A 144179-nucleotide genomic window follows, 5' to 3' on the forward strand; every position below is an offset into this window, starting at 1 on the left:
TATCTAAATCAATGGGTTTAAAACTTTAAAGACTCATGGAGGAAAGGAAAAACATGTTTGTGGCCCTACCCCAGAAATTCTGATTTAGTAGATTTTTAAGGAATGCCAGCAGTCTGTACTTTAAGAAGCATTCTAGGTGATTCTGATGGGGTGTTTCATAGACCCTACTGGCAAACACTGCTGTACACCATGGACAGAATGTAGAAAGGAGAAGCACTGGCCAGTTAGAGCATGGTATTATAACACCAAGGTCAAAGTTTTGGATCCCCATACCAGCCAGCCACCAAATATATATATATATATATATATATATATATATATATGTAATGCATGTAATCCTTGATGAACAGATTTTATGAAATTCTACATGCTCCTTCTATTGAAAGACAAAGTGATGCTAAATATATCATATGTGAAATAACGGTGAAAAATAAAGAAGAGCTCATAATAGTTTCAAATATTTGCAATTACAGCAAGTTTGAGAAAAATATATCTTGGATAGTCCACCCCTTTGATTCTTCACAGCCATGGGAACTAGCTTACCTAATTTTATTACCTAAAATTCCACCCATGGGTCAATTTCGGTTTCCTAATTTGTTTGGGGTAGTTTTGACAATGACTCACTATTTTTTCCCAGTAGTTTTCCTTTATAAATACTTAGTATAAAGTCCATTCAATTTATTTTTTTGGACTGGTGGGAATATTATGTTGATTTTGGTGGTGGTTAGAAGACTGCATAAGTTTGTCAAAATTCACATAACTGTATACTTCAAAAGGGTGAATTTTACTGTATGTTAATTATTTTACTGTATCTCAACAAACCTGGAAAAATTCAGTGGCAGTGGGCCTTGCAGGGATAAGGACAATGAGCATAGGATGGTGTCCAGGCTAACTAAGCAAGCAGACTGCTGATACATATCCCACTTCACATTTGTAAAGTGGTTTCCTCTACCTACATAATAATGAGCAGGTCTTTAGACTCCTGCTTCAACTCTCCTTGTCAAGGTTACTCACGGCTAAAAGCAAAATCTCCTAAACAAGTCAAGGTCTTTGATGTCCTTTCCATTTTATGGCTTGTATATCCAAAGAGGGACTATGGCTCAGCCAAGATTTTTATGCACCTATCCATAAATCTAGTAATTGATTGGTTTTCACAAAGGCAACAGAAATAAATCTCTGGTTCATGAATTTTGTACAGTTTCTGTGTGCTTTCTCGATTAATCAGTCCTGATGAATGAGGAAGTGCCTCCTACTGCAGAAATCCTCCTTGGTCAACCAGGTGTTAAGTGGAGGCAGAAAGGAGGCCCAAAGTGGTCCCACTGACAGAACCTCAGGGCCACCATCCACATGGTCCAACTTGTCTGTGCATTGCAGGACTGACTAAAAAAGCTCTAGAAGAGGGTAACAAGTGGGCTCTTCCTGAAGGTTGTCATGGCAACCAACTCATTCTGGACACCATTTGTCTTAGAGATTTTTTTAAAAATCAGGTTTTCACAGACAAAACTTCAGTGCATCAGTGTCCCCCAGGTGGGGACAGGTAGAAGGGGCTTGTTATCAGAAACTGAATAAGAATAACCCAGACTCACCCACTCTGAATACACTCAAATCCTTGCATAACCTAAGCACCAAAATGTAAACAAAAACAAAACGACAAACTGGGTAGGACATTTGCTACTATAAAGTGCACTTTTATAATTTTTAGAAAGTCTACTCAATTTGGTTGTTCCATGGGATTGGGCTGGCCAAGATTAAATTAACTAGTCTAGAAGACATTCTGAAACAATTATGAAAAAGCCACTCAATGAAATGTAATTGTCACCATAATAATAATGATGACTATGTAGCAATGTGGAAAGATACCTATAATAAAAAAGAAAAATTAAAATTTAAAATTGTATATTTATTAGGATTATGATCATGTAAAACCATGTACTATAAAGACAACTGTGACTGGAGTACCGTGGGGATGAATTTACCTCTCCAGCAAGGCTAACCAACTAGGTAGCATCTGAGCACTACTGACTGCTAGGAGGAGGGGAGCTGAATATTAGGTGTGAGTTGCCCCACAAGAGGCCCACCAGACATGGATTCTCTCTCAGGAAACTAATTTGCCACATGCCACAAGTCCATTAATCTATCCCTTGATAATTCAGTTTTTTTTTTCTTTCTTTTTACAATTATTGCAATAGTAGTTGTTACTCTATTTTCTACATTTCTATAAGCTTTATTTTCACAATTGAAGAAGTCAATATATCAATAAAATTAAAAACAATATATCATCCCCTTACACACTTTGTTGTCCCTCAAAGAGTTCACACACTCCCAAAGACACTTCAAGCAAACATTGCTATCTACCCTTGGCCTATCACTTAAACTTTCTCATCTGTAAAATAGGGATTCTCTGAGCTTTGCATACATCACAAGGTGGCTGTATGTGAGAAGATCATGCATAGAGGGGTGGAAAAACCATAGGACGTAGAGCCTGATAGTCATGAGTTCTAATTCTGGCTCTGAAACTCACTAGCTGCGTGACCTTGTGCATATTATAGAACTTCTCAGAGTCTCAAGTATGAGGCAGGCAATATCTACCTTATACGGTATATGCATGTAAAATATTTAAAACAGTACCTGACAGCTAGATAGGAAGAATCAGTTCTAGTGTTCTTTAGCACTATAGGGAGACTACAGTTCACAACAATTTATTGTATAATTTCAAATAGCTAGTAGAGGGGATTTTGAATGTTCTCAATACATAGAAATGACAAATGTTTGAGGTGATGGATATACTAATTACCCTGATTTGATCATTGTACATATGTACCCAAACATCACAATGTACCCCATAAACATATATAATTAGTATGTGTCAATTAAGAAAAAATAAATGGAATAAAATGGAAAAATTATTCTAACAAAAAATAAAACAGTGCCTGATATACAACAGGTATTCAATAAATGGTAACTATCAAACAGTGCTTTGTAAACTACCAAATATGTAAGTAAACACAAGAGTTGATGATGATAACAGGAAGAAAAACGGAAAAAAAGTCACGAACAGAATTGGCCTGATAAGAAAGGCACAGAACTTGGAGTATGAAGATGTAAGATGTACCTGCAGAGGAGTGAGCAGCATGGCATGGCTGGAGGGTGGGTCTCCAGAGGAATAAGAGAGTCTGATTTTTATTTTCAAGAATACGGGAAGCCATTGATGGCATTTTGAGAAAAATATAAGAAGGCAAGACCCATGCTTTAGGAAAATCAATGTTTGGAAATGTGGAGGATGAAAAGTTGCAGGTAGGACAACTACTTGGTTAGGAGCCAAGAGAGTATGAAATTGAGCTAGAGCAATGGGGATGAGGGGGAGGGGCTGGATCTGAGAGGCATGGAGAAGAGACAGGAGGCTGTTACAAGAGACCAGTGAAAAAAGGGGAAAAAAAACCAAAACAGCAGAGTATAGTTTTTCAAGATGGCGGCGGCTGCGGCGGCTGGCGCGGAGTAGCTGAGGTGGAAAAGGTGGCCACTGGGCCTCAGGCAGCCGGGAAACTTGTGGACCTTCCTCTGGCCATCTCTTAAGGGAGGACTGCTGCTGCTGGCCGGTCGTGGGGGCTCAACGCCACTTTGTCCCCGGCAGGAGAGGCTGCCTCATTTACAGGCAACAGCTTTGAAGTGTGGAGCAGGAAAAGAACTGATTCTTAGCTGCAAAAGCGAGTCTTGAAACAGGGAACACGGCGCCAGGGCTGCTGTGGATGCAGCCAGGATCCCGGAGGCTGGGGCCGCACTGAAGGCGGCCAGCTGCCCTATTCAGGATTCGAGGTTTCAGGCCGGCATTAAAGAAGATTCCTGGGAGCGCCCGAGCGGCGCCGCGACTGAACAGCCCGAGGCGGCAGCACCGAGAACACGGAAGGCAACAAACCAGAGACAGAGCGAGCGCCCGACCTGGCACAGCACTGTGAGTGATCCCTGGCACAGCTCTGTTCGGGGGGTGGATGCCCACGCGGCTCCCGCCTGCACCACCAGGCCACTCATTGCCCCGGTGCTGCCTCCATTTTCCCAGGTGCGGGCAGCTCCGCCCTGCTCGGCCATCACTGAGCCCATTTGCTTGGCCTGGCGCGGGGCTTTCCGGACCCTGCGGGCCGGCCTCCTCTCCCACTCCCTCCGCGGTTCTCTGGCGGGGCTCGGGGTGTGGGGCGTCCCGACCAGTGTTGGGAAGACTAGGAAGTACGGGCGGGCCGACTGTCACTCCACCACACCCTGGACTCCGGCCCCGGTAAACTTCCTGTTACTGGGAGGCAGATACCATCTCTGCGACCACCAGTTTGGAAAAAAGCCTAACGAATTTCTGGTTGGGAATAGTGTGGTAGGAGAGTTCCCAGGTCCGCTTGAACCTGCCGGAGACCAGGCTGCAGGCGGGCACTAGACTCGGTTTATACCGGGGGGATACAAAGGTGAACAAGACCCGAAAAAGATCTACACAGTGCTACAAAGGCACCCAGAGAGACCGGTCGTCTGTGCCTAGCAGAAACCTGGTAGACTTCCTGGGCGAGGCGGTGCTGAGCAGGGTCTTGAAGGCCCAGCTGATAGACGAGGGGTGCAGAAGACACGCCCCAGCCCAGCACAGTGTGCACAGAGGGGGGAGACGTGCGGCCAGGGAGGCAGAGACTCGACAGAAACCACACACCCGGTGGGGTCGCCACTGCACGATCTAACAGCCTGGGCCAGAGCACACGGAACGGGGAGAAGTCCTGTACAGAAAGTGAAAGCTCAACAGAGATCACACACCCTGTGGTATGTGATCCACCAGCCCAGCAGAGTCCAAGCTGACCAGAAAGGTGGATCCCCGGAGAAGACCAAGACCCGAGGCAACCACACACACAAGACACTAGAGGCCAACTGAGCAGTCACGGCGGGAGCCATACCAAATTGGCAACCACAGCAACATCCTAGTTAGTCATTAGTCTCAAACCGGTGGACTGTGAAACCCCCTGCCACAATGAATAAACACCAAAAAAAAGACACCAGAAATACAAAAAATCAAGAAAGTACACCACCAAAAGTTAATAAATCTCATACTCTAGATCCTATAGAACAAGAAGCCCTTGAAATAACTGACAAGGAATTTCGAGTGATAATTCTAAGGAAACTGAATGAGATACAAGAAAACTCAGCTAGACATCATGATGAAATGAGGAAAAGTATACAGGATCTGAAAGAGGAAATATACAAGGAAATCAATGTCCTGAAAAAAAATGTAGCAGAACTTGCTGAACTGAAGAAGTTATTCAGCGAAATAAAAAACACAACGGAGAGTTTAACCAGCAGGCTTGTCGAAGTTGAAGAGAGAACCTCTGAACTTGAAGATGGGCTGTTTGAAATAACACAAGCAGACAAAAAGAAAGAAAAAAGAATCAAGGACATGGAAGAAAATCTGAGAGAGATATCAGACAACCTCAAGCGCTCAAATATCCGAGTCATGGGTATTACAGAAGGGGAGGAAAATGGAGATTCCATTGAAAACATATTCAACAAAATAGTGGCAGAAAACTTCCCAGGTATAGGAAAAATCACAGATCTTCAGATCCAGGAAGCTCAACGATCTCCAAACGTATTCAACCCAAAAAGGCCTTCTCCAAGACATGTCATAGTCAAATTGGCAAAACTCAGAGACAAAGAGAGAATCTTAAAAGCTGCAAGAGAGAAGCGTCAAATCACCTATAAGGGAGCCCCAATCAGGTTAACATCAGACTTTTCATCACAAACCCTAAAAGCTAGAAAGGAATGGGATGATATTTTCAAAATACTAAAAGACAAAGATTGCCAGCCAAGAATACTCTACCCTGCAAGGCTATCCTTCCGAAATGAGGGGCAAATAGTATATTTCTCAGACAAACAAAAACTGCGGGAGTTCACCAGCACAAGACCACCCTTACAAGAAATCCTCAAGGGAGTACTGGGTTTGGTTCCTGAAAAATAACTACCACTGCCATAAAAACCTAAGAAAAATCTAAACCCGCTAGTACAATAAAAATGGCATTCATGAAGAGAAAACAGGCTAACAAAAACACTATCTACAACCTAAGGAACCAACAAACAAAGAAACCAAACAGTAAATCAGAAAGCAAGGAACAAAAGACACCTAAGACAACCAAACAACCAATAAAATGCTAGGAATAAATCAACACCTTTCAATAACAACTCTTAATGTTAAAGGCTTAAATTCCCCAATTAAAAGACACAGACTGGCTGACTGGATCAAAAAGCAGGACCCAACTATATGCTGCCTACAAGAGACCCACCTCACCCATAAAGATTCACACAGACTAAGAGTGAAAGGATGGAAAAAGATTTACCATGCAAACAGAAAAGAAAAACGAGCTGGAGTGGCTATTCTTATATCTGACAAAATAGACTTTAAACTAAAAACCATAAAAAGAGACAATGAGGGACACTACTTAATGATAAAAGGACTGATCCATCAAGAAGACATAACAATCATAAATATGTACGCACCCAATGTTGGAGCAGCCAGATTTATAAAACAAACTCTATTAGACCTAAAGAAGGAAATAGACACTAATACCATAATAGCAGGGGACCTGAACACTCCACTGTCAATATTAGACAGATCATCTAGGCAAAGAATCAGTAGAGAAACACAAGATCTAAACAAGACTCTAGACCAATTGGAATTGGCAGATATCTACAGAACATTCCACCCAACAACCTCAGAATATTCATTCTTCTCATCAGCACATGGATCATTCTCCAGGATAGATCACATATTAGGTCACAAATCAAGTCTCAATAAATTCAAAAAAATTGGAATTATCCCATGTATCTTCTCAGACCACAATGGATTAAAACTAGAAATTAATAACAAACAAAACTGTGGAAACTATACAAACACATGGAAATTAAACAGCATTCTACTTAATGACATATGGGTCCAAGAAGAAATCAAGCAGGAAATCAAAAAGTTTATTGAAACTAATGAAAACAATGATACATCATACCAAAACCTGTGGGATACTGCAAAAGCAGTATTGAGGGGGAAATTTATTGCATTAAATGCTCACTTCAGAAGAATGGAAAGATGGCAAGTGAACAACCTAACACTTCACCTTAAAGAACTAGAAAAACAAGAACAATCCAATCCTAAAGTTAGCAGACGGAAAGAAATCATTAAGATCAGAGCAGAACTGAATGAAATTGAAAACCAAAAAACAATTCAAAAGATCAACGAATCAAAAAGTTGGTTTTTTGAAAAGATAAATAAAATTGACAAACCATTAGCATGGCTAACAAAAAAAAGAAGAGAGAAGACTCAAATAACAAAAATTAGAAATGAAAAAGGCGATATTACAACTGATTCATCTGAAATACAAGGAATCATTCGAGACTACTATAAACAACTATACGCCAACAAATTTGAAAATCTGGAGGAAATGGATAAATTTCTGGACACACACAAGCTCCCAAAACTGAACCGTGAAGACGTAGAAAATTTGAACAGACCAATAACAATAAAGGAGATTGAAGCTGTTATCAGAAGGCTCCCAACAAAGAAAAGCCCAGGACCAGATGGATTCACAGCAGAATTTTACCAAACATTCAAAGAGGAAATGACACCGATTCTTTACAAACTATTCCAAAAGATTGAAACGGATGCAAATCTCCCAAACTCATTCTATGAAGCAAACATCATCCTGATACCAAAACCAGGTAAAGATATAACCAAAAAAGAAAACTACAGGCCGATATCCTTGATGAATATAGATGCAAAAATCCTCACTAAAATACTAGCAAACAGAATACAGCAACACATACGAAAAATTATTCATCACGATCAAGTGGGATTCATCCCAGGGATGCAAGGTTGGTTCAACATACGCAAATCAATAAATGTGATACACCATATTAATAAACTCAAACACAAGGACCATATGATCATCTCTATAGATGCTGAAAAAGCATTTGATAAAGTTCAGCACTCATTCATGACAAAGACCCTCTATAAGTTAGGTATAGAGGGAAAGTATCTCAACATAATTAAAGCCATATATGACAAACCCACTGCCAATATCATCCTGAATGGGGAAAAGCTGAAAGCTTTTCCTTTAAGAACAGGCACTAGACAAGGATGCCCACTCTCACCACTCCTATTCAACATAGTGTTGGAAGTACTAGCCAGAGCAATCAGAGAAGAGAAGGAAATAAAGGGCATCCAGATTGGAAAAGATGAAGTCAAACTGTCCCTGTTTGCAGATGACATGATCCTATATATCGAACAGCCTAAAACCTCTACAAAAAAACTCTTGGAATTGATAAATGATTTCAGCACAGTAGCAGGATACAAAATCAACACACAAAAATCAGTAGCATTTCTTTTCTCCAATAGTGAACGTGCAGAAGGAGAAATCAAGAAAGCCTGCCCATTTACAATAGCCACCAAAAAAATAAAATACTTAGGAATTGAGTTAACCAAGGAGGTGAAAAATCTCTATAATGAGAACTACAAACCACTGCTGAGAGAAATTAGAGAGGATACAAGAAGATGGAAAGATATTCCATGCTCTTGGATTGGAAGAATCAACATCGTGAAAATGTCCATACTACCCAAAGTGATATACAAATTCAATGCAATCCCCATCAAAATTCCAAAGACATTTTTCTCAGAAATGGAAAAAACTATTCAGACATTTATATGGAACAATAAAAGACCACGAATAGCCAAAGCAATGCTCAGCAAAAAAAATAAAGCTGGAGGCATAACACTACCTGACTTTAAGCTATACTACAAAGCTATAATAACCAAAACAGTATGGTACTGGCATAAAAACAGACACACTGACCAATGGAATAGAATAGAGAATCCAGAAATCAACCCACACACTTACTGCCATCTGATCTTTGACAAAGGCACCAAGCCTATTCACTGGGGAAGGGACTGCCTCTTCAGCAAGTGGTGCTGGGATAACTGGATATCCATATGCAGGAGAATGAAACTAGATCCATACCTCTCACCGTATACTAAAATCAACTCAAAATGGATTAAGGATTTAAATATACACCCTGAGACAATAAAACTTCTTAAAGAAAACATAGGGGAAACACTTCAGGAAATAGGACTGGGCACAGACTTCATGAATACGACCCCAAAAGCACGGGCAACCAAAGGAAAAATAAACAAATGGGATTATATCAAACTAAAAAGCTTCTGCACAGCAAAAGAAACAATTAAAAGAGTTAAAAGACAACCAACAGAGTGGGAGAAAATATTTGCAAAATATACATCTGACAAAGGATTAATATCCAGAATATATAAGGAACTCAAACAACTTTACAAGAAGAAAACAAGCAACCCAATTAAAAAATGGGCAAAAGAGCTAAGTAGGCATTTCTCTAAGGAAGATATACAAATGGCCAACAGACATATGAAAAAATGCTCAACATCACTCAGCATCTGGGAAATGCAAATCAAAACCACATTGAGATACCATCTAACCCCAGTTAGGATGGCTAAAATCCAAAAGACTATGAACGATAAATGCTGGCGAGGCTGCGGAGAAAAAGGAACTCTCATACATTGTTGGTGGGACTGCAAAATGGTGCAGCCTCTATGGAAAATGGTATGGAGGTTCCTTAAACAATTGCAAATAGATCTACCATACGACCCAGCCATCCCACTGTTGGGAATATACCCAGAGGAATGGAAATCATCAAGTCGAAGGTATACCTGTTCCCCAATGTTCATCGCAGCACTCTTTACAATAGCCAAGAGTTGGAACCAGCCCAAATGCCCATCATCAGATGAGTGGATACGGAAAATGTGGTACATCTACACAATGGAATACTACTCAGCTATAAAAACGAATGAAATACTGCCATTTGCAACAACATGGATGGACCTTGAGAGAATTATATTAAGTGAAACAAGTCAGGCACAGAAAGAGAAATACCACATGTTCTCACTTATTGGTGGGAGCTAAAAATTAATATATAAATTCACACACACACATACACACACACACACACACACACACACACACACACACACACACACAAACGGGGGGGGAAGAAGATATAACAACCACAATTATTTGAAGTTGATACAACAAACAAACAGAAAGGACATTGTTGGGGGGAGGGGGGGAGGGAGAAGGGAGGGAGGTTTCGGTGATGGGGAGCATTAATCAGCTACAATGTATATCGACAAAATAAAATTAAAAAAAAAAAAAGAAAAAAAAAAAAAAAGAAAGTAAAAGCCAAAAAAAAAAATAAAAAAAATAAAATTAAATTAAATTAAAAAAATAAATCCACATAGAAAAGGTTACTCTTTTGAGGTTTTGAAAAAGAAAATGACTTACTTTTCATGGAAAAAAATTACTTAAAAATAATGAACATTTTAATAAAATTAAGCCATTAAAGCGTAATGCTTTTTAATCTAAAAAAAAAAAAAAAAAAAAAAAAAGCAGAGTATAGATGTAAAGGAATGAGGACAATACAGAAAAACATTTAGATGATCTTCTTGCATAAAGAGAGGTTCAATATAATTTCAAGGCTTCAAGTGGGAATGAGGAAAATGTTAATTCCACTGTTCAAGAAAAAGGGAAGAGGAGCATATATGCAAGGGAAGATGAGTTCAATTTTGGACAAGAGAGGTCAAAGGCATTTAAAAATGTCCAATAGGCAGAGCCCAGGAGAGAAGCCTGGGTTTCTTAGGTAGATTTGGGAGTCATCACCAAAAAGATGAGAACAGAAATTAAGAGAACTGGATGATACCAAAAAAAGTTTAGGACCTCCAAAACAAACAAACATGATAGGAAAGAGCCTTAATAAATATAAACACATTTACATAGGCACTAATAATAGAGAACAGAGGTTGCCTAAATAAAACCTCCACCAGCAATGGACTTGAAAAGGGATAATACGGTATGAAAATAAGAACAATAACATCTATAAAAATTTTATTAACTTACTAAATTTGTGATTTTTACATTTAACCTATATAAATAAAAACTAATAAAATCTTTGGGTTCTTTCAGGTATAGAAATGATAACTGATCCAAAGTCAATGCTTAACTTCCACTATGAAATTAAAGCAAATCTTCTCTTTTTATATCAATAAATATCCAAAGGAGACTAATTCAAAAATTTCAGTGTTTATTTACATATTGCATATCTCAAAAAGTTTGAAAAAAAATAAAGTTTCAAAAGGAAGCCAGCAAATGTTCATAGACCTGCTTGCCTCTAGCACTTAGGGGAAAATGAGTCTTGGAGTCCTTAGACATTGGAATCTGGATGGCAGAACTTCAAATGCTCTATCATTTGCCAAGGAAGTGCCACACTTGGTCTGTGTTTAAAATGAAGGAAGAAGGGTATTAGGGAAGTGGTGAAGAGGAAGAGGGAGGGAGGAAGGGAAGGATAAAACAAATTTAATTTAGACCTTTAGGAAGTACTTAGGCAGATAAAAACAATCATAAAATAGCACATCACATTTCTCTATTTAAAGCTATTTCTCCCTTAAGCTCCTGTCCTAAGTTCTCTCATTTTGCTCAAGCCTTATATAAAGCCACATTAAAAATCCTAGAGTATTCCCACTTTATTTCCTATATCTTTCTGGGTCCTTCTGGTCTCCACTGAACAATATAAAAGTCAGCACCCCAGCTAGAGCAAGAAAGATCTAGAAAAACTTTGCACTGTAATATTTGACTGCTCAATAAAGTACCCAAAATGGGACTGTATTGCAAGGAAACAATCTGTTAGCTTACTATATAAGGAACATAGTTTGCTTTCCCATGAAATCATGTCTATGGATTTACTCCTTTCTAAACATCTTACAACTTGACTCACAGTAAATAGTTCTCATTTTTTCCTCCAAATACACAAGTTGAATATTCTTCTAGTATTTTATATTAAAAGGCCAAGAGCCCTGCAATATTTTTAAAGGCAAATGATTTGTGCATATGTTTCATTTTGAAAATTTTACCACACAACATTTTTACTTGTTTCTCAAAACAGTTTCAAATGACGGTAATAAAAAATACATGTGTTTTTAACCCATGTATTTTTAATCCAACTATAAATTTTGATTTTAAGGTCTTCAGTTAAAGTGAATGATTCATTAAAAATATGAGAAGATAAAGAAAATCTTCCAGATTCAAATATTTGGAATCTTTTAAAGTTTACCAGAACAAACTGGAATCTCTCAGTACTTCACCAAAAAATCACTGCAAAGTCAAACCTCTCTCTAGCCTAAAAGTAATAACTGTGCTCCTCCTCATTTTCTAAAGTTAGGAAATAAGATATTTCACCTTAAAAATTTAATGACTATTAAAAAAATATTTTACTTAGTTTATATAACTTTTAAATTGATCTATTTTTTTTTTTTTGGTTTCCACTACTGTAAACAAATTTATACACCTCGTTCCTAAAGAACCAAAATATACCATACCTTCTTTGTTACTTTCTTTATTCGATGAAAATGACACCTAAAAGATAAAAACAGAGAAAGAATATTATAATGAATATTTATATGTGGAAGCTGCATCCAGAAAAGTTTTTTCACGAAATTACAAAAGTTTACACAAGATAGTTCTCTAACCTGAAAAAAGTAAATACATACTTCTCTTTGCCTTTTTAAAAAATTACTCCTCATTTCTCAGACAACTACAGATAGATCTACTGTATGATCCAGCACTACCACTTCTGGGTATATTCCAGAGGAATGGAAATCATCATGTTGAAGGGACACCTGCACTCCCATGTTCATCACAGCTCTGTTTACAATAGTCAAGACGAGGAACCAACCTAAATGTCCATCAATGAATGATTGGATAAGGAAACTGTGGTATATATACACCATGGAATACTACTCTGCCATAAAAAAGAATGAAATATTCCCATTTGCAACAACATGGATGAGCCTGGAGAAACTTATGTTAAGTGAAATAGGCAAAGCTCAGAGGGATAAATAGGGCATGTACTCACTCATATGTGGGAGCTAAGAGAGAAAGAAGGAAGGAAAGAAAGACTACAGTAGTGCACTGGACTTGCAGAGGGAGAGAACATTCTATGGGCTACAAAGTGGAGTGTGGTGGGGGATGGGGAGGGAGGTTGCAGATAATTGGGTGGGAGACACGGGGTACAAATGCAATTTGTGGTTATTGGGTATACAGCCAGTGTGAATCTGGCGCTCACATCACAGGCACAAGGGGTGACAATCAGCTTTGTATCTCATGAATATTCATAACCAATAAAAAAAATTACTCCTCATTCTTTCAGATAAGCAAACCACAGACTTACAATCAAATAAAAAAAGCATGCTTAAAAATATATCCTATCATTCACCCATAGAACTACTGATGGTCTTACAGCTGAGACTGAAAAGACAGGCTTTCTTTTAATTGCTTCCATTGCTGAGGTCTTGAACAAAAATCACACAGACACACACAATTTAGCTGTCTTCTAGAGCTTTTAAATTAATTTTATTTTGATAACTTTATCAAATAATTGTTTATTTTGATGGGTCAAGATTCTTAGAACACATGTAATATAATCTATGGTGGACAAGTTTGAAGGAAAGGTTTTTCATTATGTATAGGATTTTTTCCCTAATTAGGAACAATACTTTTTAAAAAATTGTGTGCTTTTTAAATATTTTATTGTAAGACACATTATTCATAAGAAGGCACAAAGCCTATTATTTAAAAAATCATGAGAATAAACATCTGTGTAACCATCACTCAAAATTGAGCAATGAAACATGCCAGGCCCCTCCCCAATTATAACCTCTTCCTTCCTAGGGATAACCTCTACCCTGAGTTTATAATATACTTTTCAGATTTCCAAATTAATGATCAATTTTTAACTCTCTGAATTTTCTCACTCTCAATAGGAAAGACCTTTCTCTAAGATTTTGTGAGGTCTGGGGCAGAGGCACAAAAGGAAGACTAAATACCATACACCTACATATTTATTTGTTTATTTTTGGCAGCTGGCCAGTACTGGGATCTGAACCCTGACCTTGGTGTTATCAACACCACATTCTATAGTCAAGTGAGCTAACTGGCTAGCCCCTAAATATTGAAAAGTTACAATAAATCAGGTTAACAAAGTGATGAATAGATACAAAATATATCCAATTCTACTATCTTAATAATTATACCTTTGTAATGACCTGGAAGCTCTTATTTAGAATTCTGGACATCTGAGAGACACCTGCCTGAACATGGTAGAGTAAGGAAGAGGAACACGGCCCTCACTTGCCCTATTTCTCTTCCTGCCCCAAGATCCTTTCTGTATTGTGAAGGTCCCACCCATGCACAGGCAGAAATTCCAACCCACACATTTGTGCACCCCTACTCCAAAAGGCCACCTACTGGGCCCTGCAGAAGTAACATTGGGCACACAGTCCACAAAATTAGGAGCATGGGCCTGGGGAAATGCATGTCCTGGTTTCCATGCAGGGCCTGGAAATAGGCTTGAAGCTGCCTGGGCAAAGAATCCCAGGGTCTTGGGTAGCCAGCACATGATCTAGAATGGGGACATGGCTCCTCCTAAGCCCATAACTTTTGGTCCATGGTCTTCTCACTCTGTGGAGGAAAAGGACCAAAGCAAGATCCTCTAAAAAGCAGGACTCGAGGCAGCACCCCCCTTTGTTAGGTCTAAGGGCAGTATTGAATAGGAATGATTCAGTAAGAAGAAAAATTTAAATTTTGCAAATATTAAAACATTCTCTTTGATAGTTAACTTTATGTGTCAACTTGGAGGGTGTTTTTAGATGACATTAACATTTCGATGAGTGAACTCTGGGTAAATCCGATTGTCCACCACAATGTGGGTGGGCTTCATCCAACCAGCTGAAGGTCTGAATAGAACAGAGATCAGTCTTCTCCAAGCACGAGGGAATTCTCCAGCAGCCTCCCTTCCGACTTCATCTGCACAATGGGCTCTCCTGGGTCTCTAGGCTTCCAGCCTTCACACTGGAACTGCACCATCTGCTCTCCTAAATCTCCAGCCTGCTGGGCCATACTGCAGATTTGGACTTGCCAGCCTCCTTAATAACTTCAGCCAATTCCTTATAGCAAATCTCTTAAATATGTACATATACCCTATTGCTTCTATTTCTCTGGAGAACTCTAATACATTCTCCCAAATCATAAATGGTTTATAGTTATTTTTCTTTCTACTCTTGAAGAATAAGGCTGATCAAATACACTTTGTTTTGTTTTCTTTATGACAAAGGATGATATAACCATGTAAATAAAAAACACCCTGGTGCAAATTTCTTTTAGAAATATCCTTGAGTTTTTCCAAGTATGTCAAAATAAGAAGAAAAACTCTATTATTCAGCTTCCTCACAGAGAAAAAATGCTTAACCATGGCTGGTTTTGAGGATGGTAGAACTTAAAATCTGGGCATGAGAGGAACACTGCAACATAAAAATTACACTCATAGATATTAGGCATTCTCAGATGCTCTATTTTTCTAAATAGACTATAAAATAGAGTAACCTATTTTTTGAAATTGTTATACTCTCTTTACATTGTGCAGGACACCTATTATACAAAGTTTGTTTGAAAATGAGCTGTTTAGATTTCCTGTTTAATATTAGCAGCTGCTTCTTGCTGGAGCTGTCAAACATTTCAGAGGAAGAAAATAGACGGTGTATAAAAATAGAATAATTGAGCAACTTCTCATTAACCTAAAAAGCACTACTGAAAAAAAAAGGGGCAACCTACTCTATCTAAAACTTTTGTCATTGCATTTATTCTTTTTAAATGATTTCCAGAATGTTATTTCTTCATTCTTAAAATATAGTTATTGATTGGTAGAATATATTCAGAATGTACGAAGCCTCATGGGTAAGTCCAGCACTCAGAGGTAATGACAAAGTTTAGAGGTAATTTTTAAAGACATTTTCCCATATTTTTCTGGGTTTTTTTTTTTGTTTTGATGGCTGGCCCGTACGGGAATCCAAACCCTTGATGTGTTAGCAACACCACGCTGTGACCAAGTGACCTAGATGGCCAGCCCTGACATTTTTCCATACTAAGAGAGAGAGAGAGAAAAAGAGACTGACATTTATATTTGAAAACAACGATAACGGGTTCATGATAAACACCAACTATTTAACTCTTTATCTACTGTCAATGATTTCCTGATTTTTAAACATAATGACAAATATAACACTTGCTTAGAGAAGATGGAAGAACAAAGAAATGCACAGAATGGCACCCCAAAGTGCCCAATCCCAATTCTTACTCTCAGGAGTCACTATCATTATATAATGACAGTCATTATATTTTATAGTAATAGTCATTGTCACTATCATTAGCTTCTTTTATTGTAAGAAATTAAGAAAGAAGTTTTAGTTATTTACCTCTCCTAATTTCTTAGTAGGGGAAGAATGTGGGCACCCTCTATTCATCCAAGATAAATTCTCCACAAAGCAATAAGTACAGTTTCATACTTTCATTCTAAAAATGCTAATCTCTTCCCCTTACCCATCTCCCAAATCATGAATCTTCATGTTTAATTTCTTTCAAACAAATGCAGTGCTCTCATTACCAAAGCATTCCTCTTTCTTTTATCAACCAAAGAAATCTTACTCTAGCCCCATCCCTATTCATACATAAGCTATAACTTAATGTGAACTATTAATACAACTGCTCTGTACTTGAGTGTCTCTCCTTTAAATAACTTGACGGCATTCCGTGTCCTTGGGTAAATAAGAGTGGAATGGCTGCATCACATGGTAGGTATCAGTTTAACTTTTCAAGAAAATGCCAAACTGTTTTCTAATGTGATTTTATCATTTTGCATTCCAGCCAGCAGCATGTGAGAATTCCAGTTCTTCTACATCCTTGTCAATAATTAGTATGGTCAATATTTTCAAATATTTCACATTTTTTTATTAGATGTTTTGTTTTCTTATTATTGAGTTGTGAGAGTTCTTTATATATTCTGGACAGAAGTCTCTTTATCAGATATATGATTTTTAAATACTTTCTTGCAGTATGTGACTTTTCATTCTCTTAAGAATATCTTTTATAGAACAGAAATTCTTAATTTTGATGAAGTTCAATTTATCATCTTGAAAAACAGATTGTGCTTTTAGCATCGTATCTAAGAAATATTGTCTATGCTAAAGTCAAAATAGGTTTATAATTTTATGTCTTAAATTTAGGTTCATGATCCATTTTAGACAATTATCATATAGAGTACAAGGTATAAGTTGAAATGGTTTTTTAAAAATATACGAATAACCAATTGTTTAAACAGTAGTTGTTGAAAAGACTATCTTTTGAAAATCAGTTGTCCATATATATGTAGGTCTATTTCTAGATTTGGTTTCATTGATCTCTTTGTCTGTCTTTATACTATTACTATATTCATGATTACTGTAGTTTTAGAAAGTCTTGAAATCAGGAAGAGTTACTATCCTAACTTTGTCCTTTACATGTATTTACTTATATTAGTGTGTTCATTTCTACAAAAAAGTGTATAGAACTTGACTGACACTGTGTTGAATCTATATGTCAATTTGAGAAGAACTGATTAATAACAACATTGAGTGTTATATTAAATGCATGAACATGATATATCTAACCATTTATTTAGTTCTCTGATTTCTTTTGACAATGTTTTATACTTTTCAGGGGACATACTCTTTTTTTTTTTTAAAGATTTATCCCTAAATGTTTCATATTTTTGATACCATTGTAAATAATGTATTTTTAATATTAATCTTTAATTGTTTGTTGCTAGTATATAAAATACAATTGCTTGTTGTATATTGATCTTGAATCCTGAAACCTTGCTAAACTCACATATTCTAGTAGTTTTTAATGTAGATTTTGTTGAATTTTCTATATAGACATGCATGTTGTCTTCCTTTACAATCTGGATGCCATTTTCTTCTTTTTATTGCCTTACTGCACTGGTTAGAACCTTTAGAATAACACTGAACAAATGCAATAGGAGTCAACTGGGCCTAGAGTTGTGTTTATAGAAAGGTTTTCAGGGCTGGCTGGTTAGCTCAGTTGGTTAGAGTGTGGTGCTAACACAAAGGTTCAGGGTTCAATCCCTGTACTGGCCAACCACCGATTTAAAAAAAAAAAAAAAATGGTTTTCAAGTACAAATTTAATTTGTTTATACCTATTTCTTCTTCAGTAAGCTTTGAGTATTTCAAGAAATCAGTCCATTTAATCCAGGTTGTCAAATTTATTGCTATAAAGCTTTTCTACAATATTCCCTTATTATTCTCTTATTATCTGTAGAATCAGTAGATATACTACTAGTCTCATGCAGGACACTGAAGATTTGTCTTCTCTGTACTTTCCTCATCCTTCTGGCTAGAGGTTTATTGATTTTATTGGTCTTCTCAAAGAATCAGCTTTTATTTTCATTAATTTTCTCCTATTGCTTTTCTGGGCATATGCATTTTTAAATTTATAAAATACTTCAAACATACAGAAAATGTAGACCTTTATAACACACACCTACTCTGTAGATTTAAAAGAGTTAAATTGTTATTTCAGATCTTTAAAACTGAAGTTTTTCTCCCTACACATCGAAAATAAAAATCTTATTTCCCTTCCTTCTCAGAGGGAACCACCATGCTAAAACTGGTGTTTATTCTTATTTATGCTTCTAAAATGTGACTACCACATTTGTTTGTATTCATTAAAAATATGATATTGCTTTGTGTGTTTAAATAAGTGGCACTTACTATACTATTAAGTATCTTGCTGCAATTGCTTTTCTTCATTCAACAGGTTTTATCCATGTAGAGTTATGTAGTTCTAATTCACATATTTAACCTGTGGCATAGCATTCTACTGTATAAAAACACTAGTTTATTTATTCAGTCTATTGACAGACATTTATTCAGTTTACAATTTTTCCATGTCTGATTATACAAGGGTACTTCAAAAAATTTGTGGAAAAAATAGAATTTAAAAAGAATACATATCTTCCCATAAACTTTTTGAAATACCCTTCTATAAACTTATGTAATAGTGTCTCTGCCTATCATCAAATATGAGGTCCCCTTTGCCCACTTGCTTGAAAACACTTGGCATTATCAGACTTCTAAACTTTTGGCCATCTGCTAACTATGAAATCATATTGTGTCTTATTTTGATCTCACTGATTACTTGTGAGATAAAGCAAATTTTCATGTTTAGTGTCCGTGTAAGTCTTCTCTCTTGTGTGCTGCCCATTCATATGTTTACCCATTTTTTTTCTACTGGGTTATATTTTTCTTGTTGACACAAATAAGATGTTTACTTTAGATACTCATCCTTTTGTCACGTATATGCAAATAATCTTCTTCCAATCAACGGCTTATCTTGTAACTTATCTTATGGTACCTATAATTGTTTACAGTTTTTTTTCCTTTATTTAAATTTATTAATCCTTTCTATGTTATTCTTGATCCTTTACTATTCTATATACATTTTATTATTTTATTTTATTTTTAAATTATTCTATATACATTTTAGAATCACCCTGCCAACTTCAGTGAAAACTCTATTGGAATTCTGATGAAAAAAATAGATTGACTTCATTAATTAACATGGGGAAAATTGCTATCTTCTTGATGAAGTATTCTTTTAAACTGCTGTAAGTCTATTCAGGTTTTCTACTTATTCTTGATTTAACATAGGTAATTTATATTTTAAGCAAAATTGTGTTTAGAATGGTATTGCCAAAAGCATCCCATAGTATTCTTGCTATGGTCTGAATGTGTTCCTCAAAATTCATGTACCAAAACTTAATGGCCAATGGGATAGCATTAAGAGACAGAGTTTTTAGGAGGTAATTAAGTCATGAAGGCAGAACCTTCATAGATAGGAAGGCCATTATAAAAGGGCCTGAAGGAGTAGGCTGTCTCCTGCCATGTGGGGAGACAGCATTCCTCCCCTTTTCATTGCCTTTCTGTCCCTTCCATCATGTGAGGGTGCAGCAAGAAGGCCCTCACCAGACCCCAAATGCTGGCTCCTTGATCTTGGATTTCCTAGCCTCCACAACTGTTAAGAAATAAATTTCTATTCTTTATAAATTACCTAGTCTGAGGCATTTTGTTATAGCAGCCCAAATGGATTAAGACAATTCTCTTCTGATTATTTAAATATCTCCTATGTCTTTACTTATATTTTTTGTGTCTGCTCTATTTCATCAGCTTTCTTGTCATAGGTTTGTCCATAATTAGTCTTAAAAAAAAGGAAAATAGTTTTTGTTTTAGTTAGTTCTATGCCATTATTTGTTTTCTATTTCATTAAATATTTGCTCTACTCTTTATAATTCTTTCTTCTAATGTAAAAAGATAGAAAAAATAATTGTTGAGTTGAAAATTTAATTTCCTTTCTCCTTTTCTGCTATATACATTTATAATTTATCTCAAAAACTACTTTTGCTGCACTGTGCAAGTTTTGACATATACTGATTTAGTTGTCATTCAATTTTAAATATTTGATGGTTTATTATAATTTGTTTTTTGGGTTTTTTTGAGGCATGACTTATTTACGTGTTTTTAAATTTCCAAACACATGAATTTGTTTTTAAAACATATTCTCATAATTGATTAGTAACTTTATTACACTGTGGACAGAGAATGCGGTCTGCATAACAACTTGTTGGGATTTGTTATAACTCTTTATGACCCATTATGTACTAAATTTTTGGAAATGTCCACATGTACTTGGAAAAAAACTATGTATTCTCTAATTATATATGTACACTAGATTAAGTTTGGAAATTTTGTTTCAATCTTCTAAACATATTTTCAAAATAACATTTAAATACAGTAAAGGGTCCTAAAAGTAGCATCTTTAATCAAATATCTTTAAAGAATGTCAACTAAAATTATCTAAAAGGCAAATCACACATATATGCACACATGTACACACAAACCCATATTCTTTGTTCCATCTAAATGCTTTGAACCTTGCTCCCTGAAATAAAGCTCCAACTGTTGGTCATAAAGTTCTTGAGTACTGTGAATGAGCCTCACATCTTTTAGCTATAAAATTAGGTAAAGGTCAAGAAAAGTTCACATGGTATCTGTTATGGGTTAAACGCGTCCCCCAAAAGTTCATGTATTGGAAACTTGATTTCCACTCTAACAGTGTTAAGAGAGTGGGAAATCTGAGTATGGTATTTGAAAGGTGGGACCTTTACGAGGTGATTGGATCTGAGGACTGTGCCCTCGTGAATGGATTATCTAACGGGTGGTCATGGGTGTGGTTCTGATAGCTTTATAAGAATGAGCAAGCAGGTTGGCTCCCTCTTGCTCAGCCCATTCTCACCATGTGATACCCTGCGTTGCTGTGGATAGTCACCACCACCAGAAGGCCCTCACCAGATACGTTCTCTGGACTGTAGCCTTCCCAGCCTACCAAACTGTAAGAAATAAATTCAATTTCTTTATAAATTACCCAGTTTCAGGTATTGTTGTAATTAACAGAAACAGACTAATACAATATTTTAAAAAATGTAATTGGGTGGTCCTCTGGTTGAACCATTACAGATTACTCCTGTTGCCAGTGGCCACATGCTAAGGCTGACACCCAGAGTAACAGGACATTACGCTCTACCTCTTATGGATCCGTAGTGTGTTGGGATCTAATTATAAAACTTGTTTTTGACACAGTCATAACTTTCCTGACTGTATACATAATTCAAGCATATGTATTCATAAACACAATCCAATAATCTTTTTGATCATTTCAATTCTCCTTCTAAAATCTCCAGATCTACCATGCTTAGGATCTCTAATGTAAGTATGATAAATTACTCTTGTAGATATTTTCTATTTTGTTTCTAAAATGCTTCCTAATAATGCTCACCAATTTGTTGGCTTTTATTTTAGTTTTCTTGGTTATAGAGGTTTTTTTCTACTTTATAAAATATTTTTTAATTTTCATATTTTAATTTTTTATTATTTTTCTAATTAAAAATTTTTTTTCTACTTTATAAAATATTTTTTCTAATTTATCTGTACATATTGTTGGTTGACTACTTACTTTTTCTGGTCTCAGTGCTACACTTGTGGTTTGATCAATATATGTTCACCAGTATATGCTTCCTGCAAGAGTTCTGTTAATCACTCAAAGTTTAATTCTTTTCTTTTCTTTGTGTATCTTAAAAGCATCTGTTCACCAAAGCAGGTACTGCATCCTAAAATCTCACCTAATCAACTCATCCTGAGTATTCTGCTGTCAATAAACATATAGAAAGTGAAAACCTCCATTACTATCTTATGGACTTGTTCTGACCATACTTCATACTCATTTAACATCTACAGATGAATCTCAAGATGATAATATTTGAGTATTGGTCACACTTGTTAATTCACTCATTGTAAGCCTAATAACAAAAGTTGGGCCTTATAATTGCTTCCATACAAGCCCAGAACTTGATGAGGTTTGAATCTGATTGCATTTGATGGACTACAATATCTTAAGTTATTCTAAGCAATGAAAAGACAAACAAAAACTGACAGCACTTCGAAGACAATGCAATATTTAGTATATAGCAAAATGGAGACCTGGGAATATACACCTAAATAACTCTGATTCAAATATTTCACTGTGGTTCTAAGAGATGAAATGCCAAGTCAAAATGCTTGTACTACAGAGAATTTTGTTAGTACAAGTTGATAAACTGTTTATGAGAAAGTGTTAACTAATCTGGGCTCTGTGAATCTTTAATCACTAACGATGCTGCTAATAGGGCAATTCTTTGATGTACAAATTTTAAATGATGAAAACCCACACACGTTAAGTTCCACTAGAACTAATGAAGAGGGACTTGTTTCTCTTCATTGTGAATTCTTACTGCAGTATTCTCAGTGAAAAATCAGTACAGCACATTCTTCATTATTATGAAGCTCTAAGTTACCAGCCATGTAATTAAAGCTAAATGGTAATGCTTCTGAATTCTAATCTTATTCCTCTAATCTAATGATCTAGATCATATCCATGTCCTCCGATTATTTTTTTTTTCCAAAGAAGACTATATTCCTGCTAATAGGAAACAATTAAAAAACAGAATATAAAATAGGAACTTTAATCTTTTTTTCTGATATGACAGTAATAAACTTTCATATGAACATATTTACAAAATACATAAAGCAAAAATTTGTAGAGAGCAAAGAGAAATTGACAAATAATGTTAACAGATCTTAAATCTGTGTTAGAAACTAGCAGAGCAAATAGACAAAAATAATAACACTGAATGAAACATTTTATAAGCTTTCATGTGTGTATATGGTATGGGAGAAACTTTAATCTTACAGCTAATTTTAAGACAAGCATCTATTATATCTTTTATTTATAAATCCAAAACTAAAATAAATGGAATAGTCTTAATCTGAGATTAGTAAAACAGACTGCTTGGAAAAAGATAAAAAGTTTTTTGTTTTCCTTTATTTTTTTTCCTTAAAGAAGTAATAATAAATGTGGATAAAAACCAAGTTCAGAATACAATCTACATAAATAAAAAATTAATAACTTACAGAAAAAAACACAATATTGTGGCCTGCATTACTATGATGGCTTCCCTGCACATTCCCTGGACTCCCTATAGTAGTCCATTCTCACCAGTGCTGCCAGAGTGATTCTGCTAGTCAGATCCTATCACTTCTTTGCTCAAAACCCACCTATGGTTCCCTACCTTATTCAGGATAAGAAACACAATCCTTGAAGTAGTCTTCACAGGGTTTTTCATAATTTGCCTCTGTTTCCACTCTCAGATTCAAACATTTCTGAGCTCACCTCCTTTCTCTGTCATACTTCTCTATTCCATCAGGCACTGTGGTTTCCTTGGGTGGTTCTTGAATATATCAGGTATCCTTTTGTCTCATGGCCTTTGGGAATGTGGCTGAAATGTTCTTTCTTCAGATATTCACTTGACTTACTCCCTTACTTTCTACAAATCTTGACTTATATGTCAGCCCTCTTCTCAGTGAGACTGACCCTAACCACCTTTTTGCTAACTAAACTCCCATCCCTCTCCTGGCATTTTATCCCTTCTTCCCTGTTCATTTTTCATTATAGCATTTATCACCTTCTATAACATTATATATTTTACTTGCATATTTATTTATTATCCATCTTCCCAATTAAAATGTGAGCTAAACAAGGGCAGAGGTTTTTATATGTTTTCTTTAATACTACATCACTGGCACCTAATATTACCACACAACAGGCACTAATTAAATAGCTGATGAATTGGGTGTGGACCCAATACATTCAAAGCATCCATAGTGAGCAATGAATGTTTAGGAACATTTTATAATTCTTTTTTTTCTTGGCGGCTGGTCAGTGTGGATCCAAACTCCAGACTTTGCTGTTATCAGCACCACGCTCTACTGAGTGAGGTAATAGGAGAGCCCTAGGAACATTTTAGTTGTTCCTAAAGTAAAGATCTAAATCCACTAGTTTCTACCTCAAACCTAGTTTTTTTTAAATCCTTGATTTATACATGGGATTACTAGGCTAACATCATTCCTGAACATACTTTACATAACAACATTACTTGATTATCTGATACAAATTTTCTTATTTAGTGGTATCCAAATCAAGCATTATTCTATAAACAAATTCAGTTATCTTCATGTAGCATTATTACTGAGACATGTACAAATCCAGGGATACCTTCTTAGCTTGGCTGAAGGAAAGCTTGTAAGACAGCCAAACTAAATGGAAGTAAAAAAAAGAGTCTTATCTATTTCATTTTTTTTTGAGCCAGAATGCACCTGTACGAAGAACAAGTCCCAATTTAAATACTGGATGGTAAATAACTCATGTACACAGAACAGGACAGAGGAGAGCAAATGTATATAAACAATAATAATTTGATGATTTTAAGAAAGATAGCATCATATGAAATTAGCAAAATGGTTAAAGTACTTTCAAAACTCAACTAAAAAGGTTATCTGGTGTTTTTTGCTTATTTTTTAATTGAAACATAATTGATAATACATATTTGTGGGGTGCAAGGGGCCAGCCCATGGCTCATTTGGGAGAGTGTGGTGCTGACAACACCAAGTCAAGGGTTAAGATCCCCTTACCGGTCATCTTTATTTAAATAAAAAAGGGGGAGGGCGTGCAGTGCTGATTTGTGGGGTACAGAGTTGACTATCAGTATCTGTGTACAATAAGTAATGATCAAATCAGTGTTATTAGCATGTTCATCATTACAAGTCGTAATTATTCTTTGTGTCCATTACCCAATTTCTCCCTAATCCCCTTTCCCCTTAGTTTTTGATTTAAATTCCCTGAATTAAAAAAGTAGATTTCAATGCTATTTTTTAACTTTATGCTTCCCAAAAGGACCTGACACATTTTGTTGCTAAGATATTTTGAAATTTATGTTAGACTTCTCATGACACTTATAAGATTAAAGGATGCCTTGGACATTTCCCCCTTACCGATTCAACTAATGATCTTGCTTCCTCTTGAGTGCAATGGAATGGGCTATCACATACCTGCACATTTGTGCTAGAGAGGAAAAGAAAACATTATTAATAAACAGGATAAAAAAGAGGCAATTACCAAAAAGAATACCAACTCCAAATTCTGAGCATTGGGTGTATAATTTCAACCAATGAACAAGAAACTGAATTAATATAAATTATCAAATGTAGAGTACTCCACAGCATTACATTCTACAGAACTGAAAAAAAAACATTTTAATTAAAAAAAAAAAAAATTTGATCTCATAGAAGTAGGGAGTAGAATAATGTTTACCAGAGGCTAGGAAAGGTAGGGGGAAGGAGGATAGGGAGAGGTTGGTTTATGGGTACAAAAAATATGTACAGTTAGGAGAAATAAATTCTAGTGTTTGATAGTACAGTTGGGTGACTATAGTTAACCAATTAATTGCATATTTCAAAACAGCTAGAAGTTTTGGAATTTTCCCAACACAAAGAAATGATCATTGTTTGAGGTGATGGATATCCTAATTACCCTGACTTAATCATTAAATAGTATACATGTACCAAAATATCACAAGCACCCCATAAACATGTAAGTTTATAGATCAATTAAAAAATAAATTTAAAAATTTCTAATTACATTATACAAATCCTAACAATTTCCTGATACATATAAAAAGCTATACCACAACTGCATTTCATTTTTATTAAAGAAAACAAGAACCAAATTTGACCCAAAGAATGTGTATAAGGAGAAATTTTCCTCTGAGCGAGATGATAAACATTGTAGTTGGCTTGGCTACTGAAAGATGTGCAATTTCTTTTGCTAACAGATACGAAAGATTAAAGAGGAAACCACACAAATATGAAAATTCTGTTTTCTTATAAATAGGGAAGTTCAACAAGGCATAAGCCTAGCAGCTCCTTCCCTAATTAGTAAAGGCTCCATAAAGTCAAACACCTTTCGTGCATCTCCACAACCATGCCACCCATTACATGTTTACCTACTTCCTAGAGGAAAGCAAAGGCATCACTTCTCCCAAACATATTAAGAATGATTTTTAAAAAGTTCCAATAAAGAAATCAGCAGATTAAAATGGATACAGAGAGAGGTAGTAGAGACAGGAGTCAAAGCCAAATAGATCTAAGGGACATATACGTACATTATCAACTTATTTTCATAATAGCTTTGTAAAATATGTTGGGATATGTCCGATAAATAAATAACTAGACCGGTCTTTTTATCTTTTAAACTACATCTGTTTATAACTGACAACATTGGGTATACAGCGATTGTTGTAAGTGGTCATTATGGTTTCTATCCAGGCTCACAATGTAGGATATACTTTCATTCTTGGCATGAATAAAACTTGATGAAAGTTAGCATTTTCACCTTTAACACTATAATTTTTTGTATTCTCTTTTCTGTAGCTCATGGTTAAGTGAGCTGAAAATTGAAAAGGTATGTAAGCAGATGTTCCCCTAATAAAAGTAAAAAATAAATTTAAAAAGAACGAAGCAAAAAATTAGAAACTGTGAAGAAAGCAGGGTATATAATATACTAAATATACTATATACAGTGCTTTCAACATTATAACTCAACCAAAGTAAAACATTCCTTGGAAATTCTGGGAAAATGATGGTGAGAGAGCAGCGGAGTCTTCTCTAAGGAGGGTTGCCAGTTAAACACAGAACACCAATTAAATTTGAATTTCAGATAAACAACAAACTATTTCTTAGTATGTCGCAGATATTGAAAGTGACACACTTTTTGAAAATATTTGTTGTTCTGAAACTCAAGTTTAACTGCGTATCCTATATTTTTATGTTAAATCTGATACTCCTACTTTAAAGTAATCCTTTACTCTTACAACAAAATGAAACAATAAACAGGAATATTAGAAAAGAACAACAATATTAAAGATAGCCTATAAAATTTTAAACAATGAATAATTTTAAAAATATCTTCAATAAAATATCTTGACAAGTAACCAGTAGAAACCTAGGAAAGCCAACTGGCTGTGCTATTTTTCCCCTTGGAAAAATTAATACAGGTGTTTCAAGAATGAAATGGAAAGTATATACAAATGGATTCAGGAGATTCTTGCATGACATACTGATATAAAGTATGAAAGACACAAAGTCCCTTGTTACTATTTCTCCAAAAGCTCTCATATTAACACTTTATTAGCTAAAAACAGTACCAACTTTCTCGCTGACATTCTTCTCTTAGTCAATAAAGTACGTAATCTATTTATTTTTTTCTTTGTGGTGATTTTGTTCAAAATCCTTTTTCTAGCTATTTAGAAATATACTGTACAATACTATAATATTATCAGTTATAGTCAGCCTAGAACATCAGAACTTATTCTTCCTATCTCCCTGTAACTTTGTACCTATTAATACATAGTTTTGACTTGCATTCTAGTAATCTTTCTAATTGAAAAGGCAATTTATATACATATCATTTATGGTTTCCTGTTTGAGTTTTTCAACTTTTCTATGAGTAATATAAAATAGATCTCTTTATCAGTTTTTTTAAACAAAAAATTATGTAATCTAGATTAATAATATACACATATGTATATATACGAGTGCACTTCAAAAAGTTTGTGGAAAAATGAAACTAAAAGATAATATAAATCTTTCCATGAACTTTTTGAAGACCTCTTGTATATATATTTACCTGCCTCCCCCTGGGATTTAATGAACTAATTTGTACTTTGAATGTTTGAAATTGTCTTAAAAGATATGCTACCAAGAAACATTTTCATTTTCTCTGAACTGCCCCTCATGTAAAAATGGTTATTTAACACTGATTCATATTTATTTACCAATTCAAAAAATAATATATTATGTATCAGAGACTTTTCTAGATGCTAGATACAATATTGAACCATGGAACACTCATGGTGTTTATAATCCCTAAAATTCTTTTTAGCTCTTAAACTATGACTATGGCCCACAAGACGAGAAGCAGTATTATCACTCAGAAGAGAGATGACTAAGCTGTTGATGTCTACTATAAATGTGTTTAAAAATAATAACTAAAAAGTATGCACTGCTTTCTTTTTTATAAGATACCAAATATTTTGTTCTAAACTTAAAAACATTATATAACCTATTCGCAACCTTGCTGACCTAACTAAGCAGATATGACAAAGAACCAGCAATACCAAAAATGCTGTACAAACATAAATTGCATTTAAAAATAAAAAGGTGTATTAATAGATAATAGCACAAAATAACTGATTAAATAAAAAAACAGAAATAGAAAATTATCTGCAAATAATAACACCTACATAAAAGATGAAATTTACAGGACCAGTAATATGGAACTTTAATAAAAGGAAAATTATTTTCTTTAAGTCAATCTCAAATCAGAGAAAGCACACAATCATGAGAGTCCTCAAAGACAGTGTGTTTAGGATATATATTTGTCAAGGCAATCCTGAGCAAGAAGAAAATAATAATAATAATAATAAAGCTGGCGGCATAACCCTACCTAACTTCAAATTATACTACAAAGCTATAGTAGCCAAAACAGCACAAAACTGGCATAAAAACAGACATACAGACCAATGGAACAGAACAGAGAACTCAGAAATCAACCCACATACTTACAGCCAACCCAAACACTTACATCTTTGACAAAGGCAACAAGAACATACACTGGGGAAAAGACTACCTCTTCAATAAATGGTGCTGGGAAAACTGGACATCCCTATGTAGAAGAAGAAAATAGACTCATACCTCTCACCATATACAAAAATCAACTTAAAATGGACTCAAGACTTAAATATAAGACCTAAAACTAAAAAACTCCTAAAAGAAAACATATGGGAAACACTTTAGGAAGTAGGACTGAGCAAAAACTTTATGAATATGACTCCCAAAGCACAGGCAACAAAAGAAAAAATAAAAAAATGGGATTACATCAAACTAAAAAGCTTCTGCACAGCAAAAGAAAGAACACAGCTAAAAGACAACCTACACAGTGGGAGAAAATATTTGCAAACTATGCATCCGACAAAGAATTAATAATGAGAATATACAAGGAACTCAAACAACTTAACAGTAAAAAACCAAATAACCCGATTAAAAAATGGGCAAAGGAGCTAAAGAGGCCCTTCTCAAAGAAAGACATACAAATGGCCAACAGACACACAAAAACATGCTCAACATCACTAAGCATCAGGGAAATGCAAATCAAAACCACATTAAGATATCATCTCATCCCAGTTAGACTGGCTATTATCAAAAAGACAACAACAAATGCTAGCGAGGATGAGGAAAAAGGAGAACCCTCCTACACTGTGAGTGGGACAGTGAATTTGGTATAGTCATTATGGAAAACGGTATGGAAATTCTTCAAACAACTACAGATAGAACTGCAATACAATCCAGCAATTCCACTGCTGGGTATATACCCAAAGGAATGGAAATCATCATGTTGGAGAGATACCTGCACTCCCATGTTTATCACAGCTCTATGTATAATAGCCAAGAGTTGGAAACAACCTAATATCCATTGTCAAATGACTGGATAAGGAAAATGTGGTATATATATATATACACAACAGAATACTACTCTGTCATAAAAAAGAATGAAATATTGCCATTCGCAGCAACATGAATGAGCTTGGAGATAACTGTATTAAGTTAAATAAACCAGGCACAGAAAGAGAAATACCACATGTCCTCACTCATAAGTGGGAGCTAAGATATAAACATACGAATTTTTAAAAAAGACAGAAAGATACAACAAGCACATTAACACATTGAACTTTTAAAAAGAGAGAAGAGACTGAGGTTACCAGAGGTGAAAGGGGCTTTGGGGGAGGGTAAGGGAGGAATTGGTAAAGGGCCACGAAAAATGACTACATTGTATATTGTTGAATATACTAATTATCCTGATTTGAGCATCATATATTGCACACAGGTGCTGATATTCAACTCTGTACCCCACAGATGTGTACAATCAACTATGCTACAATAAAAAATAAATAAACTGCTTTAATTCAGTTACTTATTTCTCTACTCATAATTTTTATTATTATTAACAGCCATTTTCCTATTTAATATATCTGTACAGTACTATCAGAATTATCTTTCAAAAGTACAAGTCCCTTGGATCCCCATACCGGCCAGCCACCAAAAAAAAAGTACAAGTCCCAACTTATTGGGAGAAAGAGAATTACTCAAAGTATCAATTAAATAACAGAGTAAATGCAGTGCTTCTGAGAATGGGAGTTAATACATGGATTTAAGAAACAATAACAAATATTTGTTGGGTTTAAAATATTATTCAACAATTTACTCCAACAGGTATTTACTGAGTGGCTACTGTATGCCAGGCATTAGGCATATAAAAATGAATGAATAAGGCATCTTTATTTATCTGCTCTTGAGGAACTTATATTTTAGAAGAGGAGACAAATTCATGAACCAAGTACTTAATAACTGTGGTAAATGCAAATGCAGTGATAGGATTACACATTACCAATGGGGGGAGGCAGGGGGGAGAAATACAGAGGGTACTGGCATGTTAGCCAGCACGGGCTAATTATGAGGAATGTTTGCTACACAAGGTGAAGTCAAAACTAAGTCTTAAGAGATGAGTAAGTTAGCCAGCTTAAGAAATGAGAAGACGATCATGGCAAAGGAAACATAATGAGTAAAGGTCTGGAGATCAATAAGAGCATGGTATCTGTGAGGAGTGGAAAGCGGTTTTAAGATGTTAAAACACGACATATGAGGCATGAAGTGATGAAAAATAAGGATAGACACATAGCAGGGTCCAAATCTTGGAAGGCCTTCATTGCTTTTCCATGAGAAGTTGTTTGGATTTTATGGTTCTTAAGCAGAGAGGTTCATCAGAATCACCTAAGGAGCTTTTAAAGCATACACATGCTTAGACACCACTCCCCAGAGATCCTAATACTCTAGGATTAGAGAAGGGGACAATTCATGTGAATTTTCTAACTTCATAGGCAGTTCTGATGTATTGTGTATATGCTGATTGAGAGAACGGCTGTGATCATAGTGTGGACCTAAACTGAACTGAGTGGAGAAAACTAAAAAAGGAGGGGGTAGGAGGGCTTGCTAATCATTAATTGCACATTTTAAGGAATTAAGAGAGATAAACAATTCATTACACAAAGGCAAAAGAAACAAAAACACTTAACATATTTTACAAAGTAAGTTATGATAACAAATAAGGGGGAAAAATGAACAAAAGTGAGTTAAAATTCTGAAGATTTAAACTTTAAATAATCTATATGAATCACTTCTCAGCCTTTTGGTTAAGATCAAGTGAAATTATCTAGATACATACTGTTTATATACTGAAGTTTATATCCTGAAAATTCTTAAGCTAAAAAACAATTTTGTCATAAAAAAACATAGAGGAGGTAATAGAATGAGATCTGAGTAGGTATGGAATCTGGATTTAAATCTTGGCCCCACCGTGTGACATTTGGTAAGTTACTTAAATGTCTATGTGGCCTCAATTTCCTCATGTGTAAAACAGAGATAATAACAATACATATCTTACAGGGTTCTTGTGAGTATTAATTACATAACACATAAAACACTCAGAACCTGGAACATAGTATAGAGTTCAATAACCACCTACTCTTATATTAATGTAATCCTTATTATTACCTAAGAGGCTATAGAAACTTAGAAATAAGGCTATCCTCAGAGGAAAAATAACTAGAATCAGCACAGAAGAAATGATATCAGGCTGTAGATAAACTAACCAAAGAGAAGGTCTCTAGCTATGTAGCTGAGGAAACTTGGGAAACACTGAAGTTCCCACCAGGGACTGCATAAGCTTTTTTAAAAGTAGAATTAGGAAGGACATAAATAAGACAAACAGCAAGCAAATATCTCTTCAGATAATTAGAGACCCCTTCATTTTGAAGGGACACATCACACTAATATCTAACTTCAGAACCATAAAGAATAGCTCAGTCTACCACTTACTTGAAGAGTCAGGACAAGAGGACATTCAATTATACCCAGCTTTGCTGTTAATAGATTATATTGTTTAAATTACAAACAATTATCTAAATATCAGTTGTTTTTATTCCCAAACCTATTTAGGTCAGTTGTACTTATTACTATAATTTCATAAAGTAAGCAGTAATTATGCTTATCAATGAAGAATATGAAAAGAAGACTGCTTCTATGAAAGCTAAGTAGGCTGTAATACTACTGAGGCTGTAAACAATATTGAGGCTCTTATAAGCCTCAACAAAGGTGAGTCACTACAAAAACTTGATGTCAAATTAGTATGGGTAATATAAGTATGAAAGATTAGAAAGAACCCTAAGAACCTGTAAGGGTTTTTAAGTTGTAAGGAGTTTAAGGATACAGGATCTTTATTTTCTATTCTATATTATGTTAGAATATACAAAGAAAATCTATATGTAATCTATATAGAAAAGGTCTTAGCCCCATATCTAAAGACTTGTGAACAAATATACGTTTAAATATTTTAAATTAAAATAAAATGTTTAAGTATGTTACTATTGTTTGATTCCTCTTAATCAGCTCATGATCCAGATCAGGCTGGACAAGGCTTTTACTGTTTTTATCAAAAAGTGATGTGGTAGTTACTAGATAAATAAAATAACCATATATTTGCATGTTGAAGAAGTGCTATTTTGGGCCGGCCGGTTAAGTTCAGCTGGTTAGAGCGTAGGGTTATAACACCAAGGAAGAGGGTTCAGATCACCATACCAGCCAGCCACCAAAAAAATGAGTGAATGAATAAATAAGTAAATAAATAAAATAAACAGGTGGTCAAAAAAAAAAGGAAAAGAAAAACTGTTTATTCACTCCATCTCTGCACATATCACAATGTATTACAATTAAATATCTGCTTATATGTCAGTATCCCCCACTAACCTATAAATTCCTTGAAAGGGACCATGCTCAGCACGTAGCAATGCCCACTGAATAGCTAGTTGCTCCATATTTTTTAATCAAAAAAAAAAAATTGCAATTCCCTTTTTAAAAAAATATGAGATCTGAGTAGTAGTATATGGCAGTTTAGTAACGATTAACAACAAAATAATACTACTTACATAGAAAAAACAAATTCTTACCAATTTATAGCCCCTCCATCACACTTCTTCATAAGCAATGCTTTCCAACATTCATGAGTAGATTTAATAACTTCAAGAGCAAAAGCCTAGTTCCAAACCAAAAAGAGACATAGCAATCACATTGTTAATAGAACTAATCTCGTTAATGGCAGTTAACTGTTAAGAGCCTGAGCTCTGGAGTCAGATAAACCTGAGTATAAATTCTGGCTTCCTTATTCACCTCCTTTGTGACTACGGGCAAGTTATTTAACCTCACTAAGCCTCAATGTCTTCATCTATAAAATGAAATAATGAGAATGATGTAAACCAGGGGTTAGCAAACTAGGGCCTGTGGGTCAAATCCAGCGTGACAACTGTTTTTATAAATAAAGTTTTACAGAGCATAGTCACATTTGTTTATGTTTAGGCTACAGGTGCTTTAGTGCTATACTCTAATAGTTGTATATTCATACTTAATAATCCTTGACAAAACCCTCAAGATATTAAGCGTTCTTTTAATAAAAATAAAGGTTCTTTCAAAAAAGTACTGGGTCTAGCAGTCAATTCTTGTATTACGAAATACTTATTGTAAATTTTAAGTTTTCATTAACATGCCTTATTTTACTTACAAAACCTACTTTATTTATTAGTACCCATTTCAAAGTTGGTTTAAAACATGCAACTTACTTTGTAGTAATAAGTTAAAAAAACAAATTCCCCATTTTAGACTTGAACTCCTTGGTCTATTTTCTCCATTTGTCATGTTAGAGAGACCTTAATAATAACTTTGTGGTATTCTAATAGAAAAACCCTATGACAGTACGATAACTCAAGTGCTTTCTTTGTTAAGCAGCTTAATTCAGTCATGGTAGAGTGAACACTTACGAGGGAAGCCCCTATGGATTTACATTAAGGGTACTCCAAATTCTCCTCCCCAAAATAGTAATGGAGGGTTTTTCTTCATACACAATTTACAAAGTTAGACTGATCACAGAATTCCTTCATTTTCTGAGAAGATGAAGGAACTATACACATATAGATGGAAATAATTTTCAGTCTTGTTGATTCACTTAAGAGAAATCTCCTGAGAAAAAAAATTTATAATAAAATAATGTCCTTAAATATGTAAGTCAGTAAAAAGCACTTTTATCATGTTATATACAAATATTCACATTAGAAATTCCCCAAGTGAAACAAGTATTGTACAAGTATCAGAAGGTACATTTTAAAATAAAGATTATCATCTTCACCTTGTTCTTGAATTCTCCATTAAAAGCAAACTGGTTTTCTGGTTTTCCTTCTGGTACTTTATAAAATCTAAACCAATTGAGAGTAGCTTCTAAGTAACCTGGTTTAAACTTCTTAACATCACCGATATCTGTAAGTGAAGAAACAAAAAGATGTTTTGTTAAAAACCAAAATTCATTCCATTTAGTGGCAGAGTACTGGATTGGACCTAGGGGGCCAAAAATCATGGGGCCCAGCCCAACTAGCAGCATAATTATCCACATGTATCATGTCATCCTCTGGACTTCCACGTCTTTACATGTAAAATACTATTCCTTCATCCTACAAACATTTATTGAACACCTTCAGACAATGTGTTAGGTACAGGGAACAAGTGGATGAATACAACAAAGTCCTGTTCTTCGAGATGCTTAGAGGTCTAAGAGAAGCAGAAAAATAGACAACAAATTGCAATAAAGTGCAATGAAGTTTTAAGAGATATACATTAGGAATGCTAACGTCATTTAAGAGTGAAAAAAAAGCACCATGAAAGTGAGAGCACATCACCAATCAGAAAAGAGGGGAAAAAGTAGAAGAAACTGCACACGTAAAAGCAAGAGAGTATATTTCAGAAAATACAAAGATGGTTCTGCCTGGTTAGGACATTGATGTTAGGAGGAAGTGGGAAGAGACACCCAGGAAGGACCAGGTTGCTGAGGATCATAAACATTAATCGTGTATGTTATACTAAGGGACTGACATCATTCTGTAGGCAATGGAGGATTTAAAGTAAGGAAGTTACAGGGCAATTTTAAATGGTGGTATCCGAATGATACAGAATTTTTCATTTCAAATTCTGTAGAGATTTTCAGGGTTTACTTAAGTTCTATTACCCCATAAACAGTTTAATTGTTATATTTACACGATACTCACTTGGAAATAAAATTACTGTATTAATACTAAGAAGTCCCTCCCCCAAAGAGGTCCCTAGAGAATGTAACCCTTCCAATAATTCAAAACTATGACAAATAACTAGAAATTTTTACTTTCCACCAGACTGTGGCTTAAAGGAAATTTAGCATAGTCCTTTATGCACAGTATATTATAGCAAATAACAAATAGACTTGGTAGCACTTGGAAAATTAGAAAGTTATGATGATGATGCCATGCATAGGAATAATTGAACGATCACTTGTTTTCAGACTTGGTCATCCAAGTCTTGTGGGAATCCCCACTCTCTAGGCATGACAAGAAAAGGTAAGCATCTTGCAGGCATAGGTTAAACAGATAACAATTATCCTTTTGCTGTTTATACTTGCCTCTTGCCTATGGAGAAAGGTTTAGCCCCTCATGAACAGGTCTTTAAGGCCTTGTTTACTCTAAATGTTTTAAACTGCAATTCTCAAAATTTAATGGCCATAGAATAACAATTTCACTACCACTGAGGAAAGACCTAAACCCTTGGTTTTATACGGCCACCTACCAACAGGACCATAATGGTTAGGGCCTGTTGATTTGTTAATATGGAGAAGAGGGTCTTCTGTTCTTTCTCCTACAAGTCCCCTTTAGATACCAGCAAAGGCCATTCACCCATATCATGTGGCACCATGCAAGAACAAATCCAATTCCAGAACTCAACTCCAGAATCATGTGACTATAAATTCCAAAGGTCCAAAGGTAACATGTCTGTTCATAATATATGGGCTTTTCCTTTTTGTTCAGCCTTCCATAAGTAATAATATTTATTGGATCCATGTTTTGAATACCCCATTTTTTGATCTGCTTACTTGGGGTGATTCAGAGCCTCCTCTTTCATCTAATGATACTTCTTACACTGGAGGGCTCCTGGTCCATTACAAAATTGCAAAATATAGTAAGAAGGGTCATCATAATGGATGGCATAAACTTTTTCACAATTGTTATTTCCTTATTGAGGAAATGCCTTTATCTGTAGTGACTAATATTCCTGCTAGCAACTTTTGCATTCCCTTTCAACCACAACGGTATATAAATCACATCTTTACAGCTTTTAATCGTATTATAGCTGTGAAACATCAAATATTTATTCAAACTGCAGGAGTCAGTAGAAATTCTAAATGGGGAAATAATCATCCTAAATCCAATATTCCTGTTTGTTCAGATCCCTGGATTGCTACTGGAGACATTCTGGACCTGAACTGGGTCTTCTGCCATTCAAATAATTTTACAGAAAATAAATTATATGGTAATCGGACTTTAGAAAATTGGGGTCCATATGACTTACTGATACTGGATTATGATACATCAACTCAGTTATGATCTATACCTCCTGACAATATATATTTGCCATCTCTTCTCAGATACCTGTTATTTCAATCATTAATTTTACTTCCTGCTAACTATACTTGGTTTAATCTTAATATTTCTCACATGTTTATACTAAAACAAAGAGTAAAGGCATGGTGGCCTAATAATCTTACTTGTCAGTGGATGGGAAATTCTGCCCTAGAGCAAGTCACTTCTGCTCTAGAGCAAGTTCACCCTAAGAGATGCTTGGGCCTTCTTACCACCTCCATGACTGCTGCTACAGCTATAACTGCTTCAGCAGCAACTGTTAGCATTCTATTCACACAGCACAGACAAAGAATGATTATTTTCAAAATGTAACTTCTGATCTCCTATCTCAAACTGAAATTGACCAAGAAAGTTTACAGGGATTGGATGCCTTAGAGACAGCTGTATCCTGGATTGGTGAACACCAACAAGCTCTTTGGACTTGAACTCAGAGTTCAAGTCTGTGATGCAGGATATTGCTCCACGTGTATAACTTCTATTCCTTTTAATTCCTCCACTGCATGGAAGTATGTACAACGATTACTACATGGAGCTTTTCATTCTTATTTACATGGAGATATTCAAAACTTAATAATTAAACTTCAACAACAAATGACACAGCTTCAAAAAGCAGCTCAAAAGATTAATCATTTGGGCCATTAAATGATTTGAACTATTGGCTGAATCCTACCCACTGGTTTTCTGGTTTAAACATAAGAATTTGGATTATTGCTGGAATTAGTCTTACGTATCTTGTGTTTTTTATAGTGATTAAACTGTTATGTTCCATGCTCCAATAGACTCATCAAGCTGAAGTAATGCTGACTCTTCATCAGGACGTCCTTGCTTCCACCTTTGACTTGACTCCTTGATTTCTTCTGATTTTTAAAATAATTAACGGGGGAAATGTAGAGGGTTAGAAATCTTGATTCTCATTTGTTTTTAGAATAGGGTTTTTAGGTAATGCATGTACAGCGTAAAAACCCTCGATTAAGAGACAAAAGTCTGGGCCGAGCCCGTGACACACTCAGGAGAGTGCGGCGCTGGGAGCGCGGCGGCGCTGGGAGCGCGGCGACGCTCCCGCCGTGGGTTTGGATCCTATATAGGAATGGCCGGTACACTCACTGGCTGAGTGCTGGTCACGAAAAAGACGAAAAAAAAAAAAAAGAGAGACAAAAGTCTACAGCCAGCAGGCAAAAGCTTATCTAATAAATTCTAATCAAGTATATGTTGATTCTCAGTTGATTTTTAGATAGGGTTTTTAGGTAATGCATGCATGAGACAAAAGTCTCCAGCCAGGGGACAAAAGTCCACAGATAGCTTGGCAAAAGCCCATCTAATCAATTCTAATCACTGTTTAGGGATGGGATTATGTACTTTGACTATTTAACATACTGATTGTTAAAAGATATTGAAAGAATTGCTATAGGGAAAAATGTGAAAAAATGTTTGCTAAGGGCAAGCTGTTTGTTGGTAGAAACCTGAGAGACAATTATCATAAGAACGCAACTTTTGCTTAAATCATTTGGGGAGAGGTTATATTTTGGGTTAGATAATGATCACAGTCTGATCAATTTAGCTTTTCACAAATTGTATTTTGGAATGTCACCTTGTTAACTTAAATAACTAGTTTCCATTGTTTAAGCTATATTTATCCATAGATAACTTTTGTCCCCATGTCTTTGTGTCCTTTTGAAATGATTGAATCAAGTGATTTTTTTCCTGTGAAACTTCCTTGTCTTTACAGTAAAGAAGGAAGCTAACTTTGAATCAGGGCTGTACCCAGTTTTCTCCTACTAATGGTGGAGTTGCTGAGGTGCAGTCCCTTTGGGCTTCTCATTGCATTCATGTTGCTTTCAGTAATCCTTTTTTTACATCTCTGTCACACAGCAAGAAGTGTAACACTTGCTTGTGGCACAAAGGTTTAGCGAGAGTTATAAACACCTCCAGAGGCCAGATATTTCACATAAGTGAAATGAGTGTGGTATAGCAGAGACTAGGACAAACAGAAGATTGAATATGATGCCCCAAAAAATTCACATTTAAAATTTAAAAATGATGTCCACTGACTATGCATCTATCTAAAATAATTTTGACGCAAAATGCAGCAATGCTACAATTAATAGAGGGGGAAAAAAAAGAACCACCTGAAACTGAACACAGACTACATTTGCTTTACTACTTTACATATGTATCGAACAATCAGTTAAGTTACAGAAAATGTTTAAGAGTGAATTTTAAAGATTAAGATAACGTCTTTTCAGTATTACACATTGTACCCTAGGTCACAGAGTTCTGTGCCATGCACAGAATAGAACATTCAGTAAGTATTCACCTAATATGCTGTTGTTTCCTCTTTAAACTCTGATTATTTTATCTGTTTACCTTATTGAAAGAGCTTCTTCCCTTCTTTTTTTGGGGGGGGCTGGTCCATATGGAGTTTGAACCCTTGAACTTTGAAAAAGCTTCTTTCTAAGGTTAATTTTCTATTAATAATTTTCTTACACCCTATCCCTATTTCTGTAAAACATCCCTATAAATTAATATTGAGTTCTTCCAACTCACTTTCTTATTCAGGGGAAAAAAAATCTTTTAGTCCACCGAAGGTGAGCAACCAGAAATGTATTTTAATCAGTATCCAATATAAATAATCTTATATTACTTAAATCTGACTTATTACTAGATCTACTATTCTGTCCCACTGCATAAACTTTTATTTGATTATTATTTAACTCACTGACTTCAAATAAGAAAGGAAAAGCTAATTATCCAATATCTTTCTCAACCTAGGAGGCTTTCTGTTCAGAAGTTATGAAGAGGACCAGTTAAGCAGACACTGACAATTAAAAACCTGAAAATTTAACAATGCCAATAAAAAGTATAACTCTCCAAATATAAGCTAAACTCTCCCATGATTAATTATATCATGGGAGAAAACAGCTGCATTTTCACAAACAACAAAGCAAATAAGAAATTTTAAGCAAAGCAAATTTAAACATTTTTAAAACTTCAATAGCAAATGCCATTTTTCTGCAGTTAATAATGGATGGTGATGACATGGATAAACCTTGAGGCCCTCAGTTCTTTAGAGATGGACTAAATGGCTGGTATCATCACTGACAAAAATATCTTCAACATGATAGAACTTACATTGAGAAATAAGGCTTACATTATTTATTTATAGCATATATGAGGGGACTTCAAAAAGATCATGGAAGAATTGTATTAACTTCTAATTTCATTTTTCCACAAACTTTTTGAAATACCCTCATATTAACCAAATTATCAGCAATTAAAAACACTTCTCAACTTTCCAAGGCATTTTGTGTTGGATAAAACAGAGATCTCTGAGAAAGATGGGGCACTGAATACATATTTCAACACACTCCTCTAGTTACCCTATTGCAAGATAGACAACTTATAAAAAGAGAAAGTTTTATAATTATCCTGATTTGATCATCAAACACTGTACACAGGTATAGATGATGTTCAACTTTGCATCCCAGAAATATCAATTATGTTTCCATAATAAAAAAAAAAAAGAAAACCAAAAAACCTCAAAAAACAAAATAAGCATCTCTACAGATCCAATATGGAGCAAAAGCACAAAACAACGAACATGTGGGGCTGAATCCATGGGTATTCAGGAATCCAGATGTATAAGCAGGCAGAATGGACTATAAGCTTGACTTCTGTCAGGTAAATGAAGAATGACCATTTGACTTACTGTACATATTGGAAATGACTTACTGTACATATTGGAAAAGATTTCTGAGATCCATAACAAGAGAAAAAGCAGTCAACAGAAATCAATCCTAAGATGACCCATGGAGACAAGGATTTTAGAGTAGTTATTATGAGATTGACATGCTGCCCACTGAGCTAAGAGGACAGCTCTCTAAAGTAGTTACTAGGATGTGTTAATTTACAGTCACACCAACAGTGCAAAAGAGTTCCCCTTTCCCCGCATCCTTGCCAGCATTTGTTATTCTTGGTCTTTTTAATAATGGCCAGTCTAACTAGGGTGAGATGATATCTCAGTGTGGTTTTGATCTGCATTTCTCTGATGACTTGTGATGCTAAGCATTTTTTCATGTACCTGTTGGTCATTTGCATGTCTTCCTTAAGAAAATATCCATTCAGCTCCTTTGCCCATTTTTTAATTTTGTTGTTTTTTTACTGTATAGTTGTTTGAGTTTTTTGTATATTGTGGATATTAATCCCTTGTCGGATGTATAGTTTGCAAATATTTTCTCCTGTTCTGTAGGTTGTCTTTCCACACTGTTGATATGGAAAACTGTATGGAGGTTTCTCAAACAACTACAGATGGAGCTACCATATGATCCACCAATCCCACTACTGGGCATATATCCAAAGGAATGGAAATCATCATGTCAAAGAGATACCTGCACTCCCGTGTTCACTGCAGGGCTATTTACAATAGCCAAAATATGGAACCAACCTAAGTGTCCATCGACAGATGACTGCATAAAGAAAGTGTGGTATATATACACTATGGAATACTACTCAGCCATAAAAAAGAATGGAATTCTGCCATTTGTAGCAACATGAATGAGTCTGGAGAAAATTATGTTAAGTGAAATAAGCCAGACCAAGAAATAGAATTACCACATGTTCTCACTCATAACTGGCTGCTAAGAAGGCAGGGAGGGAGGGAAGGAGGGAAAGAGAAGGAAGGAATGAAAGAAAGAAAGAAAAGACCACAACAATACATTGAACTTTCAGAAGGAGAAAACAAACCAAAGGATACTAGAGATGGGGGGGAGGAAGAGAGGGAGTTTGGGAAGTGATAGGTCATGCAAAGGGCATAAAGAAATATCACAATTTGTAAGAATGAATATGCTAATCATAAATAAAAGTTTAAAATTAAAAAAAAGTAGCTACTAGGAATATGTTCAAACACTTTCAGGAAATATGGTCACAATGCTGAACACATGAAATTCTTAGTTGAGGGAGAGAAACTGTAAAAGGGGAAGGAAGAGTTAGATCAACAGAAATTCCAGTCTGAAAAACAGTAAGGAAGAAAGATTAAGACATGAAGAGAGTTTTAGCGACCTGTGAGACAATACAAAGTGATCTATATGTGTATTATGAGTCTCAAAATGAAGGTGAGAGAGAATGGGGCAAAAAAAAAAAAAAAAAAAGTGAAAAAACAATGGCAAATAATTTCCCAAATGTGGTGAAAAACATGAACTTACAGATCCACAAAACTTAGTATACCCTAAGTATAGTAAACATAAAGGAAAGGACACCTCAGTACCTCATAAAAAAAAATTTGCTAAAATCCAAAAATAAGAAGAAAAATTTTAAAACTGTCTGAGAAAAACAATACTTTATACACAAGGTAACAGTACAAATGGTTGTTGACTTCTCATCAGAAACAATGGAGGTCAAAAGAATACAAAACATCATGCAGAGCTTTAAGAAAACCTCAGTAACTCTAAATTTTATGTCCAGCAAAACTATACTTCCAAAACAAAAGACGAGACAATTTTAGATAAATAAAAATGGAGAAAATTCATCACCAATAGAACTGCACTACGATCTTTCAGGAAGGAATAAAACACATGAGTACAGAAATGGCAAATATGTGGACAAACATAAAAGACATATGCACACATGCACATGTGTGTATTTCTCTTAATTTCTTTAAAATACATTTTTTATTTAAGAGAATATGTAACAAAAACATAAAGGATGGATGGAGGTTCTGGGAGCAACTACATCTCTCACACACTCCTCATAGAAATGCAAAAGGGTTCAGCCGCTTTGGTAAACAGTTTGACAATTTTTTATTTTTTTACTTATGTTTTATAATGTTAAGCTTATAATTATCACCTGACCCCCAAAATCCTATTCCTAGGTAATTCCCCAAGGGAAATGAAAACATACACCCACACAAACACTTGCACTGCAATTTCATAGCAACTTTACTCGTATTAGCCCAAAATTAGAAACCCAAATTTCCACCAACAGGTGAATGGATAAAGTGTGGTATATCTATATAATGCAATACCATTTGGCAATAAAATGGAACATACTATACTGATACACACAATAATATGCATGAATCTCTAAAGCATTATCTGAAAAGAAAGTCATATACCAAAGACCATGTTTCACATACCAAAGGCCACGTGAAGCGACCACTGATACCAGGTTCTGTGATATGAAATTTTAGAAAAGGCAAAACTATTGTGATAGAAAGTAGATCAGTGTTTGCTAGGGACCTAGGGTAGATGAAGAGACTGACTACATGGGGCCATGTGGCAATTTTGGAAGTGATGAAAATGTTCTGTATTATGACTGTGATAGTAGCTATACACAGCTGTCAAAACTCATTGAATTGTATACTAAAAACGGGGTGAATCCGATTGTATGTAACTTATACCTCAATGAACCTGGCTAAAAAAAGATGAGAGATAGTTCCACCAGCCCTGAAACAGTTCACAATCTAGACAGGTGGGCAGATATGGAAACAAATTACAAGTCTGTGAAATCAAATTCCACAGAATCAAACAACATGGTGTGGGAGAAAAAAAGGTGGCAACTACCAACTATCTTTGTCTTATACAGCCAAAAACACTTGACTGAGATGACATTTAAAGTGGTTCTCAAAAGATAAGCAGGTGTTTCCAGGTAGACAAAGGGCATTTCAGAGACATGGAAAGGCAACTGCAAAAAGCCACTAAGATGCAAAAGAGCCTGGCATGTCTGAGAAAGGGTGAGAAGCTCAATGTGGTAAGAACTTAGGACAAAAAGGGCGAATGGCTAGAAAAATAGGTGGGAAGGAGATTACTAAATGACTTTTACCAAGTTAGAGAAATTTAGATATTTCTGTTAACATCCAGGAGTCAAAGGTTTTCTACTTTCCTTTAGAATAAGTTTTCTTTAAAATAGGTAAGTCTGGTAGGCAGTGTGACATAAATTTTAATGGCAGGAGGCTGACAGCAGAGAAATGTGAATACTGTTTCAAAGGAAAAGAAAGATATGTAAGTTTAAGGCAATGGGAAGGAGGAGAGAACAGATAAGAAAGATACTTCTGAGGTCAAACAGATAATTTGATGACAGATTACACAATGACTTAAGAAAAATAACTGAAGACACAGTTGACAAAGTTTAGAACGTTACAAATGTAAAAAAAAAGCAATGTACATATGACTCTAAAGAAAAACAACTGTAATTGTTAAAAATGCCAATATTTCAAGTATAAATGAATGTTTTCTCACTGTAAAATAAGTAAACATGGACCTATTTTGAATATACGAGGGTACTTCAAAAAGTTGGTGGAAAATGGAATAAAAGCTAATACAAATCTTCCCATAAACGTTTTGAGGACCCCTTGGTATTTTCTACTTGGCTCAAAATTGTTCATTTTTAAAATAATTATCAATATATACATGTATGCATTCATTTATTCATCAATTAAAAAAATTATTGAGCACCTATAGCAGCCAGGCATTATGCAAAATTTTGGTAATGGAGAAATATTAAATACCTATGCACAAACCTAACATAAAATGTAACAAGACCTACATTAGTAAATCTACATTATTTTACCAAAAGATACACAAGGAAGTCTAAATATTTATTAATGTGAAAAATTAATATTTTAAAGATACCAGAAATTCTTGATAGGTGGATTCCAAAATATGTACAGAAGAATAAAGGAATAAAAAAACCCAAAACAAGTTTAAACAAAAGGAGTAGGATTAGTCTTGTATATGTCTTATTATTAGGCTACGGTAATTTAAATAATATGGCATTTGCACAGGAATAGATCATCAACACTAAACAGAATCCAGAAACACACTTCGTATAAATAAGAATGCAATATAATTAAAAAAAAGAAAACAGACTTCTATTCAGTGGTGCTGGGAAAATGTACATACAGAATAAAATAAATTCTGCACGAATTAAAGACCCAATTGTAAAAATAATAAAATATTATTGATAAAATGTAACATATCAAAATTTAAAACCTCTGTAAGCCAAAAGTCAACACAGTGTCTCTTGCAAATTGGAAGAGAATATTTGCAACCTACATAATAAAGGATTAATATCCAAAATATCAGGCCAGCCCATGGCTCACTCGGAAGAATGTGGTGCTGAGAACACCAAGGCCACAGGTTCGGATCCCAATATAGGGATGGGCGGTTGGCTCACTTGGGAGAGCGTGGTGCTGACAGCACCAAGTTAGGGGTTAAGATCCCCTTACCGGTCATCTTTAACAAAAAAAAAAAAAAAAGAAGAAAAATATCCAAAATATCTAAACAACTCCCATACACCAAAAGGTATGTCAACCCAAACAGAAAAAAGGCAAACAATATATATAGGCCATTTACAGAAGGGAAGATGCAATTAGCCAACAAATATATGAAAAAGATGCTCCATCCCAGTAGTAAGCAGAAAATTCCAAAATTAAAACAAGACACCATCTTTCCTATAAGATTGTTAAAAACAAAACAAAACAAAAAACCATCAAGTATTGTAGAGGAAGCACTGAATCTTATACACTGATGAGACACACGTAAATTGGAGCAGTCACTGCAAAAGGCAATTTGGTAATACCTAGTAAAATTTCAAAATACTTTAAACCTATAGCTCAGTAATAATATGTTATTTAAGCTTCAAAACCTGTCAACTACGAATTATTTTCTTTATGTAAATTAGGAAACAAGGACTCTAGGAATTTAATTTGCTCACAACCTCAAAAGGAAAAAAGAGGAACCTCAATATTCTAGCTTTAAATATGGGGTGGAAGATGTGTGTCGGGGGTGCACAAATATCAAATTTGCTTAGGTAATTACAACTTAAAACTTTCTTCTAACTAAATATATATCAAAATTATTATTAATTATTCTTGGCTGGCCAGTTAGCTCACTTGGTTAGAGTGTGGTGCTGATAACACCAAGGTTAAGGGTTTGGATCCCCATAATGGCCAGCTGCGCCCCCCCCAAATTATTCTAGATTCAAGACTACAATATCTGAACAGCAGAAAATAACAGATTAATTGAACGGTTCTCAACTTGAAGGATCTATCATAATACCCAGGGAGCTTTATCAAACTACCTAAGGTCACATTTCTAACCTTTCCATCTACTTCCACAACTGAAAACTACCTGCACTTCCACAAAAATCAGGAGAAAAATATTAAAATGCTGTTTTTATCTGCATTAGTTCTACCAAACCATAGCACAAAGTAAAGAAAGCATATAATCAGCTGAGAGTTTTGTTTTATTTTTAGATAAAACCCAGAAACATAAATGTAATACAGTATCTCTTTGCACTTATTATTCAAAAGAAAAAAAAAAAGGCACCACGAAAGGGCCTCATGCTAAAATTTTGTCCAAAGGGGGTTAAAAAAAAAAAAAAAGAAAGAAAGAAAGAAAGAAAAAGGAGTTTCTAATTCGAGGGTATCTTACCAAAGGAAGTGATGCAGATTCATCTACACAAAGCTCTCATTCCAATATTATAAATGCTGCTCTCACAGAACTAAACATGTGCACAACTAGCCCCCTATAAACAAAATCTGTAGGAAGCAAGACATGTGTTTCTAATAACTTCTTATAAACATTCACAGGACACAACAGTTTCATTCTGTAACATTCACTGGATTTTCTGCATCACAAGAGAGGTCCCTCCTCAGAGAATTAATTTTCTTAATGGTTTGTACTTACTCAGTATCTCTAAAAGATTTTTATGTTTTCCATTCTGTTCTGCATATCCATGTTTAATATACAAGGACTAATGAAATGTATCCTTCATTGTACTTGCCCTTTCAAAATTCTCATTTTCCTTTTCATCAAATTCTACTCTTACCAAGTCAAAACTTGTACTAAATATATATATTAATACCATGAAAAAAGAGTGAAAATTAACACACTTCAAAATAAGTATTACCAAACAAGGTAATTCTACATAGAGGCCTATATGGATTGCATCAGAAAAACCTCTTAGAAAAAACAAACTTTCCCCCAAATATTCATTACCAGTTTATAAGAAATTTCACATGACCAATACAATTAAAATCATATAGGCACCTTGCACATAGCAGAAATTCAAATATTTTTCCAAAACTAATTTGGATTTGGAACATATAACAAAGTGGCTAAAAGCGCAGCCTCCATCTCTTCATAGATACCCTAAAGTACTTAAAGTGCCAGTGTCTCCAAGAAATCTATCTCATTATTCTTTACTTTAAACTGTGTTTCTTTTAGCGCTAACTTTGGAGACAATTTAGGTCTTTCCACTTACAAGTAAGAGAGGCTAATAATGATGGATTAAAAATACTTCCTAGAACAAAATTTTAGAGATGGGAAAATCCCTAGGGATCATTTACCGATTAGAGGATCAACCCTGCAATTTTATTTATTTATTTTTCTATATTTTATCTCTCTCGCTTAACCCAATTTTAGAGATGTAGAAACTAAGGCTTTGAGAGGTTTTATGGCTTTTCCAAGGTCAGATAACTAACAAAGGGAGGATTTCAGAATTTTGGCCTCCCCCATACTTCACCACATCATGGGAATATAACTGAAACCTAAAATCACTAAGAGGTCAAGGTTCAAAAAAGAGGCAACAGACTCCCAGTACTTCAGTGTAATTCTATTCTTAACTACAGTACATTTAACTCAATTTGTCCCCTTTCCTCAACTACATTCTCCCACATCCCATCCCTACACGCCCATGCCTCTTAATGAAATAAAAGGGATAAAGATCAAAGAACTATCTCTTCACTGGCCCGCTAATAATCATTATTCCACTGATGCCTAAATTATTAAGAGCAAATGGTCAGCACTCCCAGAAAGCAACACTGTCCAAGGACACAGATACAGTAGGATTCCCCCAATACTTTTAAGAGGGGCAATATGATGTGATGCAGGGATGAAGAACATGGGCCCTGGAATCTGACCAGATTGGAATGGCTGGCAGAATGACTTTAGGCAAGTCACTAAGTACGTCCCAACCCACACCCAGTGCCCCAGTTTCCTTATCTGGAAAAAAAAAAGGGAACAATAGTACATCATGATTGAAGCTGTGTGAAGACTAAACAGATATTCCAAAAGAAGCTGTTAGCATAGTTCCTAAGCACACAGTTAACTGCTCCACAAATGTCGGTACTATTAGGATGACAATGGTGACATGCCAGCCCCTTTCCAAGCCAAAGAGTACATTCTATTTTCTAACATGCACAGGAAAGCAAACTCAACTCTATACTTTCTGCTTATAAAAGTTAACAGAATATTCTTCTTTAAGATTACTATGCTATTCTCTCTTTTATTTCTAAATGATAGTATTTAATTGTGTTTTAGGAAGTAAGAAAATCAAACACTATTAATTTGCTTATTTTTTAAGTAACAATTGCAGAGGCACTAGAAATGTGTGCTTAGCAAATAAAAATATAAGCCGAGTAGATTGGGTTTCAACATGTTGCATTGAAAGACAACATAAGGAATTATGTAATTTTATTTGACTTTTAAACTTCACTAAATGTAAGCTGAAATTCTACAAATATGAAACACATATAAACTCTAACAACTTCAGGACAAGTGGGATGCTACCCTTTGAAAAAGTCCCAACTAGCTCATTCTAAATAATTTCCTTATTTCTTATATAATATACTCATCCATGATGTATCTACATTAATATAATTGATTTCAATTTTGGGTTTTTTTAAATCTTTTATATTTTAAAACTGTAAAATCACTGCACAGGGAATAGTTATTGCAGGACAACAGACAACAGTTTTTATTTATTTAAAGACCAAACAAAAGAAAACTTCATTGCTCTGCAAGTTGAAATAGAATATAGTCCTAAATCATCTCCTTATGACATTACCTCCCTGACATGAGGTCTTTGGGCATCACTGGCAGTTCTGAAGAGGCTCAAACATCTGTTTGGTGAATGTCTGAAGCTTTACATTATAGAAGGTGGTTAATTTAGCCAAGAGAGAAATTACACATGCTCTAGCATTTCAATCTTTTTAAAAAGCCCTGAACTTGGTTATTTCATAACCAAGTGCTATTATCCCTAATGGCTAACGCATTCTGCAGTAACAATTTAGGTGCCCTGGGAGTCTTATTAACTCTTTCAGGCCATTAAGCTACCGTTAAGAGCATTAGGACCTGGAACCTAATTACAGTACATTAAATGGTCTTAGTGCTCTCTGAGTGTTAATAAGCCTGACAAAATGACCAATTTTCTATCAGGCAGTACAAGGAATTTGGCTTCAAATGCTATTTACACTTTTTTATTTTAGATTTTTGCAGTAGCTAGTCCGGTTTCAGAAGGTGAAACTTGAAGATTTAAAACAATAATGTTAAAGTACAGAAATACAGCCAGAAACAAGTTTTTCACTAATTGAAACATGCTCTCTGATGCAATGGCTAATGTAAGTTTCATGTCAAAGTTAAAAACTATAAACTATACTAAAACAGGATATTATATTCTATCAAAGTCTGCACATATGCTCATTAGGGTCAAAGAAGTTATTTCATCACAAATAAAACCCCAAAACTTCTTTGATGAATCACAACTTAAATGTGTCTATATTAATATAGTAAAAAGAAAAATATACATATATATATATATATATATATATATATATATATATATATAAGAACATACTGTCTTTAAACTAAAAGATTTCTTTGTTTTCAAAAAAGGAAAAATTTGTACTAACCACATCAAATAACAGCTTCTTTTTCTTACAGTAGTGGAAATTAATATAAGTAGATTTAATTTTTAAATATCTAAGTAGTGATAAAAACACATAAGAAATAAAACTATAAATTCTTGTATTACATACATGCCCAGAGAAGCACAGAATTAAAAAAAAAATTTCCGGGGCTCACTAGTTGGCTCAGTTGGTTAAAGCACACAGCCTTATAACACCAAGGTCATGGGTTGGATCCCTGTATTGGACAGCCACCAAAAAAAAGAAGAAAAAAAAAATTTTGTTTTCCAGATAGCTGCCATTCCCTAAATGTTTTAAATCTTTCTTCTTGTTTATTTCACAAAGATGCTAAGAAATATAGATGACAAATGTTTAAATTGTCATAAAATTTCAATTCATACATGATAGCTATGCAGCAGGCTCAGACAGCAGTCTGTCCAAAATTATCATTTAATACAGAGTATGATAAACTAGGTGAATAATAATCACACAATTATATGGTAAATGCTACCTAATTTTTAACTTTCAGATTCAACCAACAGACAAAATATAAAAAGCAATTATAAAGAACCTAACTTAAACATTATAAATTTTGACACTGTAGAACTAATAATAATGTAGCCAAAAGAAGCTGGGCTGTTAGGGCAGAGAAGGGAAAAAAAAAAAAAAAAATAGACATGTCAATGTGCTAAGTTCTATACAGGGTAGTCAATAGTTATTGTTTAAAGTCACTGAAGCAATAAATACAGCTCTTAGTGTAATATTCAGAGTTATTAAAATAATAGAAGATAAATAAGGTAACAGTTAAAAAATGTTTAAGAAGTTAAATTCCTTGTCTTTCAAAGTAGCAACATGAATCAACAGGGAAAATACAGTCATGCTGTATTTCCAGGATGAAAATAGGGACTCCTGCAGTTACCAAAATCTGTGGATGAAAATAGGAACTCCTACAGTTACCGAAATCTGTATTTGCATATAACCTATGCATATTCTTCCATATACTTTAAATCATCTCTAATTACTTATAATACCTAGTAAAATGTAAATGCTATGTAAATAGCTATAAAACAATGAGGGAATAATGACAAAAATTCTGTACATGTTCAGTACAGACAATTTTTCTCCCAAACATTTTGATATGCAACAGGTTGAATCCATGGATGTGGAACCCACGGGTACAGAGGGCCAATTGTACATAAATGAAGAAACAGGGGTGTAAGCACATTGTTTACAGAATGGAAACAATTACTTTAAAGAATTAAAAACATACGGGGAAAAATATGTGAAGTAAAATACGGTGGGAGGTGAGGAGAACTTTAGTTTTTATTTTACATACTTTTTTATACTTCTGAGTTTTTATTTCCAAGTATACAATTAATTGAAAAAAAATTTTTTAAATGCCATCTAAAATCCTGTGTTTGTGATTCTGTGTTAGAAGGTAAATGTGGTCTCGCCACGTGATCTGCTCGAACCCATCCGCTGCCTGCTGTCTTCCACGGAAACACTCCTTTACATCTTGCTTTGCTGTTAGGAAATAAAGAATGTGCCCATTTACTTTTGGCTCACAACGCTCCAGAGTAAAGGTGAAAAATGCTCAGGGATGGAGCCCTCTTGGCAGAAGCCATCAGCTATGGAGATAGACAAAAATGAATAAAAACTGCGAAGAAAATTTGAGACTACTTATCAAGAATCAAACTTCTCCTTAAAAGCAGAGTCAGCACTCCATATCCGTGGGTTCCTCATCTATAGATTCAACCAACTGCAGATCCTGAAAGCAAAATTTCCTGGTTTTCAGTGGTTTTTCACTGGTGTAAAACCAGTGCCTTTACTCTCCTGAATTCTGCCTTCTCATGCATGTAAAATAAATAAACAAGGTATCAATATCAGGTACCTCAAAATTCACCTCATTTAAAACTCAACTCGAGACTTCAGATCAAGATGGCAGAACAGACAGTACCCAGAGTCACTCTCTCCCACAACCAAGTTACGACTATTAAAAAGCAACAACTGCCAAGGTGGGGCGGCTAGAGCTCAGGGAAAGAGGAGAGACCTATGGAGTGCATGAAAGTAGGAGAAGCCACGATGAGAGAATGGATTACTCTGACCATTTTGAGCCCCAGACACTTTAAGGCTGGCCCTGATGAGCACACAGAACAGGAGCTGGCAAAAACTGTTGCTGTACCCTTCATACGAAGTTGTTCAGAGGCTGCAGGGAAGAAAAGAGCCCTGCTGGCCCCCAGGCCAGCAAGAACATGAACAGGGATCCCATGGACACACATAGGTGCAAAGGGCCACAGACAATGAAAAAAGGAGCCACTCAGAGGCCAGTGAGTTATCACAAGGGAACAGCCTGTGGCACGACCCATGGGAAGTGTCTAGAATGCAGGTGGTAGGGGGAGAGACTAGCCTACCGGTGGAACACTGGAGCACAGCATGGGTATCTGATCTGTCCTCCAATCAGCACAGGACCACTCAGTGGAGACTGGTCAGGAATATAGAACTGCAGGGAATGCAGTTTGTTGAAAAGACTCAAGCCAAGACCAGAGTTTCCACATGACTCGGGTGTACCAGACCTCACAAGACCCAGAAGACCTTACAAGGTAAACAATTAAAACCTGAGCTTCACAAAAAGCCTTCTCCAGAGAATCAGCAGCAGAGCAGCAATTTAGCTCAACCACAGGGATCAAGTGCTGGTTCCCACAGGAAGTTCCCCCATTTTAGAAGTAATGAAAAGACAACAAATTAGTTCCAGTGCAGAGTTTAAGTGGTGAGAATAGCAAATAATCCAACACATAACTGAAAGAAAAAATCAAAACTCCACAAATCAAAGACAAAGTTCTGATATCAACCAGTAAAGGTCTAAGACCACCAAAGAACACCTACGAAACCTAGAAGGACCAGAAGTCCTCCAGGCTCCCAAGCTGGGGCTGAGAGAAAGCCAAGGGCTCAACCATGCCCCGGTGACATCCACATCCAGCCCAGCAACAACCACCAGACTGCTGCCAGAAGCATACCTGGCTCCCAAGCTGGGGCAGGAGAGGGCTGAGGGCCTCAGTCATGTCCCCCGGAAGTCCACATCCAGCCCAGCCACAACTAAGCCACAGCAGAAAGTCCCCTGGGCTCCCCTGACGGAATGAGGGGGGGTGCCACAGGCTTCAACCATGCCCCCCTCCCTCCTTGCTCCTCCTCCCACCCTATCCCTCTCCCCATCCCTCTCCCCCACAACTGCTCTGCCAACATCTTACAATATAAAAAAAATAAAATAAAAAGAGAACTAAAAGAAAATAAAAAATAAAATTAAAAAATTAAAGAACAAGGTAAATGTAGGAGACATACTAAAAATTTTAAAAGTTGCTTGATTTAAGATTAAATATTATTGATCAAAGATAATTTTTCAAAAACTGTCATAGGTAAAAAATACTATCTATCAGCTAATATTTAATCATATGAATCCAAATATATTTTTATCTTACTATAAGATTTCACAAAAGGCATTTCACCTGATCTCAAAACCATGAAGCTAATTCCTTTATTTCCGTGGCCCCAGTCTAAGTTCTATTTTTAACCTGTAACATCATATAAAATACCAAGCTATGTGCTTACAATGTTTAAGCTCCTCTCAAATTAGGTCAGGTAACTTTAGAAGATGAATTACTTATTATGATACAAAATAGAAAGCCACTAAATATTGTAATCACATCATAAAAACATCTTTCAAAAAGAACTTTTTAAAAACCCTTCACAAATTTAGAAGGCTTTCAAAACCTGCCATTACTGAGCATGTCTTAGTTCTGACTCAGTGCTCCCTCCTCATCTTGCCTTAGTAGGTGCTAATGAAAACATAATACACAAGGCTATGAGTGCAGAAGAAAAAGTAAGATCAGGCATGATTTCTGTCTGTTAACATTTGCTAAAGCAGCAGAAAAACAGTAACTCTGTCTTCTGTTTGAAATAGTTGAGAGAACAGCTAGATGATGTTTGAGAGAGATGATAATTATAAGTCAAAACTTGAGTTCAAATTTAAAAAAATATGCTATATAGGGCCATCTATGATGAAATTATTTTAAAAATCATGCTTTATGATTAAGCATGATTTATAATTTTAAAAAATGTATACTGCAATTTCTTCTTCCTTTCAATTTGTGCCTACATCTGTTTTTTTCTTGGATCACTGTAAAATAAGGGAGAAGAGAGAAGAAAATTCAATATAGATACATGGAATATATTAACAATAATGTGAAGGTAAAAGAAATGAGAGGTAACAAAAGAAAAACTTACAACTCCTAAGACTACAGAACTTATTTTACAAAATCTAGATACAGACTAGGAGTACTAAGGTACTAACCATTGTGAACAACATATAAATATCCTTAAGTTAAAAAATTTCCATTTTCCCCATATACCTTACTCATTCTGGAAATAAATACAAAACACAATGTTAGTAAATCATTTCAGAGCAAAACATGTCAATAAAACTCAACTAGTCTTTTAATCTTTGATTTTAGAAATGTCATAAGAAATACTGCTGTATTTTTTATGATGGAGATAATACGCATGTTACCTTTTAGTGGAATGGAAAATGTCCTTTTTTTTCTTTCAAAACAATAATTTCTTGCTTTAATTATTCAAGCCTGTAACGGGGGAGCCCCAAATCTGAGAAGGCACTTGCATAATGTTTACCTATTCCACAGAAATCACCCAGAAATCCAGCAGGTAGACAGACATTGGTTTATCAGACTTATTGGCAGACAGTTCCTAAGAGGCCTGCACTGCCACGGAGTACACACAGCAGCTATATAGCTAACAGAATGTAAATCACTTTCACATGCAGTCCCCTCACCAGCTAATGTAAATCACTTTCATGTACTTCATGTCCTGCTTCTTTCAGCATCTTTATTTATCTAAAGGAGACGTGCCTTTACTTGAGTAACAACCTGGGGCAGCCTCCCCAAGGAGGAAAGAGGGGAACTCTGGTATGCAAGGGATGGGCGGAATAGGGCTATGTCCAGCATCTACCCTACAAAGCCCCGTAATTTCTTCTCAGCCTAAATCAGTAACTGGCTTCAGTATTTCTGCATGTCACTTCATACAAGCAACACACACAGGGAATTCAGAAAGATACCCGAAGGGCAAAGTCATTTTCATTCTGAGTACACAACAGAAATAAAATGAAAAGAGTTACAATTTTTCATTCTAACCCTTAGGAAACTCAAGGAGTATGTTACTTAAGCTTATGCTGGTTACAAATACTATAAATTACTAAATCAAGTATGAATTGCTCTATATAGTACTATAGATGAGCAATGAGCTTTAGAAACAGAAAGAAATGAGTTCAGTCTCTGTACTATTAGATTTGCAAACTTGAGTAACTTATATAATCCTCTGAGTATCTTCTAAATTAAGAACAATAACACCTTCTAGAACAGGCACCAGTGCTTGGTATATGCTAGACAGTTTAAAATGTCAAATCCTATCTCCAACAATGCTGGGCTAATTCCACCTAAATACTAGTTTCATTCAGGGTCTCAGTAGAGTTTGATGACTTTAGTGTGCCACATCACAAATGAGCTAGTTGGATGATTTGTTCTGGTTGTCTGTAGCACTATTATCAATTTCTCATTTGAGGCGTACTTAAGGTACCAAAAGATTTTAAAAACTAGATAATATTTATCTACTCTTCTTACATATGTATATATGAGTACTATATGAAAATAGACGAAACCAGGGTAAAATAATGATAGATAATATATATGGTTTATGGACTTGAGTCTCATATTTTAATTATAGTTTTTACATTTTTGACCCTGAGGTTATATGCACTTCACCCTCTTGCTGTTCCATGTGCAAGAAAAAGTGTTTTTTGTTTTGTTTTAAAAGATGACCAGTAAGGGGATCTTAACCCTTAACTTGGTGTTGTCAGCACCAGGCTCTCCCAAGTGAGCGAAATGGCCATTCCTATACAGGGATCTGAACCTGTGGCCTTGCTGTTATCAGCATCGCACTCTCCCAAGTGAGCCATGGGCCAGCTCCAAGAAAAAGTTTTAAATGCCATAAAGCTACACAACTACACCAGTTGTTGGGTTTAGGAAATAGCTATGTTAATTGTATGGCTAGGCAAATCATAACTAAAGCCAAAATGTTTCATTATTTTAGTTATACTAAGTTTCCATTTGTATTGTCAGGGCTAGGGCTCAAACCCTTCAAATCCATTGTACAGACTGGGTCACTAGACCTCTCACATGCTAGGCTGGGTCATAGACCCCTCACACGCAGGTCTACACTAGGTAACTGGGAAAGAGCCCAGGAGCCACTAGCAGACGACATGAGCTCAGTCCTCAGCAGCAGCAGCAGCTTACAGCAGATCCGTCGGTAGCAGCAGTGGCAGCAGCATTCTCAGGGCATCCTACTGGCAGCAGCAGCAACCTCATGGCCCCCCCAGGGGCATCTGAGGGGAGGGGCAGGGGCCCCATGGATCAGAGCCACTCATCCTTTATATTTAAGTCCATAACCCAGGACACCTGGGCACACATATGCAATTACATTAAACAACAGCCAAGGAACACCTGGGTGCACATGCATATTTACACCAAATTCTCAGCAAGATTCTGAACATCTGAGGGGCCCTGACCATTTTCCTTCACTTTCCCTACAAATGCACATAAACTAAGAGAGGTTAACACATAAATGTTAATATGTTTCAACCATCTCAGAAATGGTGCATTTTCTAGATTAGATAAGAATTGAGTTTTAGAAGGAACCAAGACCTTGAATAAGGATGAAACTAAAAGGGAAAATGGGGTGAAAAAAATCAAAAAACAATAATAGTTGCCATATATTCAACAGTTGGTATGTGGAAGACAGATGCTTTAAATAAATCATCTTTTATACTGTCAACAACCTCACAGGTGGAAATAATTATCTCCCTTTATAGATGAGCAAACTGAAATTCAGGAAGGTTAAATATCTACCCAAAATCACTCAACTAGGAAGTAGCACAGCCAGAACTCGAACTGAAGTCTGCCTGATTCCGAAAAACATCAACTCTAGACCATATCAAACTATTTCCTGAACTTAAATTTCTGGGACATCAAAATTTCATTAGGTGGAAGTTATCTTTCCCTTCATTTGTACAAAACAAAACAAAAGCCAGGGGTAGAAATGGCTTATGTTGTTCATGAACATTCCCTTCCTTAGTTTTTTCCTGTTAGTCACATGAACAAAGTTTTCAGGGTAAAAATATATGCTTTCATTCCTAGTCGAAGGATGCTTTCAAAACTCATAATTTGCAATAGAAGTTGGGCCATCACAATCCTTCAAGAGAGGAACGAGGGAAGGAAGGGAGGAAGAAAGAGAGGGAGAGGAAAAGAAAGGAATAGGGGAGAACTTATATAGTTGTCTGTCTCTATCTCTCACTCCTCCTAGCAGTATGACACAACCCAGACAAAATTATATTGGTTTGCCCTTTGTATTCCATGCAAAGAGAATAAAAAAACACAAATTTAACTCCCAAGTATATAAATTGTGCTTTATGTGAGCCCCCTTTAAGTTCTAAGAATTCTACCAACACACCAATTACTTTTATTTTCTGGAAAGTTAGACTTACCATGAAATTTTGAAGCTTCAGGATCATTCACATTGATAGCAATTAATTTCCAATCTGTTTCACCCTGATCAATAAGAGCCAAAATTCCAAGTATCTTCACATGAATAACCTCTCCACGAGAAAAAACCTTTAAATAGAAAAGAAATTCACCATTTGCAAGACTTTAGAGAGTTTACACATACATCACAAAAACTAATACAAAAGAATAAAGGCAATAGGCTGAAATTTAATAAAGCTTCAACAATTAAAAATAATATAAACATAACCATAAAGCCTGCCTTGCAACATCCCTTTTCGAATTAAGTATCTCAGAACTTCCACTTTCACCCATGACAGAATTACTGATAAAGAAAAACTTGCCCTCCCACTGTAAACAACTAGAAAACTGGACAGAATATATGAAATGACTCTTTTCAGACATTAAACAGGCAGTATAGGGCTGTGACTCAAGAGAGAAGTAAACAAATAAGGAGAGCACTGTGATTGCCCTGGCCTTGTGCTCAACACACATTCCACACCATGTCACAGGGAAGGGAAACCCAGTAAGAGCTTGGGCCTCAATGAGGTTAAAGAACAGAGTTAAAAAACAGGGAGGGTAAGGCAGCTGGAATTAATGGGGCAGAGTACTGCAGATGAGAAATAATTCCAGCAATCTACATAGGGGGTCCTTTGAGATGATGAGATACTAATCTGTGCATGCATGGGGTGAGACCCAACAAGGCCAAGCAAAGAATAACTACCAGAGAGCTATAAGATGAGTTCCTACCACCCAGGATAACCTTGTTCAGCATGAGGTGCATTCAATAGAGAGCCTAAAAGAGTCATGCCTTGGCAGGAGAACTAAACAAGTCCTCAAGTAAGGGTTATTCTAGACTTGCCCTAACAAAGATTTTTAAAATGCCTAAAAACAATCAAACTGATCCACAAGTAACTACCTGCCAAAACAAATATTCTTGTGACAACAAAATCCAGGCACTCAACAGCATAACATTCACAGCATCCAAAATTCTGTCAATAAACAGGAAAATGTAAGCCCTAACATGGGAGTGGGGGGTGGGGGTGGTGGTGGGAGGGGATGGAATTCAACAGAAACAAATCCAAAAATAACAGATGATGGAATTAACAAACAAGATCTTTAAAACAATTATTTGAATATGTTTAAAGATTTAAGGAAGAAAATAAAAATGTAAAGAAGAAAAGTGGGAATATAAAAACAAAAACAAATAGAACTTTTAGAGAGGAAAAAATGCATTATCTGAAATAAAAAATTCTCTAGATGAGCTTAAGAACAAAATAGAAATAGCCAAAGAGATAAATAGTGAACTGGAAGATACAGTAACAGAAAATTTCCAAATTGAAGCACAAAGCCTGGCCGGTTAGCTTAGTTGGTTAGGATGCAGCCTTTTAACACTAAGTTCAAGGATCTGGATCCTGGTACTGGCCAGCCACCAAAACAAACAAAAAAACCCACAAAAATAAAAAACAAATTAAGACAAAAAGGCCAATGAAAAATTAATAATCTCAACGACCTATGAGACAACACCAAGCACTGTACCTTAATTGGAATCCCAAAACGGGAAAGAGAAGGCAGAAAAATATTTAAAGAAATGATGTCCACAAACTTCCCAAATCTGGTGAAAATTATAAACCCCAGATTGAGAAAGTACAAAAAGTCCCCATCAGAATAAACACAAAGAAAACCAAGTGATCTTCTTGGATCAAAACAGTAGAATAGATGGTACCCAGCATGACTCTCTCCTACAACCAACCGATTTCCAACTATTAAAAAGCAACAACTGCCAAGTTGGGGCCATTAGAGCTCGGGGGAAAGGAGAGATCTGTGGATTTCATGAAGGCAGAAGCCACAATGAGAAAAAGGAAGGACTGCCAACCAATTTCCAACTATTAAAAAGCAACGAATGCCAAGTTGGGGACATTAGAGCTTGGGGGAGAAGAGAGATCTGTGGAGTTCATGAAGGCAGAAGCTGTAAAAGAAAATATAACTTTAATATACGCAGTTTGCTTTTGTAACTTGCTAAAAACATTTTAAAAGTGAAGCAGCTTCTAAGGGACCATATAGAGGTCAGGCGGGCCCGAGCACACTAAACATTCCAGGAAGGGAGTGACCCCCACCCGGTTCCAGGAACTGACTAGTTCCTTATCTAAAGGCCACCTGGCCAGACCCCAGGGAAGATAAACGATTGAGAAATGCGCTGTTCCTTATCGGGGTGCCAGCCAGCCTTCTAACGCCTACCTGTAAATCTAAAGGCGCCACAGATCATCCTGTCACAAAAGTCTATCCAGAAAAACTGTATAAAAGGTGCTTGTGTTGTAAGCTCGTGGCTGCTTCTGTCCAGGAGACTGAGTGACCCCAGCATGCTGGAATAAAACTCCTCTTGCCTGATTGCAACGGTCTCTGTCTCATGTTTTTCGTGAAGTGAGCCATCCTGGCGTGTGTGGGATTTGTGCATGGTGCACAGGTCTTACAAAGCCACAATGAGAAAAAGGAAGGACTGCTCCAACCATTTCAAGCCACAACCACTTCAAGGCTGGTGCTGGTGAGCACACAGAACAAGAGCTGGCAAAAACCACTCCTGTGTGAAGTTTCTTGGCTGCAGGGGAGAAGAGGGCCCTGGTGGCCCCCAGGCCAGCAAGAACACTAACAGGGATCTCATGGACCCACATAGGAGCAAGGGACCACAGACAGACAACTGAAAAAAGAAGCTACTCAGAGGCCAGTGACTCATCACAAGTGACTGGTGCATGGCCTGTACCATGGGAAGTGTTTGGAGTGTGGGGGTAGGGGAGACTGGCCCACCATGGGAACACTGGGGCACAGCATGGACAGCTGATCTGCCCTCCAATCAGCACAGGACCACTCAGTGGAGACTGGTCAGGAATACAGAACTGCAGGGGTGCAGTTTCCTCAAAAGACTCAGGCCAAGACCAGAGTTTCCATATGACTCAGGTGTATGAGACCTCACAAGACCCAGAAGAGCTTGCAAGGTCAACAATTAAAATCTGATCTGCAAAAAAAAAAGCCTTCCTAAGAGAATCAGCAGCAAAGCAGCAATTTAGCTCAACCACAGGGCTCAAGTGCTGGTTCCCACAGGAAATTACCCCATTTTAGAAGTAACAAAAGGACAACAAATTAGTTCCTGTGCAGAGTTTAAGTGGTGGGGGTAGAGAATAATCCAACACAGAACTGAAAGAAAAAACCAAAAACCCACAGATCAGAGACAAAGTTCTGATATCAACCAGTAAAGGTCTAACACCACCAAAGAACACCTATAAAACCTAGAAGGATGGGAAGCCCCCAGGCTCCCAAGCTGGGGTCGGGGGAGGGCTGAGGGCCTCAGCCAAACTCCCTGACATCCGCACCCAACCCAGCCTCGACCAGCCACAGCAGGAAGCCCCCAGGCTCCCCTGCCAGAATGAGGGGGATGCAACAGGCCTCAACCACACCCACTCCTCCTTCCTCCTCCTCCTATCTTATCTCCCTCCCCTTTCTCCTCTCCCCCACAACTGCTCAACAATACCTTAGAATGTAAAATAATACTAATAAAAAAAAAATTTAGAAAAAACCCCATAATTTAAAAAAAGAAAACCAAACTGAGGCAACATGGTAATCAAATTGCTAAAAACCAGTGACATAAAATATAAAGGCAGATGGGAGAAAAAAAGATTACATGTAAAGGTGCAAAGATAAAAACAACAACTGATTTCTCTTTACAAGCAATGTAATCCAAAAGACAAAGAAAAAAAAAATGAAATCTTTAAAACTCTTAAAAAGACTACCAACCTAGAATGCCTGGGATCTTTCCAAAGGGGAAGTTTCTGGGGTGACAGAAATGTTCTCTATTTTGATTGAAGGGGGTGGAGATCGTGTGTTTTTATTTGTCAAAATTCATGGAACTGTGTATTAAAATGGGCACATTTTATTGTATATAAATTATGTCTTAATAAACTTTATTTTAATAGTTAAAAAAAATTAGCAACTTATGTTACACTCAAAGGGCTAAGATCTATAATACATGAAGAGCTACTAAAAATCAAGAAGATCACCAGAAACTCAATTGAAAATGGGAAGAAACCATGAATAGGCAATTTGCAGAAGAAAAAATAAAAACAGCCTTAAACAGTATAAAAAGATGCTCAAGCTCACTCATAATATAAACACCTTGAGTTTTAAACATCCCTGGCTTAGTGTTCCTAGAATTCTCATACAACAGGCCGTTGCCCTTCATCTTGCTTCTCTCCTCCATATCTTGCTTTCTCTATTCTGGAGGGAATTTGTCTGGCTGCCAGCTCTAAATCCACAAAGGAGATCATGTTTCTTGTTCTATTAAGAGGAATCAGAAGTTGAAGTAAAACCTCTGATTTCATTCTACTGACCAAAATAAGCCCAGAAGTCATGGAAATTAGACTGCACAGGTTAAGTGTGGCTAAAAGTTTATTATTCTACTACCAGAAAGATTTAAAGATGAATGAAAATCAAGCATAAGCAAGGGGCAGGGTAAGATCAGTGAGGAGATGAGCGTGACTAAGCTGGCATATCTTCCAGTGGCAATACTGCTGTGACCATCAGCTATCTTGGAAGACCCTAAAAGTTTCAATACAAGTATAATTCATTCCCTTATGCTTGCCTACAAAGTTTCACGTAATAGTCAATATTTCAAAATCAAAAAGTTTTAAAAAAAAGTAATTTTAGTGTCTAAGAGCAATTTAAAAAAATCAAATCACTTTAAAAACATAATCCATATATTTAAAAAATTCAGCACTGAAAAGTAAACAGTTTTAAACTGTTGCAATTTGGTGCTTAAATTGAAGTTATTTATATACCTTGAAATTTAAGATATCTACTAGGCCTACAAACTTACACTTAACAGAAAATAAACATACGCATCGTTATACAAATATAAACCTGACTCCTGCTCACTGGGGGAAAAAGAGACCTGAGAATCCTTTTAAATTGCTTCACAGTATCTATATTGCAAACTACATTTATCATTTACTAGAGACAAATTAGTAACTGAAAAATTAGTAAATTATTAGAATATAGCCTTAAGAAGGTAATGGATGACAATAAAAGAATTATTAATATTTTAAAGATACAGGCAAAATAGGCTTCATAGAATGCTTAAAAAAGATTTTAAGAGAAACCCAGCAATAGCAAGACATTGAAACAGATGTTCCATGTGTTTAATAAAGTTATTTCAGTGGTTCCCTCGAGTTGTCAAAGTGAAGTTTATATGCATGCATTCTTTCATTTTTAAAGGTTTAGTCGACTACACAATTTCACTGTAAGCCTGAAATTTGAACACAAGCTTGAGAACAAATTTCATGATTCAAAAATGCAGCTTTATATTTGGAAAGCAAGATATGCAAAAGAAAGTCACTTCTGTGCCCAGAAATTATTTATTTTGTGAAAAAAACAAAAAACTAAGATTTTAAACCATAAAGCAATCCTTTCAGAACATTTGCAAAATGATCCTAAAATCTTAACATAAATCTGCATGAAGCTCTAATTAATTTATACAACAGATTAATGTGACTGTATAAACTAAACCAAAATCTCACTTTTAGGGGACTATACACAATTATATTAACCAGACTCTCACATGTTTAGCCTCTATTACGTTCCAGCACTATATTAGGCACTGTTTATACAAAACAAAGAAGAAAAAATTCCCCATTCTCAAAGATTTAAACACTTCAGGTCAAGATAGAAAAATATGACAGAATACATGTGAGTTCAAATGTATGATATCAACACTATGTGCATCATTTCTCATATCTGTGCCTTCTTTATTTCCAATGTCACTGTCCATCTAGGAAACAGTGTGTCAGAGTAGATTCTCCAAAAGAGGAAGAATATGATAAAAGGAGACGAAAGAGGCTGAGAAATCAGAAGACCACTGCAATACTATGGATATGAGGTATTTTGGATTCATATTAGGGAGATGACAGTAAATCCTTTAGGTAAGAGTAGTGAAATACTTAAAAGGAAAAATAATAGAGCAAAGGGAGAAAAGGAAACGAGTATTTACAAACATGCACTGTGTGATGGGCATTATACTATGTCCTCTGTGTATACCATTTTATTTAATGCCCACAAAACAGTACTGTTCAGGGTAGATATCATTCTCACCTAAGAAATGAGGACACTGAGATTCATAACAGTTTAGTAATTTTAGCCTGAGATCAGAGCTGGTGAATGGAACATCTGGGATTCACAACCAAATTCAAACCAAAGCTTCTGCTCTTTCCAATATGTGGTGAGAGAAAGCAGGCCAGTTCTCGCCTGAGGACAGAGGGGTGGAGGTGGGAGATGGAGAGATTACAAAGCTGTGTGAGAAAACATTTGGGGGGTGATAAATACGTGTTCATTATCTTGATTTTGTTAATGGTTTTGCATATACTTATGTCAAAAGTTATCAATTTGTACACTTTAAATATGCACAGTTTATATATTTTATTATGTCAACTATACCTCAATAAAGTTGGGAAAAAAGCCCCATTTCACACTTAATGCTAAAACTTTAAAAAGTACATTTATAATTATCCTGGATAAAATAATTATTCATATTTGATTAAGATGAAATAAGACATATATATTGGTTTTTTGGGGGGAGGGGGGGACCAGTAAGGGGATCGCAACACTTGGCTTGGTGTCGTCCGCACCACGCTCAGCCAGTGAGAGCACCGGTCATCCCTATATAGGATCCGAACCTGTGGCCTCGACGCTCCCAGCGCCGCACCCTCCTGAGTGAGCCACGGGTTCGGCCCGATATATTGGTTTTAATTAAAAGTTAATCACAATACTATTTTATACCCACTAGATGACCATCATTTAAAATGATAAGAAGAAGGAGGAGAAGGAGAAGAAGAAGTGAGGATGCAGATAAACTGAAACCTTCATACATTGCTGGTGGGAATCTAAAATGTTATGGAAAACAGTTTAGTGGTTCTTCAAAAAGTTAAACTTAGAATTACTGTATGATCCAACAATTCCACTCCTAGGTGAAAAGAACTGAAAAGAGGTATTCAAACAAAAACTTGTACATGAATGTTCAAAGCAGCCGTATTCATAATAGCTAAAAGGTAGAAACAAGCCAAATGTCCACCAATTCATGAATGGATAAATATAATATTAAACATCAATGGAATATTATTCAGCCATAAAAAGGAATGAAGTGTTGATACATGCTGCAACATGAGTGAATTTCAAAAGCATGCTAAGTGAAAGAAGCCAGACACACAAAAGGTTACAAAGGTTATAATAGAATACTATATGATTCCATTTATAAGAAATATCCAGAATAGGAAAATCTACAGAGATAGCAGATTACTGCTTACCAGGGGCTGGTGGGAGAATGGGATGGAGAGGTACTGCTAACCGGTATGGGGTTTCCTTCTGGGGTCATGAAAATGTTTGGGACTACAGAGAGATGATGGTTGTACAACACTGCAAATATATTAAAAGCCATTGAATTTAATGTACACATTAAAATGGTTAACTTTATGATATATAAATTTTACCTCAATTAAATAACTTAATCAAATTATTTTTGACGATGGTAGTTGTTCATAGTTATATAGTATTGTCAAAAATGAACCATAATAAAATAACTCCAACCCCTTAAGCTTCCCATGCCCAACTTTATTATTAAGTGAATGGTTCACTTCTTCCCAATATCTACTTCAAGTTTACTTTGTAAACAAAACAAATCATTATTTTTTGTGTGTCTAACTACAAAATTGATCAGCTGATAACTTCTTAAAAACATGTCAAACAAAAAAATAAACATCTCAAAAGCGAAAGAGCACAAACTTTTTGCAGAAAAATTTGTTGAAATGTACTTGACTTCAGTCAAGACACTAAAATGACTTTTTTAAAATTTTTCAATTTTGAAATATTGACTATTATGTGAAACTTTGTGGGTAGGCACAAGGGAAAGAGTTACAGTTGTATGGAAACTTTCAGGTCTTCTAAGATAGCTGATGGTCACAACAGTATTACCACTGGAAGATGTGCCAGGTTGGTCATGCTCACCTCCTCATCGCTCTTACCCTGCCCCTTGCTCATCTTTGATTCTCGTTCATCTTTAAATTGTCTTGGTAATAGAATAATGCACTTCTAGCCACATGTGCCTATGCTGCCTAATTTCCAAGTTTTGATTTAATCAAATAGATCTTAATAAAAACAGAGTTCTAAAACTAGGACTCTGTCATATCAAACATTAATGGTTGAAATTATATGGCTATAACCAGCAAATTTTAAAGGCTATGGGTAGAATGAATATAAAGATGTGTATAAATTCTCATAATTATTAGCACTGGAGGCAAAACAGTACAGAGGCTAGGAACACATGCTCCAGAATCAGATACCCAGTACTCAATTCCAACTCTGCCAATTACTAGCTATCTGATTTGGGGGAAATTACTGAACTTCCCTGGAATATAATTTTATATAAAATTGGGATAATAGAAATACTTACTTCATAGAGTAGCAGTGAGAAATAATTCAGATAATCCATACAGAGTACCTCACAGAATGGTTTACAGATTAGTACTTCTCTGTAAGCACCAATATTAAGGTTTGGGTTCCTAAGGGAAATCCTAATTTATTTCTCTCTTTACCATTCTGGATAAACAAAAATGTTATGGGGAAACTGAAAAAAAAAGAAAAGGCTTCTCAAGAAGTACATCCTAAGGGATCAAAGTTGAGCAATCAGTTCTAAGTGACATTACATATGTTACTTCCTACGGTGACTTAATTCCATAAAAAGGCATATAACTACCTATTAGTTTTAGCATCCTTAAAAAAAACACCTAACCCCAGATTTCTTAACCTGTTTTTCTACGAGTATTTCTTAATGGAAAAAGAAGTCTTTCTTCCTTATGGTTGCCATTATAGGGAAATAACTTTGCCTCATCCACTCTGACATTAGATTTCCACTGAAAGCTATGGAAAGATGCCTGGAGAAGCAGGATGCTCTTGGTTCTGAAGATGGGAAACAGGAGATGCACAAACTTAAATATGGGCTCCTCTGAACTGATTTTGGCACCAATTCATAGAGGACACTATCTGATCAGCTCAGCTGCTCTTTTTACTGCCTCCAGGCATTAATGATTAAAGCCACATCTGAGAAAGAAATATAACAGCAATATTGTTCACAGTGACATTATGAACAAAGAATTTCCCTTTACAGTTTGGGTCTCAACTATATGAAATATTGCCTCTTTTCTTTACCCCCCTCCTTCCTGGCCAATCATGCTTCTCACCAGCTGCAATCACAAAGTATTTCCGGTACTTGTCCTCAAGTTTGGACTCTGATTTCTTAAATTCTAGATTCCCAAGTCCAAAAGGAAGATATGACAAGTAATTACAAGACATGGGTGATATTTACAGCTCTGAATGTACAATATATTAAAACTAAAGTGCTTCATAGAAAGATTTTACAATGTTAGCATTTGTGTAAATGCTAACTTATATAGCCTGGATCGTATTTAGAGAAGAGCATTTAAAAGTGGTACTCCACTTTAAAGAAGTCATTAACAGAGATCTGGGGAAAAGGAACCAGGGTGGAAAAGAATCTAGAAACTCTGTCAGATGAAGAACAACTGTAGTAACTAGAGTAGTAATCCTTGAGAACACAAGCCTTCGGGAGGGCATGATACATTGGATCGAAAGACCTGTAGGATCCTTTATAAAACAAAAATGTTCAAATTTAGAGTTATCACATAATTACCAAGGAAAGGTTGGCTGTGCTGGTTAACTCAGTGATATACTAGATGAATGGTTCTCAACCAGAAGCAATTTTGTCCTCCAGGGGACATTTGGCAATGTCTGGAGATGTTTTTGGTTGTCACAACAGTGGAAGTATTGCCAGCATCTAGTGGGAAGAAGCCAGGGATACTGCACAGGACAGTCCTCTGTAACAAAGAATTGTCCATCCAAAATATCAACAGTGTCGAAGTTGAAGAACCTGTGGTAGACTCTGGGGACAAGTGTATCTATCAGAAATCCCAGAAATCACATAAAGCTTTTAAAAAGCACATTCTAAATTGTTTTATTTTTATTCACAAAATTTATTTTGAAATTTCAAACATAAAAACAGATAAGATTTTTTTGAGTTATAAGGCAAGAAGAAAGCATGTCCAGCAGATTACCAAGTTTCATCAGAATGATACACGCCCTTTGATCTCATAAGCAATAGAAAGAGACAGCTTTGTTTCAAAGAAACCACTGCTTTGCTATAACACATTTGTTTCTTTTTTTTTTTTGTCGTTTTTTCGTGACCGGCACTGAGCCAATGAGTGCACTGGTCAGTCCTATATAGGATCCGAACCCGCGGCGGGAGCGTCACTGCGCTCCCAACGCAGCACTCTACCAAGTGCGCCACGGGCTCGGCGCTATAACACATTTGAATACCAGAAAGGAAAACTCAATCAAACCAAAAACTCGGGATATCATGCTTATGAACAAATGGCAAAATTCTTATAAACTTCCACACTTTAATCTAAATCAATTCAATGAATTTTTTATGCTGAATGCATAATGTTTAATTCCTGTTAAGACAACAAATGAATAATACATAACCTCTGAAGGAACTTATAACTTTACAATTCCTATATCTGCGGTTCCACGTCTATCATCAACTTCCAAGACTCTGCTTCTTTCCCTTTGCCTATTAACAACGTGATGTTAAGAGACTCTACCACAATGTTCCTTAACACTGATTAAGCACTCTTCTCATAGGCAGGCACAAAAGAAAGGAGTATACACTCAACAAAGACCTATTCTTTAGATGATTATTACATATTTACTTCATATTTAGTAAATATTACTTCAGGTCTCATTAACTAAAGGAATATACTACTCTAGCTGTAAGATGAAACCTATTTCCCCAGTTCTATTATAAAACTGTCACTCTACCCTTTCAAGGAAATTAATGTACATAGCAGATTTTTTTTTTACTAATTCTCTAGGAATCATATAGTTCACTGTGTTTGAAAAATGAGTTGAGATTCTGAAACAAGAGCATACACATGCCTCAAATGTTTTAGGTAGAATCAGACGAAGGTTATTATCAACTTTCCTAGCTATTGTGTAAAGATTTCAAAAGATAGGATTTTTAAGTCACAAATGTGTGGAGCTGAATTCTTCTTCCACCAATCGTAGAGTTGCCCTTAGGTAAATTATTTCACACAAAGTCTTAGGTTTTGGTTTCTCAACAGTAAGATGGGGAAAGTATCACTTATTCCCCATAAGGCTGAAGTAAAGAGCAAAGGAAATAACAAGATACATGAATTAGAGCATAAGAGGTCTTTCACAGATGTTAATTTCTTCTCTCTGGGCTCCACATTTACCCACCAGCTCACACTTACCAACTGCTAACTCAGGAGCCTGGTATGAGAAGAACATAACAGTGGCCTACAACAAAAGTTCCAAGCTGATTCAGAACATGAATACAGTAAAACTTCAACTGGGCCCAATTAACATCAGAAAGCAATGGAAAAGAAAACTGCTTAAAGCCTGTTACCCTGTGAGTTAGATTTCTATTGTTGTGTAACGAAGTATTACAAGCTTAAAGTCTTAAAACAGCATAAATTTATGATCTCTCAGTTTCCATGGTTACAACAAGCCCAGGTACAGCAAGGCTGGGTTCTCTCCTTAGGGTTTCACAAAACCGAAATCAAGATGCTGGCACGCTAGGCTCGGACCTGATGGTTCTAAGAAAGAATCCATTTAAATTCAATTCCTTGCAGTTGTGGGACTAAGGCCTCCACTTCCTTGCTGGATGTCAAACAGAGACTGCTCTGCAAACAGAAGTCAACTGTATTCCTTCTCTTGCTCTGCCCCCACTCCAACCCCCAACTTCAAACCAGCAATGGTATATTAATACCTCTCATGTGAACCTCTGACTCCCTTTCTCGCCACCAGCAACAGAAAGTTCCTTGCTTTTAAGGGCTCATGTAATTACACTGGACCTGCAGGATAATCCAGGATAATCTCCCTACTTTAAACTGTGCTATGAAATGTAACATAATCAAGGGAGTGATATCTCACCATATGCACAGGCCCCGGGGATTAGGGCAGACATGTTTGGGGTACCATTTCAGAAATTCTGCTTTCACATCCAGTTATCCCAAAATAAATTTAAAAGAAAAAGTAATAATCAAAAAAACTTTTAACTATCTCAACTCTGTAACAAAAAATAAACTGGAAAAAATGCCCAACAAAATATTTATATATTTATCCAAAGAGGAAGAAAACATGGAAAGATAAAAAACAGTATTATTTATTGGGACAGCAGGATTGTGAGGAAAAGACTGTCCTTGACTTTATCTCCACAATTATAACTAAAATTTTCTTGTACAATAAATATTAAAGAGAAAAGAAAACCTAAAAAATTGAAAGAATTCAGGTCAAAGATAAAAACAAAACGAGCAAAAGCAATCTGTTCCCATGGGGGGAAAAATAGCATTTTAGTAATTATTTAGTAATTAAGCAGTAGCCAAAACTATAAAATGATAAGTTCTGGAATACACTATCAATACTGGAAACTGTAGTATCTAGAAAAAAGTCATTTTTTCTTTTATATGACTTTTAATAATTTCATCATTTTAGGATGTCTTCCCTGCTCTTGGTAGCTCTTGGTCCATAAGAGCTTCTTATATGCCTTATGATATTCTGGTCTACATTAAACCTCGAGTATACTCATTTGGCCATTTATAATTAATACTACATTTACACAAAAAAGAATAGTCAATATATTTTTCAGTAATTATGTGCCAAACACCCACTATGTACCAAGCTATGTAAAATGTAAAAGTACGCTTTCGATTAATTATATATACCATATTAAAAGTTACTTATATTTAAAATCTTTAATCTTATTCTACATCTTTAATGACTTTGACAGGTTTATTTAAAAACTCATATATTGAGTTTTCTTAGAGTGATTCCTTTGTTCTGTCACTAACAAATTATTATCACCAAGTTAAATCAATGTATTGGGTACATATGTTTTCATATATTTCTTCCACATACAAATACACACACATTCTAACCTATCTGTGTGTAAAACTAGAAATACCAGCTGCAACGAGGATCCACTCTGTAGAAAAGAAGAGGAAGGGAGGAAGAAAAGAGGAGGATGGGGAGGAGTAGAAGAGAAGGAAGAAAGAGGAGAAAGTGTAAGAACAGAACAAGAAAATGTAACTGAAGGATGAGAAAGATGAAAAGGAGGATGAAGAGGAGGAAAAATAAGAAAGGAATGGGTTGAGGACCAAGTGGGAAACAGGAAATGGAGGTGAGTGTTGAAACTCCCTTTAAAAGTCTTCATGTAAAGAAGAAGAAGAGGCAACATATGCAAGGAAGCCAATAATGAAAAAGAAGCTGTTAATACAGGAAAGAGAAGGGATAAGGAAGTATCATCACTCACGAGGTAGGAGGGGACAGGATCTAGAGTACAGGCAGAAACTCTGGTCTTGCACAACAATCACAACAATTCCTTGAACTTGTTAAGAAAAGTGAAAAGATATGATGTGGGGCGGGGGAAGGAACAGGTAAAGAAAGGGTCACAAAAATCAACTACAATGTATAATGAGAAGTTAAAATTTAAAAAAAAGAAAAGAAACTCTCTTCTTGGATAAAAAGACTACTCTCACTGTAACAGAAGAGAAGAAACAATGTTTGCATGCACAGGTAGTTTATAAGTATGAAGCGGAAGGTGAGGGAGTTCTTATCTGCTGGTTTCTAAGAGGGAGTGAGAATAAAGTGGGAAGAGTCGACTGCAGAGAACAAGTATTAGCAATAAATACAGCAGAAAATGAAAGAAAGAACTGACTGAAGACATATAGAAGAATTGATAGGTAGCATCAATCTATGAGATCGTGTTTTGTTTTTCCCCAGTAGGATGTGGTAACCTGGAAGGAGGTACAGAAAAGAAAAAGTACAGATTGCTTTCATCAGTATTAAAGTTTCTGTCTGGATATTGGGCAATGAAGCTGAAGACATGACTTGGCAAATTTCTTCTATGAAGGGTCAGATGGTAAACATTTTAGGCTTTGTGGACTATATGACCTCTGCTACAACTCAACTCTGTTGTTGAGGTGCAAAAGCAGCCATAGCAAATGCATAAATGAAAGGGCATGGCTGTGTTATTTATAAAAAAGGTGCTGGGCTGGATTCAGCTTGCCGTGGGGCTGTAGTTTACCAAACCCTGGTTTAGAAGAAGGAAGGAAAGTTATAAGAAGTAATCAATAGGCTCAAACTGTGAAGAGTTAAAGAACTAGAGGCTGAAATGAAATTTTACAGCATGCATAAACCAAAACACATTAGAAATAACAGTCTATAAAACAAACCTTTGAGCCTATTTCACAAACATCAATAGGATCATTATCTCCACAGCAGTTTGTGCTGTTATCTTTTCGATGAGGATCTTCCCAAGTCTAAAAAAAAGAAAGAAAAAGAGGCAGAAATATAGGTTAACGCTCACTATAATGTATCCTAATTTTTCCACATGATCATCAAGTTTCACAGATAGCCATAACCCAAAGAAAAAATCCTCAGAAATTACATAGGCTGAAGGCCAACATGCCAGTAGGTCCGTAAGCATCATAATAATTAAAACAAATTTATAGTATCTCTTCCCTTCTGTCTCTCATTTGTTTGTAAAAATCACATCTGAAAGTGGTTAGTATTTCCAGACATACTCATCTTCCAAGTTTAGTCAGTGACTAAATTCATGTTCACTTTTGGAGTTTCAGTTTGGATGTTCCCATCATCTATGCCCTTGTTTCCACTGACCACTGATACCGTAGCTTCTGTCATTCACTGCTTCATTTGACATGGTAACAGCATAGGGATCTAGGTTTCTGTGTCTGAAAAGAAATGACTTCTACTAGAAGAAACCCAGTTTTCCCTTCATAAACTAAAGAGCAAGACATTATCTAACAAACAAAATAAAAACCTATTTTTGTATCATTTCATTCCATTTAAAAAGTCCTCTACCTTTGCTGTCAAATCTCAAGACTCTGATGAAAACATGAAAAGATGTCAATTCTTTAGTTTACTGCCAAGATTACAATCTGGTGGCTATAAATATATACATGGGTATTTTGATAAAGAATAACATAATTGAAATTTGCTACCAAGTGTTAATATCCCTTATGTACTACCCCTCCCAACAAGCCTCCTAATTCCCTGATTCTAAATAGAATTGCAGAAGTTCTCTAAAATTATCTGCTTTGAATTTACATTATAAGAGATGCAGAGACTGTGTCACCTCAAGATTCGGTTTATTACTATTATCTAGGATTTCAGATTATCCAAGTTTATTTCTTCTAATTTTATATAGATAATTAGAAGTTGATTCTTATATACAACTGAAGCCTAATAAACTCCAATATTTTCCTTCTAGTCCAAATTATAGTAATTATATATTTAGGAATAAACTAACCCAACCTTATTTTAAAAAGTCAGTAAACCGAGTTCAGCAACATTTCACTACTCCAAATACCAATACAGGTTGAGTATCCCTTATCTGAAATGCTTGAGATTTTGAATTTTTTAGGATCTTGCAATATTTGCAGAATACACCGCAATTGAGCATCCCTAATCCAAAAATCTGAAATCCAAAATGCTCCCACGCATATTTCTTTTGAGATGATGTTGGCAGTCAAAAAGTTTCAGATTTTGTAGCACTGCAGATTTTGGATTAGGGATGCTCAATCTGTACTACTAAGAAAATATAAGAAGAAAAACCAGAATTGTTAACCTTACATACTAGTTATTGATGACAGCATATTTTTTTAAAACTTTTTTATTTTATTGAATCATAATTGATTATACATATTTTGAGGGTTCAATGTTGACGTATATTGATCAGATCAATATTACTAGTATGTATATTGTTACAAATTGTACTTTTTCTTTATGCCCCTTGTCCAATCTCTCCCATCCCCCTCTCCCTCCCACCTCCTACCTCTGATAACCCTAGATTTCTTCTCTCCCTCTGAAAGAGTAATGGACACTCTGTTGACTTGTTGCCTAGATGATCCATCCAATGCTGAGAAGTGTGTTCAGGTCCCCCAATATTATCATAGAGCAGATGCTTCTTCTGTCACTCTGGAATGGGCTTTGTGGAAAGAGACATCCTCTTCTTTTCTTTGGTCTCTAATGGTGACTCTCCTTGTGTCGATGCACTCCAGTGGCTAGTGGACCATCTGCGTGGTGGTTGTGACGTCTAGCTACTTTTGGAGCAGCTGTGGCTACTGCTGTGGCTGTGGTGGGCCACCCACATGGAGGTGACATTTTTGGCATGCTCCTTGGTGTTGGTGGTGTGCCTGGTTGTGGGAGGGGATCCAATCCCTGACTTCATGCCTCGGGCCCCCAGGGTGGGCCCTGAGGTGCTGGCAGTGTGCCTGGTTGTGGGAGGTGGGGTCTGGTCCCCGGCTCCATACCTCAGCCCCCGTGGCAGTCCCCAAGGCATTGGTGTGCCTGGACCAGAACTAATTTTTTGTCCTTTGCTTATTTCTAAAATGGGGGATCTTTCTGTGGGAACCAGTATTTGAGCTGCGTGATTGAGCTAAATTGCTGTTTTGTGGCTATTTCCCTAGGGAAGGCTTTTTGTGCAGCTCAAGGTTTAATGGCTGGCCTTATAGGTACTTCCAGCTCTCCCTAGAGCCAGTGCACCTGGGTTGTGTAGAAACTCTGATCTGAGCCTGAGTCTTTTCATCAAACTGCACCCCATGCAACTCTATATTCCCGATCAGTCTCCTCTGAGTGGTCCTGTGCTGATTGCGGGGTGGATCGGCTGTCCTTGCTGTGTCCAAGTGATCTCCTGGTGGGCCCGTCTCCCCCACCACCCATGCTCCAAACACTTCCCATTGGACAGGCCATGCGCTGGTCCCTTGTGATGACTCACTGGCCTCTGAATGACTCCTTTTTTTCAGTTGTTCTGGCTCCTTGCTCCTGTGTGGGTCCATGGGAACCCTATTAGTAGTCTTACTGTCCTCGAGGCCACCAAGGCCCTCTTCTCCTCTGCTGCTTCCAATCAACTCCACCCAAAGGACACAGCTGTGGCTTCTGCCAGCTCCTGCTCCATGCACTCAGCAGCTCCAGCCTTAAAGCAGCAGTGGCCTGAAACACTCTGAGCAGTTTTTTCTTTCTCTCATCATGGCTTCTCCTGCCTTCATGAACTCCGTAGGTCTGTCCTCCTCCACCCCTGAGCTCTAGCAGCCCCAGCTTGGCAGTTGTTGCATTTTTACAATGTAAATTGGTTGATTTGTGGGTGAGAGTGACGCTGGGGACCATCTATTCTGCCATTTTGACCAGAAGCTCCTGATATTTTCCTATCCTATACATATAGGATACTTTCTAAGTGATACACACACACACCCATGAGGAACATACCATCTTTAACCCCATTTTACAGATAAGTAAACTAAAACATAAAGTTTAAACATGCCCAAACTCACACAATTTCTAAATGGTAGAGGAGGGATTAGAACTCATGCTACTAATCATTATTTATGATGTTCAAGTTTGATAACAATAGCAGTTGAATGGCAATTACTTTCAGATATAACCTCATTCTACTTCATGGTTCTCTTCTTTTAAATACCTTCCCTTACTCTCAGAATCTCCGAAGTATATTTTCCTGTAGAGGTTCTATTCTTTCCCAGTCTTCCCATTACTGCTTCTTTTTCTATTACCTATTACCAGGCATATATTCATACAGTAAAATATTTATTGAGTACTTACTTTGAGCCAGAAACAGAGATGAATAGGACACAGTCAATACCCTGAAGAGTGTCATGTTAATAAATGTTATATAGCATTTTTGACAAATGCTGTAAAAGTAATCTTAACATGCTGGGGAAACCAAGACGGGAACAAGGTATAATCAGAATCAGACAACCTAGATCCAGAAACAGAAAACATGTGAACGGTTCTTCCTTCCTAATGTAGGAATCCCCTCTTGAACTTCCCTTAACTTTGCTGTCACTGTTAGAGAAAAAAATTGTGATAAGATGTCACACTGGCCCAAATGAAGACATCTAGATTCTAGTCCTACCTCAGCCACAAACTACCTTGCCTAAACATCCAAATCATAGTTTCCTCGGCTATAAAAAGAATGGCTTAAATAAGACAATCTTTGGATACATTCTAGCCCTAAAATTCTATGATTGTTAGTGCTCCTTCATAATCTGCATGAATACTACCAGTGAGCAGGAAGCTCACAAATTCATGAGCAATTTAGCCCATTTTGATCAGTGTGCATTTTTTAAAAAGTCCTTCCTTATACTGAGACAAAACAGTCTTCATGTAACTTGTATTCAATTTGGTTTTGCTGGGTGTTTCTGTTGGTTAATTGGTTGGTCTGTATTCCCTTCAGAATGTCACTTTCAACATTACCCACCAATTTAGTTATTTCATTGAGGAAATAAGTATACAAGCAAAAATTCTTAAGCTATACAATGTTGTTAACTTTAGGGCCAGTTTTTCATGATTTTCCTTACCAGAAAAAATACCAGATTGGTTCTTCCTATTTCCACCCCTACTTTAAATCTACAGGCCTCAGTTTTCACTACAAAAACAAATATACACTAAATGACCTCTAACTTAACTTGAAAACAGTATAATTTCAACAGGAAAGGAAATCTTGACAAGTTTAAAACTTTGAGCTCATGCTCTTGTGGAATTTTAGGTATATAACAGGGTAGAGAAACAACTAGAAAAGTTCAGTCAGGCTGGAGAAGACATATCGAGAAGAGGAAGTTCAAAATCTTAACATTTGTTTGACAAAAGTAACAAAAGATTTGCATCCAGAATTCTGAAATAACTTTTATAACTAAGTAAGAAAAAGGGCAACCCAATCAAAATGGGCTGAAAACATGAACAGGTAATTCAAAAAGGAGGAAACATGAATGACTTAATTTGGATGATCCCAAACACTGACTAGTAAGGATGTAAGGCACCTGAACTCCATATACTGCTGGTAGGAGTGTAAACTGTTACAACTTCTTTGGTAAACAAACAATTTGGGAATACTTAGTAAAGTAAAATCTCACAAGTTGACTGTGTATACAGAAAAATTTTAGCATGGATCAGGAAAGGCATAACTAAAAGCTACAAACAACCTATCAACAGGAAAATAGTGTTATATCATACAAAGGATAACTATAAAGCTATGAAAATGAATACATCAGAATACACATATTATTGATCTAGCCTAAAATAAATCTTACTCATCCTAGTGCAGGTATCTGAAATCATTACCTTACAATCTATAAACATTAACTAATAAGTTTGTAATCACCATGTACTGGTCCTTAGGTCTTTTCAAAAATCACTGCACAGAACTATATATGCAGATGGTTCTTGAGAACTACTTCCTGATTAACCAGGATTCCTATCACTGAGTCAAATCAAAGGAAGTAAGATCTACTTAGTGACCAGCTACACTTTCCCTGCTCAACTTGGAGCAAGAGCCTGTACCAGTTTTTTTCACTATTAGCAGCAGCTAATATCAGTAACAACAGTATCATTGTCATTAAGTTAATATTATTGAGAACTCACTATGGAATTAAACACTTTGCTTCGATCATCTCATTCAGTACTCACAATAACTTTGTGGGGTAGGTGGTATAATAACAGAGATGAACAGTCCTAGAGAGATTTAGTTATCTGTCTCAGGTTACAAAGCTAGTAAGTGGAACTATATGATATTTGGGGTCAATGAACCAAATTTATAATGAAGTTCAAAATATATAAACACATCAATACTATATTAAGACTGAAGAAATCTTGAATTTAAAGTGACCCTAGTCCTTTAATATTATCTAGACAAGTATCCTAAATATTCACTCAGAGAGATGTAACACTGGAATAACCTGTTATATGTGGTTAATATGAATAAATTGGGGGAAGATAAAGATGGTTTTTGCCCAGGCCAAGCTCAAAGTTTGAGGAAGGCATTATTAGAAGAGTGGCAGAATTTATTAAGGTTAACAGTCTAGACAAGTGAAGGTCTGAAATAATGATGGCATGCTGAGTGAAGCTAAGTGAAGAGACACAAGCTAAGTGAATCACAAGCTAAGTGGACAGACTGCTACTTAAACAGTATTCCACTGCTTAAAAGTTCTTCCAAGCACAACTGGCTTGGTAACTGCTCTGAACAAATTTTCTACTGTTACAAGACAAATCATAGGAGAACAGCAAAATCCAATACCCACACACACCTATGGAAGAAATGCGACACACATACACAATGTGTTCATTAACTTACTCATTTCACAAATATTTATTGATCACCCACTCTTTGCCAGGCACTAAGCTGGGCAGTTAGAATATGTCAGGGAGCAAAAACAGACAGAATCCCTGCCGTTAGGAAGTCAGCATTCTAGCTAAAAGAAACTGACAGTAAACATAATAACTAAATTATTCAGCAAGTTACAATTTGCTAGGTGTTATAGAAAAAGAAAAGAAAATGGAAACGGGAGTACAGAAGGAAGGATTAAACGTTTTAAAAGATGTTTGGCAGAGATTATGAAGAAGGTGACTTATGAACAAACATTTAAGAAGGGAAGCCACGTGCATACCTGGGAAAAAGAGTGTTGCAAGGAGAGGACGCAGTGAATGTGAAGGCCTGAAGTAGGAGTGTGCCTGGAGTAGCAGAGAGCCTGTGTGAGAATGAGGGAGAAGAGGAATAGGAGGGGTTGTGGTTTGGAGACGAGATCAAAAAGGTAAATAGGACATGGCACTGGCTTTCATTTTAATAGGCTCGATCTGTCTAAACATCAACAATCAAGGAAAAAGGTAGAATTATCCCTTCCCCTAAGCAACAGGCATGACTTCAATTTTTAAAAAACCTCATTCAATTTAGTTATTTGTGTTTTGTTAATAACTAACTTATATGCATTCTACAGTATATTCATTCCCTGAAGACTAACACACACATACGCTCTTAGAAGATCAGTTTGTGCTTAAAAACATAGTAAAGATCTCTGGTTAAAAAAGGTAGACAGAATGCATGTGTTTCCTCTCTTACTTCCATTCTAGCCACATTGGCTTCCTTTTTGTTACTAAAACACACTGGGCCTACTTCCACCTCAAGACCTTTATTCTTGATGCTTCTTGTTGGACTGTTCTTCCTCTAGATGTCTACACTACTTGTGCTCTCACTTCCTTTAGGTCTCTACTCAAATAACACCTTCTTACCTCCCTATCTAAATTGCAACAATCTGAACACACCCTAGCTCCATTCACTTCTTTATTTTTCTCTAGCACACTTACCACCATCTGACATTTTACTTATTTATTTTGTTTATTGTCTGTCTCTGCCTAGAACAAAAGTTCAGAGAAATTTTTGTCATTTTTGGAGGGAGGAGGGCTGGCTGGCCATTATGGGATTTTTGTCACTTTTAGCACTGCTTTATCTCCAGTACTTACAACAAGAACACTGCTTGGCAAATATCAGGCATTCAATAAAAAATTCAATGAAATTACTGAGTGAAAAAATAGTTCTGTGATGGCCTGGTGTGGGACAGGAGGGAAGTTAGAAATGCTAAAGATGTCATTGCGTTGTAACAGAAATGAGATGGAAAGAATGTTGCAAAATGAGGATGGAGAAGAAGTAAGCAGAAGCCAAATAATGAAGGAGTGAGAAGCCGTGTTAAGAATTTTATATTTTATCTTTTTAGTAATAGGAGACCATTAGAGGGTTCTTGTTTATGAGAAAAGCATTAGCAGATTTATGTTGTTAAAATATCATTTTGCATGTTGACAGAGTATGAAATTTAGGTAGGCAATAGTGAATATCGAGTGAATAGTGTATTGAGATTACTGTAGTTTAATTCAGTTGTGTTAAGAGAACTACTGCACCTAACAGACTAATACCATAGTAGATAAGAACATCTTGAAAATTTAAACACACCCAGAGGAGCACAAAAATTTGACAGGGCATTAAATAGAAAACAATAGAAGCTATGTTTATTTTTAACCTTCTTTCCTTCCCATCAATAGGTTTGCTTTTTAATTTTTTCCACAATAAAATAATAGGATTAGTAGGTAAGTGAGTAGCACCTATTACACTACATTGCAACCATGGGTATAGTTGCTGATTGGCCCAGTCAGACTGGAAAAAACTTTAGGGAAAGAACCATACGATAATAGAAGTACTAGTCATCATCATCATAATAATTGGTTACTATCTGTTATGCACTATTCTAATGGAGTAACTCATTTAATGTCAACACAACCATATGTAATGGGTATTTTCTGTTCATTTTACTGATGAAGAAAGTGAGGCACAAAAAGGCAGAGTATCCTGCCCAAGGTCACATTACTAGTAAGTGGCAATCTAGCTCCCAAACCCACATTCTCAGCCACTTATTATGCTGCCCATATCTCTACATCTCATCTGTCTTTGTATGCCCAACATCTAATACACTGCCTAGCACATAAATTCTTAATAAATGTTTAAAGAAATAAACAAATATGTGAACTTTAATTTATCTCCTATCTGCTCTACTTTACATGTCTGTTTTTGTCTGTCTCTAACTCAATAGTTTCTCTGGCCTTCCTTTCACCCACACATCCTCTCCTACAGACAGTATCCCCTAAGCTCCATAATATTTTTTTAACCTTTCACTGTTGGGTCAAGCAGAATGTCTACTTAGGCACCTGGGGAGTCAGAAAACCTGCTTTCATGGTTTCAACAGACATTCTCATGCTTAGCATGCTAAGCATCTTAGAAGTGCCTGTTTTAACCAAGAATGTATCCACATGGGCGGTCTAACTGCATCAAAGGGAGCCTTACTCTTTAGAAAACAATTTTCTTTTTTCTTTTCCTGTGAATGTTTATTCTACATGTTTTTTCGGGTTGGCTATAACTAGACTCTCTTTTCTCAGATATTTCCCCAGTAGCATCTTGGAATTTCATAACAATACATTAAAATTAATAAATAAAAATATAAAAATTTAATCTCCCGATGGATAATCTAACGGTTTTTATAAACATAAAGGCAGATGCTTCTCTATGTTCCAAAAACCTAGACTTCTGATTCAGCATACTGAGTTTTACTCACTAAATAATCTGGAAGAGTCACCACTTTCTAGGAGTGAGGAAACATGAAAGGAAAACAAAAAGGAGTAACAAACAAAGAAAAGGAAATAGTAAGTGTTATTCTCTGGTAGGAATGTGCCTGACCATTATTTAGCCTTGTTTTCACTGTTTCCCACTTAAAAATTAAAATTCTTAACAACGAATAATACAAGTCATCTAACTCAATTCACAATATTCTGAAAAAAAGTTAATAATTTAAAAGATTCATCTGTTAAAGTTTAAAAAATAAAATTCATGCTATCATATACAAATGTGTATAAAAGCATAACTTGTCACATTTAAAGGAATGACTACAGATAAAGCCTTGCTTAAAAATTTTTCACTGAAACTCAAAAAGAAATGAGTTCAAAATGTCAAATGTGGAGATTCTAAATGCCTAACTCCAAGAACTTGAATATAGACACATATATGGTTTGAAATAAAATTTACTGATATGATAAAACTCCACATTAAAAAATTTCAGATTTACAAATCTCTCAGACTGACATGTCCTCAGAACCAATTTAAATTCAAGTAGTTCACAGGATTTACAAGGCAATTTTTGCAAAAGACAGAAAGTTTTACCATTATAACAAAAATGTTACCTGAGGGAGGGCACCATAATTCCATATATAACCCTTGTGAGGGAAGATATTCGCCACATAGCGTAGCTTGCCATCCTTTACATCTTGTTTAATAGGATTCAATGGCTCCTTGGTGGCAATCTAAGAAGATCACAGGGGAAAAAAGGGAGAGGGAGATGAGAATTATTAATCCTATATCCAAACAGCATTTTTAAAAATCTGCTATTTTAAAACTAAATTCATATTCTGACTGATCAAAGGTGCTTTAAAATAAATTAAGCCAGCTTTTATTACTCATTTATGGTATGTATAAGAAAAACTGTCTGGAAAGGAGACATCAGATTATATATTTAGGCACACTACCATTTATTCACTCCATTATTTCTAACACAAATAATAGAATGGTTGAAATAGCAAGAGGATAAAGATTAATCAACTTGCTTTTTGTTATTGTTATTAATCTTGGACTTTTTAATTACAATCAATTTTACGTTAATAAAGTTAACTCAAAGGTTCTCATCATATCTCAACACTGAAAAGTTGAAAGCCTTTCCTCTAACATCTGGAACAAGGCAAGGATGCCCAATCTTACCACTTCTATTGAACATAGTACAGTACTGGAGATCCTTGCTAGAGCAATTAGGGAAGACAAAGAAACAAAAGGTACCCAAATAGAAAAGGAAGAAGTAAAATTGTCACTGTTTTCTGACAATACGATCTTAAATATACAAAACCCTGAAGGCTCCACCAAAAAACTGTTAGAACTAATAAACAAATACAGTAAAGTTGCAGGATACAAAATCAACACAGAAAAATCAATAGCATTTCTGTATATTAATAGCAAACTATCCTAAAAAGAAATCAACAATCCCATTTCCAATAACAACCAAAATATTAAAATACTTATGAATAAGTTTAACCAAGGAGGTGAAAAGACATGTGTACTGAAAAACTATAAAACATTGATGAAAGAAATAGAAGACACAAATAAATGGAAGACTATACTGTGTTCATAGATTGGAATAATTAATATTGTTAAAATGTCCATACTACCCATAGTGATGTACAGAGTCAATGCAATCCCTATCAAAATTCCAATGTCATTTTTCATAGATAAAGAAAAAACAATCCTATAATTCATATGGAACCATAACAACAAAAACAAAAAAAACCCCAAATAACCATGAAAATCATGAGCAAAACAAAAAATAAAAAACCAAGAACCACAAAGGTAGGTGCATCACACTACTTGATTTCAAACTATATTCTAAAGCTACAGTAACTAAAACAACATGGGGAAAAAAATTTAAAAAGATACACTGACCAATGGAACAAAATAGAGAGCCCAGAAATAAACCCACACATGTACAGTCAAGTGATTTTGATGAAGGTGCCAAGAACACACAATGGGAAAAGAATAGCCTCTTCAATAAATGGTGTTAGGAAAACTGGATATTCACATGCAGAAGAATGAAATTAGACCCCTATCTCATTCTATATATAAAAAAAATCTACTCAATATGGATTTAATAGTTAAATGTGAGAGCAGAAATTGTAAAACTGCTAGAAGAAAACACAGAGGGAAAACTACATAACACTGGTCTGAGCAATGATTTTTTTTGGATTTGACACCAGAAGTGTAGGTAACAAAAGCAAAAATAGACAAATGGGATTACATCAAACTAAAAAGCTTCTGCACAGCCAAGGAAATAATTAACAGAATGAAGTGACAATCTATGGATTGAGAAAAACTATCCACAAGCCATAGATACAGTAAGGGATTAGTATCCAAAATATATAAGAATCTCAAACAACTCGATATCAAGAAAACAAAAAACCTGATTTAAAAATGGGCAAAGAACCTGAATAGATATTTCTAAAGAGAAGACGCAGAAATGGCCAACAAATATATTTAAAAACGCTCAATTTTGCTAATCATTAGGGAAATGCAAATTAAAAACACAATGAGATATTATCTGACACATGTCAAATGGCTATTATCAAAAAGACAAAAGATAACAAGTGTTGGTAAAGCTGTAAAGAAAAGAGAACCCTTGTACAGCATATGTGGTATTGTAAATTAGTATAGCCAATCACAGAAAATTGTATGGAGGTTCCTCAAAAAACCAAAAATAGAATTACCATATGATTCAGCAATCCCACTTCTAGGTATTTACCCAAAAGATATGAAATCAGTGTGTCAAAGAGATGCCTGCACTCTGATGTTCAACACAGCACTATTCACAATAGCCAAGTTATGCATTCGACCTAGGTGTCTATCAACAAATCAATGGATAAATAAAATATGTATACATACACAATGGAATGCTATTAAGTCTTTAAAAGAAAATGGAAATTCTGTCATTTGCAACAACAGAAGCTGAAGTGGAGAACGTTATACTAAGTGAAATAAGCCAGGCACACAAAGACAAATACTGCATGTTCTCATTTATATGTGGAATCTAAAACAATCGAACTCATAAAAGCAGAGAGTACAATAGTGGTTACAGAGGCTGGGGGTGCAGGTAATGGGAAGATGATGGTCATAGGGTACAAAAGCTCAGTTAGACGAGAGAAAAGTTTTCTTTTTGAGAACTTTTGGCACAGTGTGGTGAATATAGTTAATTGTGTATTATACATTTCCATATTGCTAAGTGATTAAATTTCAAACATTGCCACCACAAAAAATAAGTATTTGAGTCTATGGATATGTTAATTATCTTGATTTAATTATTCTATATTGTATTCATAAATCATAACATCACTTTGTATCCCATAAATGTGTACAATTATAAACTGTTGGTTTACAATAAAATTTATATATATATATAAAAAAGATTATCACCAAGTGATTTCATTTCAAAGTTACTTTTCTATCAAACATACTCACAATGCTATTAAAAAAGAAAAAAAAGTCCATGCTGTAAACAAAAAAATAACTAAAGCCATTTGAATGAAGAAGACTTCTTAAGTAGAATCTCACAGATTCTTGGATCCTATACCTAACTGAGGCAAGAGGTGCATTACACCTGACGTAAAACCAAAAGAACAATCTGTTATCTTTATCTTTTCCTATTAAAATGTTAACAAAATCTACTACCAGGATCTGGTGTAATTACTGACAATACTCTAAATATAAATTCTCAAAAATACATACCTACATAACAATGACTAATTTAAATACTGAAATAATACTTGCCATCATATGTGAAGTTGTAGAAGGCTTACATAACTAAACAATGTGCCATAAATTAAATTTGACTCAGAACCATAAGGGATTTTTACCTAACTGAAGTAAGAACAATAAAATTCTGAAAAGCAAAAGAGAAATTCTTGACAGGTTCACGTTTCATGGAAAATATTAAAATTAAAAAAAGAAGAAGAAAATAAAAGCTAACCAGAGGAACAGTAAATGCTCTTAGATAGAGCTCACAAATTGAATTAGCCAGGAAAATGCTTTCATTCCTGGTAGAATAAAACCTAAGGGAGAATTAAGTCCTCAGAAATTAAATTGCCAACAGTCCCAAATAAATGTTTCAGTTGTGTCTATGAGCTAAATATGCCACAGAATCTATTTAAATAAACCTTGAAAATATTTGCCATTTTCCAAGAAAGGGGAGATAATGAAAATTAAATAAATATGTGTATAACAGACTAGAGAGGTGAAATTTAAAAACATTCTCCTTAAAGTGTAAACTCAGCTTTGAATATTTTTCTTTTTGAAATTAAAAATCTAAGTTCATGAGGATGTTTTTAATTGTTTTCATTATGAAGAAAACTGCCAACCATCCCAAATTAAGAATATTATGCCAAATAACTTAAAACAAGGTTTTTATATAAATATTAACTAAGATATCATTTCACTTTTTATATAAATAGAATATATCCATACCTCCATTTTAGCATTTGTCCACCGAGGTACTTCTACAACCATATTAAACAAATTCTGCAGTTAAAAAAAAAATGAAAATTTTTACATATCTTTTATTTTTACACTTATCTCCTTTACAAGAATGCTTTTGGTTTTTTTCCCCACACACAAAAAAAATGTTTAGAGTCTGCATCATACATCTACCTATGAGTTAAATGTCTTCCAAAAATTAGAGAGGTTGTCTAAAACACAGCAGTATTTAAGCCACCATGTCACTTGACCACTACTACAGTGTTAGAGATTACTGCATGTCTGGAAATACCTTTACAGGTATTTTCTACTACAATGTAGTGACAGAACTAGAATGGAGTAAGGAAATATGTTTCAAATTTTATTTTCCAATTAAAACAGAAGTGAGAGACCAAGTCCCTCACGTAAGCATTTAGTCTTACTTTTCCAATCCGGAATGTAAGTGTGGTAATCTCTGTCCCACTAACCACACAAGGTTGTTACGAAGACCAATTATATAATTTAAATCAAAATGCACAGAATATTATGAAATAAAATAATGTGAAAGTTATAAAATGATATTTAAATCCATGGCGATCATGATATAAAATTAACAATATCAGAACAGGCAGTTATAAAGTTCACAAAGTGTTTAGTTAGACTGATGCCTTTCTAAACTTAGCTTGCATATCTAGCAATTTGGGATTCCCTAAGGTTAGAAAAGGACTACTGTTTTTTTCTTTCTTTCTTTTTTTTTTTTTGGTAGAATGTTTAAAGCAAAGCAGACTCCAGATCAATGGTGAATAAAAATAGTTTCCCAAAGTTTGCCTTACAAAGAGAGAGTTAAGGTTAAAGTTGATTTGTATGCCATTTTGGTATGAGTGACCAACAACTTAAGGAGAAGAGATGGAATATTATTCAGCACCAAAAAGAAACAAGCTATCAACCTGTAAAAAGAAATGGAGGAAACTTAAATGCATATTATCAAGTGAAAAAAGTGCATCTGAAAAAGCTACCCACTGTATGACTTCAACTATATGCCATCCTGGAAAAGGCAAAACTATGGAGACGGCAAAATGATCACTGTTAGCCGAGGATTAGAGGGAGGGAGGGATGAACTGACAGCACAGATGATGTTTAGGCACTGAAACCATTCACGGTGGACACATGTCATTATACATTTCTCCAAATCCATAGAATGTACAACACCAAGAATGAAACCTTAATGTAAACTATGGACTTTAAGTGATAATAATGTGTCAATATAGTTTCATAATTGCAACAAATGTACTACTTTGGTACAGGAGGTTGATGGGGGGGGAAGGAGCCGTGGGTAAATAGGGGCATGAGGTATATATGGGAAATCTCTGTACCTTCCACTGGATTTTACTGTGAACCTCAAACTGATCTAAAAAATAAAATCTATATAAAAAGAAAAACAAAACAAAACAAACAAAAACAGTGCTAGTCCAACTGTGGCCATGGACCAGGGCCAATCTGCAAACGGATTGTTATTGGCTCATTTAGAAATGTTTGTAGCAATTTGACAGGGTAATTTTTATGTCTGTTGAATTTAATAATCAAAAACTGGAACCTGAATTATACTTTTCTAATAATTCATTGTGACTGTATTATTTAAATGTATCAGTTCACAACTGATTAGAAATAAACAAACCAAAAAACTAGTCCTTCATAACAGGTCATTAAGCAAATTTAATACTGTATACTTATTTTCCTTTGTGCCACACATCAAAAATCTCCTGATGAACTTTAATTAAAAAAAAAAAAAAAAGATTCCTGGAGCCCCAACTCCCACCTATCTCAATTCAATTGATATGGGTTGAAGCCAGGACACTCCTTGTATTTTAAAGCTCTCCGAGCAATTTTAATGTGCAGAGTTGGTTTAAGGTATTGCTAAAAAATATCCTGGGGTTTCTTAGTGAAACACGAAATGCTGTTAATAAAAAGAAAGCCATTTGCAGAATTAAATATAAATATACATTGAGCCACAAATTTAATGACAGTTTTTACTAAGTTTTTCCACATAAGACTGAAGGTTACAAATGACAAAACTGCAAACCTATAAATGAGATAAACAACAAAGCCAAGAATGAGTTCTCAACAATTGCTCTTTAGAAAGTGTGTCTCATACCTATCTTAGCAACCTTACACACAGTCCTGCTGTTATGTTTCATTTTCTATGCTCTTTCATGAGGCATCCCCACACCTGTTTAAATATGTCTGAAGTAGCTGTTAAAAAGAAAAACCGAAGTAAATGGCAGATGTTCACATAATTTATTCATCCCTGAAAGCCTGGCTATAAGAGAACAAATGCATGTGGATGAATACTCAAGAGGTGACACAGGATCAGGCTAAGGACAATCGTCTTACAAATGGCACCTACTAAAATCACTCATAGAGTCTTGAATTAGGCCAAAAGAACAATAGATGAGTTCTGAATTTTAAGCCTGCAAACCGCTCTCCCCCATCATTTGCTCCTGATCACTAACAGCTTATTTCCAGCCTGCAATTCTTCTCTACAGCTAAAACACATTTGGCCTGTATCCTTTTAAAGCCAATGTTAGTCTGGTTTTCCTAAGATTAGTGTTAATTATAAACGAGCAATGTTCTGCTGAAATTTGTTAGAAAATCAAAAAGATAAAAAGAGCACAAATTAAATCAGAAAGTTATATATGTGATAGGGACATTTAACTTCAGTTTTTTTCTTTCCATTTTTTCTTTGTATTTTTGTTGCAGAAATCAAAAAGAAAAACTAATATATGAAAAAGCAGTCAGTAGGTTTTATATACTTGGGGAAAAAACAGGAAGAAATCACCCTTCTTTCCTCTCCAAGTTTTAAACTTTCAATAAACTCAAATCAGACCATTTCCAACATATAAATTGTGTTCTAAAAGTTAAATTTTAATTTGACTGTCTGGACTCATAATATATTTTTCCTATTGAAACAATTATTTCAGATTAATACACAAAGCCCCTAGGAACCTATAAAGCTTTGAGTCCCTGAATGTCTGTACACCAACATCGAGGGCAGTGGTTCTCAAACCTCATGTTTAGGATGCTCCTGGAACACTTGTTAAAGATGTAGATTAACCAGTCCCCATCAAGCAAAGATTCTGATTTAGTAGATATGGGATGCGACCAGGAATCTGAATTTTTAACAAGCACTGTCAGTGGTTCCAGTATAGATGGTTCAAGCACCATTTGAAAAACAGTTGAGGAAAACAGAAGATGGGTGGGCAGACAAAGGTTGTAGGAATTAAACAAAAGCTGGAGTCATTAAGTTCCAGTTGGCATTGAGAAGAGAAGGAAATAAGGCTAGAAAGGTAAACGAAGGCAGGAGAGTGGGCAGGAAAAGCTGCTGGGCATCAGCAGGATAGCTCTAACTATAAATGGAATGACATAAATCAATCAAATGTTCTACTCCTAAGTCAAGAACTATTAAAGGTTTGACAGCCACATATTTAAAAGATATACTTATTTTAGTATAAAGTATAGTTAACACAATTGTTTTTCTTCTCTTCTATTAAAAGACTGTTGTTCCTGGATTCTAATTCTAAACTGACTAATTTTCATAAAGTACTTTTACTTCAGACTATCTACCATGATAAACAACTTGCTACTAAAATCTGGGTTCATGTCCTGATTCTCACTTATAATATGAAATGGTAATGAAGTACCCAGAACACTCAAATCAATAGAGACAGTAGAATAGGGGTTACTAGGGGTTTGGGGGAGTAAGAAATGGGGAGTTATTGTCTAATGCGCACAGAGTTTCAGTTGAGGATGATGGAAAAGTTCTGGAGATGGATGGTGGTGATTGCACAACAGTGGGGAAGTACTTAATACCATTGGATTGTACACTTAAAAAAGGTTAAAATGGTAAATTTATGTTATGAATATTTTACCATAATAAAAAAATTAAATGGTGATATCTGCACAAGCTGACTTAAAAAGATACTAGAAGACAAAAAAACACGTGAATGCACATGAAAGTCTTGCAGGGGGAAAACAATTTAGAAGGACTATGCAAATACAAACTATCATCAACGTCTTTGACAGTATAAAAGTGATCCACAAAAACAAAAACTTTTAGATATACCTCATGTTCATCATTTCGTGCTTTCTTTGTAGGAATCCCATTTTCCTATAAAAGAAAAGACGACATTCATAATTGTAATATGTCACGAAAGAATGCGTGCATAGTAAAAAAATGTCTACTGTACAAACATTCCACTAAAGAGGCTGTCCAGATACCTGATTCAACTGAGAACCTACCAAATGCCCAGTTAGTTTTTCCCTCAGCATTTGCATTCCTGGTAAGCAGAGCATCAAAGTGTTTTGTAAAATAAATTATCAGAAAAGCTAAATCTCTTTCAAGTATATCTTCCAAGTTTTTATAAAATAAGCAAAGGTTCTGTTCAGTCTTTAAGGAAAGACTGGCAGTTTCCAGTGATTACGCTTAAAACAGTCATTTCATTATTGAAATGAAACTCCAGGGAGAATGACTAACAAGCCGTGAAAACACTCGGCTGCACCTCCTGCCTGTGAATTCCACCAAGGTGTGATTACTATGCTCCACCAAGCACTTTTAAATTATGCCACTCACAAATGCTCACCCAGTACACGTAACATTTAAACACCAAAACAAATACTAATGAAGAAAACAAAATAAACAGAAAAATAATTATTCCAAGTCAGGTCTAAAACATTATTTCTGTTCCTAAAACACCACACTACATTCCTAAGTTCAAGGTGCAAGAGTTTTAATCATTCCTGGCTGAGAACTAGGGAAACCTATTATTTATACAACCACTTTGCGTACCACTCTCCACATTCCCAGAATTCACTGGCATATCCTGTTATACTTTGCCCTGCCCTATCTTCAATTTTGTCTAATCCCAGACCTCATCGCCTAAAACCCATCCTCCTTAGACAGAATGTTAAGCCCACTGAGACGTTTCTAGCTCACTCTTTGTTCTACCTCCAGCCCTACCTACATAATTCTCTAAAATACAGCTTTATTATTGTTGTTGTTGTTATGAGGTACACAGATTTTGTTATGGAATATCCAACAACACCCCCACAGTCACTATCTTATATTTCCCTGTTGTATTTTTATAACTCTTAATACTACGATTGACTTGTTTGTTTTAGGGTTATCTGTCTCCTCCAACTGAGTGGGAACTACATCTATCTTATTCACCACTGCAGCCCCAGTGCCTGGAATAGTGTCTGGTTAACAGTCTGCATGCAATAATTATTTACGGAACGAAGAAATTAATAAATAAATGAATGTATGCACTTTTGGTCAAAAGCAAGGAGAGGTGCTTGGAGACGTGAGATATTTAGGTTTGATAGTTCACTGGCCAAAACAAAACACAACACACGGACACGTATACAAACACACACTCTCATAGAGAGACAAACAGTAACACAGAGTTCTTTCTGCCCAATCTCTGGTTTCTTTCTCTCTCCAAATTATATAACCCATTGCCCTGCAGCTGAACACTTAGAAGTAATGAGCTGGAGGCATTATATAAGAGAGGTAAAAAGTACAAGCTCTGGAGTTAGAGCACCTAAATTCAATCTTAACTCCACAACAGACAAGATTTGTGACCATGGACAAGGTATTTAACCTCATTAACAAAAATAAGGGTAATAATAATAGCAGTTCCGGAAGGACTGTCAAAGCGCATGTCAAGCACGGAGTACAGAGCTTGGCTAAGCACCACCAGCACTTGATAAATCCTGTTATCCACCCTATCACTACCGTTATTGACAGTTTCATACTCTGAAGGCTGGAAGGCAACACAAATCCTACTTCAACGTTCCATTACCTGTTTGATGCATGATATTCAGCCTCGTGGTGAGCAATACCAACAAGGTCAAATTATTCTTGCATCTGAAGCAGCTTCCTCCCTTCTTCACTGGCCTCTGCCCCTACACTGATCTCCCTGCAGCCGTAGAAAATCCAGCTCCATATAGTCTTAACCTGGAGTGCAGTCCTGGTTATTTACTCAACAGATGTACCCCCTATACAAATTTGGTCATTCACTACTTGGATTTTAAGGAAATAACTTCTAACTTAATGATGGGTATTAACATTCACTACCAAATGTGTCACCTTACCAACTATCAGAAGGGACCTCAAAACTCCCCAACGATTTCGAGGTCCTCTCAGATCTACTTATAGCAGCAGTTCTCCTCCTACTTGACTGACATCCTTTGTAGTCTTACAACTTTCAAGTGATTTTTAAGCTCTAAGAGAATAGCTATTCAAACACCTCCATTTTTTCCCAATCTTATCTTTTTAGCATCTGTTTCATAGAGCAGTGAAAAAGCACAAGTCTTATGGTCAAAAATCCTAGTTCAAAACCTGGCTCTGGCACTTACCAGTTGTGTGAGCTTAGGCAAGTCAATGAAACACCTTTAGCCTCAGTGTCCTTGGAGATAATAATAGCAACTCATAAGGATTAAATAAAATATGTTCACATGGTGGCTAGCAAAATAAAAAATAATCCACAAATATTATATTATTATTATTATTAAAAACAAAGCTCTTGTTAACTTCCTAAATTATTACCCTTAAATCTTTATTTCCTACCAAAATATATATATATATATATATATTTTTTTTTTTTTGTCCTTTTTGTGACCGGTAAGGGGATCGCAACCCTTGGCTTGGTGTCGCCTGCACCGCGCTCAGCCACTGAGCGCACCGGCCATCCCTATGTAGGATCTGAACCTGCGCGGCGGGAGCGCCGCTGCGCTCCCAGCGCTGCATTCTCCTGAGTGCGCCACGCGGTCGGCCCTCAAAATCTATATATTTTACCGACCACTAACACCCCTTTCTCCTAAATACTCCTGGCTGAATACTATCCTCATACAAATTTTAATTCACAAAGGAGGCTCATGACCCTATTATAACTCCTATGTTTCCCCTCATGACTTTCAACCACAACCTTTCCATTCAAGGTGCTTCCAAAAAGCACTTTATGGTTATACTAGAAGCACATATTTTCATCCCCCAAACAAGTTAAAACGATACCTCTTTAGAGTCCACCTTCAGAGGAATATCATGAAAGGGGGAAATGTAGTGACCAGTTACATTCTCTGCAAAGGAAAAAAACAAAAGAAAAACAGAATTAAAGCAACAGACACATTGTTCTTTATAGCAGCAATATCCTTATCCACTTTTAAACTTTTTCCAAAGCTAATTTTAACTCCCAATTTAAAGTTTAATTCAACTTTTAAAACTTGGTTCAATCTGAGGACCAAACAGAAATGTATAACAACTAAACCATATTTGAGTTGACGAAATCATCTACTTATTCCCATGGCTTAAAACATCCAAAGCAGAAAATGTCTAAAATAGACAAAACCCCAAAATATGAAAAAATCTCACTTTTGAAAAAGAGACTCATCACTAAGTGAATTGGATTAAAATTTATGTCAATTTCCACAGGAGAAACTTGACAAGAGAATTCCCAATTTCCACTTACAATCCACAGGAAGAAAGATCCAAAGGTCCTACTCAATTAAAAGAAAAGAAACAAATCATTTGTTTCCATTCAAAGTGGTAAGGATTCAAATAAGAAGGTAGGCTTAAAACAAAAATAAACTTGAAAAACAGAAACTATATTATGTTAAGAAGTTTTATACTTAAATACATAAAAGAGATCTTCAAAAAGTTCATGTTAAAATTTGTATCATCTTTCAATTCTATTTTTCCATGAACTTGCTGAAGTACCTTCATATTTCACATACTTTTAAAAGTACAGTCTCATGCCACATAACAATATTTCAATCAACAACGGACTGTATATGCAACACTGTTCCCATAAGATTAAAATACTATATTTTCATTGTACCTTTACTATGTTTAGATTCACAAATACTTATCATTGTGTTACAATAGCCTACATAATTCAGTACAGTATCATGCTGTACAGGTTTGCAGCCTAGGAGCAATAGGCTATACATACAGCCTAGGTGTGTTGTAGGCTATACCATCTAGGTTTGTTAAGTACATTCTATGGTGTTCTCACAGTGGTGAAATCATCTAACAATATATTTAATCACCATTGTTAGACAACACATGATTGTATATATTAAACAAATAAAATGGCTCAATGTATATTTTTCCTGGACTATATTTGCTTCCAAAAGCTGGGCTTAGTTACAGAATTTTCACTTTGTAATTTCCTAAGTCAGCATATGTTTTAGTTCTGGCCTGCTACCTCTTCAGCATAATTTTCAAATTTAGACTTTAAAAATATTTTAGCAAAATACAACAAGGAATGACTGCACCCCAATAACAATGAGCACACCCACTTACCCAGATCTTGGTTTCTAAATTCCCAAATAAAAGTAACTAGGGCTCCTTGAAGAAGGGACTGATTCTAATGCTGGGGCAAAGAATACACATGATGAGCCTGGAGGATCTTGTAGGGGCAGAAATTAACCAAGTGCTCAAAAACAAAAGGCTGGAGGTATGTTAAAGGGAAATGTAAGCCAACTTGAAAGAGCTCCCAAAGGCCAAAATTGGAACTATATGAGCAACAAAATAAATGATGGAGTAATGAATTAGAGCCAAAAGTGTAAAATAAATATACATGAATCCATACTGATACAAATAAATGATTGAATGAATAATAAATAAATAAGGGAAAAGAAACAAATCAAAGACTGAGAAATTGCAACAGATAGGAGGAGACTAAGGAAATATAATGACTAAATGCAATCTGGTTTCCAGAGATCCTGGAACTGAAAAACTAGCGGAATCTGAATAAAATCTAGACTTCAGTTAAGAGCATGTACCAATGCTGATTTCTTAGTTTTGACAAATGTACAACAGTAGTGAAATATCTTAACATTAGAGGAAGCTGGGTGAGGGATAAACCATAACTCTGTAGTATCTTTGCAACTTTTCCAAACCCCAAATTATTCCAAAATAAATATATATTAAACAACAACAAAAACAAAACAAGCCCTGGCTTCATTCAACCTAGTAAAAAAACAGATGTATAACTTAACAGTGGTGCCCATCCCATCAAATTTTCATATCCCCTCCCATGCCGTGTACCTTACCTTAGGACTTATCACTAGAATTAAGTTCTGAAGGAAGGAGTTTTGTTGCTTGTTCTGTTACACTTTTTTCCCCCTTCTAATAGTGGTAAAACATAAATAACATAAGAGTTTCCATTTTAAGTATTTTAAAACATACAATTGAGTGAAATTAATTACATTCACAATGCTGCGTAAACACAATCTCTATTTCCAAAATTTTCTCATCATCCTAAACACAAACTCTGTAACCATTAAGCAATAACATCCCATTATCCCCTCACCCCCTGTTTCTGGTTACTTCTAATCTACTTCTATCTCTGAAAAATTGTTTTCCTTTTAGATTTATTTTTTCTTAATTGACCTGTGATAACTGTATATCTGAGTACATTTGTACTGTGTGCATTAATCATATCAGGGTGTTCCACATATCTACCACCTCAATATTTATCACCTTTTTGTGTTGGGAACATTCAACATCCTCTCAATTAGCTACTTAAAAAGTTATATAGTAATTTGTTGCTGGCTGTAGTCTCCCTATATTGCTATATAACACTAGATCTTATTCTTCCTATATTTCTACAATTTTGTATACACTGACCACCCTTTCCCCATCCTCCTCTTTCCCCCTTCCCTTATTAGTCTCTAGTAACCACTATTCTACTCTCTACTTCTAGATCAACTTTTCAGACTTGCTGTTCTGTTATACTTTCTACTGGATCCCCAGCATCTAGAAAAGTACCCAGCCCTTAGTAGGCAAAATATTTGCTGAGCAGATATTTACTTAATAAATGTCTGTATTTATATTACTATTTCATATCTCTCTCCAAACTATTAATATAATTTTTCTTTTCCCACCTTAGCAACAAGGAAATTCCTGAAGGATCTGTGAAGGTAGAGATAAAGATGAGAAAGAGCACACAAATGGCAAAGTATTTAAACCCTTGCTATGATCTATGAAGCTCTTTTTCATTAGTTAAAAGGATGCACTTAAAAAAAAAATCTTCCCTTTTGCATACTACATCAGATTTCAGATTCTCTGCCTGATTTTCAAAGTTATCTGTGAGCAACTCGAAAGCACAAGAAACAAAATTACCAGTTTTTTGCATGGCTATTTACTTTTCAAAAAGTAATAAAAATACTTAAGTGGGCCACATTTTCATACTTTCTATTAAAATAAAATGTGGTGGGAATTGAAAATGGTACAGCCACTTTAGAAATCAGTTTAGCAGTTTCTTATAAAGTTAAATGTACAGTTCTCATGTAACCCAGAAATCCCACTCAGTAATTTAATCAAGAGAAATGAAGTCATGTTCACCCAAAAACTTCTAAGTATATGGTTATAGCAGCTTTATTCAAAATCACCAAAGAATGAAAACAACCCAAATATCTAACTGGTAAATGGATAAACAAACTCTGTTACACCCATACAATGGTCTTTTGCTCAGGGGTGTATTACTCTGCAATAAAAAGGAATGAAATATTGAAACACAAACAGAATGGAAGCATCTAAAATATATTATGCCAAGTGAAAGAAGCTAGACTCAACAATTCCACAATTGTTTTATGACATTCTGGAAAAGGCAAAAATACAGGAATAAAGAGCAGACCAGTGGTCGCCAGGGGTTGAGAGTTGAAGGTAGGGTTGACTCTAAAGGAAGATCACAGGAAAATTTCTTGGAGTGATGTAACTGTTTGTTCAGTACCATGATTGTGATGCTGTTTAAATGAATCTATACTTCTGTCAAAACTCAGAACTGTTCACACAGAAAAAGACATTACTGTATACATTTTTAAAAATAAATATGGAGGTTAAAACAAAAAACACCAAAAAAGAGGTTAAGAAAATATATAAACGAAAGCTCTTGTTCCAAGAACAATCATCAATCATTGATTGTCCCCTCCGCTTCAAGTCACAAAAGTAAAAAATGTACAATTTTGAAGAAAAGAAAAAAATACAATCCTTTAACAGATTACTTCAGTTGTTATACTTGCAACTTATCATTTTGATGAAAATTAACAATTTCAGCTCTAAGAATCCAGGAAGTTGTACAAACCAGGGAAGTTTGCTATTAAAGGAGTTAAAGAAACTTGAAAGAATAGCTTGGCAACCTTTGTAACTAAAAATAAATGATAGGATATAGATTTGGTGTTAAATTTCCCTAAAACTCCAAAGCTCCAGTTAACTGTAGACAAGCTCCAACAAACTTATCAAGATGTAAGATGAGTGAGTGCTACTCAAACCTGAGAAAAAAGAGGACCAGACTGAGCTGTGAGAGTTAAATACTAAAAATTTGCGAGAACAGTCCTTAGGTATCTACCTCTTTAAATTAGAACCTAAATATTATACTCAAACACTAAGATAATGCCAGTATATACAAGGGGTCTTCAAAAAGTTCATAGAAAGTGCATTTATGAAAAAACTACACATGGATTGTGAAATTTTTTTGCACCAAAATACATTCATACTCACTTGTCATAACATGTCTGAACAGTATCTAGTTAGAGGCACAAAGAAGCACAAGACATCCATTTGAAAACAGCCCATATCAGAGCAACACGAATTCTGCCAAAATTGAATCAAGAACAAACATCACATTTATGGTGAAGCTTGGGTGGAAGAATGGTGAAATCACTGATGCTTTATAAAAAGTTTATGGGGACAATGTGAGAAATCAGCAATTTACAAACAGATGGCTCATTTTAAGAAGAGGCAAAATGACGTTAGGGAGGAAGCCCTCAGTGGCAGACCATCCATGTCAATTTGCCAGGAAAAATTAATATTGTTCACATCCTAATTGAGGAGGACTGACGATTAGCAACAGAAACAATAGCCAACAACATCGACATCTCAACTGGTTCAGCTCGCACAATTCTGATGAAAAATTACACTTGAGCAAACTTTTCACTCAATAGGTACCAAAACTGTTACACCCAGATCAGCTTCAAACAAGAGCTTTCAATGGAAATTTTAAATAAGTGGAATCAAGATTCTAAAGCATTTCTTCAAAGAACTGTAACAGGAGATGAAACATGGCTTTACCAGTACAATCCTGAAAACAAAGCACAATCAAAGCAATCGCTACCAAGAGGTGGAAGTGGTCCAGTCAAAGCAAAAGTGGACCATGAAGAGAAAAGATAATGGCAATAGTTTTTGAGATGCTCAAGACACTTTGCTTGTTGACCTTCTGGAGGACCAAAGAACAGTAACCACTAATTATTATGACAGTGTTTGAGAAAGGTAGACAAAGCTTAAAAGAAAAGCTCTGTGAAAACTTCACCAGAGTCCTTCTCTACCACAACAATGCTCCTGCTCATTCCTCTCATCAAACAAGACCAATTTTGTGAGAATACTGATAGGAAATTATTAGTCACCCACCTTAGAGTCCTGATTTGGCTCGTTCTGACTTCTTTTTGTTTCCTAATTTTAAAAAATCTTTAAAGAATATCCATTTTTCTTCAGTCAATAATGTAAAAAAGATTGCATGGATGTGGTTAAATTCCTGGACACTCAGTTCTTTAGGGATGACTAAATGGCTGGTATTAATGCTTACAAAAGTGCCTTGAACTTGATGGAACTTATGTTAAGAAATAAAGCTTACATCTTTCATTTTTATCTTTTAATTCCATTTTCCCATGACCTTTTTGAAATACTCCTCTCTATGTTTAAATTGTTTCCGAATTGCCATTTTGGAAGGTAAAAATAAGTAAATAATCTGCATTTACTGGCTTATATAACCATACCTACTACAAGTTATTTGGATTATGAAGCACTATTCATAAATAAAATGTAATAATTCAGAAAAAAATAAAATTACACATACACACACACAGCCTTATACAAGGGTACTTCAAAAGTCCATTAACTTTTGCAAGTATCATTTTTCTCAGATAATGATAATGCTTTAATGGGCAATATACAGTACCTATAAATTTGCACAGGAACAATGAATAGAAGCCAAAAAGCCTGACTTCTAGTTACTGAGCTTGATAAAGTCACTCAATTTCTCTGAAGCTTAATATTCTCAATAGTTTCTTCTATCAGGCAATATACATTTATAGAATGTTTTGTACATAAAAGGCAATGTACTAGTTTCTGGGATACAAAAGTACCAGAAAGTGATCCATGCCCATAGATCCATAAGACAAGGCATGTACTACCTCACTGTCATCACCATCATCACCTGGTAAGTTAAAACACAAAGGAGTCCTGTCAGCACACTTACAGAGCTAATCATTTCCTTAATGTACAAAGGAAGGATGAGAACTTATTAAAAGTTTTCCAGTCAGTGCTGTTAGTATGCATGCTATTTATTAGGCTCCATTTGAAGGGTATTGAGACTCTCCAATGTGGATTTAAAGACATGTACCATCTTGAGCAACTATAAAATAAAAGGGGTAATGTATGTTACACATATGAGCCTTGGAGAGATGACACACAGAACAAGCACTGTAGCAACCTATGTCACTTCTTAACGATAATAGAACTGAAGCACACATCAGCAATAGCCCTTTCTCAAGAGCTACAGAATAAATAAGTGATATATCTTAGGTTATAACTTTATTATCTGAAGCTCAGACTGGTTGTTTCTTTAAAATTGAAAACAAGTTGTTACTGCCAATTTGCTTTTTAAAATTTCTACTTTGTTGTGAAACCAAAGCAACACATATGCATGGTTAAAAAACAAGTCCCTACACCTCTCTCCAATCCAGTTCCACTCTTGAGAGCAACCTGCTTTCACCTCTTTGACTTACTTTAGGTCTAGTGGTTATCTTAAATAACATATTTATATTACTAGTTTTCAATTCTGAGAGATAAGAAAAATTTAGTTCATTAGACTCCAACCTATTTCCCTTACATTCTTAACTGGCTAATTTTAAACACTTCACCCCTTAATTTCTTGTTCCACCAAACATGCAAAATATTGCCTTTTACCTCTCTTTCTTCACTGTTCTCTGCGAATTTTAGTCTTCTGCACTTTTATTTTTCATTTCAAAGCTGACAAAATGTTGTGCAATCATATTGAATTTTCTATGCTTTTCATATTAGTCTATTTCCAAAATTTTTCTACAAATAAGAAAAACCTGAAGTGTTTGTTAACATACAGATCCCTGAACCCCCATTCCATACCTACTGAATCAGAATCTCAAGAAGGGAGACCTGGATATCTATATGTTTCACAAGCACCCCAAGTAATTCTTATAGTCAGGCAAATTTTAGAAGCATTGTCTATGTGTTTATTTTTGGCAAACAGATTGCTATAACTAAATTTCCTTTCTTGTTCAGCTTCTATGTTTCCTTGTGTTTCTAATTATCTTTCTAGCACTGTCACGATCATATCTATAAATTATTCCAGTGCCTCACAGACACCATAAAAACTATGGAATCCTTTCTTTATCCAAATAGCTCCCTCTGGAACACTCTATCCTCCTGCTGCAATCTGAACTGGATGCTTTCTTGGCAACCAAAGACTTTGCTTCTTTGCTCTCCAGCTGAGATCTACTATTTTCTGGATCCCATACATTCATCTTTTTCAGTTTACTCACTTGTTTTGCAGGAGCACATCCCTAACATGTTGTGTAAGAAAGATGACATATGAAGTAAATTTCTAAAGTTGTTAAATTTCTGAAATGTCTTTATTCAGTCTTCACCCCAGACTGATGGCTGGCTGGGTAGAGAATTCTAGGAGGAAAATTACTCTCCTTCAGAATTTTGAAGGCATATTTCCCAGTCTTTGAGCATTCAGAGTTGTTGTAAAGTCAGGTACTAGTTTGATTTTCATCCCTTTGCAGGTGGCCTGTCCCTCCCTCTCCCAACTTTGAGTCATCTTTTTATAGCCTCAGTATTCTGAGATAGCACAATAATGTAACTGTGAGTCAGAACACTTGGGTCCTTCAATTCTTAGATCTCGCCTATTATCCCTTTGATAATTTCTTCTCCATTTTGTCTCTTTTTACCTTCTGGAACTCCTATTACTCAGCTGTTGTACTTCCTGGACTCGGTTCTCCATGTCTCTTCTTTTACCTCCTTTTTCTGCCTGACATTTTGTTCTACTTTCTAGTGGATTTTTTTTTTTTACCTTATCTTCTAACTCATCTGCACTACTTTCCTATGGCTGCTGTAACAAATGACTAAACTTGGTGGCTTAAAATAATAGAACACCATCAACCCACAACACCTTCTATTGAGCACTTTGTTTTAAAAACCATATTTTAATTTCTAAGTGCTCTTATTCTTTGACTGCTATTACCTCATAGCTTCTCCTTCCTTTTTAATAGATGCAATAGGTTTTATAATCTCAGAGCCTTTGAGAGCACCTTGAGAGCATCTTGACTTCTTAAAATTCAAGTTCTCTTCTTTCTGCTTTTTAAATTCAATTTATAAATTTTTCTTAAATTCATTCATTCAGTAAATATTTATTCCTAGGTAGGTACCAGGAATATTTATTCCCGCAAACTAGGAATACAAATTCCAATTCTCTGCTCTTATGGAACTTACATTCGGGGTAAGAGGGGATAGGAGCAATGAATATGTGTATTCTATATCAGGTATGATAAGCACTATAAAGGAAAACAAATCAGAGCAACAGTGAATAATGGAAGGGGTAGTATTTTATATGGAATGGTCAAGAAAGATCTCTCTGATGGGTAGCATTTTAGCACGGACCTGAATAAGACGAGGGAGCAGGTCAAGCTGACATCTAGGGAGGAGCACTGCAAGCACAGAAAGCACAGAGGTGCTGAGCAAACAACATGCGTGGCATGCCTGAGCAGCAGCAAGGCCAGGATGGCAGGAGCACAATGACCAATGGGAAGAGTGGGGGCACTGAATTCAGAGAGGAAGCCCAGTATTAGATCACAAAGGATCTTGTATATTATGGTAAATATTTCAAATTTATTTTGAGTGAAATGGAAAGCTGCTGGGGTTTTGAGAAGAGCCTGCACATGATCTGACTCACATCTTTAAAGGATCAATATGATTGCTGTATGGGAAGTAGACTACAGGGGAAAGGGTGGAAGCAGGGTGAAGAATCAGGAGGCTACTGCACTTGATCAAGTGAAAAATGACGGTGACATCGATAAAGTGGCAAAAGTGGAAGTGGAGAGAAGAAACTGTCTTCTGGATACATTTCAAAAGGATATGTGTATTAGTTCATTTTCACTGCTTATAACAAAATACTTGGAACTGGGTAATTTATAAAGAAAAACAACATTTATTGCTTAGTTTCTGAGGCTAGGAAGTCCAAAGCCCATCTGGTGGTGGCGACAGTGACCCAGGGGTCTCGAACTGCAAGATGGTGGAGCAGACAGAGCAGAGAGAGAGACTCTCCTCTTCTTTTAAAGCCCTCAGAACCACACCCCTGGCCACCATTTTTAATCCATTCACTACTGTATGGTCCTACAGTTCAATCACCTCTTTAAGGTTCCACCTTTCAAATACCATAATAGGATTTCCCATCCTCTTAACAGTCACAGTGGGGGCTAAGTTTCTAATACATAAAACTTGGGAGACAATTCAATCTTCAATAGCTTTGGGGGGACATAATTCAATCCACTACAGATATGCTAATGAGCTAGATGTAAGACAAGAGTAATAAGAGAGGTGACAAGAATGATTCCTAGGTTATTGGTTATCGACCAAAGACAGAAAGAAACAAATTGGGTAGGGGTGGGGGAATGTAGAGTTCTGTTTTGCATATGTTAAACCTGAGATGCTTCTTTGACATTTAAGTAGAAATACAGAATAGAAAGCTGGATGTGTAAATCTTGAGTTCACAAGAGACTGGGGCTAATGTTACAAGTTTGGGGATCACAGATGGTATCTAACACTATGGAACTTGATAGGATCACCTAGAGCAATAGCAATGGTCAGCAAACTCTGGCTGATGGATGGCCCAGCCCTGGCCCATAACCTGTCTTCATTTTTGTAGGTAAAGTTTTGTTGGAACACAACCACACCCATACTGTCACTATCCATGGCTGTATGCTATGATGGCAGAGCTAAGTAGTTGTGACAGAGACTGTATGATGATTTTCAAAGCCTAAAGTATTTCCTATCTGGCTCTTTACAGAAAGCATTTGTCAATCCCTGCCCTACAGAGACAGTATAGAAAAGTGGGCTAAGGATTGAGCCCTGGGACATTTCAAAGATTAGAGAGTTCAGAAATATGAGAAGGACCCAGCAAGGGAGAATGTGAAGAAGCCATTAAAATAAGATAACCAAGAGAGGGCACTGTCTTAGAGGCAAAAAAGAAAAAAAAAAAAAAAAGAGTTTCAAAGAAGAGAAAGTGATTGGCTGTGAAAAGTACTGCTGATAGGTCATATGAGACTATTAAATTTGCAGCATGGAGGTCACAGGTGGCAAAAGCACTTTGGTACAGAAGTAGCAATGAAAGCCTAACATAAGTGATCCTTGGCTATTTGGTTTATACTTATTAGAGACTAGAAAAGCTGACTTGGAACCCTGGGTACATGTGACAGGCTTGTTGAAGGACCAGCTTCTTGTGGAGGTGAATGGGTAAGCAGCTGGCTGTTACACTAGGCGTTCCCTAAATGCCACACTGCAGAGTGTTCTGCTGGGGCAACAACAGCATCGGGTTGTCCTCCTTCCCTCCCAACACCTTTTTTTCAATTTGTGTAGAAGGAACTAGCACACCCCTCAAGCCCCAGGCCTGTGTGGTAAACGTATGTGAGCTATTTGTAATAAAACTTAAATCAATTCCCTTGGGTTAAGCTCCTCATCTCACTCTCACCCTCTGTTCTATATGATAGCAACATGCTTACAACTTCTGAGGTTCTGCAAAGCAGTTCGACTTCTTCCTAAACTGCATCCCCTCAGCACAAAGACTTAAGCTGGGACCTCGTCCACACTGCTTCATCAGCAACCATACCTCCATCTGTTTTTGAATCTTTTGAAAATATTTTGAAATCTCAGGCTCTGATGGCTCCTTCTTACTTGTTATTTTAGGCATACCCTGTATTACTCCTCACTATCACTTTAATACTACTTTATTATGAGGGAGATAAGATCAATTATTTTAGTCACCATGCCATTTTGGTATTTTAGTGTTTTCAAAAATTAAACTGCATCCCTGGGCATACACTAATGAATTCTATCAGGCCCATCAATATACACAAGACATTGTCTAACAGTGTCAAAACTTCCCCTTCAACTGGTCTGAAATTAGACTTTATTCTATCATTTTGTAACTTGTCCATGTGTTTTTCTCTCACAACAGCAAGTTGTATCAGGATGAAAGTTTATTACTTATACTAGCAAGTGAGAATTGAATGGAATATGAAAGCTATCTGATTTCATTTTATATATCAAATAGCTATATGTATGCCAAGTACCAACATACTATTACACACTATTACTAAAACCATTTATAGAGATTCTGATTGGAAGCTTTAGCAATGACTAAAGCTACTTTGTTTTATTTATTTTCTGATAAAAAAAATTAAGAAAATTAATGTTTAAAAATCAATTTTAATAATAAAAATGTTTCCTCTGTTCTACATAGAACACAAGATTCATATTTCACAGAACTCTATTTAGAAAACTAAGCTGTTTTAAGGTTTAGGGACTGAAAATAAAATAATTTTTCTATATTCACCCAATACCCATTATGTTCTACTATGTTAATTCAAGCTCTATGATATGGGCCAACTTTTAAAAAAAAAAAGGCTACAGGAATATTTAAGACTCAAACATATTTTGCAGAATACTCATAGGAAGTTAAGTCCAAATGTATGGCACATTCAATGGCAGAATATACCTACTACTAAAATGACGTACTTAAAGAAAACCTACAATAATTTCAACATAAGTATATGCTCACTATAAATGATGGAGCAAATTAATTTTAAGGAACTGCATGATTCATTCTTAGGCTAAATAAAAGCAACTTGAATTATCCACAGCACTGTTTCTCCAACTAAACCAGTTGCCTACCTCATAGCAACAAAAATCCAAATTATGAAAGGCATAGTTTTCCCCTATCCTTTGAGAAAAGCTTAAAATCTAAAATAATAAACTTTCAAGTTCTTAATAAAACAAACAAAACCACGCAATATATCAAAGGAATACTGACATGCAGTGCTAGGTCTTTGGTGCCATATAAACAAGTCTGGCTTCACTACAATTTCACAGTTAATCAAAAAGACTTCAGGGCAGTACCTATTAAAACTCTGAGACCTAAGAATTAACAAATAGGGACACTTTCAAAATACTCAACTTTATCCACATCCCATTACTTTCCACCCTTCACAGAATGTAACAATAAGAATTTCAGTCTAATGTCAAAGTCAAAATGGAAAAAAATATATACATTAAATATCTACCATGTGTGAAGTAATCTTTACACACACAGTCTCATATAACTGCCACAGCAATTCTATAACATTATTAGTGCTTTCCCCATTTTACAGATGGAGAAACTGAGCTAAGGGACATCATCTGAACTACGGGATGTCACCTGGTGCTTAGTTCAGTCAAGTGTCTTGCCTAAGATGGTAAAGTGAGTGCTATAACTTAAGTGTTTTAGTCGAGAACTGCTACAACACAGTTGCTTCTGGGAGTTGCAGAAATCATCCTATGCAATACTTCCCAAACTGAGTTCCATGAAACTCCAGTGTCACTAAGATGTTAACAAACATTCTAAGAAATAAGTGCTCTGTGGTTCAAAAGTTTGGGACAAGTTACTTTACATTAGAAATTTTCAGAACTTTAATATGAACATCAGTACTCTCCAAGAAAGTGATAAAATAGAAAGTGTACTGATTTATTAAACCATGAAATCCTTGTTTAAAGAAAACCTAATAATAATATCCCATGGATGCTTGTATTCAACTAAGCAGTTTGGAAAACGATCATTTAATCCAATCTCCTGACTCTGTGGTTTAATAAAATGAAGTACAGAGAGGTGAAGTGACCCAAGCCCACAGAGCAAGTTACTAATGGGGCCAAGGCTGGCATCAAGGAGGCCTGATGATTCCCACCAGGATGCTATTTCCCCTGTATCATCCTGTCTCACTTCAATGCAGTTTCTACAAAGTTCAACACCAATTTTTAAAAAGTAATACATCAACCATTTATTCTGATTCTTCTGAATGGCAGTAAAGAGAAACCATTTACAGTGATCAAGTTCAAGAATGTCCTACCTCCCACTGCACTAGTATTTCAGAGACTTGAGATAGATTTGGAAATGTGGAAAATAACTCCACTTTAATAATGCTGAATAACAATTTTCAGACAAGTAGTGGTATACTCATGTTTTCCTTTGAAGTGAGGTAGAACCACACCCTAGTACTACATATAGACACCATCTGAGTTAAAAAAAATATCCAATTTGTGAATATCTTTAAAAGAGCAATTTGTTCATCATCTGCACCTCACCCCACTCACCCTGAAGTGGCTTCCTTTCACTTTGCCCTACCCCGTCCAGCAAGTAAACAGTCCCGGGCCAATGATGCCATCTGGTGGTTACTTCAGAAATTGTTTAACCAAACATACTTCCAATTAAGATCTCACCTTTTGGACGTCCACCCCCACCCCACATTCCTCTTTCTTCCAATTCTTGCCCATTTACCTAAATGAAACCTTTTTTTTCTCCCCTTCATTTCCGTCCTGTTAATCCAACTGAGTGAAAAAAAAATTTATTTGTGGCATTCCAGTTACAGAAAAATCATGAGTCCGGAGTAAATTTGCAGCTAAAGAAACAAACCACAGCGAGAGGCCAATATAGCCTCAGTAATACCCCAATAGAGGCCTTGTCCCAACAGAGACCATTAGAATCCCTATTATTCATCCAATACCTCCAAGGACTACCAGCGCTGAGAAGGACCTTGAGGATCACTTCAAGGTCAACTGCTACGTTTTACAGCAGAAGCAACTGGCCCCATGAGAAAGAAATGATGTAATTCTTGCCCAAACACACACAGCAGAGGCAGGATTAAGGCCTAGGACTCTCCACTCCAAATCCAGTGCTTGGTCAACTACTCTGTGTGCTCCAGACCCAAGAATGTTTTTATTCAACCAACATATAAGTAAAATATTCACCAGTGTTTTCACATTTTCCTTAATTAATCGCATTGATATTAGGAATCTCTTGAGGTCAAAGCTCACAACTAAATCTCCTCTGTACCATGCCTAACTATATCTAGCACACTTCATAAATATTTGACTATTTTGTTGTCTATCACCAATTACTGTACTTATTGCAAATCTAGAATACTTTCGCCATATTATGAGAGAGGCAGGCTTGTATCTGCTTATAAAGCTAACTGCTATTTTGTAACATTGTTTCTATGGAAAATTATTGCCTGTAATCACACATTGTAACTTTCTGGAACACAATCCATTCAGAAATTTGAGACTTCTTGTTAAGGATTTCTGTTCACCTGATCAGTCTTGACCAAACAAGGATGAAGAAAAAAAAAAAAAAGTGGCACAGAGGGAAAAAGCAACCAGTTTTGAAGAAAATAGTAATTTTAGTACCAGCTGCACTATAATCACAAGACTTTAGGCACAATGCTTTCTCCCTCATAAGGTAATCTTCGACCCTAAGCTCAGGTAGGGTATCTGTAAACACTTTATAAATTACAGGTATCAATAATAATTACAGGTATTATTAATAACAGTAACTTATATTCTAGGCCCTGTAACTAATCACTTTACATACACAACGTCATGAAATTCTTGCAGCCCTGTTTTACAGGCCAGAAGAACGAGTTAAGAAACTCTGCCGGGGTCACAGCTAAAGAAGAATTCAAGATTAGACTTTACACGTGAAAGCCTCCAGAGCCGATGCCCCTAACAGGTGCGCGGTAACGCCAGGCCGACTTCCACCACCGGCCACTGGGCTCGCAGTCAGTGGAGCGTGAAAGCAACCAACATCGCTATTTTCACGTTACAGCTAACGTGCACAGTGAAACTTCAGGGTGCAAAGAAAAAATGACAGTCACAGAGATCTGGGGGCTTTCCCGTCGTCGTTGGCCAGCTCTGTGCCTCGACGAGACGCTTCGCCCTCTGGGCTTTTCAATTTGGAAAGGAAGAGGGGAGCTACCCTGGAGCCAGCGAGGCTCTTGAAGTGGATCGCATTCAAGGAGCAAACTTAGAAGTATAAATTCACGCTTCTGGGGAAGCTCGTTCATCAGAGTGCCTCCAAAAAAGCAGATCCGCTGGACTAGGCATCTCCAGGGTTCCGCCCGCCTCCAAAGGCAGTCAGCCCTCGCAAGGAGGAGCTTTCTTACGCCACCGAGGGGAGGGCGCGCGGGCGGACTCGGCGCCTTCCTCTCGTCACCAAGTCCTGTGATCCCAGAACAGGGGCCGGGCTCGACTAACGGCTGCGAGTTGCAGCCGGGTGGCCGCGCGCGCTGCGCCCGTCGCTCTGGAAGGGCGGTTGGCCTGGCCGAGGACGACCCGGCGTCGAGGCCGCCAGCCCCTTTGCGCCTCTGCGCTGCGCGTTTGGGGCCTTGGTCTGCCGCCCTCTTGGTGGCAGCTGCTGTGGCTCGGGGCGGGCCCCCGGGTGCGGGAAGGTCGCCTAGACCACGCGGCGACTGAGGAGAGCCCCTAAAAGGGAGGGAGACAGGGAGGCCGCGCGGGTCGCACAGGGCACCCCATTCCATCCCCCACCGAGGCTTCACCGAGGCGCCGCGCGGCCGACCGTGAGCGACTTACTGAAGAAGAGGCGGTAATCCTGCGAGTGCGGCTGGCCGCGCTCTTCCGTGCGATACAGGGCCATGGCGCGGCGCGGCCCGGTCTTTTCGCTCGCTCCCCGGGGCAGCCGGGTGGCGGCTAGGGCCTCCGCACGCCACCCCCGGCCCGTGCGCAGCAGTGTCAGCAGCGCGCGCATGGCGTCGACGAAGGTCCGGCTGAACGCGGGGTGGTGCCGCGCCCGGCCGCGCGCCAGCGCCCCCTACCGCCCGGAGTCGTCACTCTGGCCCAGGGCTTGGGTCGCGAATACCGCCCCCGCCGGTGGAATCCGAGCCGTGCGCCCTGTGCCCCAGCGAAGCAGAGGTTCAAAGATGAGGAAGACAAGGCCCACCACCCCTGAAGAGCTTACTGCCACTTTTAATTCATACATTCATTCATTCCTTCATTTATCTCGTTAATATTTACTACTATAATATGTTCTTACAGTAATGTAAGATTGAGTGATATCTATGCCAGGGACTGCTCTAAATCCTGTTCAACGCAGGAGACGAGCATGCACACACAAAGACATCACTATAAGACAAAGTGATCAGGTCTCCTTGGGAAAACTTGACTTTGACACCGACTTACAGAGCAAAAAGCCGTAACTTCCTCAAGTGCCGTCTCCTCCATGAAGCCCTTTCCTATTTAACCCAAGTAGAGGTGATTTATCCCTTCCTTTCTTTAAATTTTCACTTCCACGGTGGCACTTGGTACCATACCTGTATATTTGTAAACTTATCGTGTTCTCTGTTTCAACCTGACCTGCCCACGAGGTTCTAAGACTGCCAGCTCTGAGACTTACTATCCCTGCAGTATCTAGCACCGTGCTTTGCAGATAATAATGGCTTCTCTGTTGTTCAGTTAAATTGCTCCTGAAAATCTCTCTCTGCCAAATCTTTCTCATAGCAGACAAAAGTCGGGTGTCCTGCTTTCCAAAAACACTTGTTGAAATGAAAGCGATGTCCACAGTCACTGTCTCCACTTCTCCCCTCATCTCAATCTCAAAGGCTTCCTCCACCTTCCCAGGGTCGTCCATGACCTCCTTGTTGTCCAATATGAAGGACAATTCCCACAAGAAATAGGAGTGACAGAATCCAGAAGAGAGAGTAAATAACTTTTTAATTAGAAATTAAAAATTTTACAGAAAATTAAATATTTCAGTCAGTCTATAACACTGAAAGCAAAAAGTGTGCCAGTTTTACAGAAAGGGTCAAAGAAATGTGCACTTATGGTCTTTGCAAAAACAGTGAAATGTTTTAATTAAAAGAAAAGGGATTTTGGCTAGCCAGAAAAAAAAAAAGTTGGTTAAAAGATAAGGCGTTTTAAAAATAATAATCTGTTGATTTAAAATACTGTAACAAAAATTGGCTCATAAGTGAGATTTTATTTTATTTTTTTTTTATTTTTATTTTTTTAAAAGATGACTTGTAAGGGGATCTTAACCCTTGACTTGGTGTTGTCAGCACTATGCTCACACAGTGAGCCAACCAGTCATCCCTTTATGGGATCCAAACCCGGGGCCTTGGTGTTATCAGCACCGCACTCTCCCGAGTGAGCCACGGGCCGGCCCATAAGTGAGATTTTAATATGCATAATGAACACATAAATTCATAAAAATATATAGTTCTAACTTAAAATCCCAGTCTTATATCTTTATGTAGATTCTGTTAACTAACTCATAGTAATTAAGTCAGGATTGCAGATTTGATGCTAGTCTAAACTAGTTAACCTATCTCTGTTCCGTGGCTACAAGCTTCACCCTCTGGTTAATAATGATAGCAAGACAGACAAGATTCTTAAAAATTGGTTGAAACCAACCTTTACTCACAAAGATCTGAAAGCAGACATCTTATCAAGATTGCGTTGCAGCCATCATGTAACTTTTTATAGAGAGAATAGTACATCTAGGCAGTAGTCAGAATTTTGATCAATATAAACATCTGGAAGTAGGTGGTACAGGGCTTTCCCATATGAGGGACCCAAGTTAATTTTATCCTATTGTTCTGTTGTCTGACCTTCATTGCCAAGGTCTCCCTCATAGCTTAATGTGGCTACTACAGCTCCGACATCCTCATTTCACCTAGCCAGAAAGAAGAAAGGAGGTTGTTCTACTTCTCTTAAGAACTCTTCCCAAAGATGACATACACCACTTTTATTTGCATCCCATTGGACAGTGCTTAGTCTAATGGCCACAACTGACTATAAGCTAGCAGCCTTTATTCTGGGTGATCATAACCCATATAAAAATTGGGAGCTATACTAGAAGAAGGGGGTATTAGATATTAGAAAACAACCAGCAGTCTACTACAAATGTAATTTTCTTTTCCCATAGTTCAGCTTCTTTGGGGGGACATCCAGGCCATTGGAAAGATCTGTGAGAACTCTACAGCTTCTACTCCAGTTGTGAACAAGGCTCACATCTTCAACTATTTTGTGAGTTAAAATTAGGAGACCAATCTACCTAAGGTTCCAGAAAGAATCTCTAGCAGATGTTGACACTAACCACTTGGACTCTCTACTTAGATTATAGATCCTAAAATGTTTTTTTCAACAGTTATGGCTTTGTAATGTGTCAACTTGACTAGGCTGAATTATAAGGCAGAATGTCCCATAAAAAAGAAAATATTTTTCTGCATTTATCACAGAGGTTGTATAATTTATTGTTTCTTTAGGTGGGAAAAAAGCTTAATTATTCTATTAAACCTTTGAAGATCACATGTTTAAACAAAACAAATTCCTACTGAGCCAAGGCTGTGGACTAATTTCTAATGATCCAAAGTTTCTTAAAATAATATCAAATTTTCCAGGTGTCTGATTTTTAGACATTTTATTGCTTTATAGCATTATAAGCAATGGCTTTCTTTAGGAAATGGTAAAGAGAAGAATTTTCTCAGAGAATTAATCCTCAAATTAACATCATTCTCTGTTTCTTAGCACTTGTCCATTGGGAGAATCCAGGATAAAGTTCTGAGGTCTCTCTTGCCAATAGCTTTTCCTTAACTCTGGCAACATGTGTTATTAATAACTCACAAGTTATATGCATCCTGATTTGAAGAAACCAACAAAAAGATTAAGCATTTCATATTGTGAATGTTTACTTAAAATGAGATCTTGACACTAACTTCTTATTTTGTAAATTACATTCTAAAATGTTACTGAGTTATCATGCATTTGAAAAAGGAAAAAATGAATTTTATTAAATAAGTTTACATTTATTGTCAATCACTTAAATTCCTACCTTTCATTCTCTACAGTTTACTAAAACATTTGAAAATCAAAATGAAGAGGGTATCAATGATATAAAATAAAAATAGATAAAACAGATTAGTGTCTCAAATTTTTTAAACATGAATTTCTGAGAAAAATGTTTATTATGTAAGATTTAATTATTTCAAATATAGACATTTGGGGTCTAACACAGTGGGTTTCCATCATTGACATCTCCTATTATCATCATGTAGCAAGTGTAACTCTCAATCTTGTGAGTTTACAAGTTGAAGAATAAAGATAAATTTTCCAGAGTTTACAAAATACAAAATGACTGGAGATTCGTGAATAGGTGTCGAGAACCATCCTGTTATAGGGAGCGGCATGGGAGCCTGAGGAGCGACACCCCTTGATCAGTAGGCTGCAAGGGGGTCCCGTGTGTGTGGCATGGCTCCATGGAATTTCCTGTTTGTTCACCTTTGGTTACTTGACAAGGCTTCCCAGAATTAGAAGGCCTCACGTTTTGGCTTAGTATGGCTTTGGGAGGTTCCAAGGGCCCTGGGGTTTCTCAAAGGACATGTTAATAATATATCAAAATTAACTGGTTTATTTAAAAGGCATTGTCAGTACCAAAGGTGTTTTTGATGCATGTTCCTGGTATGGGTTGGCTAGATTTAATTTTGTTATTGATCTTTCCCATTAGTGATGTATGCATTGACCCATTATAGTTGTAATCATGCTCTTGTGTGTGTGGAATGAAGTTATTATGTTAAATTTTTATAAATCCACGTCTCCTAGGGAGACGGTGGGTCTGAGTGCAGTGGTGTTTACAACTAATTGATCACGCCCACCTACAGATTTCTTTGTTCCTTCTCCACTCCTACTGCTTCATTTGGCTCACCAAGAATGTATCATTCCATAGTAATAATAAGAATGACATAGTGTACTTTTATAAACTTGAGAAGGGTCATTTAACTTTTCACTTTGTCCCCTGTGCTGTTCCTGGAGTTTATTGGCAGGGAAATAAAAGGTTTCGTTATAAGATAAATAAGTTAGATAGTAGAGAAAGACAAACAAACAAATTTTGATATTAATAGGTTTTGTTTAAATCAGTTTGTAACACAAAATTTGTAACAATAACATAGAAATTTAATAAGACTTATAGTTAAAGTTTATTATAATATTCATGTTATAACGTTGTAATTTTGATTATAAATTAAAATGATCAATATAGAGTACAAGCAATTTTAAATTGTTAACCATAACTAATCAATGTTATTAAAATTAAGTGTAGTAAGTTTAAGTAAGATTAAAAAAGGGTTAAATTGTAAGCTAGGAAGGTTAAGGCTTATGATTCAGACCAAAAGTCTGACGTTTTAAGGCCAAGCACGTTGCTATTGTATAGTTTCCTGGCCACAAGCCACAGACAGGCTTTGGGGTGAACTATTGATGCATGAGTGGGTGTTTTTGTCACAGCATGAGTGCTTTGGAACATTTTGATTTTTCTTTTTCAATAGAGATGAAATAAGAAATGTTTTGATTAAAAGATAAATCATCATGTAAAAGATTAAATAAAACATATAAATAAAGCAAGATTCATGTGGTTGTTGTCCACACTTGCACTAGACATCCATGGTCCATGTCTTTCTTTTTTCACTGAATCCACACCACCTATTCAGGTCCAATGAATCCTGTGGAGCTGGTCTCTGACAAATAGGGAATTGATTTTATAAAACTGATAGTTTAGGAAAACTGATTTATAACATAGGAAGGACCAGAATAGGAAATAAGAGATAAGGGGTCCAGATGCAATATCTCAGATACTGTATCTTAGATATCAAGTGACAAGGACCCAGAAGTAGTTCTGGCAGTAGGAACAGAAAGGACTGTTGGGTTTGAAAAAAAAAAAATGAAAAAATGAGGGCTGGCTTGTGGCTCACTTGGGAGAGTGTGGTGCTGATAACACCAAGACCACGGGTTCGGATCCCTATATAGGGATGGCCGTTTAGCTCACTTGGGAGAGCATGGTGCTGACAACACCAAGTCAAGGGTTAAGATCCCCTTACCAGTCATCTTTAAAAAAAAAAAAAATGAAAAAATGTGTAGCGTTATTGCAAGTAGTGAAATGATTATGGAAGAGTTAAAAAGAAAAATGACTTAGCATTCTATACAGAACAACGAAGAGACATATGGTGTTCAGATATAAGGAAATAAAAATAGGAGAGAAACTCTGGAGGTGAGGTGATAAACTTGGCTTGAGACATGTTGAGTTTGAAACAATGTAGAGAGTTTATTATAGATGAAACTATTTTCACTTGTTGGATTCTCCGAGAAGCAGACTCTGAGACTGAGTTTAGTATGGGCAGTGCTTATTAGGTTGTATCCTTGGGATTGAATGTGGAAGTGAAGGCAAGAAAGCACAATTGAGCAGAGAGAGATGGAGCTGTGATGCAGGCCCAACAGCTTCAGCTGACCCCACAGAATGCTCTGGAGTTTAAATGGCCAGTTAGAGCTGTCCGATGGAGGGCCAACATCAGTGGGGATTTATAATCTCAATAGGTGGATATCAGCTGACCCCGGAAGGGACAGGACTTGCACAAAGCAGATAAGGCCAACCCTGAAGAGACTGACAGCTAAAGGCTGTCTGCTACCGGTACTCCCAGCAGTTAAGCAAGGAGTTCTTTATAAAGAGTGTCACATCCCAGTGACTCCATAACTATGAAACTGCAGTAGAGATAAGAGTTGGAGCTAGAGGTTAATTGGATAATTAGTGAAACCCAGTTGTGTTACTGCTTTTAGCATTGGTAAGCATAACACACTGTCTCCCATGGTTATAGTTGTTTTTTGAAAAGCTGAATTATCCTAATAAGAAATAAAAGAATTCTGGAAGTGTGGAGTAGCTGTTTATGTGTTTACTCTTAGGAAAGCACAAATGTTCCTAAAATGAATTATTATCTTTATGTACAACATGATAAATAATCAGATTAAGAAATTTGTTGATTGTTCATCTTTGTTAGCAATAGCTAGCATGGGGGTGGGGGAAGAGCTGGATCAAGAAACATAGCCATACTCAACAAAAGTAATGAGGGTTTTAAAACAATTTTGAACATTTTCTAATTAATCAGTTTAGGGATACACAGAATGTGATATTTCCCTTGCCTTTGGAATACTTTATCCAAGAGGGAGACTTTAAAATATTTTTCATGTTATCAAACATTTAAAATATTTCTCATATTATCAAACAAATATTTCAAAAATATTTTAGAATATTACCTAAAGTTCATGCTCATCCAATATTTGTTAACCACATTTTTTCCTCCTAAATACATGTCACAGTTCTATATCATTTCTCATTGAAATACTGACCATTATCTATTGATAAACAAAGTTACTATCATGGTAACACAGCAAAACTAAATGAGGTTTGCCTGCTAACTTTAAGTCTGGAAATATGTATATATGTACATATAAAGAGGAAGCTTCAAAGAGTTTGTGGAAAAATAGAATTGAAAGATAATATGAATCTTTCCATGAATTTTCTGAAGTACTCTTGTATGTGTGTGTATATATATATATATATATTTCTGTAGTGAATTTATTTTTCTTAGTAAAAAAAGTGATGCCTCAAGAGAATGAGAAGACAAGACACAGATGGAGAATATGCTCAATATCATATGTCATTAGAGAACTGTATATTAAAACAACAATGAAATATCACTACACAGCTATTAAAATGGCTAAAATCTGGAGTATTGACATCTCTAAATGCTGGTGAAGGTGTGGAGCAGCAGGAACTCTCATTCATTGCTGGTGGGAATTCTAAATGGTACAGACAGTTTGGCTGTTTCATACAAAACTAAACATACTCTTAGCGTATAATTCAGAGATCCTGCTTCTTGGTGTTTACCCAGATGAATTAAAAACTTACGTCCCCACAAAAACCTACACATGGATGCTTATAACAGCTTTACTCATAATTGTCAAAACTTGGAGAAACCAAGATGTCCTTCAGAAGATGAATAGATAACTAAACTCTGATACATCCAGACAATAGAATATTAGTCAGCACTAAAAAGAACTAACAAGCCATGAAAAAAAAAATGGAGAAAATTTAAATGCATATTACTAAGTGAAAAAAGCCAATCTGAAAAGGCTACATACTGTATGATTTCAACAATAAGACATCTTGAAAAGGCAAAAGTATGGAGACTGTAAAAGGATCAGTGGTTGCCAGGGGTTGGAGAGAGAAGAGATGAACAGGGTAGCACAGAGGATATTTAGGGCAGGGAAAATACTTGGTGTAATACTATAATGACAGATGCATGTTATTATACGTTTATCCAAACCCATAGAATACACAACTCCAAGAGTAAACTAAGCAATTTTGGTGATAATGAGCTGCTGACGTAGGTTCAATTGTAACAAATGTACCACTGTTGTGTGGGATGTTGATAGTGGGGGAGGCTGTGTGTATCTAGGTAGGGCAGGGGATATAAAGGAAATCTCTGTACCTTCTGCTCAATTTTGCTGTGAACCTAAAACTGCTCTAAAAATAGTCAATTGAAAACAAAACAAAATAAAAATCAAAAAACAACAAAACAACGATGGCAAACAACTTACATCTCAAAACTGATAACTAGCATGGCAATTTAAATTTGAACTGATAAATAGTATGGCAATTTAAATTTAGAAAATGTTTCATTCCTTTACTTTTTATTATTAACTTTATTATTATTATTATTTTGTTATTAACTATGCTTTCCTTTATCACCTAATGAAAATCAATGGTTTTTTTTTTTTTTTTTTTTTTTTTTTAGCTTCCAAACTAATAGTGCCTGCAAGATCGTCATTGGTACCTTTAGATGCTCTATCTATTTCATGCATTGGCTCTTAACTCAAATTGCCCTTGCTTGAGCACCAGCAGACATTGCTACTCTTGCAGCCTAGTCTGCAAAATCATTAATCACTATATGTTAAGTGGAACTAGAATCCTCTGTGGGCATTCCATCGACAGTTTCACTCTTTTGGAGATTCTAACATACTATTCTTTATCATTATTGAGAAAATTTTGTATAGTTTTATTTTTATGCAAATGTCTAATTTTCATTTTATAGAATTTGACTCACCTTCACCACCTACACCTCCACTAACTTAATGAACAAAGTTTAAATTCTCAGAGGCCCTTTTATGAAGAGTTTCTGAACACCTAATTTAAAATATAAAAACTCTTTTTAAAAAAATATGCAGCTATGAAATAGCAACTAATTTTAGCTCCCAATTTCAAGACTTCTTAATATAAATAGGATGAGTTTCTGAATGAAGCAATAGTTCACTGGTAATCATTTTCTCTTTAAATGTATTTCATAGAGCTCATCTATATTTATCAGATCCATACCTGTAAAATAATTCAGCAGGATTTTTTTTAATAAAAATTCTTTAAAAGATTATTCAACTCAAATATTAGGACATAGCTTTGGGTAGTTTGAATGAAGAAATTTTCTGGGTACTTAAGAAAATTTGTGGACAAATAGAATTAAAAGATAATACAAATCTTTCCATGAACTTTCTGAAATACTCTTGTATATTATAAATTTGGTCCAAGTGAAAACGAGATTTCCAATGGGACAAAGTGTTCAACCACCTGACAGACAGCAAATGCTTAGTCTCTGAAACCTGAAACCTCAGTTTTGGTGGCTCAGCCTTTAAGACATCTATCAGCAAACTGTGACTCTTGTTTTATTTTCTGAAGTGACATTGTTTCAGTGTTCTTTTCCTAACCTTCTACTACCAGAAGAGTCCCTGAGAACAAATTGATTGGTTGTAAAGCAATTCTTAAGCAGCTGCTTAGGGGAAGACACTGTGAGTTAACACAACTCCTTGAGCAATGAACAAGCCAGGATTTAGAATGAGGCAGCAGGCAAGACTGGAGAAAGCAGGTGTGAGGGCCAAGGTGTTTCTGTAAGTCTGTTTCTAAAGACCAAAAGACTTAAAAACGAAATCCCCTGTGCCTAAACTCCTTATTCTACCATTTACTCATCATAAAGTGACAAGAGGATAAATATCAAGATAATTCTTTAACTACTGTGTCCATCTTCAGGGATGGAATGGGAAACTTTGTCATAGGATTTTGTTTTTATCTGAAGCCTGCCTGGCTGGCAAAGCTGAATAATAGATATTTTGGAGAGTGAGAGGGACTTTAAGAAAGGAGCAGAGAGATTTAGAACAGATTTTAAGGAAGTTTTACTGTATATGGTGAAATGTAATTCTTTCCTAAGACTCTCTCTGAAACCTACAGTCATGTATATTACTCATTAATGTTTTTGGAGGTAGACTTGTGTTTTAAGGAAAATGTAATATACTGAGGCTGGCCACCATGCAATTCAGATACATGAGAGTTACATACAAGTATACACTTAAATACTCACTCTTATTCTGTATCATAGAACATAGAACTTACATTCAATTTTAAGAATAAAGCATAAATCTTCAGAGAAATTTCAGGATTCAGTGAGTAGGCTTTGGGTTGGAGATTCTACTAGGGGCAGTACTGCTCCCAAGCAGGCATTTTAGAAATTGTTAGGGTGTTTTCTGATGTCACAATTATTGAGGAACATTATAGTAATCCTCTTTTACCAGAGTGTGATACATTCCAACACTCCCAGCGGATGCTTAAAACCGCGGATAGTACCAAACCCTATATGTACACTATTTTTATCTTTCTTTGTTGAGAACGTTGATCTTTTCATTGAAGGAAGCAATTTAGAGCTTCTCTTTGGCATACCTGAATTGCCACATCACTACTCGTGCACCTTATGACCATTATGAAATAAAATAAGGGTGACTTGAACACAAGCCCTGCTATACAGGGAACGTGGATCTGATGAGGGGGCTAATAAGCGACGAGGGTGGGGAGTGGACAGGCGGGACAAAGAGATGATTCACATCCAGGATGGAATGCAGTAAGACTGCATAAGATTTCATCACACTACTCAGAATGGCATGAGTTTAAAAATTATGAATTGTTTATTTCTGGAATTTTCTGTTTAATAATTTCAGACCATGTTTAACCACAGGTAACTGAAATCATGGAAAGGGAAACCGAGAATAAGGGGTGGGGGGGACTGCTGTACTGCCATTTAGTCTGAAGAAGCCAGGGATGCTGCACATCCCATAGAACTTAAGACAGCTCTGCACAAGAAAGTTGTCATGTGTCCTACCTACATTGCTTTCTTATGTCTCACCAGACATTTGTGTAGTTGAAAAACTATTTTTTCTTAACTATTTCAGTCTACAAACTAATGCCATTTTGTATATAAACACAAAGTTGTATTCTGCATTGTTTTAATATGCTTATTGTATTTAAGTCACTAATACCACACACTGTAGCAATCTGCATTGATAGCTCACAATTCGTGGTGATTCTACGTACAGATGCAAACATATGACTACTTCATATGTCTCAAGTACTGGATATTGAAATACATATAATTTCATTACAGATTACTTTTTTTGAATCTTCTTTATACAATACCTAGTCATCATACTGATTTTTTGAAAATTGTGAATGTTTTGGATTTTACTATCATTTTCACTTCAGAAGAGTAAAATAGCCATTACAAAAACTTTCCTGTTAAAAGAGTCTTGTTCATTCATGCATTGATGAACATTTGGGCTGTTTACATCTTTTGGCTATTATGAATAATGTTGCTATAAACATTCACATGTAAATTTCTGTGCAACATATGTTTTCATTTCTCTGTGGTATACACCTAGGAGTGGAATTGCTGGGTCATTTGGCAATTCTATGCTTAGCTTTTTGAGGAACCATCAAACTATTTTCCACGGCAGCTGCACCATTTTATACTCCCACCAGCAAGTACGAGGGTTTCTATATCTCCACATCCTTTTCAACACTTATTTTCTATTTGTTTTTACATTATTGTAGCCATTCTAGTGGGTATGTAGTGGTATCTCATAGTGATTTTGAAGTTTGTATTTCCTTAATGACTCTCTTCATGTGTTTCTTGGCCATTTGTATATCTTTGGAATAATGTCTAAAGTCCATTGTCCATTTTTTAATTAGGTTCTCTTTTTGTTGTTGAGTTGGTTAAGTAAATTATGATACATACATACAACGAAATACTATTCAGCCATAAAAAGGAATGTGAGTTTGATACATTTTACAAATTGGATGGACACCAACTGCATTACACTAAGTGAAAGTGAAAGAAGCCAAACACAAAAGGTCACGTATCGTAGAATTCTTTTTATATGAAATATACAGAATAGGCAAATCCATAGAGATAGAAAGCAGACTAGCGGTTGTCAGGGAATGGGAGGAGGGAGGAACAGGGAGTGGTTACTTAAAGGGTATGGGGTGTTCCTTGAGATGATGACAATGAAACTGGAGGGAAGTGGTGTTTGCACAATATTGTGATTATGCTAAATGCCTGCAAGTTGTATACTGTAAAGTAGTTAATTGTATGTTATGTGACTTTCACCACAATTTATTAAAAAGGAGGAAGTTAGGTCTAATAAAATAGAAAATAACTGCTTTAGGGGTCCTTGGCTATTTTTGTTTCATGCACCCCATTGACAGCCTTATTAGGCCTATGAAACCCTTCTCAAAATAATATTTTTACATGTATAAAATAAAATACATAGTTAAAGAAGAAACCAATTATATTAAAATATATTTACAAAAATATTTTAGAAAAAATTTTGTGATCTAATAATATACTTAGTTCTTTATTGAGACATCAAGTGACTAGATGTAGCAGCAGATGTAATAACTACCATAATTTTGAAGTTGTGATGGGTATAAATGATATTGAGATATATCTGCAATATCGGGAAAGTGATATAACAATTATACGCCATTTCTACTGGAGACAAAAATCATAGTTAGTACTAACGTTACTAGAGGGCCGTCGCTTACATTCATAAACGCTAAATTTTAGCTAGAAGTTAATGAAAATATACATGTGATCTTTTTTTTTTTTTAAATCCAGGTTCACTGGCCTTCTAAATTCTACCTCAGAATTGCAAACACCTAGCAAATGGAAGAGGCATATGTTCTTTCTCCTACGCCCTTAGGAGTACCTTGGTGTAAGTGATTAAAAAGAGAATAATAGGAGAGAATTATAGAGAATAATAAGAGACTTAATTGGAAAATAATGGAAGACAAAGCAAACAAAATAAAACGAAAACATAATGGTGTTGGTGCCTTGGCTTTCCCTTTAAGGCTGTCCTTTGGAAAGAGCAGTTAAAAGATCTACCTTTTACTTATTTTTTTGAATGTTTTCCTTCCTGTTTTAAAAGATATTTTGATCTAAGTTTTAATGAAACAAATGGCCCAAGAAGCAAACTCACCCAGCAAATAGAGACACAATTGAGAGATGAGAAGTTATTTTTATACCCCTTTTTCTGAAAAAACAAAACAAGAAAAAAAAAGCAGTTGTTAGCATATAGAAATTCTTTTCTGACTGATTTTGTCTATGTGAAAATAAACCCATGTTCTGCGGCCCATATACTTCTTAAATATAAAAGAGAAAAATCAATTTATTTTTAACCAAGTCTGAATAATGTACGGAATACATTTGGTATTAAGCTTTCAGTCTTTCTGGCTATTTTGGTAAATAGCAATTTAGTAACTGAACATAATAAAATTTATCCGTCATACAAGAATCACATGTGATTTAACTACACATTGTTAAATGGCATAAATTTTTTAAAAAACAGAAATTTTTTCTTGATTAAGTTTTATTACTGCTTCTAGGCTAAAATAATCATGAGAAATTTCAGCTCCAAATGATGCATTATAAATCGCTTGTAATATCATAAATATAGTAATCATGGTAATATTCTAATCCAATTCAAGGGTTGAGCTACTAAATTGGTAATAATAGGTCCTGAACAAAATCTAATGAGACAACCCATTTTCTCTGCCCACTTTCTAGATGTTCCCTTAAGGCCTTGAGCAGTGGGCATTAATTTTGTTTTCAAATGGTTTAACTATAGAACTTTCATTTATTTCTCTTTTATACATATTCTAATTACATGGAATAATGGGTTGCAAATTGGATTCAAAAGAACCCTAGGTTCCAAAGGCAATTCTTTGAAATATAATCCATTGCAAGAAAATGTGGACAGGATTAATTTATGTTCGACCTCACGGCCACACCAAAAAATACTCTTAGGGCCCCCCAAAATAATGCAGAATGGTTTCATAATTTCAGTTGATGACACTTGTGATGAGAAGGGTTAAACTCTCAGCAGAAGAGGAGTTTTCTTTGTTTCAGAATTATGTTTTTAAGAAAGAAAACTCTCCCTTTCTCTCTCTCCTTTATTCTACCCTTCATTCATTTGACTAATATTTACTAAATATATTCTATGTATCAGGAAGTTTTATAGTAATTGGATATAGAATGATGAAAAATAGGAAAATTATCTGCACTCATAGTAATTAGAGTGTGGTGAAGCATTCAGGCATTAAACATATAATCACATGAATCTACTGATAGGATTAAAAACTGGAATAAGTGCTTTGAAGGAAAATATAGGCAGCTATGACAGAGAATAATATGGAGACCTAATCTGGACTAAGAATCAGAGGAGGACTTTGTAATAATATAGCATTTCAGCTGACAGCAAAAGGAAAAGTAGGAGATGGACAAGGGAAAAGTGGTATAGGGAAGAGAAAGTGCAAAGGTCCTGAAGCAATACTTGCCTGATAAATATTTACTGACAAAATATTAGCCAAAATATATAAAGTATATATTTGTCACATGTTGGATTCTCTAGGGAGCAGACCCCAAGACAGGATTTTTATTATGGAGTGTCCTTTTAACCAACACCTGTTGGAGGCAAGAGAAAGATTCAGAATTTGGCAGAGAGAGAAGTTCAGTTGCAATCCAGACCCAGACAACAGTTTTAGCTGACCCTACAGGAAGCACTAGGGGTAAAACAGCAGGTAGACTCACCTCCTGATGGGCTGGAATGACTGGGCCTTTGTAACCTTCTCTCCTTCACGTCAGTCATTGCTGTGAGCCTCTTTGGGAAGGTGGCTCTGCAGCTGTGGAGATCCCTGAAGGGACTGATGGTTGAACACTCTCCGCTAATAGCACTCCTTGTAGCTGAGATAGCAAGTCCTTCTTTGAAGAGGGATCTAGGTGGTGTTTATCCATGTTCATCACAATACTCAATATTATAAAAAGCTTTTACAAATCAACAACAACAACAACAACAAACCCAGTGACAAATGGGGTAGAAGATAAAAGTAGGGAACTGATAGAAAAAAAATCACAAATTATCAATAAATACATAAAAAATATATGCAAATATTCTTGGCAATAACAAAAATGCAAACTAGAATTAGGAGTCTTTTTCTTTTGTTTTTGTTTTGTTGTGCGTTGCACTGGCAAAAGTTTAATGACTGATAATAGCCATGGAAGATAAAGGAGTAATAACATCACAGTTGCTTAGCCTGGAATTCCTGGACAATGTCCCTCTAAATGTGATGCAGCTTCCTGTGCAGGAGCATCCCTGGAAGATAGCATATCAGAATTTGCACTAATGAGGGGAATTTCCACACTGGAAGGGAAAAAAATAATTATTAAATGAAACGATTTCTGTGACACAGCCCAAGGGAAAAGCAAACAAAGAAACTCCTACAGGGGTTTTTTCATAAATACATCTCAAATTTTAGCCTTCTATTCTGAGGTTCAGCCATTTCTAGGAGAGGAGTTACAGTGTTTTTGTCTGTTTGTCCAAAAAAGAACTTACCTGAGTATTTGTATAGCTAATAAATGCAAAGAAAAATCAGAAAGGACATCTCCGAAGAAGCTTACTTTTGTGTTGTTTTTTACTGTTGTTGCAATAAGCATATATTATTCTAATACTTTTTAAAAGCTATAGATGGTCTGTAGGTCTCCCAGCCAAAGTGATGCCTTTCAATATAGCTAAGCATTTTCTGAGCTTACAATAGCTAACAATTTGCAGAGCTTCATCCAGCTCCCATGTGGACAACCTCTTTTTTTAATCAGCCTAATACACTCTTTAAAAATCACCACCATCCTTCCTACCCCCTTCCCTGCCCCGATTTAGAAAAATAGCAAGGGAGGATGAGAGGACAGAAAACACTCCACCCTGGGCACACTGGGTAGATCATACTGAGCAACAAGGGGAGTAGTAGATCAATAATGCAGAGCCTTATTGGCCTTCATAACAATTTTGGAATTTGTCCTGTATGTAATGCAAACCCAGTAAGGGTTTTTATGCAAGGAGTGCCATGATTCAATTTCTGTTTTATAGCTACCACCCAGGTTGGAGTGTCGCCAATTAATAGGATGGGTGCAAGTATAGAATCTAGGGGCCTGCTGCAGAACTCATTAGAATATTCCAAGCAGGACGAGGGCATTGAGGGTGGCAGCAGATGGAGCTAATGGGAAAGACAGAGAAGCTGAGATAGAAAAAAATTCCCAGGGTGGAGGAGAAAGAATAAATCCAGCACAGAGGAAGACAGGAGATTCTAAGAACAAAGATGACTGAATATGGTCAGGGAGGGGGATGGGCGAAGAAATTGAAAAGAACTGTGAAGCTGAGAAAGAATGAGTTAAAGGGAAAATGGAAATAGTTAGGGAAATGTGTGGGGCTGTAATTTGGAAGCTTTGAAACAGCAGTGGTTTATAGTGCCGGTTAAGGAAAAGTTAAAATGTGTACTTTTTTGAAAAACTGAAAGTTATATCTTTAAAGAAAATTTTAATAGAAAAATCCATGTCTGCCACTATGTTTAAGCAGGTTATTTCCCTCTGTTGAAGAATTTCTCCTTTGTTCTAAAATTACCTAACTTATCTGCTCAGTGGTGTCTGGTGTGAAGCAGTACATTTGAACAGACTTTGTTTTTTGAGGAAGACACTTCTGAAACTAGTCTACTGTATCTTTCTTGATTTACCTTCTAAGCTACTTAGTTATAAAATATTTTTCCTATAGAGACACTTGATAATGTATTCTTTAAGATAAGAGATTTCCTTATTGCAAATGAGATATATAGGAATACCTTCAATGCAAGGAAGTATGCCTAAGAAACATACTATGAATTAGAGGACTTTCATGGTAGTAGCCATAATTGGAGTTTTAAATTTTATGTAAAAAGGCTCTCCTCAGCCCCATTCCTGGTCTCAGGTTAGAAGTCGCTCAAGGAGATGTCTCTCAGAGCTTAGGACCTGCACTTCTAAGGACCTGGAGCAAAGGAGCAGCACTTATATATCCTCATTCATGCTATAGAAACCAGTTTCATGTATCAGGGAGGTTCACGGCTCCTGTGTTCACCAGCCCTTCTCATATAAGACCAATCAGGGCTTATTACTGCCTGTTAGACCAGTGCCAACATTAGACCCTCCCATTCTGAAAGAAAAGAATGGTGCATACCCTTTCTTTTAAAGAGACTTCTTAGAAGTTCCACAAAATCTCCACTGAATTTTATTGGCCAGAACTTAGTTTGATTACCATACTAAGATGCAAAATATGGTCTTTAGCTGGGTAGCCATATGCTAAGCAAAAGTTATAGGATTCTATTACCAAAACAAGGGGAAGAATACGTATTTCGAAGCAACTAGCAGTTTCTGCCACAGTTTAGTTGTTGCCATATAGCAAGTGCTCAATAAATGTTAGATGGATGATTGAATGAAAATATTAGTAGATTTTTATAATCTAAATCATCAAAAAGGAAAAATAATAATCTTGGATTTGATTATGCCATCTATTTAAAATTTGGTTTTTTGTAAATATGATGTGCTATGCATTATATATTTTTGCTATTCTGTTTAGTAACTAGTACTGAGCACTGCGATGAGAAAAGCATTGTGCTTGAAACTATTAGAGCCCAGATAGGAATGAGAAACAGCCCCAAACTTCATGGAATTTAGACTCAAGAGGAAGATATTGTAGCACAACCATTGAGTTTATAAGCTGTACTGGGCATTTTTCTTACAAGCTGACAGCTTTCTACTTTAAGCATCTGGTCCTTTCGTTTTTTTTTTTTCTAAGGGTTTTCTTCAGTGCCACTGAAGCTCATTCAGCCCACTAGTAAGATAGCCCCAAAACTGCCTGGAATTTAGTTCTTTTAGGGATAGGAAGGATGGAGAGCATCCTATACTCATAGGATGTTTGGCAGCAAACTTGACCTCTACTTCTTAGATGCCAGTAGCACCCCCAGTTGTGAGAAATAAAAATGTACCCACACTTTGCTAAATTTCCCCCTTTGGGAGGGGTGAAAAATTGTTCCCAACTGATAATTTTCTTTTTCTTTTCCTTTTTCCTTTTTTTTTTTTTTTTATTGGTCAGTACAAAGATCTGAAATCTTGACCTTGGAGTTATAACATTGTGCTCTAAGCAACTGAACAAACCAACCAGCCTCCTGGTTGAGAATTTTAAGGGACTTTTATTGGTTAAGTGTTTACAATTTGTGAATCAAAATATAATTAGTAGCAGTATTGTGGTTACTGTCATTACTATGTTTAATTGAAGAGATTGGGTTCTTAAAAACTTTGACTTTATAATAAATAATCAAAAGTTAAAAATTAATTGAAGTTATAAAAAGAAGTCATAGTACAAAAAATTGTGAATATAATGAAATAAATTTTATTTATTTAAGTAAAGAATACTAATATATGAATGTTTATCTATCTGCTCTGAATGTGGTGCTATAATAGAGCAATTGGGGATCAGATTTATCAGCCCATAATAAAAAACTAGAAAACTGAATAAAATGTAAGAAACAAGTATTTTCAGACTTGGTATAACAGGAAGAGCAGAACTATTACTTCTGAGAGTAGGGAAACAAATGAGACAAGCCCTACAATTACCCTGGCTTTTTGACTAAAGACACATTCCACATGGCCATACTGATAGGGGGCTCCCAAGCAAAGCACAGTGGTCTTGTTGAGCTGAGGAAATTTCCTCAACCTGTTGAAGAGAATATATGAAGACTAAACATTTTTTATGCTCCCAAGATCAGGAACATGACAGTAATGTCTGCTTTTTTTCACTTCTATTCAACATTTACTAGAGATACTAACAAGTGCATTAACCAAGAAAAAGAAATAAAAATCATAGAGATTGAAAAGAAAGAAATAAAAAAGGCAGACAAAATGATCATGTACATAGAAAATCCTAAAGAATATACAAAAAATAAACAAAAAAAACTTGCCAATAAGTGACTTTAGCAAGGTCCCCAAATCATAGCTAAAATACAAAAGTTGATTGTATTTTTATATATTGGCAACAAACAATTGGAAATATAATAAGTTATAAAACATTTCCATTAAATACTATCAAGAAATGACATTTTTAGAGATAAGTATAACAAAATATGTGCAAAATTTGTTTACCACAAACCACAGGATGCTATAGAGACAAATTTTAAAAGACCTGAGTAAAAGGAGAAATATACCATGTTCATGGATTGGAAGATCCAATACAAGTATTGCTAAAGGGACAATTCTCCCAAAACTGATCTATGGATTCAAACTAATCCAAATCAAATCCCAAAATATTTTTTGGTAGCAATTGACAAACTGATGATAAAATTTATATGAAAATGCAAAGGACCTAGAAGACTAAATAGTTCTGGAAAAGAAGAATAAAGTTAGAGGACATATACCACTTGACTCTAAGATTTATTATAAAGATAGATCAATCAAGAGTGAGCTGTTGGTGAAAAAATAGACATATAAATTAATGGAACAGAATGGAGAGTTCAGTAATATGCCCACATATCTATGGCAAATTGTTTTTCAAGAAAGGTGCAAGGTAATCCAATGGGAAAAGAATAGACTGTTAAGAAATGGTACTAGAACTGTATATACATATAAAATATGAGCCTGGACCATTACTTCATACCACATACCAAAATTAATTAGAAATCAATCATACATCTAAACTTAAGAGATAAAACTCTAAAATTTCTAGGAGAAAACATAGTAATACATATTTTCAAATCTGGGGTAGGCAAGAGACACAAAAAGCATGAGCCATAAAAAAATTGACAAATTGATGTTTATTAAAATAAAAATTTGTCAGCCCTTTGACAGACACAGTCAAGAACATGAACAGGCAAGCAACAGAGTGGAGAATATGTTCACATTGCTTATATTCACATTACAATTCTTTAAAAAGATTTGAATTTGAAATTAAGAACTTTTATACTTTATTAGTAATAAGATGAATAACTCAATAAAAATGGACAGATACTTTACAAAAGATATACAAATAGCTAACGAGCATATGAAAAGATGCTTAATATCTTTAGTCACCAGAAAAATGAAAAAACCACAGTGAGGACCACTACATATCCAGTACAACGGCTAAAATTAAAAAGTCTGACAACATTAAATATTAAAGAAGGTGTGAGTAATTAAAATTCTCATACATTGTTGAAGGAAATGTAAAATGGTACAATAAAAGTTTGGCAAATTTTTTATATGGTCTGTAAAAGGTACAAACTACACCAATAATGGAGAGAACTGATTAGCCTTGTAGTTACATATAATATCAAGTGGAAACAGGGGTCTAAAAGTAATGAGCACACAATAACCATTAAGAAGGAGTGTTCAAAAAAGTATTTGAATTAGCAAAACGTTTTAAAAAGAAATGTGCTGTCTTTTTCTTGCGTTTCAAGAAACTAAACAGTTATGTGGCTGTATATGTTATAATACAAATAACAAACTTTTAAAAGTTGTAAAAATGCTAACAGACCACGTCAATACATTACAACCACAAGACACAGATGACATTACTAAGGATGACTTTCAAAATACATCATTTTGGGTGGCAGGTTGGCTCACTTGGTAGAGCATGATGGTGACAGCATCGGGGTCAAGGATTAGGATTTCCATACAGGCTCGCTGCCCAAAACAAACAAACCAACAAACAAAACCAAAAAAAAAAAAAAAAAAATCATCATTTAAAGAGAGACAACTGATTGCCAAATTTAACCACAAAAGAAACTAGCCTGATAACTGTTATTTTGATTTTTAATCCCATAATCTATTGATTGATAACCCAGATCCTATGACTTTGGTTTGAAAAGATAAGTTGTTTTTGTTTTTTATCAGGAAAGATTACCACCCCTGGAAATGTTATTTAGACATAGTATTACTAAAATCTTTGGAGGATATCAAATTAACTATAGTAAAAACATTATAGAACAACAAAAGAATATTGAATATATTAATCAAACCCATAATATTAATATTTTAGAATAGACTTAAAAGTATGCATAACGATACATTTATAGTCCTTGTATATGTATATAGTTCATCTGCTGTTTAAGGCAATTTGGTCATACTAAATGTGGAACTGCTGTTTATCTTTTTAAAGTAAATTTAGTTAACCAAATTTACCATTGATGTAAATATATGAGTTAGGTATGTTAAATATATACATTTAATAACCTAAAAATTAAACAAAGTACAAATGTCTGTTTCTCTCCATACACAAAAATCCCTTGTTCATCGAAAGACATATAATCAAACACAAACACATAGAGCTATCCAATACATATAGCTTAAGGTTAAACAACTAGTTCTTAACACACAGCCTATATAGTAGAAATTTGATAAATACTTGTTAAATGAATACGACAAGGTAAACTGTGGTGAGGGAACTGAATTACAAATTTCTGGGTGTACAAGCCACAACATGATTTATAAATGTGTATTTTCTAATGGCAATACAGAAGCATGATGTACAGCAAAGGACAACCAAGCTAGATTGTTTTTTTTTTTTTTTTAAGTACAGTTTGACTAGCTTGTATTCACCAAATTATAAGTTAATTGAAATTGAAAATTGAGGGACAGTAGTTTTCCTTGGGAAGAACAAATGTAAGATTTCAAATACTACATGTAGCACTTGTAGCATTCAAAAAGCCAGTCACCATGACCATGCTAAAATATATATCACAATGAAAAAGTGAAGTGGCTATATTTTTTCACATAGTTCTAAATTTGTTTCTTATTTTAGAAATCAGGGACAACAATAGATTATGATATATTTAAAGGTGGGGATTTTTTTTTCTTATGTAATGACATCTAGAGCAGTAGTCTGTTAGTGACTAACTCAACCATGAGGGGGACTTTGAAAAGAAAATATGTTGCAAATATGTACAAACATATTGTACAGAAAACTTACACAGCTTTTAGACATACAGTTTTGCATCTCAAGGAGTATAAAATCTCACAGGGAGAAGAAATACAATATTTCTGTACTTTGTGCAATTAAAAAACATATGATCTTGAAAAATGCTGTGTACTAATTAAAATTTAAGAGACTAAATTAAGTTCTTATTTTTCTTGATATTTAGTCCACCCAGAAAGCTTGTTTACCACATCAAGAGCGTGTTTATCAGTTATCAGTAATGCTGAACTTTGCCTCCTTTGGAGCTGATCAGTTTTGCTGAATGGGATGTGCGAGACAATTATAATTCAACAGCTTTAAGTATGGTGACTATTTCATTTTTAGGAGCTTATTTCGGTCAATGGAAAACTTGTGGTTGTGTCATTTGATATGGCTCCAGAATTACTCAACATTACCAAAGTTGTTGAAAGTAAAATTTCCAATATTCTTGTGTTTTCTGGCCACTTCTCTTCAGCCTTGTTGAAATGCATTTCTTTTTATCCTGGTTATTATCTACAGAGGTCATCAACAAGTGGCTTTTATGAAGTTGTATATTTAGAAAAATAAATATTTTATATTACATCAGAAGAGCTTAAGTGAAATATTGTCAAGTAAAGAGGAAACTAAGGAGGCCCATTCCATTGTCAATACCTAGTCTTGTCCTTCTCTCACAATATCTACCACCCACTTTTCCTCCTCCCCTATTCTAGGTTCTTGTTAACTATTCTATTTTTCTGAATTATTTAACTAGGTTTCTGTGGCAGAGCCTTGTTAGTACCTATATGATAACCATTTTCCAGTTCTTTCTTAATGACAGAACCCCAAACTTATGTGGAGTGGCAATATACCCAGCCAGAAAAATCATTTCCTAGCCTCTCCTGTAGCTAGGCATATCCATGTGATGAAGCTCTGGCCAATGAACTGAACTTCAGTGAAGATGGAAGCAAAAGGATTAGAGGAGACTTCCTGAAAGGCTGCTAGAGATACAAGTATTGACATGGCTGTAATCTAAGTAGCAACTAGAGTAATATATTATAATATATCCCTGGGGGATTTTTTTCCTACTTTTGAACAAACACAGGCAATGTAAGTGGAATACCCGTAGATACTAGCCCTGCAAAGGTTTTTCTATTTTTTACTATTATTTAGAAAGGAAATATTCTGTTTCACTAGTTTCACTTCTGAAAGGCTACCTTAGGATGCAAATGACCTATTAATATAGTCAATCAACAAATATTTATTAAACACCAAATAGGTACAGGCACCACTCTAGGCAGTGAGGAAACTGAAGTGTACAAAACAGAGTCCGCGTCTTCAATGAGATTTTAATCTCTCATAGGGATTTTAAAATGTGATGAGCCAAGAGAAAGATAAAATGAGAAAATACCATTCAGAGTGAATGAGAGGGTTGCTTTAAATAAGGTAGTCAACTCTTTGCAGTTACATTTGAATTTAGACTTGAATGGTGAGTAGGAGACACACATGTGGAGATTTGGAGGGAGAACATTCCAAGTATTAGGAAAAATAAATGCCAAAGTGAAGAGCTGATGCACATTAGAGGCAGAAAGGCCAATGTGGCTGGAGAACAGGGAACAAAGGGGAAAACAGGGGAAAGGGGAGGGAGGAAGTTGAGGAAAATTAAGTGGGCAATGACCGCATCATGTGGGGCTCATGGACCATGGCAAGGACAGATTTTTTTTTTTGGGGGGGGTTGTAAAGGGAAGGCATTGGTTTATTTTAAATGAGGAATAGCATGATCTGAGTCATACTTTAGGAAGTTCACTTTGGCTTCTGTGTGGAGGATGGACTATCAAGGAGGCAAGAGTTCTCAGCAGCATGTGATGTCACCATTTTAAGGCTGGTTCTGCTAGATGACCAGTTTAGAGGCTGTTGCTATTATTGGGGTAAAAATGATAGTTGAACAGTATTCATGGCAGGACTTATTTTGGAGATACAGCTTTTAGGACCTACTGATGAACTGCATGAAGGTGTGTGATGAAGAGGAATCAAGATGGCTTTTAAGTTTGGAGCCTCGGCAACTGGATGGATGGGGAGATGACATAATTAAGACTGGGAAAACCTGAGGGGAAGCAAATTTGGAGGGCAGGCAGAGGAATCAAAAGCTCTACTTTGTCCAGTCTAACGTAAGATGACTGTTTAGACTTCAAAAGGGTATATCAAGAAGGCAATTGGGTAAATGCAGTGAGAAATGACAGCAGAATTATTCAGCACTTTGAGTTTCAATCCCAGGTCAAATTAACAGATCTTAATTGAAGGCCTACACTTTGCCTGGTGCTGGAAATACAGCATTACAAAGGCCCTGTGAAAAAAGGGATTTGCTAGAGGTTTCTAAAGAAAGAAACTTTCTCATTTTTTCCAAAAAATCTTCCCTGTCTGTCTCCCTGGTCATCAACAGGAAAAACATTTAGCTTTGAGAATTTAGTCACCACCCAACACCACCAGGGGGAGCCAACAGCAGATCAAACTGAGCTGACCCCTGGGATTGCAGAATTAAGGGAAATAAATTTGTTGTTGGGCGGTGTTTTTTATCTGCTGGATTAAACCTGTCTTGATCTATCTTTAAATGTACCAGTTATTTGAGTCAATAAATCTTTGTAATTGTTTAAGCTAGTTTCTGTTACTTACACTCAAAGGCATCTTAAAGTGGTCCTCTTATGTAGCTGCATAAATACTGTGTACTTCCCAATATTGGTAATACCTTTTTCATGGTATTGTGATTATCACTTAACTTGTCTGTGTCCTCTTCAAATTTTAAGGAGGAATTGTACCTACCTTGTATACCAATCTATCCCCACCCAGTGAGATACCCAGTGGAATTTAGATACTTTATTTGCTGAACATTTAAGAAACTATGCAATCAAGGATCTTTACATTATTTGATTTCTTAACTCCCATTTATTATGCACTGTTTTCTTAATCTATTTATTCTCTTTTTAATAAATAATAAAAATAAATAATAAAAAATTCAGAAAAGCCTGCAAACCTGTACATGAAACACCAACAATGAACAAATGTTTACATTGCATATCAAGTTGAAAACCTCGATCTCGATTCCCTCTATTCCTATCAAAAACCAAATATTACCATTATCTACCAGGTCGGCAGGCCAAGATTTCAAAATGGCATTGTTTTGTATGATTTTCAGATGTTACAAAAGGAATTATGCTGTCCTTAATATCTGGCAACCTATTTTACACATTCAACATATGTGTTCCTGACATTTATCAATGTTAATAAAATGGATCTAGCTCATTCACTTAACTGCTCTATAGTTTTTCATCCTAGAAAGATACCATATCTTACTTATCCAGTCACCTATTAGTGGAGATTTGTGTTGGTTCCAGATTTCACTATTACAAACAATGCTTCAATGAACATCTTTGTCTGTGATGAGAGCCTTTATATGATAATAGGACTAAATAAGAAATTGATGGTCATAGGATATGCACATTTTGAAATGTACTATATATTGCTAAACTCCCTTTTTCCAAAAACAGCTGCAAATTTTCCAATTTGTCTGTATTATAAAATTGCTTTCTAAAATGGTGGTGCCAATTTACGCTTCCATCAACAATCTAAAAGAGTAATCATTAGTCCACATTACTGCTTAACATTTGGTATTATTAAAATTTAACATTTAATCATTTTACATCCGATGGATGCAGAATAATTCCTCAGTATTGTTTTAGTTTTTTTTTGCCCAGATTACCAGTGACATTACTATCTTTTTGAGTACTTAATCATCATTATGCTTTCTGCTTCTGTGATAAGCCTGCTCATATCCATTGCTTATTCCTTTCTCAGGGTTCAGAGGATTTTTAAATCTTTTTTCTACTTTATATGTTTTTGATGGAAATACTTTGTTTTTTATGTTGTGAATAATTTTCTCTCTGTCTAACAATTATCTTTCAGTCATTTTTATGGTGACTTTTACTATTTAGAAGTTTTCATTGTAAAGCAGTCTTTTTTTTTTTTTTTTTTGGCTTAGTTAAAAAATCCTTCCCTACCCCAATGTAATAAATGTATTCTCCTTTTATAAAACCTAATAATTTTAAAGTTTTGTTTTTCACATTTAAGTCTTTAATCCATATGAATTTTCTTTTATTGAAACATGATTGTACATATCTGTGGGTGAAATTTATTCTTACGTAAGGTGTAAATTAAGTAAATTTTGTTTTGGGTATAATAAACCAATCACATCAACATTTTTCTCTATTAATTTGTAGTGCTTTCTCTGTGATACACCAAATTCTTTATACACTTTCATCTCTTTCTGGAGTTCCTATTCTATTCCTCTTATCAATTTGTCTGTCTCTGACCCAGTATCACATTGTCTTGCAAATATTATGGTATCCTTTTGATATCTGGTAAGACAAGTCCTTAAAATTGTGTTAGTTATTCTTGATGCTTTACTCCCCCATATAAAATTGAAAATCAATAAATTTCCACAAAGATATCCTGCTGCGATTTTAATGAAATTTCATTAAATTAAATTAAATTTAATTAATTACAGATTAACTCAGAGAATAGGCACCTTTCTGATATTGAGTATTTCTATTTATGGGCATAATAAGTATTGTAATTTAGTTAGGTATTCCATCATATCTTTCAATAATATTTTGTAATTCACTCCAAAAAAGATCTTGCATACCTTGTATTATGTTTATCCCTTGGTACATTTTTGGTTGTTATGGCTTTTGTAGATTGTGTCTTTTCAAGTGACTTTTTATAACCATTATTGCTAAGTGTATAGGAAAACTGTTCATTTTTCTATGTTGGTCTTGTATTCAGCTAGTTAGCTAAATTTTCCTATTTGTTTTAATAGCTGTCCTTTAAATTTTTTTTTCGATTTTCTGTGGAGACAATCATATCATCTGAAAACCACAACTTTTTTTTTTCTTCTCCATTCTAATCCTTAGACATGTTATTTATTTTTACTTATTTTACTTTATTTAGGTCTTCCAGGATATGATGAATAGAAGCAATGGTAGCAGGCACCCTTAACTTGTTCCTATAAAAGTGAACTTATCAAAAGGGTAAAATTGTGGGCCGAGAGTGCGGCGCTCCGGCCGCGGGTTCGGATCCTATATAGGACTGGCCGGTGCACTCACTGACTGAGTGCCGGTCAGGAAACAGACAAAAAAAAAAAAAAGGGTAAAATTGTGACTCCCATGGAAATATAAAATGGGTATGTATCAAGGATTTTATTCAGCTCATTAATTAATGAGAGAACCAGGAAGATGTTAAAACTGGTTAAAAGAATACTTCAGCACTAAAGTACTTATAAGCAATTTAATAAAGGAAATTTAGGATCAGATTGCTGGGTTAGATACAAAGCTGTTTAACATCCTACAGAGCGATAAACCTTACTTTGGGGTTATATTTTTCACTGGACAGAAATTATTTTCATCTGTACCAGACCAATATCTGCAAGTTAATCTCTGCATCTACAGAGCTGTAAAACAGCACGGTTGATAGAAAAATGAACCAAAGGTGCAAACCCAGCATTGCACTGAAGGAGCACCTAGTATTCTCTCTTGCCTGTTTCTAAGTTTTAAATAATTTTTCTGGCATTCCTGGTTTTAAAAGAAATGCTTATAAAGTTTTACCAGTAATTATCATGTTTGTGGGTTTTTTTGGCAAATACCTTTTTAGCAAGTTAAAAAAGTTCTCTTCTAGATCCAGTTTCCTTTTTTTGTCTTTTTTGTGACCGGCACTTAGCCAGTGAGTGCACCGGCCAGTCCTATATAGGATCCGAACCCGCGGCGGGAGCGTTGCTGCGCTCCCAGCACCGCACTCTCCCGAGTGCGCCACGGGCTCGGCCCTAGATCCAGTTTTCTAAAAACAATTTAGTATAAATGAGTATCCAATTTAATCTAATAAATACCTTTTCTTCATCTATTTAAATGATTGATTTGGTTTTTTCCTCTTCACATGTTAATGAAGTGCAAATATATTAGTAAACTGATGTTTAAATATCACTTTAATCTTTAGAAAACACTCTTTGGTCACAATGCATGATTTGTTATATACTACTGACATTTATTTCCTCATATTTTATTTGGTAATTTTGCATTTATATTCTTAAATAAAAATGCTCTCTACTTTTCTCTTTTGGTACTGTCCTACTCAAAGTGACCCAGAGAGAGAATTGCCAAAGTGATGTCTTCAAGTAATTAAATGGCAATGGTGACCAGTGCACAATTTGAAGGGTTAGTTTAGGTCAAAGCACACAACTGTCATCTACATTTAGAGAAAGAAGGCTGGTAATCCGACTAGTGTGAGTAGATATGGTCATCATCTGAGAGCATGAAAGGCAAGGGTTTGAGGAGAGAGAAGGTACCTAACACTAGTGCAAGAGAGTGGAAGAGGGAATGAACGAGAGATGTGTAGTGTGCTTCCTTGGCAACACTAAGGGGTCATTTGAGGTTCAGTCATAAATTTAAAGTGGGACCAGTCAGTGTTTCAGTATTTTTCTCAGCCATGTTCAGTTGCAGCATGCAAGTGCAAAGAAAACAGCTGGATTTAACCAGGGTTGCAGTTCTGCGAAGTGAATACCTAAAAGGCAGAGAGAGGCAATGGAGTGGACAGTATATGCTTAATTGTAATGCCTGACGATGGGAGTTAAGCTGGGCAAAAAGAGAAGTGAGGATATCTAGGGGTGCAGGATTGTGAAGAGGTGATAGGATCAATGAAATAGAGATGCTGGTGGGGTTGAAAAATTGGTGGGTTCTGGATACAAGAGACAGATGAACTGGAAAAATTAGTGAAAAGGCTGAGTGTATTTGAAGTAGGGCATTCTCTATGGCAGTCCTGTGGGGAGAGTACTGGAAAACCCCAGAGAGGTCTTATAGTTGCTCCTGTTCGGTGCTTCAAGGATTTTGCCACCTGGATCTACTCTTTTTGTTAATTTATCAGTTTGAGAGTAAATTTTAATCCCAAATCTGCTTGGGACCAAATGAGACTTCAATTTCTCAAAGAAGACTTTGAAAAGTCCAATTCAAAGAACTAACATCATATATTTTATCCATAAATATGTAAGTATGTATCTCTAAAAGTTAAGGAGTATTTTTTAAAAGGAATTTATTCATTTTTTAATTGAAATGTATGATTGTACTTATTTATGTAGTACAGAGTTATATTTCAATACATGTATACAATGTGTGATGGTTAAATCAGGATAGTTAGCATATTCATCATCACAAAAATTTATTATTTCTTTGTGATGAGAACATTTAAGCTCCTCTCTTCTAGCTATTTGAGAATATGCAATAAATTATTGTTAATTATAGATGCCTCGCACTACTGTACACCACTAGAACTTATTTTTCTTATCTAGCTGAAATTTTGGGAAGGACTATTTTTTTAAGCACAACCATAATAAAATCACAGCAAAACAGAAACAAAACTACAATAATTTCTTAAGATCATCAGATATCTAGTCAGTGTTCAAGTTTTCAATGATCTCATATATATCATCATTTTAATAGTTCTTTTGAATCAGGATGTAAATTCAGGAAAATTGAAAAAAATCTCTCTCTATGAGAAAAAAAGGTCTAAATTAAAGTGTGATTTTTTTTTTTTTTTTAAAGTAGATATGTATTTCCTACAAACCAAGGCAGGATACTGGCTCCTTCATGTTATATATTTATTAGGTCAAAGACTGACATTTTAGTTAGAAAGAAGAACAACGCCCAGAGTATGAAGAACAAAAGAAAGGCTGAAAGTAGAAAGATTTTGAGTAAAAAAAAGAGATGAAATAAGTAATAAGCCTGAAGTAAGGAAGAAAATAAGGTGGGAAATGGTCCATCCTTACTGGGAAGTAGCTTTGCAATATTCAATGAGTAACTAAAATATTAATATCCCTTGACCTAATTATTCTACTTCTAAAAAGCTATCTTAAGGAAAAAGTCTGAAATTTGAAAAAGTTTCCATACTCGAGCTGTCCAACATGTGATTTATAAGTACAAGAATTAGAAACAACTACCCAAATGTATAAATCTAGGAAATGATTAGATAAATAACCACATATAGTATAAAAGCAGTCATTCAAAATGTTTTTTTGGAAAATATTTGATGACATGGGAAACTGATTATACTATAGCATTAACTATTTTACATATATGTATATAGAAAATATGTATATGATATAGTATCAATGAATATATATAATGATAGAAATACAGTGATGCTAAAATTAAGAAATAGCTTCTGGGCAAACATCAAATTGGTAAACCATATTCAAAAGATAAAGTGGAGGATGTGACTGGAAAGTCCTCAGAAAACTCTAAGGGGATACAGGCTATTGGGAAAATATAGTAATCTAAACAGGCCCCCATGCCTTAGGTCAGGTTGGGGGTGGTGCAGCACATTCTTTGTAAGCAAATTGTGTGTGTGTGTGTGTGTGTGTGTGTGTGTGTGTGGAGTTAGTGTGCATGTGTGGCACTGTAACTTTGGTGGGCATCTGCCTCAGGGGGCCACCACGCATGCAGTCATGCTCTCAAACCAACAGCTTCCAAGGACCTGTTTGCTGGTTACCTAGCTTATAGACCTGTGTGTGAGGGGGCTCCTGACCCAGCCTGGCATGTGAGGGGTCTGGGGACCCAGCCTGGCATGTAAAGGGTTTTTGACCCAGTCTGGATAATGGGCTTGAGGGGTCAATGAGCTCCAGACCCAGTCCTAGCTCAACAATTGGCCCAGTTGGCAGGATTATGGGCAGGTAAAATAGCATGACAATTGATGTAGTCTTCAACAAGATTCGGAGCAGGTACAGGAGCCAAAAGCCCTTGGAAGAAGGAGGAAATGTGGCTACTCATGAATATGCTGTGCCCTATGGCCACCTTCCTGTTGACCGGGATCTGGTTGCTGCACACTGTACTGCAAGGAAGCATTGACCAGGTACTACAATGCAAAACCCCTTGGGGGAGGGTGGGAAATGTGGCTATCCTTAAACATGTGGCGCCCAGTGGCTACTTTTCTGTTGAACAGAGCCTGGCTATTGCTCACTATGCTGCAAACTGATTGAGATTTGTGGCAGAAAGCGGAGTTGTTGGAAGCATAGATAAATGTCCCGGAGGATGACGTGCAGTAACTGGCCACTCCTGCCTCTCACACCAGGGAAGAGGACAAACCCAGTGGTGAGTTGAGGGAGACCTTGCTTCTCCAGGCATGACCTATTGTGCATGAGAAATTGAGGCACGAACAGCCTATGGGACTGGATAGACAACTGGTAGGTGATCCCCAGGTGACCCAGCTCACCACCTATGTCCCATATACGCAGGTTGAACTTGTTGACTTGGGGAGACAGTAAAGCAGCAGAAACAGGGAGAGCCCCTGGCTGCTGCAGCTATGGGACCTAGGGGTGGATGTGGTAGCACGCTTTGGAGACGATATAGTAAATGCATGTCACATTTGTCTGAAAGCAGAAGGCTCAGAGGGTGCCACTTAATCCCAATGGCTGGCTGGGTGCCATATAAACCCAAGAAAAGAGTGACTGAATGAATGTGGTTGTTTGAACTGTGTGGGTGAACACTGCTGAGCTGCCTGAGACTGAGTGAATAGCTCAGCAATTGGCCCAGTCAGCAGGATTACAGGCAGGTAAAATAGCACAGCACAGGCTTTTAAGAAGCTGTCCAGCTAGGGCTGGGTCTGGAGCTCACAGGCCCTCTCAAGCCCATTGTCCAGACTGGGTCACCAACCCTTCACATGCTAGGCTGGGTCCCCAGACCCTTCACACACAAGGATGGATCAGCAGCCCCCTCACACACAGGTCCATGAGCTAGGTAACTGGCAAACAGGTCCTTGGAAGCCGTAGGTTGGAGAGCATGGCCATGTGCCCAGATGCCCAAGGCACTAAATGCCAGCCAAGCCATGGTGCTCTGCATGCACACTAACTCCACCCACACATGCACACAATTTGCTTACAAAGAATGCACTGCACCACCCCCAACCAGATCTAAGGTGAGGGGTCCTGATTAAATTATTCTATTTTCCCATCAATCCACCCCTTCAGGGTCCCTCGCCATACAATCTACACATTCAGAGTCTTCCACAATGTTCCCTTAGCAAGGATAAATGACCCTTACATTTATATAACCTATTGTCCATTCAATGTGCCTTAAGGCTTGTAGTTCTGTCTTTTTGACTATTAGCAGCATATGTCCCATTAGCAGTCATCATTGTTGTGATTTTCCATGGGAATCCTGCAGTCATACTGATGGGCAGTTCAATGCATATTCAGTAGATGATCACGCCAACATATGCATGTACCCAGTCGACTCTGGTGCAGTACCTGCAGCCAGAACACTATGGGCAGAAAGACAGAAGGGTTACTGGTATTAGTAGGGGAAGTTCTCAAGTTTGCCATCCTGAGAAAGCATGGTTGCAGGAATAGGTATCTTACCTGGATTATGATACCATACTTTATCTGCTAACACTGTTGGATCTGTAGGTTCTATATGTAACAGTATAGGGGAACTCATAATTGGCCATAATGATAATATAAATGTACCCTTTGGAATAGAGTGCTTATCTGTTCCAGGCCATGCTGTCTTTACTCCAGGAGGCCAGATACTTGTCACCCAAGGTGAAACTTGCAAGCCTTCCTCTAATCTTTTTCCCCAAGGCCCTATTAAAACTACCCAGAGTATATGGGGGGCTTTTATTCTTCAAGGCCATTCCCATTGTACTGTCTGTCCCTGTTGCAAACAGGTTGGGGCTGGCAAGAGAATATTGCCATTCTTGCCATATCCTGGCTTCGAAAGCTTATCTTTACTAGTAATTTGCAGTTGTATAGGTGCTGTAGCCCTATGCAACACAGCTTCCACTGGAGAGGGTCTGCCCTTGCGGGATCTCTCATTTAGAATTCTGACTGTCGGCCATAATTGCCATGTCCAGCCTTCAGAGATGGGGGTTGGGCAGATACCCTTAGACCCTTTTTAAAAAGGCCATTGTACCATTCAATCATTCCTGCTGCCTGGGGATGATATGGCACATGTAACTTCCACTGAATGGACAACTGGGAGGCTCACCTCTGAACCCCATGTCCAGTAAAGTGGGTTCCATTATCACTCTCTATAATTAGAGGCTGACCATACATAGCTGTAAAGCTATTCAATGCCTTCACAGTGTTTACCTCGTCTGGGGCCTTGCAAGGCCATACAAACAGAAGACCAGTAGCCGTATTGACAGCTGTGAAGATGTACCTGAAATTCTCTGACCTTGGCAGTGGTCTGACAAAGTCCACTTGTCACTGAGTCAGCAGCATCCTTTTTCAAGTTATTTGCCCATCTGTATGGGACACCTGCCGGGGGTGTGGATGTGGAATATACTAGAAAGCAAATATATTTTGCAGGGCCTAGTTTCTTGTGGTTTCAGGTTTGGCCTGACTTCTTGGGAGTACATGTAGAGATGTTGACCTTGCAGGGGACAGGAAACTTTCCCCAGGCTAGTCTCTGTTGTAAGATGGAGAATTGTAACACAGCAAGGTTGCTGACTCAAGGACAGACAAGTTACTTTATTGATATGTAAAGATACTTGGAAATTGCTGTAGGGAAAAACAGTGTTTGCTAAAATCAAGCCTTTGTTGGTGGATCAACTTAACTTCTTGCAAATTGTATTATGGAACATCACCTTGTTTGTTTTACTGAATGTTACAAGCTTCTATTGTTAAACTTGTTAAACTATACTTAGCAAAAACCCCACCTATGTTCTCTTCCTGTAACTTCCGGTCTGAAGAATAAATGCGAGAAGAGAACCCCAATTTGGGGTTAATTTCCCAAATGGAAGGAATGCCTCTCTCTTGAGGATTCCGGGAGATTAAGCCCTGTGGGGCTTCTCACTGCTCAGAAGAGATGGGCTTTGAGTAATCATTTGTGGCTCCATCACCCAGGGGAAGAGGGGTGACAAATCCGTGGGAGGTAAAGCAACATGTGGACTCTCTTGAACACACACTGGACAAGCATGACAGGCATTCACTACATCTTCCCGTTTTATAGGCAGGGCCCATCTTTGAGCTGCCATCCACGTGGTTTTACTGCTAGCATGCTGCATTCGTTGATGTAACTACTGGACTACATTAGTAGCTGGGGCTCTCTCCAGCCATCTTACCTTAGCCAAGGCATTGGCTTCATCATTTCCTGGACTGGCTAAGGGGAAGTTTCCTGTGACATGGAAAAGAGTTACTCCTTTCTCATGCCCCAATTCCCATAACTCTTGCCACATGGCTTGTCCCCACAGGGGTTGGTGGCCTACCATCAACCGTTGATACTTCCAAGTAGAAATCCAAAGGGTTAAACCTTGAACACAGCCCAGATGTCAGTATAGTTAGTTAATTGCCCAGGCTCATGTTTTATCACCATCCATACTGCTCTGAATTCAGCCCATTGACTGCTTTGGCCTGTATCATTTTCATACCACATGGTATCTGTTAAGGGCTGGACAGCAACAGCTGTCCACGATGCTGAAGTTCCCATACTAGAGCCATCTGTATACCAAGATTGCTCTGTGATAGGTCCCTGTCCCTCATGGAAAGGTGTAGCCTTCACCTCCATGGGTAACGGGTGTGTCAAAGTTTCCTCCACAATCTCTACTGGGCCTACCACAGTTTGCAACTCTTTGGACAAAGGACTCGTTGACACAGTGCTCCTTTGTTCTATATATGCCCCCCATTTAAACAAAGTGGGAGTCTGAGCTACACCCATTTTAGGGTTGGTTGCCCACGTGTACAGTCCTTATTAGGACTTCGGCAGTTCCTGTGATAGCTTCAGTGGCTATCAAGGCAGAGTACACAGCTGCTAAACTGCTTTTCTATCAGGGTATAATGCACTTCAGCACCCTTCCAGAGCTGAGACCAGAATCCTACAGGTGTGCAGAATCGGTCTTGTCTCTGCTCCACACCCAATCCTAACCCCTACTGGGTTATATGTACATCTAATTCAAAATGCTTAGTGAGGTTGGTCACTTGTAAAGCTTGTACTTGCTGTATTGCCCTTTTTGTAGCCTGATAAGCTTGTTCTACTTCCTCAGTCCAATCCCAGAGGGCTCCTTTCTTTGTCAATGCATATAGTGGGCATGCCATTTGGGCCCAATGGGGTACAAAAGCTCTCCAATACCCCAAAAGTCCCAAACATATCTGTAGCCGAGCTACAGTTGTGGGTCGAGGGTATGCCTGTATCTTTTCTGTAATAGCTTCTGGGATGACTCTTGTCTTACCTGACCAGACCACTCCTAGAAATTTGACTGACAGCCTAGGTCCTTGCACTTTGGCTGTGTCCACGGCCCACCCACATCGTTCCAAATGACTTAACAGCATTGGAGCTGCCTGGGTTAAATCTGCAAGAGAATCAGAGGTTAGTAACACATCATCAATGTAGTGGAACATTGTAACTGTGCTGGGCCTAGTCCACTTGGCTAGGTCCCCAGCCACCAAACCATGATAGATGGTTGGGCTATGCAGATAAACTTGGAGCCATACTTGAAAGGTCCACTGTCTTCTTTCCCAGCTGAAGGCAAACTGATCTTGGCTATCAGCCAAGATTGGAATCAAGAAAAAAAGTATTTGCAAGGTCCAATACATAATGATAAGTCCCCAGCTGAGTCATCAGCTGATACATCAAGTCGTGAACTGACGGCCCAGCTGCATGCAAAGGAGGCACTACTTTGTTCAGTTCTCGATAATCTATAGTCACTCTCCAGGCACCATCAGACTTTTTCACTGGCCATACCAGAACATTAAATGGGCTATGAGCCAGACAAATAATGCCAACTTTCTCTAATTGCAATATAGTGGCACTTATCTCTGCATGTCCTCCTGGTAGGCGATACTGCTTTACATTAACTACACGTCTTGGCTTGGGTAACACCTGTGGGTCATGTTTAGCATGTCCTCATAACACATGCTTTACTGTCCGTATTCGCGGCTGAAACTCTCCAACTGTTGTTTGCAGGTGCAAACCATAAAGTACATCCATACCCACGATGTATTCAGCTATGGGAGATATAGATAAAGTTTATACACGAGAAGGTAATCTTCCTATGCCCAATGGCAATGACACAGCTTTGGCCTCAGTAGTATGTCCTCCATAGCCATCTACACAAACTGTGGCCCCTGGAAACTTATCTGGATTGCCATATATCAGACTACATTCTGCACCTGTATCCACCAATGCCAAAACATGCTGCAGATTTGTCTTCGACCAATGTATTGCCAATTCAACATGAGGACTCCGGTCCCACCGGCCCTCAAAAGATGAGCACCTTGTCCTACTCCCTAATCAAAATGGAACAGTTCATCGGCCTCCTCGAGAGCAACCAAAAAATCTTTTAAATCCACTGAGCATACCTTGCTGCCTGTTTCTGGACGTTCTGTAAAACGCTGTTCAGGGCGCAATTGTTGCCACAAAGCAAACAGGACCGTATTTGGCTGCCGGTCAATTTTCTTTTTATCAACCCGTGCTGCAAGCAAGTCAAGCCACATCAGCTTACGGCTAGTTTTGCTTGGTCCCTTTGGGATAAAATCCTGAGCATTTCTTGGGGGTTTGGTCTCAGCCACCTTTCAGACCCCCTTTGCTTGTCTGCTATCCTCTACTTCACCCAGGCTGGCTATCATGGTTGTTACCTCATGTATAGGGTGACCAATGTATGGGTCCAGTATGGCCATCAGTGACCCAAAGGACATTGATGGGGCATTCTGCAGCACTGTGTCTCTCATACTACCTGTAAAATTTTCATTGTCTAGGCCACAAGTGTTCACATTAAACATGGACTGCCACATTCCCAGTTCCTGAATGATTTTGACAAGCTCATCATATGTTTACATACATTTACTAACAATCTTGGGCAGTTCTCCATCATTTGCCCACATGGTTCGGGCAGCTGCATTCACCAATGCCATCAAGGAGTGATTACCTGGCCCTTGTGCATATCTGCAGCTATTCTGCAGCCGCTGCCTCAGGGATGGGTGCATGGTAATGGAGGCCAACTTCTCCACCTCCTCACCAGAGCACATCACACTATCC

General features: G+C 36.2%; 1 protein-coding gene across 2 annotated transcripts; it reads right to left on the bottom strand.

The window, feature by feature from the left end:
* Positions 1-11143: 11143 nt before the first annotated feature.
* PPA2 (inorganic pyrophosphatase 2) lies at positions 11144-107953 on the bottom strand. 2 transcript variants are annotated; one of them, XM_063108243.1, is made up of 13 exons: positions 107743-107953; positions 92044-92108; positions 89095-89139; positions 84987-85040; positions 81116-81235; positions 78007-78087; positions 71764-71850; positions 57388-57514; positions 34795-34922; positions 33566-33651; positions 25443-25512; positions 12452-12488; positions 11144-11350 (listed from the first exon to the last, which is right to left on the bottom strand). In XM_063108243.1, exons 1-13 carry the CDS (start codon positions 107915-107917, stop codon positions 11322-11324), a joined length of 1104 nt encoding a protein of 367 aa, XP_062964313.1. In that variant the 5' UTR covers positions 107918-107953; the 3' UTR covers positions 11144-11321. The 2 variants fall into 2 exon arrangements, with proteins under 2 accessions (XP_062964313.1, XP_062964314.1); XM_063108244.1 differs by lacking the exon at positions 78007-78087.
* Positions 107954-144179: the final 36226 nt, after the last annotated feature.

The sequence above is a fragment of the Cynocephalus volans genome, chromosome 9 (assembly GCF_027409185.1).
Source record: "Cynocephalus volans isolate mCynVol1 chromosome 9, mCynVol1.pri, whole genome shotgun sequence".
Lineage (NCBI taxonomy): Eukaryota > Metazoa > Chordata > Mammalia > Dermoptera > Cynocephalidae > Cynocephalus > Cynocephalus volans.

Excerpts from the sequence above, each read along its gene's own strand:
- PPA2 (XM_063108243.1), bottom strand. The coding sequence starts at position 107,917 with ATGCGCGCGCTGCTGACACTGCTGCGCACGGGCCGGGGGTGGCGTGCG. Across the intron at positions 89,140-92,043 it reads TGAAGGTGGACTCTAAAGAG|GAAAATGGGATTCCTACAAA; the intron begins GTATCGTTTTAA and ends TTTCTTTTATAG. Across the intron at positions 34,923-57,387 it reads TGAAGCTTCAAAATTTCATG|ATATCGGTGATGTTAAGAAG; the intron begins GTAAGTCTAACT and ends CTTCACTTACAG.